Below are 134169 nucleotides of genomic sequence, written 5' to 3' on the forward strand. Positions count from 1 at the left end.
GGAGCCTTTAATGGATGATATTGTTTGTTTACACATACAATCTCACTATTTTGTTGCAATTTCTTACAAAACTGCGCGCAAAAAGCAAATCTAGTATGAAAATCATCAAACTTCTAATGCTCGTAACTCAGTTCAGACTGAGTTTAGAGGTATACATGTCATAGTAAGTTTGGTTTATTACACTATTTTGTAATCAAAAATCAAAGTTTGGTCGATGGCCGCGCGAAAAAAAAAAGACGCCAATTTCCGGCATTGTCTTTTACATATTGATTTTTTAATCTATATATATGTATAAAAGAAAGTCGTGTTAGTTACTTCACTTATAACTCAAGAACAAGGAAATTGTCAGGGAGGTAGTTTAGAGCCAGGAGAAGGACATAGGATACTTTTTATCCCGTTCGAAATAAAAAAAAGTCAGCTTATTTATTGCCATAAGGCGGAAAAAAGTTCGCCGGGTCAGCTAGTTTGTATTAAAAGCAGTGGCGGATTTACCAATAGGCCAAGTAGGCCAGTGCCTAGGGCGGCAGATTTAGAGGGGCGGCAAATTTAGCAATTTTTTTTTTACAGGAAAAAATATATAATTATACGTATACCTACACAATCCATATATAAATAAACGATTAATAAACGCACTGTATTATGTGATCATGAATTTTAAACTATTTCGATAGCGTTTCAATAAAAATAAAATAAAAAACTCTTAAGTAACACAGGATCTTCGGAGCCTAGCACGAGCACCATCTCTCCACAACTTCGTGTATATTGTTTTACAGGGTAGCCCACAAGAAAATTCACTTTTGAAAATTCAAGGAAACGAAAACTGTACATTTTTGTAGAACTTAAGCTATTGCAATTTGAAGGAAATTTAGTGCAATTTATTTTAAAATTTACTTTCTTTTATAAATTTCTCTGGCTACATCCCATGATATAGTCAGAGACTAGATTCAGCATGTGCACCACTTTCACTTTTGTCGATTACTTATTTTGCGCTTAAAACGGCCTCTACGTGTTGGATCTGTATCCCCACGCAAGCCTTATAAAGGACCGGGCCACTTTTGACCCGTGAGCTCCAAAGCGTACACACATAATAATATCTAATAAATACACTTTATTGCACACCAAACAAGTAACATAACAGAAAGAAAAGGAACACACAAGGTACAATTAGGTTCTATAAAAATGTAGGTACAGTTTTCGTTTCCTTGAATTTTCAAAAGTTAATTTTCTTCTGGGCCCCCTGTATTACCAAGCCTTGGTCTTTCTGTTTACCTTTAAGTAGTTCTTAGTTAATTATACTGGATATAGCACTTCGCATGGCATGTGCACACCGGTGACAAATTGTTCAGGTGAGAAGCTTTTCTTGCTTAAAACGGGTTAAAAACTATCTACGATCTACTTTAAGTCAAGAAAAGCTTATAGGCCAGTAGAATCAAACACAAAAATGAATTAAATCGGGAATAATTCCTACTAAATATTTTAGTGCTTTAATGGCTTCATTAGTTGCCCATAAAGACTCCTAGGTTTTCGACTTCGACGGAGTTGTGCTTAAGTGGTGGGGGCCCTCGAAAGGGGCGCTTTTTCGGTTTTCCGGTTATACCTCGTAAAGGACTTACCCTATCGAAAAGTGGTCTTTCTGACGGTTGAAGGGCATTTAATCCTGCATTAAATAAGACCAAATTCATATGTTTTGAACAAACCGTTCTCGTGCAAATGTTCGGCAAAGTAGAAAACATGTGTATAATTAATGTCCCTCTCCACGTCCAATGGCTCGTTACCCGCAGGCTTCCAAGTCTTGAAAAGGAGCGCCTCAACCAGTGTAACCCTATCAAGGATTACGAGCTGGATGCGCCTATCCTTGTTCGTCCCAGCCGTTCCTTAACTGTGGTTGCTGCACCTCTTCCTGGCACTCACCTGAACGACTCTCGTGTTACCTACTGTGGCTGCCCCTCTTCCTTGTATCCTCCTGCAGGACTACGTTGCCTAGCCGTATGCCTGGTCTAAGGTTCGACGCCAAAAATCAACAACAACAAGTTCATATTAAAACGCTGAAGAGTTTTTTGTTTGTTTGTTTGTTTGAACGCGCTAATTTCAAGAATTACTAGTTTGATTGAAATAATTATTTTTGTGTTGAATAGCTCGTAAATTGAGGAAGGCTATAGGATATATACAATTACTCTACAACTAATAGCAGTAAAGCAAGCAGGACCAGGCATATGGCTAAGCAATGCAATCGTACAGGAGGGTAAAAGGAAGAGGGGCAGCCACATTAGGCAACACAGAGTCGTTCAGGAGAGTGCCAGGAAGAGGTGCAGCAACCGCAGTTAAGGAACGGCTAGGACGAACAAGGATAAGCGAATCCAACTCGTGAGCCTTGACAGGGATACGCTGGTTAAGGCGACCCTTTACAAGGCTTGGGAGCCTACGGGTAACGAGCCATTGGACGTGGAGAGGGTAATTAATTATACACATATTTTCTACTTTGCCGAACATTTGCACGAGAACGGTTTGTCCAAAACATATGAATTTGGTCTTATTTAATGCAAGATTAAATGCTCTTCAACCGTCATCAGGAAGACCACTTTTCGATAGGGTTAAGTCCTTTACGCGGTATAACCGGAAAACCTAAAAAGCGCCCCTTTCGGGGGCCCCCACCACTTAAACACAACTCCGTCGAAGTCGAAAACCTAGGAAAGTCTTGATCTTAAAGCCATTAAAGCAGTGTTTTTCAACCTTTTTCATGACGCGACCCCCCTAGCATGAAAAAAATTTTGGCGACCCCCCGACCGTTCGCTTTTTACCCGACTGCACCAGAAGGAGGGTTATGTTTTTCGAGTGTATGTACTACTAAAACTAAAACTAACGTATTGAATTTCAAAAGTCAATAGGTAGGGGCGGCAAAAATTGAATGGCCTACTAGCGGCAAATTTGTAAATCCGCCACTGATTAAAAGAACAAATTACGGAACAACACGTGGATGACTGAATCTGCCTATTCGTCATAAGCCGTGGTTCTAAACTCGCATTTTCTTCAATGTGAATTTAAGTAGCTTAGCAAAGTGCTGTTTGAAAATAATCCAATTACCTAATCGATTGACGTAGTTAAGGTAGTTTTCCCTTGAGCTCTAGAATAGCTACAAGTTGATACTGAAAACTGAATAAATGTGACTACAACTCACTCTAATGGTACATCAGTTACATTGTCTTCAAAGGTCAGCTTCGGGTATTTGGTAAAACGAGAAGTCGAATGTCGAAGTCAAATAGGTACATCTTATACATCACAGATTGATTGAAATAAATCCTCCTCAATATATTGAATAAATTTATAGGGCATATTAATTTACAATAGTAAACGCGCACACGCAGCATAACTTTAAATTAGAGATNTGCATAACACTTTTATGATTTGTGTCAAATAATGTCAATTGTCAAATTTGACATTAATTAAAGTGACAGTGACAACCACAGATATGGATTAGAGTAGATATAGATGACCCACGCTGAACTGTCCCGCCAAACTCAATGACAGGGGGGCGCTACCATCGTTCAACTTTATGGTTTCCAACATGGCAAAAATCGGAACCAGCGATTCGGTATTGACGGTGGCGCCCCGCTGTCAATGTCATCGATAGGACAGTTCAGCCCCCCTAGACAAAACGCACTTTTTGATCGAATCGAAAATCGAATCCGTCAAAACTCCATACAAAAAAGGGGCTTTTCGACCACTTTTCGACTGGTTTGCGATTATAATGAGGATCAGTGGGTCTAGACAAAGTGCCATTATAATCGCAAACCAGTCGAAAAGTGGTCGAAAAGCCCCTTTTTTGTATGGAAATTGACGGATTCGATTTTCGATNAATTGTCTAGATCGTCTAGAACGTCCAATTTGCATGTTCTTTAGAAAACGTCAGTCGTACTTCGCGAAGGTATCGGAGAAGTTCTGGTCCTCGAGCTGGTCTTCGAGTATGCAGGTTACGTTCTTCCATCCTTCTTCTTATTGTGTGCTTACTGACATTCACTGAGCTTGCTGTTTGTAAACGCTGGCGTATGTCAAACCTAGTGAGAACCCGATTTCTTGATATTGCAAGCACGATAATCGGATCATCGCGCGCTGAAATACACCTTAATTCCCCACTTCTTGGTCTACTTGTGTAAATGGCGGTCTGGTCATGCCTTTTTAACGTGTATCTTAAGTTTGCACGCCATAAATTGAAAGTTTCAGCCATCTCCCGCTGCATACGCCCTTGACTTCTAAGCAACACTATTTGAGCAACTTGAGCTGGAGTAATAGGCATTATTCTCAAATTATGGAATCGAGAATAACCCTAAGATTAATTTAAAAACAAAAAACAAAACGCCAAACGCCCTTATACAGGGTGTCCCAAAAACAATGGATAACCCTGTAACCATCGATAGGCCTCGCCATGGTCTCCCTAACGTCCAATTTTGACCCCAGTAAAAATATCACCGTTTTCAAGATTTTTTAGTTTTTGTGCATTTCTAGAAAATTGGCACCTGCGATTACTTTTTCTCATGCCATTTCTACAAATGAGGATACTTTTCAATCTAGTTTTTTTCCTTATCACAAGGGATAGTTGGGCTATCAAAAGAAAAGATTAAAGTTCAACAAACTAGTTTAAAAGTATGAAAATTTTAAATAATTGCAGAGAAGAAGGAAAAATTAATTCATTGTCTTGCACGTTCGATCAGCCATCGTGTAAAAAAAATGTAGGAAGACCATCGTGCCCATTGCCTTGAAAACTTCCTTGGTTAATTGAGATTCTGAAAAGGTATCACAAGCTTATGTATTCTGTATTATTTTTATCTTATGGCTACTTGAATAGCAACTAGTATGAAAACTGCAAAAATGAGTTTTTCTCGTAATAGTTAAACTAGGACTGCATAGTGACATCAAATACAAACGGATTATTTTTAGCGTAGGAATTTTAATAAAGCAATATTTTATCATCATCATCATCATCATTTCAGCCATAGGACGTCCACTGCTGAACATAGGCCTGTACCCCAATGATTTTCATAATGACCGCTTGTCCCAAGCGGTTCAGCACCTTCCTGCTTACTTTTATGAGGTCGTCGGTCCACTTTGTAGGTGGACGTCCTACGATGCGCTTTCCGGTACGTAGCCTCCACTTGAACCCTGTTGCCCCATTGGCCGTCCATTCTGCGTTTTTGTGATTACTTATTTTTTGTTTTACACATTATAAATGTGCCTATAGACAGATGCCCGTGATGATACACGGCTCGGAAACGTGGATTTTTTGCACAGCGTGCTATGGAAGGGGCTATGCTCGGGTTTCTTTACGAAACCGTATTAGAAATTAGGAAACCTGTAAACGAACTAAAGTCGCTGACATAGCCCGACGGATCAGCAAGCTGAAGTGGTAAAGGGCAAGGCACAGTAGTTCGCAGAACTGAGGCAGCAGGGTTCAAGTGGAGGCTACGTACCGGAGAGCGCATCGTAGGACGTCCACCTACAAAGTGGACCGACGACCTCATAAAGATAAGCAGGAAGGTGCTGTATACAGGCTGCTACCAAGCGGTCATTATGAAAATCAAATAATTAATTAGAATAAAGTAGCAGTAGAAGAAGTATAAAGTAGCATTGTTTTTAATACATATCCTGCGATGTACTCTTAAGAGTTAAAACCATGGTCCCTGTATGTGGTGCACTCATACCGATCCCAAGGAACCGTACTTACTCATAACAATAAGACACACACTGAGCCCCGATTACGGTAATTTTTAACGTCAACAATCCAGACACGCTTCTCGATTCTGCGATACGATTGGTCGTTCAACAGCGTACGTCAGCTGTTTTGACCAATCATATCGCAGAATCGAGAAGCGTGTCTGGATTGGTGACGTTAAATATTACCGTAATCGGGGCTCTGATGCATGTATTCATGCACGTGACAAATTTATGTCTTGAACGCTGGTAGGGTAACAAAAATAACGAGATTTGACGATTTGTAAGAATTAATTTATTTTACAAAGGTAAATAAAGATGTTTTTGGTTTTGTATTTTAACAAATTATAAGTTTTATCGGAATTAATTAATTATCGAATCGAGTCACACGATATCATTCGATGACTTTGCAAATGCAGTACGATGATACGATTACTTTTACGTTGCGGCAATCACTAAAATTCGCTAAAATGACACTAATGACGTTTAAAAAGTGGCACGCTCGGCTTCATACGATTTTTGACACATGCTGCGCCCCGATTACGGTAACTTTTAACGTCAACAATCCAGACACGCTTCTCGATTCTGCGATACGATTGGTCGTTCAACAGCGTACGTCAGCTGTTTTGACCAATCGTATCGCAGAATCAGAAACGCGTCTGGATTGTAGACGTTATAAAAGTTACCGTAATCGGGGCTCTGATCTGTGACATGCTGCATCTATCCATATGTGGTGACAACCATGAGACGCATTTGCCATTTTCCAAAAATACAGAAAAATATAAAAAAATTGGCTATGGATTTTATTAACCTTTTGAAGGCCACGGACACGGTCTTCTATCGCGTTAATTATCGCCGAGTCCCATAGAGTTATTAACCAACTCTATGCCGAGTCCCCTCCTGTGCGTATTTTGTCTTACACAATCAACAAAAACATGACAACATTCAACAAAATTGTTTACAAAAAAACATTGTTTCACTACACAGTTTTGTTTGCATCAACAATGTTTTGCTTTCCATGCTATATTTCCATGCCCGGTGGAAAACACGTACACGTGTACAGCACAGCTACCCATTTCCGTCTTTTCTCTCGCTCTCATCAAATAGCGATTCTTTCCGTTGCGATAGAACCAGTGGGTCTAGACAAAGTGCCATTATAATCGCAAACCAGTCGAAAAGTGGTCGAAAAGCCCGTTTTTTGTATGGAATTTGACGGATTCGATTTTCGATTCGATCAAAAAGTGCGTTTTGTCTAGGGGGGCAGAGAGCCTGTGGGTCTAGTCAAAATGCCATCGCAAACCAATACGAAGTTTTCACTAATGTCAGTCGCCGCGTCACCAGTAATTCGATTCGATCGGAAAATGGCAGCCAAAATGCACATTGAACCACCAACGACGCGGCGACATAAAAGTTCATTCAAAATCGAATAAAAGTTAAAAAATGTCTATGACTTTGCGATTGTTTTTACTTTTTTTAGCTTTTTTTTTTTAAATTAGCTTCTTCCTTCTTTCTGCTCTCTGTTTACGTCTATGCTTCGCTGTCAAATTAGCTGTCAAAACGACATCGCGATACGGATTGGTCAAAACAGCCTTAGGGTGGGTTGCACCATCTTAGTTTAACTTTGACAAACGTCTAAAATCTGTCAAACTCCATACAAAAAACACCGGTTAACGTCATAGTTACGGTCAAAGTTAGGTGGTGCAACTCACCCTATTGGTTTTCGATATAATCGAAGCTTATCACCGGGGTTTAAGTAATCGCAATGAAAATGGCGGGTGTTGCGATTCGATTCGATTTTGATTGAGTCTTAAATGCATGTTGGCTAAGCCTTTGTATGGGAAATTTCAATCCAGTCTTTCGATTATCGATAGGTAGGGCTTTGCGATTCGATTTTTTGCCGTTTGACTAAGCCTTTTTTGTTATCGACCTCTTTTGCGATTTGTTTGTTTGTTTGCGACTGGTTTGCGATGGGTTTGCGATTTTAAAGTGCGTTTTGACTAGACCCACTGCTCTCTGGATAGAACGTTTATGTACTACTAGCTGACCCCGCGAACTTCGTACCGCCTTAGCGTAGAGATTTTCTTAATATTTTTTTCCGTAAGAACCATCCTTGGACTTCCACAAACATTTAAAAAAAAGAATTATCGAAATCGGTTCAGCCGTTCACACGTGATGCCGTGACAACGCGAAACGGGTTTCATTTTTATATATATAGATACTCTTTGATAGAACGAGACGACTTGAGCGGAAATGGGTAGCTGGAAGTGTGGCCCATAAAGTACATAGTTAAATAATGTTTTGTATAGACAATTTTATTGAATCTTGCATGTTTTTGGTGATTATGTAGGGCAAAACTTTATAACTATTGCTGTCTATAACCGTAGCATTAAATTAATATGTCACTGGGATCTTTTCAGATCTTTGTTTATGGAAACAAAATGGCAATTTTTTGTTGAGAATTTTGACACAAGTCACGAAGTGTGTCAAGGTGAATTGTCAAGTAAAAATAATAATTGTAAAATACCCATTAATATTTCCATTAATCCAATTCCTCGATAAATGTTTTAGACTGTGCGGTTGTAGAAAGTCATGCAAGTGTGTCAATATTATTCGTGTAGAATTTGAGTGTTCCTGAATGAATCCAAACAATGCTAATTCGGACGCTCCCAACGGACACTATTTTCCTCAATAACTAAAAGAATATTAGATAAGTAGCTCATAAGTATAATGAAATGTATTTTTACGGTTGTGTTTTATTATAAGATAGTGTCAATATAGTGTTTACTCTTATTAAAAAATGGGGGACAAGATAAATGAAGAGTACTTTGCACCTGGAAATGCATCCTTCAACTATAACAATGTGGTAAGTTACTGAGTTTTATCCCGTGTTTTTAGTAATATTTTTTAATTTCCAGTTGACCATATTTTACATAAAAATATAATTTTTGTTAAACAGCCAAAAGAGTTATGATTTATGACCATAGGATCATGCAACTGATACACTTTTATTTCTGCCAGCCTGTGGCAGCCAAGGATATTAGAATGTGAAAATATTCATCCATCAAACTATAAAAATCTTTGAGAAGCAGTTTTAGTATGTACTTTGAAATTGATACCACATAATCCTGATTAAAATATGTAACATTGAACACTACAATTGTACATTATATTTTTATAATGAAGGTACTAACAGTATAAATTTACCTTATTTGGGCAATATTTACCCTTATAGGCATTGGTTGAATATGTCATCAAATAGGGCTTGATCAGAGTTAAATCTAATATTTAACCACTTCTTCCCGGCGCCTTAGCATTATTTAGATCTTAAGTCCCAACTAATTCCAAATTCAACATATTTATTACAAAACTGACTTAAAAATTTAAAAACCAACTCTCTCAGATGTAACTTGAATCCATAACACCTCTTTTTGCCTATTTTTTCCACTGAGTAACAAGGAATTTTGAAGCTCGCTTCCAGTATAAAAATTATGTTCAAATTTTAAATCTTGTTTGAAAAATATTTATTGTAGCAAAATACTATTTAGCAAATTCATTGTTTACCACTGTGGCTTTTGCTGTTTGTGTCCGAGTGTATCTTCCAACCATCTGAGAAGCATACTGTTTTGTGTGTTGTTTGAAGTATGTTTACTTTTATTCTTACCATTAATACAGTAGAATCTCGATTATCCGGACTTTATCTGGATTCATTCTTCACGGTTTCTAATTACCGATTTAGGGTCTGAACTCATAAAAACGGAAGGCGCCGCCACCGTAACACGGTACGGACGTCGTCTTAGTTCATTGTTAAAAGATCCCATTGGATGAATCCATTTGACATTATAGACCATTGTCTATAATGTCGATTTTTAGACTAAATGATGTATTGAAAACCCTTTTTGTTAAAAAAATAATTTTTGTTTGATTTTACTTTGAAATCGGTTATCCGGATTTTCGATTATCCGGAACACCCTTGGTTTTAATTGATCCGGATAATCGGGGTTCTACTGTAATTTAAAATTTTAAATAGTGTCTCTTTTATTTTATGTCAAGTCTAGAATCTACTTAGCTTTCTCCTGCTTTTACTGTAGTGAGCATTTCATGAGCAATTTTACTTTCAGTTGGTTTTAGTGACAGTTTGGTGGCTAAGTATTACTTGCTAAAGAGACCTAAATTGTTTGTGATAAAATGAAAAACAAATTAATTAGCTAGCAAGAATTTATAAACTAAAAAAGCATTGGTAGGTAGGTAAAATAATGAATATTATCAATATTTCTTTTATTGTTCACTGTATACAATTTTATAGTGCTGATAAGATTATTTTTATATATTTTTNTCAGAATTCTTACGAATATAACCAAATATTAATTTTATAGTACATGAACTCAATTCCGATATTAATATCGGAATTCCGATATTGAGATCTAATATCGGAATCCAATATCGGAATTGAAAACCTTCCGATATTACATGCCCTAAAATAGACCACTTGTGGATTGATGAATCTGATGAAAATCTAGTATGGAATGGAACTAAAGACATATCAAAATTACGAACATTTATTTTTTTGTTTCACTAATATTATTGCATATTTCTACGCCATAATGCTTCGGCTTGAGGCTCATACTGGCGACGATTTTATTGACCACTTGTATGTGGCCTAAATGTTCAACAGCGATACGCTTCAAACATAGCTGGAGCAGCTAACAGCCTACCAACCTTACTTGACTCAGTAATATGCTTACGGTACAAAGAGTTGACTTCTAACTATAATATGTTTTGTGGCTTAGAACATGGCTGCCTTATCTAGCCCTCAAGTATTGTTAGTTACGGTTCGTTGAATGGCTTGTCCGCGGCTCGTGGTCAGCGCGTTTCTGAACAACGAAGGTACCGCAACACAAGGCTGTTCTATAATAACAGAGTGAAACATTAAATATTCATAGTACAAAAAAATACAGCAGCCAATCAACAAAATTCCTATTTTTTGCTTAAATTATATTTAAAAAGGAAGGACATCAATTAACTGTAATGATTTCAAATGCACCGCGTTTATTAATGTAGTTTTTTTATACAAACGCGGCACTGTTGTCTCACGCCAATAGAATGACACAAGTCCGCATGTCTCCTCGACTCTACATGCAAACGATATTGACATTCACTCCAAGATTCTATATGAATATATGATGAAGGTTTTATGAAAGACACTTCATATTTGAATAACGATTATCGGGCTGTTTCATAAAAAGCGTGGTCAAAAGAATCGAGAGGTTTTCTTCAACAGATTTGTCCTTCAAGTTATCGCTGCAGCGAACACGACGCCATATCAAGCGTTATCAGTTTATCACACTCGCATACAAATGCAACTGCTACTTCCCTTGAAGCCAGCAAGCAAAGTGAAACTCTAGATGCGTGATAGTGTCTCGATTGCGCTGAGGCAGCACCGCGACGCGACGCGTCGGAAATAACGATTATGACATCCTGTCTGGACGACTGTACACCTAACTGTTTGCTGACTGTTGAGATAATCCCTTATTTATACATATTGAATATCTCGCAGTTTGAATTCACCTTGTGAACTCTTTTGCAAATACGTCAACTGCCAATATTGCATATAATGGCATTCATACGAAATAAGTTTAAAAAAAACGATACAATTTAATTTAACCGAGATGCAGAAAACACGAAATATTTTGCTGCCTATTTGTGATCAATTAATTCTTCGATATCTTCGTTTATTCGGTTTAAGAGCGGTTCATTGCGGGAAGTTAAAAGAAATACACCATTGTTCACCATTTTCTATTTTACCAACAGTTGCCTTACCGATGAACAATAATACGTATCTGGATCTCACGGCGAGACAATGCGATGTGGGGCAAGCAGCTGACACAATTTAATTTGCGCGAAGCCCTAACATAGTTGCAAACAGTAGTCTAGCTGGCGCCACCCAGTAAAGGCAACCCTGAAGCAATCTCTTGCAGTTATTGCCTGCTTTGGTTTCACTTTAGTGTCAAACGTTGTGAACCAATAATTATCGCAAGCTGCAATGTCGGCTAGTGCCATGCACATCGTGTGATATGCCTTCCCACTTCTGAACAATGATGATACTGTGTTACATCGCTCAGATAAAGCCTGATTAGGTATTTTTGGGATCTTTGGCTGTTGACAGACTCAGAAGAAATGATTCTGCAGCGAANGCAGCGAATGCTGTATGACATGTCTTATGTCATTACTTAAAGGTCATCCTATCAGGACCGCGAAAGGAATCTTCCGTGTGATGCACTCCACATAACACAGAGTATTCTTATACCCTCTGGTTCTTCTGCGCCTGTCTCTTTTGTGGCGAAGTAAAACGCGCATGTATTAATTAACTTATTTACTCTCACGCTTCCACCTGCAGTGGCGTGACACAATGCGTTGCATTGCATTGATACAATATTGCTGGCCTGTTGACTTTTAACAGCTTATTAATCTTTGAAAACTAATCTCCCAGATATTTTCTTCACCTGTCAAAACTCATCCGGGCCTGCCTTTGGGACAGTGTTCTTCTTGGAATCCGGCTTTAAAGTCGGACATCAACGTGATCATGGTGACTTAAAGAAGCGACAAAAGTCCGTCGATCTCGACGTGGACTTGCCGATTCTAGAAGTTACCAGTTAAATCCCAGTCGTACTGGACTGTTACGGTAAACCCTCCCCTAACACAAGCATTAAAAAATGCTTCTTTCTTGGAGGGTTTAACGAGAATATTGGTAATTCATTTAATTCGTTTGTTCGTTCGTTTCAGCCGAAAGACGTCCACTGCTGGACAAAGGCCTCCCCCAAGGATTTCTACAAAGAATTTATTTAATTAATTGATTAAAAAAGTCGTCTGGTAGATTGAGCCCAATTTAAGAATAAATTATTTTATAGTTTTTCCCCCTCAAAAACCTTTAATCATCTTTTTAGTTTCCTAATTAGCGTTAGATAAAATAATATGTATGTAACAGTATTAGAAACTGATCAAAAACCGATACAAGTAGATTATTAATTAATTGTTAAACAATTACAATTATTACCAGTTTCTCACTATTAACTTTGATATTTTCTCCTCGTTAATACGGTCTTTTTGTGTCGCACAAAAAGGTTGTATGCCTAAGTTCGTTAAGAGTGGAGCTTCGTGGAGTTAACAAGAAAGATAATATATTTTTATAGCTTCAAAGGTCGCATGCCAGGCTGAACTGACAGTCGGTGCCAGGGGCGGCCTGGTGGTTGCGTGAACGCTCCCCTCTATTAAACCAGTTATTTTGGAGCTATACATGCTGACAGTGGAGCATAGCTCTAAACATGCAATGCATCACATTTCGTAACATCGCAACGCATATTTCCATTTATTTATTTATTTATATTAGGGAAACAAACAATTTTGATATACAGACAAATAATCACACAAAAAAATAGGACAGAAATCAGCAAAGTTTCCACAGTTAAAATTAATACAGAGTGCAGACTAAAAATTAATTAAATAGTAATAAATTATACATTAATTTCTAAATGTCAAATAAATACAATGTCAATTTTATAAAATGTCAAACAGTTAAATTTAATAAAAATTATAAAATGTCAAAAAGTTAAATATTAATAAAATTATACATATAAATTAAAAACAATAATTATGTAGGTCAAAATTAAAATCAAGTTATATGTATATTCAAACATTCTCTCAATTGTTTTGAATTTGTAAAAACGCTTGATTCAACTATCGCGCGTGCGTTAATCTTAAATGACTTTTTCTAAAATTCTTTTTTTCTTTCAGCGAGCGTTTTATTAGGCATTTACTGGTGTACTCCCTTTTTAATGGAAATTAACGTATCCATTTTAAATGGAAATTATCGTATTTTTCCATCAAACCAGATATGATTCGAGGAAAAAAAATTGTAAAGGTTTTTTTCGCTGAATAGGACAAACAATAAACGCTTTCCATGTATTGTGTACATCGTAGGTAAATTTCGTGCGCTCTCGATATAAAACAGCTTATTGTAGATACCAGCCGATCGCGTGTTTGTGGCAAAAACCTATCTACCTAGTTGGCAACGTTTACAATTTAGTTTTGTCAGCCAGTTCGCTGAAGACTTGCGAAACAGCCGCCTCGCGACCCCCAATAACGGTATCGTTTCATATTTTCCCAAAAAAATCTCAAATGAAAACAGTAAACGGTGAATTGAAAAAATCCGGCTATGAAAAGGGTGATGTTCCTAAAAAAGAAAGCGAAAAAAACGGTGCGTGTTTGAAATGCAATTGTAGATAATGTCTAGTGAGGCGCTTGGCCAGTTTGCACGTGGTAAGAAAATGACATCCACTAATTGAACCTGGTTCATGAAAAACAGTTTAGATCAAAATTATTGCTAAAACAATTCCACGTGTTACTCATGCTTTCATTCTTTACTTCATAGCATTAATGTATCGTGTTTTTTTATTTTTTACGTTATTTTCAAAGGTTTTTTTACGAAAGAACTAACGCAGAATCTTTATTTAGTTTTGAAGACATTACTAATTAGCGATAGTATTGATTCCAAGTTCCAAATTAATTAATCCGAAAAAAATATCTATTTTCAGTTTGTCAGTATGGTTGGTTGGTCAATTCTTAGTATCAGCCATCGAGTCGCCTGTCTCCACGCTGAAATGATGACAACGTTGCATTTTAACCCAGAAAATGTCATTTCTTGCTACAGTGACATACCATCATCCATTCACTTACGTCATTACAATTTATTCTATCTAGTCCAATCACTTTTTTATCTTATTGCGATTGCATCAAACTAATTTTGTGTTACATCGGTAACGGCACCAACGCAAAACTATGAGAATAAGAGATTTTCCATTAAAACGTAATGCTCATTTTACGCAACTTCTGATAGCTTTTAGCCGATCGAAGTGCGTGCTTCCTCTGACTTGACAGGAAATTGTGCGAGTAAAGCAAGATAAAACGATACTGGCACAGTTATTAGATGTAATATCTTCATAATGTTTATTTTTAATAATTCGATTAATGTTTTGCATTTCACTCGATTAATGTCGATCCGTTAACACGTTTTCGTGTCATCAACACCAACAATGTGTTTTCGAAAACTTCAAATAGAAAAGATTGATTTTTGATTGTCCGTCTAGCTGTTACGGATTGCATTCAAACGTGACGTCACGTGCTGAAGCTATTGTGAGCTATTACTTTGGATAGCATACTATTATCACCAGTGAAAATAACACAAAAGTGTACTTTTCAACGTTTCACCGTTTCTTTCTAATATAAGAGTAAAGTATCGTTTTCTAACCGCAAATTTGTCTGCTTGCTGTTACATTTTGTATCGATTGCGGTGTAATCGTATCGTTCCATAATACTTTCAGTCATACCACTGTATCACGCACTTTAGTCTTTATCGTCGAATGTCGTATCATTTCTTTTACAAGATGTTTTTTCTGTGAATTCTTATTTCAGTTTAATGGAATATAATTCATTTATATTATCATTTTGATGTACAAATGAAAGTTTGTAACAGTAAAGTTAAGTAAGACATTGAGTGCATATGACGAAATCCTCTATTGACTGTGCAGCGAATGCAAGATGAAAGCTTAGTCGTGATTCATATTGCGTGTCCGATGAATACTTTATTCGTTTTGCAACGGTAATTAGTACTTTCTCTGGATACTGCCCAACTGCCAGTCGTCGATATTAGCGCTGTCAATAATATAATTGATTACCTAATATCTGCATCAAAAATGGCAGTGAGAGTTCATCGGCATTTAGTTATTTAGGAAGGTAGGCATGAATACAACAATTTATTATGTTGCTGAAAGTTTCATATTTATTTATATTGTAGAGTTTCATTGTTTACGTAAAATATCTCCTAGATGACAAAATATAGCACGATAAAATCGTTTTGGTTGCCTTTGTGAAATGATAGCCTGCTTATAAATTCACTTCGCGTTTATGTAGACGACATATTTATTCGCCGAGAATAAACTACATTATACCTATTATGAATTATGTTACGTAAAGTACACGACCGCAATTTACAAAGCTCATTTGCTAGGCTTAGCTACTGCGTTAGTGTTGAAACCTTACATCAAGGCAGCCAAGGCTACCCTTTGGTTTGATATGTAGTTATGTGATTGGAGCCTAACCTTGTGTAACAACGTTATTTAAAACCAACACTGCTATAATTGTAAGGGAAATAATTTGCGGTAGATTTAACTTTGATTGAAACATGTGTTGTTTCGACATGCTGCTCTAAATTTACATAATGATTTTTTAATTTGTATTAAAAATACAAATTACGGAACAACACGTGGATGACTGAATCTGCCTATTCGTCATAAGCCGTGGTTCAAAACTCGCATTTTCTTCAATGTGAATTTAAGTAGCTTAGCAAAGTGCTGTTTGAAAATAATCCAATTAATCGATTGACGTAGTTAAGGTAGTTTTCCTTTGAGCTCTAGAATAGCTACAAGTTGATACTGAAAACTGAATAAATGTGACTACAACTCACTCTAATGGTACATCAGTTACATTGTCTTCAAAGGTCAGCTTCGGGTATTTGGTAAAACGAGAAGTCGAATGTCGAAGTCAAATAGGTACATCTTATATATCACAGATTGATTGAAATAAATCCTCCTGCTAGTCAATATATTGAATGAATTTATAGGGCATATTCATTTACAATAGTAAACGCGCACACGCAGCATAACTTTAAATACACGGTTGACCGAATAATATTAAATTATTTGTGCTATGAAAATAATTATTATCCATTAATGCATATAAATGTCAATTAAAATTAGGAAATCATTAAGGAAATAAGTGTCACAACAATTTAAAAAATATTTTTGTTATTTTCTACTGTAATTTATAAATTATATAATACCTACCTATGTTTTAAAAGTTATTCGAAACATTTATTATAAAAAAAGAGAGAGTTCCGTACAAACCTGTAGGTATTAACTTTGATTTTGTTTCAGCTTAAAGTTACTATAGAACTGAGTATTTGATGTGAATTTCAATTTAATACCTCTACACGTGTTCATGAGGGAAAGAGTAGTAACTTTAATTTTTTTAAATATTAAAAAAAATACTTACTAGATCTTGTTCAAACCAATTTTCAATTGAAGTTTGCATGGTAATTAACATTATATTTTTAATAGTTTTATCAAATTACCGAGGTTTTCCGTTAGTCAACCAACAAACTTAATTTTAATTTAATTTTATAAGTCAAAACTTATTTAACTTCTACCCGCATTAGTAATTTCGCAACTGTTGTCGCTTTCAATACGTTTATGTCCCGTTGGATATTCTACAGTTATCTGTCATATTGCAAAACGTTACAGTCATGTTCCAGTCCGACTAGCGGGCTAACAATATTATTATTGTCTTTGCTGTACCTTGTAATTTGGAACTTATTGGTATTTAATAATATCATTATTTCCCAATAAAATAAATGCTGAGACTTTTACTCACATAACAATTAAAATATCTTAACCCTCTTAACTCTCGCTCTAGAGTTTTCAGTAATGGACTTAAAGAACAATCCACATTTTAAAAATCGGCGCGTGACTGAAATGTAATGTAGGATTTACATGTAAAGCTCTTTTTTCCTGCGCTTTGTATTTAAATTCGTAACATGTACTTTTGTTGTGACCGTGTCCTTTGCGAAAGTTCCTATTATTTACCTGTTTGACCAATAGTTATGTTAAATGTATGTTTTTCAATTTAATTTTAAACATTTTTAGCTCAAATAAACTTAATCACATCATGCTCTCAACTTTTATTAGAATATAAAGTAGGTCCACTTCAAATTATTTTACAATATCTAATTTATAATAACTTGAAGTTATCACTTAATTAAAAATTTCTTTCTATTAATCGAATTAACCGTATCTCAGAGAAATTCAGCTGAAAATTCGACGACATTTTGTGGTAACTTTAGGTTAGCTGTCAAATATACCGCCATTTCAAAATGTCTGTCTCGTCTAACTAATTTCAATTTCATTCCTAGAGTAGAGATCGATCTTTCGTGGGACGAACCTCCCAATTAATGCGAGCGCCTCAAGTGAAAACACCGTAACTTATACTTATTAGTCATTTATTCAAATTACACGTCATCTTGACTGAAAGTGACAATGTAATTGAACATTTTGACGTATGCGTCTGTCTGCTTAAAAGCCCACGCTGCTTTGAGTGGTTATTAATTAATCAAAATACATTATTGGATGTAAGACGTTTACTGTGTAGCTCTACTAAACGTCAGCTTTGTCATGATTACTAAAATTATAGTTATTTAATTTTTAGCGTTAAGAGTCGCATCTCAAACTAATTTTAAAATTATAAATAACTTGAAAAAATCGAACTGCCTAAGGTTAAGGCTGCCTAATTTCGACAGGTTCATCCAGTGTCTAAGTAGCTCAGTTGGAAGAGCAGTCGCCCGGCAAGCGGAAGGTCGTGGGTTCAATTCCCGCCTTAGGCAGTTCGATTTTTTCAAGTTATTTATAATTTTCATACTAAAATTATGTTTCAAAATTTTGTAATTATTTTATCCACTCTCCTGTCCTCTACACTACACCATGAGTAAAATGTGAGGTAGGACAGAATGACAAGCAATATTATTGTATTGAATAACGGCGTTGCATAATTCACTCGGCGAAGCGTTATCTCTGTCAGATGATCGCTTTACTATCGATACATCTAATGAATCTGCTACTAAGATGATCAGTTCATGCCATTCGTAATGTCGATGATGATTTAATCGGTTCTATCGATAAAAGATCTCTTACCATTCGATACTAATGTTATTGCGATTTTATCGGCGTTTTAAGTGATGAACTATCATTCAATTGTTGCCTTTGTTTACTGCTGTTGGCTATTTAGCTGCCATACTACGTTTTAGTCTATAATTTAGACTACTTACTACTGCATTTGTCCCAGGGTCTGTATTATTTTTATATTGTGGTATTATTAATGTTTCTGAAATTGTAAATATCCAAGTCAATTTAGTATTGTTTGTGCTATGTGTTATCAGTAAGTCAGTATGTCGCTTTACTCTTTTTCTTTAAAAATATACATCGCATGCCGAAGCAGCTTCTTCGATTAATATTGATGACTTGTTAGATCAAGTATCATCCTTATGAGAAGTGCATTAGTTGTTTTTAATATAGCTGTTACGATTACGGCTAATTATTATATGACGCAACGCTGCAATGCAAGTGATAGAATATCCAATGGACAAGATAGAGTTTATTGGTCATTTTAAGTTAATGTCTCATGATAAGGAAACGCGTACTCAACGTTAAGTCCCTGATTACTAGAAAACTGGACGCGGATCTAGAACGTACCACTACTACTAACTATTTTCGTTCAACTTGATCTCGAAGTCAAGGAAACGCCATATATAGCGTAGCCCATACTTCCACTACTGGAATGTTTGTCCATGGAAGTACGGTGCTATCAATCTATGTCACGGTGGTCGACGCTAGCGGTTTCTAATGTTTGATTAAATCGGTTAACTAAAGCAACGTTGGGAGTAATCACGCAAATCCCAGCAAATCTGTAGTCATTCATGCTGTTTTAACTTTACTTGGCGAACGAAATTGACTTGAATCAATGACCACTGCCAAAGCCGTGGTTAGTGGTTCGAACGTATATTTTGCATAGTTAATATTTTACAGGATATGGTCTCTGCTTCGTATGCTTTTATTTAGATTGTAGTCATTCATAATTTAATTTGCTTTTCTCTTGTTGGAATAGAATAGAATAATTTCCACTTATCCCTGGACTCTCCCAACACCTTCGACTCTCTGTTTCTCTTAACATTTAGTTGTCCTTTCTATTGCTGCAAATTTATAAGTTCCATTTGACCTAGTCGTTCCTCGTCTACCATCTGCTTTGCCTTCCAGAATTGTTTTGGATAAACTGTCATGCATATCCCACCTTTTCCCCCTTCATCTCTGATTTAGATTCTTAATAAATCATAGGTTTACTAAGTAGTAGTGGTAGACGTTTAAAATACGATAAAAGCAGGGTTATATTCCTGCCTTGTCTAAGTACACGACTCGATGCAGACTTAACTAAAAGTTATTAATATTAATAGCCAATAATTTCACGTTGTGGCTTGTCTTATATCCTGTCAGGCTTATCCTTCGGTAATCTTGCTTTGGTACTTACTTCTTGCCTGTACTCAAGGCGTATACCGGCTTCTTGGTAAGTACTGTTACAAAATGCACATGGTGCGTAATGACACAATTTGTTTTTCGGAAAATTATCGCTGGTGTCTGTTTGTCTGTAGGCAACTTCCATAGTTCCATAGCTAAGTTGTTCAGTCACAAAGAAGAACCATTGATTTTAATTATTTTTTTTTGACGGAAATTAACCTACGTTTAGGAGCCGGAGGTGTAAAGCATGAAAATTCGCACCCCTAAATCCTCATAAATAGGATAACGTTTGTTACGGTACCGAAATCGCTAAGACCTTTAACTCAGAACATCAGATCTTAAAACAGAGTTATCGTAGTTTTCGATTTACCTTTCCACTTTGCCAAAGATCACAATTCCCTCCTCCGAGCAAATTGCACACTCTTCCATTACATTTTATTGTTCTCTTATGACATCCAAACCAATATTATTAGCTCGTTGATACTGATAAACCTTTGTAAAGTCCCTTGTTTCTATTCAATTCTTCTGACAGTGTGACCAAATGTCATAATTTGAATGTAATAACCAGATCTCTGGACCAGAGACAATAAATTACCTCTCTTTTGGCTACAGCCCTGATGCATTAATTTCGTGTATAATCTAATTAATGTAATGTTTGTAGAACAGGTGACATGATGTAGTAACCTCAATACGAGGTGAAGGATGGGTCATTTTCACATTGTCACGCCCCTATGTGTGTTTTTCCCCAGACATGACCAACCCTTTTGTGACACGCGAAATTGTTATGTAGCCAAAATATATGTGCAGTGTGCTCTATTATCTACTTTACGTTCATTTATACCATACTCTATCTTAGAAGTTACGTGACGCTCGTACATCTAAAATTGTCACATTATCTCGATTGATTTCTAATTATATAAGAAGGAAGAATCGATTAGAAATTGAGATAGATGTTCGCTCATTTAGAGTCAAAGTTCAACAGTTAAGTATTTTTGTCGGAATTCTGAGATTGATTCACCTTTTTATTTCTACCAATATTACCTTTTGTTGGAGTAAAATACATAACTCCTCAAAATACTCGTATTATCTAACTGAAAATTGTTATTTATGCTTTTAGGAAGAAATAGACGGTTCAAGAACAATTTACAATTGACGGATATGTTTTTGATCTGTTAGNTCTATGACAGCCCGCAATCCACGTAGGAGGAGCCGCTGGCAAAAACTAGTCTTGCTCTTGCATAATCTTGCTGATAATTTATGGTCCCAGGCTTAAAATTGTAAATTTCAATTACCTCGATCTTGCTGATGATGCATTTAATGAGATTCTGGTTTTTATTGTTTAATGCTTATACTTATGTGTTATTATATCAAACTTTCGCCATCTTACATAATGTTCTATAACAAACGCTGTTTAATTATGACCACACGACCGTACATTAATGTTCACGACCTGACCACCAGCATTATACCAATTTAACTGATAATATCGGGCTACGTTTGTGTGTGTTACCCAATCCATTGTCTCGTCGTCCGGTACAATTGATTTTAAGAATGTCATATCATACCTCTCAAATTACAGTGTCGGATGCGTTATTTCATCCACACAGTTCATGTATGGCTCAGCCAATCTAAAGAAAATTGCCCTAGCCGAATTACCATCGATTTCTTTACAATCATCCGGTTCAGTTTCTCTTGTACACAGATTAAAGTTAACAATCTACCTTTAATGCCAAATAATGTTATCCCCGTCGGGTGCAATTTGCTCGTTAGCACTGATTTATTTATCGTTTTTTCCACGGTTGACGTATCGGAGAAAGTGAAGTTATCCGTACCCATAGTTCACGATACAAATCATCCATCACAGAGTAATGACCCGAGCATTCGTCTCATTAGGAATTTGTCGACTTACAATCATTAAGCCGTTATGAAATCTCTATCAGTGAATTCTCTTTACGTTACCAGCCAACGAAGACTGATACCTGATGTAGTATGTTCACAAATTCAATTCCTGTATCAAAATATGAATATTTGGCGCGATAAATGGGTTAATGAGTGCTTTAATAATGCTTCATTATTTATGTTCTTCTAAAATTTCGTTATGAACGTTAACTGTTTAGCTCCCAATTAACAATATTATAATAGTAAATTAATACATGCAGCAGAAATCTCTTACGTACCTACAGCTTGCAATTATCGCTAAACTGTTATCATTTAATTATGTGCTTTAATAACATCTATTACAATCGCTGATTGAAATATATCGCACGAACTGTGGACTTTCGTAATAGATTGGAGTTAAGTGTCTGTCACGTCACGTACAAAATCTCGCACGACGTCGGATTTTAATCGGCGAAAGTAGCCGAGAGGCGTTCGGGCGTGCGCAGGAGTTGATCTCCGATCGCGCTGCCACATGATTCGGACATAAACACTAACTATTGTTCCGTGTTACTGATACTGTTGATCTGACGACGGCTGTGATAGAGGCGACGCGACGTGACAGAAACGTAACTAACGATCGGGCGCGATGTATGGCGGGCTCCTTTGATTTTGATCGCCATTCCGCGAAATCGTTATTTTACCCCTTACACGTATAATTCTGCACATAAAGCATATTTTACAAACAATTTAAATTCGTCAAAACCCCTTATTTGTAGTCAACACTGGTTCTTGCAACACATTTGCCTAATAATGCCTTAAGTTTATGTTAATAAACTTGAATGTGAAATTAAATGCCGATTATGAAAGTCAATGCCAAAGGCCGGTTCTCACAATTCGAGCCAAATGTGTAGCCGAAAACGAATATGTTATTTTGAATACTTTCTTTTATAAATCAGTTCCTAATTAAGTCTGTCTTATTTACATATTTGTTTTTAGATTTTAACTTAATTTATGATAAAATGAAAGCATTTTAAAGTGTCCACACAATTTGCACGCTGAATTTTAGTTAATTATGCATGTGTAAATTGCGGTCTCTCAGTTCGAAATGGTTTAATTACTTTTATTTGGTTTTACCTTCGGTTATTCAACTTACATTGGCGCCGCGAATTGGTGGAGTCATTACCACATTTACACAATTGAACATTGTCAGTTCCCATTGCGAAAGTAGTACGATATAAATTGGTTTTCGTCATATCGCTTCTCAAATAGACTGCCGATTTGACGGTTATGTGTTATGTAGTGTCATAATTTTTTGGAAGAGCAAAACTCAATAGATCGTGCGCTATGTTGATTTGTCAGCTAGAACTAATCAAGTCTTGCAAAGAAACTGCGTGGCTGGCTAACTATAACAGTCAATATGCCAATGTTATAGATATCTGATGTAATATTGTATGTGTTGGACGAACAAGACTAAAATAGGTACTTCGTGCTCATACTGAGCAGACACCAATTTGGTACAAATAATTCTTTTTTTTGCTCTTTATGTTGATCTGTATTGTAAATTGTAATATCTTTGATACCAAATAAATATTTTTTCTTTCTTTCATTATCTTAGTTAGATTGACAGCAAGAACGATAGCCACACATCTCAAAGCGACTTATTGTTTTCAGATAACTTACGACTCTAACAAAAAACTTTCCTGTAATATCTGTACTCAATAAAGCCTTTGGCACGCTACTGTGTTTGTGCGTTACGTTATAGAGTGACAGCTGAAACGTAATGCTGACCACATCATGATAGAGTCGCGTAGGTATCTAACATTTTAAAGTGATCATTGAACCCATCTTTGGTTTATATCGGCGCCTGTTGTTAAATAGGTAATAATGATTAAATTATTCCGGCGGACAGTATTTCGTGACTGCAGTTCATTAATTTAATGAAACTGCAGTTTTGGCGGTGTTTTTGTTTATTATTATCATTGTATAAGAAGCATTTTTTGCGCCACACCTGTGTTCGTGAATCTAAAATTAAAATTCTTATTTGTTACATTAAAGTTAATTTAAAGCCAGAAGGGAGACTGTTTCTGAACTTATAATATCAACCGTTTCATCAACTGAAACGCAGGCCATTTGACACAAAAATTGTGAAAGGGGGATGAGTAATAAACATGCCAAAAGTTACGAGTTGTGTGATCCCTTTGTAAAGATGGTAGGTATTTGTATTTTTTTTTTGATGGTAGATGTTTCTAAGTAGGTATTGATATAGAGAATTATTATACTACGGAAATATCCACGAATCTAGTAACGGTGTACTGCCGTTCGGTTAGTTAACAGTTTATATGTTATTATTTTGTTACCTAACAATGACGTGACTAGACAATTATTTTTATATTGGATTTGTTAATTACAACACAATTATAAATAGTACATATTTTTTCCGCGTGATTAGACCAATTACCTAGCGCCCCAAAACTAAACCGAGCTCACACTACTAAAATAACAGATGGACAACAATAATTATGATTTAAAAAGTTACATTATTGCACTTGTTTGTCAGTAGCAATTACTGTCAAATACTAACGTTACAACCGACCTGTAAACCTGTAATACAGAGGGTTCGAAAAAGTTGCCTATTACGCGATGCTACAGTTTTTTATCCGCACATTAAAAAAACTCAAACTTTAAATGCACACAAACATTTGTACATCATGTAACTCATAATTCTAATAAGTGGCGTAGTCGACCATACGGACCATCAAAATAGGGTGCACGGCATATTTCGATTCATGATAATCAACAGTTCGCGACTGGCCTACTCTCCTGTCTGGTCCGGGGTCACGCAGGGTGCGGGTGTGGTCCGCATACGTCATCCAATTACTCTCGCTTCTTTCATCGCGCTCATAAGCGGGTCACCGTGTCACTTTCATCGTCTTCCGTCGGACAACTACACTGATTTGCATATTCATACACGCTATAGCTAACCAATAATGCTCACGGAGGTGATACTTGAAATAGATTACACGTAAGAGGAAGAGTATTGGGCCCAGCAGTGTTCCTTGTGGAGTCCTGCTTGCCTAAATAAAGTAAAGAATGATCAACTTGTGCAGTGATGTCACCCCAATACACATTGAAGTCTAAAAGAGTAGTTTTGCGTTGCTATAGGAAAAAGTTGTAGAAAGTACAAATGGGGATTTTGCCATCTTTCAATTTTGGTCTGACGAGTTACAACATCGCAACCATTTAAAACGAAACGATATTCGTCGCGCCGAAACTTTTATCACTTGATGAGCGAAAGAACCCGTTTGTTTAATCACGTTATATGACGAGTTCACAAAACTTTCTTCATAAGTGCATTGTCGAATTTCTCTTTGCACCGCATGTCTCTTTATACAATAGCCAAATTAGTGCGTCTCATACTCATACCGCTATTGTTACCGCGTGTGACAGTTGGATCACATCTGTATTCATTATGGCCACTTGCTCCTAAAAAATTGGTTGGTAAGATCGAGTCATTTTACCTAATTTTTCACTATTATGAGAGTTCAAATCAGCTTAGAACAAAATATAACAACGCAGGCATTCTCTTGACTTACTCTAAGCTTTGTTACTTCGCGTATGATATCATTTAATACCTTGAGCAAACTGCATATTAAAAGATTAATAAACAGGAAATAGTGTCTAAGATTTACATACGTGCTAAAGCTGAAGTAACTCATCCAACGTAGGCACAAACCTACCACCAAAGACAAGGTGATGCACGATACATAATAGAATCCATTCTTGAAAATAGTCCTCCCACGTTTTGGCGAAGGTTCTTCATTCAAAACGCAATGCGGTAGCACAGTAGATAAATCAAACAGTACGGAAGCTTCATACAAACGCTCGAAATCAGACTCACGCACACAGACGCACGCTTTACACGAGCTCTAAGCGAACCTCGCAGTCCATCCGTCGCGAGTGTCGCGCGCGTTGTGTTTTTAATAATAATTTTATTGCATGCGCTGTCCGCTGTATTTTTAAAAAACATGCCACGAGTGTATTGAGTTTTGAGTAGTATACGGCTGCTTGAACTCGGCATCTTCAAAACCAGAACTTTCATTTTTTAAACTTCGTAATAATTCTGAATTGTAAAAATGATTAACTTTTTAAATAAAGTGCTTACATCTGATTTTGTAATAGTTCTTTTTAAATTACGTAATTACGCTTTTTAACAATTTATGTGTTCTATTTGATAAAGTAATTTGCTCCGCGCGCTTTTGTACTAAGTGATGAACTGTATTTAAAATGAGGCAATAGCTATGTGAAAGTAAGTATCCGGTATTTTATTTATGAGAATAGAATATCTTCTACCGGCCGCGGCCTCTAATAGTACTTAATCAATTTATTCGATTATGTATTCGATCATTATAGAACCTAATTAACATTTTATTTTTTTGTTAACTACTTAGTCAATTAATTTATTCCATTAGGTATTTGATAATTAAAAAACCTAAATAAACATTTTAATAAATAAGTAAGTCAGAACCTTATTAATTTTATAAAGATTAAGAGTGCCAACCCTAACACTCAGTTGAAGTGTAGGTATTTAACTCGCCGAAAGGGCTAAGTTTCCGTACTGCTTTAGCTCATATATCTACTGTGGCGGTAGCATTAGATAATTACACCTACACAGCCGTGTCATTGTTTTTGTATTATTGAAACTATTGAAAGTTATTTGAGATAGAACAACTAATGGAAGTTAAGGATATTGCTTGGGCAAATATTTTTCATGGTCGTGTTGCTCTTATTTTGATTCGAGAAAAATATAAATCCTCTAGTTAAAATCCAAACATTGTCGTATTAAGTTTTTGGGGCCCTAAGGCATACATAATACTTATCTCATGACTTCTTTCCTGTTTGCTTATTTGTAATTGAAACAAAAGTTATCAGTAACCAATTAACTATACCTTTCGATTGCGATGTGCCAGAATTGTCACAAAACTTGTTTTAGTTGTAACATCATCGCTCTTGTAATTAATTAACTTCGTAACATTGTTCTTGTTTTGTTTCACATGGCAATAAGTTTTGTATTATTAATTTGTGCCCAAATTGGAGTTTGTGAACTTAACTTCACAGTTGAATGGTACATTGTTACTTGGTGTGCCAATCATAATCGTCTCAAAGCAGGTCTTTATGAATATGAGACAAATTTTGGGGTTTCGTAAGCCTGCTCATTATATTCAGTATATTGTTCTTGGATCCAAAATGCCAAGAATGTAGATGTAATTGCAAAGCACTATGTATGTCAATGCTAATACCAGTTCGCGAACTCCCACTCAACAGCTAAGGTCGGGCTTAGGTGTAATGCTTGAAAGCACTGACAGAGTGATTTATTTGCCTCCTTACACTAAGAATCAACGCGTGGGCATCAAAATAATCGCCTGATGAAAGTCATCCGAAAATTTATGGACGTGCACAAACGTTATGAATACAATAACTATTCATAACGTTTGTATTGATTATGATAATAATTCGAGACCAGATGACTTTCCAGTCAGCAGCATTGAAGCGTAACTTGTTTCTTGGACGGATCTAAACCTTCATTCCACTTGACTCGTTTCAAACTTGATTGACTATTACTCTGCTGTCTCTCCCACTAGTGCCTTATCAAATATTTACGATGCCAATAATAATGTCATTAATTACATCAGAATATCTCACTTAATCCATAATTCTGTAACATCCGTTATTAGAAAAGGAAATTAAATCCATGTTTATATTTAGGAGGAAATCGTAAGTTATTTGTGTGTATTGGAGCATATTTCTATTTGCAGTTTTATCCTTTTAGAAAGTTTGGTCATGTGTTCAAGAGTAGTGGTTATTTCACTTCAGCTTTCACGATATTGTTATGTCATTGACGCCCCATGAGATTCCCATAAAAACAGGGAAAGTATGCAATCGACGTCGCCGTTGAAGACGGAGGCCGCCGCCGGGCACTCGTCACGCCCATCCTACGCCAGCATGGAACGAAAGAAAGTGAAATTTTGTCGAACCAATTGTTCGAAACGTGTCTCTTCTTTTTTGGGGAAGCGGTTATCTTTATGGTTGCCCGTCGGCGGTGGAATGCCATGTAAATGTTTACACTGTTCATGTTTTGCTCCATGAACAGGGCAGAAATTATACTCCTTCACGGTCGACCGCGAGTCTGCCCTCGGTGTAGAGGCTCCCGCGGCGAGCGTACGTGCTCCAATAGAAAAAAGTCATTGTGCTGACCACTGCGATACCTGTAATTTATACAAGGAAGTAATTATAACGCTCGATCAAAGTTTTCTGACCCCACTGTCAATAATGAACTAGGTGGTATTGAAAGTGTTCTATGACTCATTCAGAAGACGTTTTTTTGTAATACTGCCTTTACAAAAAAACACCCTTTTTCAATGTGTATAGAAAAAATCAAGGTNGTTTTTGCTGTAGACGATATAGGTTGTTATAATAAACTTTGATTATTATAACAACCTATATCGTCTACAGCAAAAACGTTTTAAATCAATATTTATGTTAGCAAAAATTATGTTTTTATGTTTATACAGCTTTATACGAGAAAGCGCCTGCCTATGCTAAGATATAAAATTGATTGCTAGCTATAAATTAAAAGAGTTTAAATTACCCATTGTGTCAAGAGCCAAAATATAGTATCAGCCGTAGGTGGTGACGTCGCCGACAGGCACGAGTCGGCATAACTCACAATGCCATCTGATAAATTGACGCCGGTTATTGCTTTCTTCGGGTATTGTCGGATTTTATAGTGGAGCTAGGGTTGCCAGGTCCAAAATCACAAAAGCCGGACTTTGTGCTTCATTTGGCCGGACATTTTACCCTAAAAGCCGGACATTTGAATTAGTGTCAGCTCATGAGTGAGTACTATCATCATCGGTTGCTGTCCAACATCCTGATGCGTGCGCTTCATATGATTCTGTGGCTCGACTTTCTCCTGGCGCGGCAACCAAATAAAAAGCCTAACAAAATCCGGACAGGCCGGACAAGGCAATATTTGGCCGGACAAGTCCCTAAAAAGCCAAACATGTCCGGCTAAAGCCGGACGCCTGGCAACCCTAAGTGGAGCATCGATTTCTCAAGGACAATTTCACGATAATCGCCATATTCTGCCGTTTGAAGCCTTTTTGAAGAAACAATATGCCCTTTTGTTTTACAGCTTTGGAAAAAAATCTTTAAAGCAAAATTGTCGTACCTATACCTACGAAATAATTGCTTACTTTTAATAAAAGGAAACCCAAAATTGCTAGCTTTGTAAAAGTAAAATATTATTTAAACCAATTTATAAATCTAAGATAAGTTCTTCAACAAAGGCATTGACGGTAGACGCCCTAGGGTAAATAACACCGCAGTGTTTTGTTGCAATAGTATGATGGATGAGCATAGCGTTTCGTTCGACTATTACTTATTATTTGTAAATGTCATTTGTAATAAATTATGACGCTCATTATTCAGTGTTTGAGTAAATATGACGATTTGCAAATACACTTATAAATCTTCTTTATAATATTTCGAATTGGGATTTGTTATATTCTTAATTCTTTTCACCAGGACCAGATTATATCATTCATTAACTTTAGTGCCTTTGATCACAACTGAGAAAAATAACGACGTCATCGACATATAAAAGAAAGTGTAGAAAAACGTTTCCTCGTTGTTTAATGTTATATCTAATGTTCCAATTACCGTTCAGTGCCTCATAGTCACTCAGCTTAATAGAAAAGTAGGTGGGTAATATGCGGTTACATGTGGTGAACAATAAAGGGGTAATTACACGAATTGTAATTACATAAAACAGTACGATGGTAGTTACCTTCACAAGCCTACGCCGTAATTTAATTAGAGACGGAGTCTTTTAGCATGAAAAACTAATTTTGTGAAAGAAAAGAAGGTTCGCATTTTAATTGAAGGTACAAAATGATACGTTTGAGCTAAAAATCTAGGTAGAAGCACAAGCTCTGCTTAGTTTGGGACTTGTTTATTATGGTGGCATTTAGAATAAAGTAATTTCATGACGGTTAATCAAAACCTAATGCTAGACGAACAGACATTAATTAGACAATTATTTCTAAAATTCGATTTGTTCGCAATGTTTGGCCTTGATGATAGCTATGTTATCAATTCCAAATATCATAAATGTATTGAAATGGAATTAGTGGAATATTTCGCACAAATTGATATGATAGTTGAAATATTTCACGCATTAAGTATTTATGTTGGCAATTGGCTCATAATGACCGAGGTTGGGTTTTCGCTCCGCTTCGCGTAACAAGTGCAAATGCAATTATCCGAAACTGGAGCATAACGTCTAATGTCCGCGGTGGATTAACAACCATCGGGTACCTATCCGACGCAGAAAAACAAAAGATTAAACTTTCGAGGCTGAAAGTTGGTAACAAGAGGTAACTTACTTTCATTCAGATCCAAGGAGACATCAATGAAGGAAGATGTTATTTCTTTTGACCAGCTAGAATATGTTCTAATCCATCCCTTCTCTTATTCACAATCAGTGCTTTATTTAGAACTATACAATATCACAAATTCACAATCTGTCAAGTGTTTCAAAGACTTAACGGAATTGATAACTATTTTATCTGCAAGAGTATTAGATTTTAGTTAAGTTCCTATTCGATGACTGATCAAATAGTTTTGATGGGGCACCTAATCATTATGTTACTCGAGTCCCATATGATAATGCTTTCACGACATTGCTTGTAAGAATGCACACCGTACACATTTCTCGGTCTTGTTGATGGCGAGCCGTGGTGTGCGAGGCCTGCGTTACTGCATCGGTTTGAATAATTCATTTTATGTGTTATTTAACGTCGCCATGCCATGTTAAAATCTCATCAAGTTGCTCCATCTTAGATGCATATTGCATATTCAAACCGTCGAGATTTTTAGGTTCCGGACAATTACTTTTTGAAACATTTATTACTCCTAATCTGTTTTGTAACATTTTAATGCAATGTTGCATTTGCGTCAATATTTACTCTTTATTGTTGTGCTTATTGCTATTGTCAATGATGCTTTGTGTATTATATCATCGATTCATCGATGGAGCCTCTGCCTGTGTCAATCTTATATGCAATGATTTCGATGAGAATATTTGCAAAAAACTAGTAGAAATGGAATACTATTCTCATTCGCATTACGCAAACAGAGAAGCATAACATCATGATTCTAATCCGACAAAAGATGCGCTACTTTAGTTCGGTGGCTGTGCTCATTATTTTTTACAAATTGCACAACGTATGATTGTTGATGACATAACCTTTTGCTTGACGGAATAATTGCTGTATTCTTAGATATCGTGAAATAAAACGAGTATAATGTTGATTAATAGCTGCCACGCCTACCTTGTATAAATTCTTCATTGATTCGGATCGCGGAGGTGTTACAACCGTAAGCGGGCAAACTTCGTAAATGACATGTTACGTAGCCATCAGTCAATCAAACCCACGAGGTGATGAAAAATCCATGGATCCAAACAATTTGCTTTATCACGCTCCATTCTGCGGAATGTGTTACAGAATAGCATTTATTATTTCCTTACAAAAGTAGTTCTATCATCGTTTGATCTATAAATTGCAGCAGACGTTTGGAATAATAGTAGGTTTGTCAATAAGGAACGGCACCGGTAGCAAATGTCTCAAAATAATTACAGCCGTTGAAAGTCGTAACTTGTAAAATAGTATAGCATAGATAAATTCAGTTTACTTAACCGAGGTTAAAAGCTGCTGCGCATTTTATTAGCCCGTTTCCTGCCTGCAAGCATTCAAAGGGCCGCGTGGTCTGTTCCTCATTAATAAACAATGTCGTGCATCAAAGGCCTGATTCCAAGGACCATTTAACACGAACCAATAATACAAAACCTAAATATTAAAGTGCCTAGTTACGAGTTAGGCAATTCAGGAACTTTTGTGTTTAGTGCATTAATGAGTAACAACCAAAAGAATTTGAATGTCGAGTCGTGACTCGTGATGCTGTTTACTTCCTATCCGGTAGATTAATAGCTCTAAACACTGGTGTTCCCCTGCTTCAATGCGGTGACGTCACGATGTGTTTATTCAAAGATGAGATGCCAGGCGAGATTTTCTATTGTCTCATAAAATGTTTATGTTGCGACACTCTCACGGTCGGCGGTGCCCCAGGCGTCGTGACGATAGGATGTTTGCAGTTTTGCATTACAAATAATATATCGTGAATAGCATGTCGTTAGATGTCATTTACACTATTTTATGTAACACCATAGAAAATAGGCGAGGCGAAGAGGAAATTTGATGGCAAGTGAAAACAAAGAGCAATCTGCTTCGGATTCGTTGTTGGTGATATAGTAAACTAATCGTGTAGCTTTGATAACGCTTTTAGAATTCCACTTTGTAGATTCTATGATCGTAGAAGTTGTTTATAAAATGATTTTAAATTTTTCCAAATTCATATGTAAATTAGGATGTTATTACTTCGATAATCCGCCTTATAATCAAATAACAATCATTATCGAGCAAATGTGATTAAGAAAGTCCGTCTTATCGACAAAAGAATTCGCGTGCGTCACTCATTGACCAAAGTTATAAAACATAGTAATGTCTGTCTATCCAATTCGTGGTAAGTGTTGATAGTCATTGATAATTCAACTCACTGCCACAATTACGATGGTAATACCTTCGGGTAAACACCTTAACGCAGTTACTTGCGTTTCTTGATACACTGCGGTTTGATTGAATTTCAATTGCTTCGAGGCCATTCTATCGGCTACTTCGTCTTAGGTGTCGGTCACACTAAGATGGTTTTCTTTGATAAATGTTTTCATTTGTTCGTGCAATTAATATTAGAAATTAATTGTCTGGAGTAGAGACATCGGACGGAGCTCTATAATTTCATTTATTTTTCTTGTGCCATTTACCATTAAGTAGATATTTGTAGTGGTTTTGCTGAATGATGTTACGGGACTATTCTCACCCCTCGTTACTACTGCTTCATCTCCTTTGTAGCCAGGATCTACAGCTTGACCACCAAAAGATTGTGAATGATACCAGTAATATTGGTGTGGAAACAACTTCAGCAGCACGAGATTATACTTGCGAACGTGCGCGCAGTCATGCAAGGCTCGGTTCTAAGCCCGACCGATTATACGATCTGGACAACATTTATCTTCGCGCACACTTCGAACATGATAAACAACCCGAGGACTAAATAATCGGAATGCGTTCACGAATTAATTCATGCATCGGGGGCGTTATGTATGCTACTGAACACTTCGCTTGCGTGTGTTCAATACGAGCTGATTATTGCTTTGGAATTTCAAATTTAAAAAATGTGCTGCTCATTCTTCACTTGTTATTAAAGGATCGCAAACTCGAGTAGTTAATAAGGCAAGATGCACGCGCTAAAAATAATTTTGCAGCTTTCAAACTGACACCAGAGACTGTTATACCAATCGACGATTTTTTTTTATCTGGACCGGTCCGACGACATTCATTGACATTTACATTATGTTAACAAACTGGACGACTCACGTCGCCTCTGGATGTGAAAAGAAAGTAGATATCGGGCGCCTCCGTCGGCAACAAAGTTGTGTTTATAAACGTCCCGATCAAATTAATTATTATCGAATATTAATTTAAACAAGTTTTTAAATATAGTCTCAGTACCAAACTACCTTTCCTTCCTCGATTATACACGAAATATGTATAATTCCGCGATCAATCGATTTAAAAGGCAAAACTTACTAGACTACATCATAAAAGTAATATTGCCATCGCCATAATGTCAAAACAATAATTGAAATTAATTATGCAATTATAGGAAGTTTCCGACTAAATTCATGGGACAATTTTTTTGTCTTATTTTGCTTGTAATCCGACGTAATTGTAAATTGAGGTAATTTGCTATTGAATTTGTTGGGAATATAATTTTCATGGGCTTGTTATTGATCATTATTTGATATTAAATTATCATTACAATCAAAATTGTCTGAATCATATTTTCTCAGTCACATGTCATTAATTTTGTCTTTATTAACGTAGGTTTCCAATTAAGCCTGAAATTATTTGCCGTCAAGAACACGTAGCTAGGACAAAAAGTGTTCAATTATTTCGTTTGTGCTGCTGAACTTTAGGCAGGTAAAGGTCAGATGTAAGCACCGACAAACAAAGAAGATCCTACTTAGCTCTAGTAGGTCTGAGCTCGAAGCCTGGGCGGGCCATTCACCCGCCCGCCCACGCCACATATCGATCAAGCTCCCAGAGTCCCAGCTCCCAGACCGGGATTTGGCTGGGTAAAAACAAAAACCGACTAAGCAATAAAAGGGCATCCCAATTTGGTGAAACAAGTCCATGTTAATGATGTTTCCAAACAACAATTATTTTTCTGATTTTAATTAATCGAATTTGATTTGAAAATGTAATGGTTCGATCAGCTTCAATGCTTTTTATTCAGGCGTCATGCTAGTAATCGTAGATAAAATTACTTTTTTTATTTTATTTATTGATAATAAATAAANCTAGCTTTCCGCCCGCGGCTTCGCCCGCGTGGAATTTTGTCTGTCACAGAAAAACTTTATCGCGCGCGTCCCTATTTCAAAAACCGGGATAAAAACTATCCTATGTTCTTTCCCGGGACTCAAACTATCTCTATGCCAAATTTCATCAAAATCGGTTGCGAGGTTTAAGCGGGAAAGCGTAACAGACAGACAGACAGACAGACAGAGTTACTTTCGCATTTATAATATTAGTTGGGATAAATAAATAAAAAAAATGTTAGGATGAGAGGACCAGTTTGGTAATTGGCATAAACTAAGATAGTGAACTCAGATTTTTCTTGATTGCGATAACTACCATCTCTTTTTTCCCCGAAATCAACGTTATTTATTATTTTCTTTTTTACCCATCGTACAGCATACGGTTTCTGCAGTGCCTGAAAGATTTATTAGCGTTTAGAGATTATTAATAGTGTTTTGCTATACCAATTAATAAATGTGTTCTAATCCCAAATTGGCTGTATTTGGATAGCGACGTTAAGATATACTGCTGGAATTAATTGAAAAAATTGTGGAAATCTCTTGAATTTTTCTCAAAACATTCCACTGGTTTTAAACCGATGAGTTTAGTTATAAAGTTTATACAAGTCTTACTAAAATATGAATAGCCAACGTAGATTTTCCTTATATGAAACAGGGGAATGGGATAAACCAAATGGAGCGTCAGCATAAACAGTCCGTTGACCCTATCAAGGGCATTTATGCCAGACCAGTCTACTGATGCCTTGCCAACTATGTAAAGTGATTTAATCAAGATCAAGGTCTTTGTTCAGTGATACATTCACTGTATGGACTATCGGTTCATTGTCTTCATTAGCTAATTTGATTCGTTACAGTTCAATTTACACAGATTTTCGGGGTCAGCATGATCTCGTATAGTTTACAATCTCATAGGTTTTGATGCTTCATCATCAACTCTGAAAAACATCAATCTTTTAAACTGCGATCTCCAACCCGCCTGCCAAGCGTGGGGATTATGGCAAAACCCTCCACTATAGTGGAGGAGGCTCATAGTCCAGCAGTGGACTGTAAAGGGCTGTTGATGATTTGATGCTTATCAGATAGGTAAATCTTCTGGTTTAGGTCTGAAATTTAAAATGGATTGTGTTACAAAGGCACCTCGTGACTACCACAATGTTTATGTTTTTACACGCTGAAGATACAGGAGAGTGTTTTTGAAGACCCGTACTGAGATTAACCGCATATGAAACCGTATAATATGAATCTCTACGATTGGTGCACATTCTTCATTCACATGCGAATTGACATTCAAATGCTGCAAACGCACCTAATCACCTACATCTCCAGATTACAGGCTCTTCAAGGTTTTTTTTAAAGTACCGTAGAAGGAACTACTGCTTATAGTCCCTCAGATATAAGCGTTACGTTTGCATATCACGCTCCGGTGGGATGCTGGAGAAAACTCCGAATGTTCAACATCCGCGTCCGCGCCGCGGTCGACATACACACGGCGAAATTATGCGAATCGGCGCCCGCGCACGCAAACCGCTACATCCTACTAATATTATTATTTTAAATGTTGAAATACCTGTTTCTAATAAATGCAGTGTTTGTGACGAAGAACTTTCTTGACGAAAAAGTTAAATTCAGCATTATGAAATTTTTGCCCAAGTAAGTAAATGATAAATTATCATTGGGAAATCCTTTTACGGTCTTCTCCTGAGAAGATCCAGGTAGTAATAGAAATACTATTCCATACCCAAGTCTCAGTCAATATCAGTGGCATCAGTGCAAGGAATTTTTAGTGTCTTCTTGCAATAATGGTGTTTCATTGATTACGTATTTAGGATTGTCAACAACAATAATTAAAATCAGATACATATATACACATTATCTCCATAATAGTTGAAGAAGAATCTGAAAATATTCACACTTAGAAGTTTTAAATTCAACGCCTTATGTTTTAGCTTTCCATATGACCTGCAGGTTGACTCTTTGTAAACATTGAATTATGCATGTATTGTTAACTTTGTGTTACTGAGTGCATCGCATGCATGCATTTGAATGCAGGCTATAATTAAAGCCGATTTTATTGCCCTTGTTTTCAACACATTTCTTAGTAGTAGCTGAAGAAAACTCTAGACATTATTGTAAACGTCGTGTGCGAGCACGAGGTCTATGCTAACTAGGCACATGACTATGACACAAAGTACATCTCATTCATATCATAACTAACGAAGTTTACATTCGAGTTTTGGAGACTAACTTGATACATTAACGCTTCACCAGGTCTCACCATGATGATGAATGGATTCTAATGGTTCAACAATTTTATGTTTTTACTAGCGGCCGCCCGCGACTTCGTACGCGTGAATCCCGTTTTTCCCGCTAATTCCCGTTCCCGTGGCAATTTCGGGAATTCCTTTCTTAGTGCACCTCTACGGTACCTAAGCTACGTCCCTTCCAAATTTCAAGTGCCTACGTTTAGCCGTTTAGGCTGTGCGTTGATCTGTCAGTCAGTCAGTCAGTTTCTCCTTTTATATATTTAGATTTGTATAAGTCAATTTGTTTGTTATTACATTATTCTCGATCTCAAAGTATTGTTTGAGTAACAAACAGAAACAATATACTCAGCTTCAATTGCGTTTAGTATTGTAAATACACTCAGGTGTTCCGGAGCGAGTTCCCATCATACAAATAGTTTTATTTATGCAGGTATGTACAGGTATATTATAGTTCTTTATTATTTGTTACCCGGTGACATTATAACGAGTTTTGTACACATTGGCTGTATTGTGGAATATGCAGCTGTCGACAATTGACGTCAATTCCACTTAATTTGCCATGATGATCGAAAACTTTTTCAAATAAATGGCATTAAATTGGTTATAATTATGGGTACACAAACTCTACTGCTTATGTACGCGCTACCACAGAATAAGTAATAGTACAGGTACAGAAGGATTACTCCGCAAGACAATTTAAATAAATGCGAGTCTTGCTACGCGATACAGTGGAATTCAGCTCGCACAGCACTACGTACCTACAATTTTATTCACCTACAAGTTTTGTCTCTTTCTATCGCGTGCCTCTGAACTCTTCTTACGCTGTTAGGGTTGCTGCCTAGTAGTGTCTAGTAAAAAAATAATTAATATACTTATTTGTGATGAGGTACGTATGTAAGTAAGTACGCATTCATTATGGAAAACCTTGGGAGAGGCCTTTGTCCAGCAGTGGACGTCATTAATTTGCTGAAAAGAACGAACGCATTCTGAGCAGTAGTCATGGTAGGTTAGATTCCTATACTATCCTAAGAATTATTGATTACCTACATGGCCAACATACCTTTCAGCATCTTTGGGAAGCGAAAAAAGAGATCCCGTCAAAAACAATACTTGTCAAAAAAACCAAGTCTCGCAACTCAGTTGTTCTACGGTAAAAAGTTGTGAGATCCATGTAATACCAAGTCCAGGCCAGGAAATCTTTANGTACATCTCATTCATATCATAACTAACGAAGTTTACATTCGAGTTTTGGAGACTAACTTGATACATTAACGCTTCACCAGGTCTCACCATGATGATGAATGGATTCTAATGGTTCAACAATTTTATGTTTTTACTAGCGGCCGCCCGCGACTTCGTACGCGTGAATCCCGTTTTTCCCGCTAATTCCCGTTCCCGTGGCAATTTCGGGAATTCCTTTCTTAGTGCACCTCTACGGTACCTAAGCTACGTCCCTTCCAAATTTCAAGTGCCTACGTTTAGCCGTTTAGGCTGTGCGTTGATCTGTCAGTCAGTCAGTCAGTTTCTCCTTTTATATATTTAGATTTGTATAAGTCAATTTGTTTGTTATTACATTATTCTCGATCTCAAAGTATTGTTTGAGTAACAAACAGAAACAATATACTCAGCTTCAATTGCGTTTAGTATTGTAAATACACTCAGGTGTTCCGGAGCGAGTTCCCATCATACAAATAGTTTTATTTATGCAGGTATGTACAGGTATATTATAGTTCTTTATTATTTGTTACCCGGTGACATTATAACGAGTTTTGTACACATTGGCTGTATTGTGGAATATGCAGCTGTCGACAATTGACGTCAATTCCACTTAATTTGCCATGATGATCGAAAACTTTTTCAAATAAATGGCATTAAATTGGTTATAATTATGGGTACACAAACTCTACTGCTTATGTACGCGCTACCACAGAATAAGTAATAGTACAGGTACAGAAGGATTACTCCGCAAGACAATTTAAATAAATGCGAGTCTTGCTACGCGATACAGTGGAATTCAGCTCGCACAGCACTACGTACCTACAATTTTATTCACCTACAAGTTTTGTCTCTTTCTATCGCGTGCCTCTGAACTCTTCTTACGCTGTTAGGGTTGCTGCCTAGTAGTGTCTAGTAAAAAAATAATTAATATACTTATTTGTGATGAGGTACGTATGTAAGTAAGTACGCATTCATTATGGAAAACCTTGGGAGAGGCCTTTGTCCAGCAGTGGACGTCATTAATTTGCTGAAAAGAACGAACGCATTCTGAGCAGTAGTCATGGTAGGTTAGATTCCTATACTATCCTAAGAATTATTGATTACCTACATGGCCAACATACCTTTCAGCATCTTTGGGAAGCGAAAAAAGAGATCCCGTCAAAAACAATACTTGTCAAAAAAACCAAGTCTCGCAACTCAGTTGTTCTACGGTAAAAAGTTGTGAGATCCATGTAATACCAAGTCCAGGCCAGGAAATCTTTAACGTTTTACATAAATATACTTGGCGGTTGCACTACCGTGCCCCCAAATATTTTAGTTTTTCCTTGATTCATACACCAAACACTACTTATATTCCAAATTTGAAGCTTCTAGGTCTGCTAGAAGTGCCTTAGAGTTTTGATGATCGGTGAGTCAGTCAGTGAGTGACAAAATTAAGTAACTTTGACCCGTTATAATTCTTAAACTACTGGTTCAAATTGAATGAAATTTTAAATATACCGTGTCTTTACAATGCCTGCATAGCTAATGAAAATTCAGCCTTCTAGTTTTATCCACAACGAAGTTACAGGCGGTCGAAAATGGCCTGAATTGCTTCGAGAAAAGGATGGTACGGCCGTGCCGCTTTTTTGCTCGACTTGGTGGGGGCACTGCCGTGCCCCCAGATAAATCCGGTAGATTTCTTTTCGAATTTAAACACCCGAACGCCGCGCAATAATATTTCTTTCTCTTTATGTCCATTTTGTAATAATACTTCGATCATAGAATTAGGTACTACAACGCACGCCAGCGTCCTGACGGGCGCGCGCGTGACACTCGACTGATATAATATCCGCCGGCGGGGCGCTTCGCTGTAGGTAATTATCGGATGTACCGCGCGGAGTGAGCCAGGCCTGGCGCTACTAAATAATAAATGTACACTCGGGAAATAAAATAGATTCGTGGAGAAAGTTGTAAAATATTTCTTAGAATCTTCATATTGGAAACATCAATCTATTCTTAGATGTTTCGCAATATTTGTTGTGGCTCTTATCACCTTCCCTTATCAGTCAAAGGGGTTATCGTAATTATTTGTTTGTTCCTGTACATCAACAAATTCATTCTTTAAGTGAGTTCGTTTTCGTTTCGGTGTATCTGCAACTTTTAACATGGTAAGCAAATGCAAATTGTTGAAAGTTTCTTTTCTGGGCATTTCTAAGATGTTTCTAAAATTTTTCGTACCTACACAAAGTGCATTAAACTACAATCAATTGCATATACTCGGTGTACATAGGAGGCATGTCTAGTCTTCGCGAAACGTGACGTGAGCCGGCCTTGGCGGTCGGTCTGCGTTCGGTCTGCGCCGCTAGCACTCGGCGCATGTGCCGTCTCTGTCGCACTCAATGAGTGTGCTGCTCGACCCGTCTCGAATTTCCACACGCAAGGTTCGAGGAAACTGACTCAGCTGAGTTCCACCACGCACAGAACCAACAGCAAAATGAACTTTATACTAAACCGTTCACAACACCTTTCCGTGCAACAACGCGCGGTTGATACGGACTTCCAACCACGATACGTCACAGTATAGTTCTTTCTCTTTTTTTCTCAGTCCCTCACAGCTGCCTCCGACCAGTATTGTAAAAGCGTTCGAGAGATACGGACTGTCACGGCGTATAATTTACAGCTGTACCCGCTGTCGATTTTACCGAATTGTTTACGACGTAATCTGTTACGAATTAGCATAAAAAATTATAGTTCCGATTTGTACGCGTGCATACGGCCACGACTGCATCGTAAGGATTCGACACGCGGACATTTCCCTCGTTTTCCGTGCCAGAAGCCAAACGAAGCGATTTGCAAACGTCGCTATTGTTTCCAAAACATTCGGTTTGTCGTCATGTCAGCCGAAGAGACAGTGCAGTGACTGTATCGATATGTAGAATAGGGAGCGGTAACAATTGAGTGAGTGCGTGTATCGGATACGGCCCAGTGAGTCGGGGTCCCAGTCTCGAGTGTCCTTAGTGTTGAGTTGCAGCTTGCGGTAAAATTTCAACCGGGAGGGCAGTGACTGATGGAGGATTGTGTGACGGTGCAGCTGGGCCGCAGTGGGCGTCATGCAGGCCCTCGTGGTCACGCCTAGTGGGCCCCAACTCCGGCAAAACGGCGGCCTCGGAGGCTACAGCTGTACTTGCACCACAGGTTCGCCCCTATCAACCTTTATCCCTCTAACAACATTCTGCGTGGGTTTTAGACCTACTGTCCAAGTTTTCAACCAAAGCCAAGGCAAATTGTGAAGGGATTAGCATTACCAACTCGACTGATAATGCATTTGACGTGTGCAAAACTTGAATCGACACCAGATTACGTCAAACAATAGTGTTTTGCGTGACTATTGTGTGCCCGATAAAGAAATTGTACACGTCTGATTGCTTGATCTAGTTTTGTAACAAGTATTGAACTTTATTCGGCTTTCTAAACTGGTAAGATTAAATGTAAACTATCCGGTACTGTGTCATTTGTTGATACTAAACTGTATTGTTTGTAGATTAGTCATGAAGTTGTAAATTACCAAGAACATTAACGATGTGTTTGCTATTGGAGCCATTAGGAACTGCTACTGGTATAAAAGTAGGTATAAGTACCTAATGCCTGTTTTCAACCGTTTAGCTCATTATGGCAGAACAATAAAAATAAAATCATCAAAGATATAACGCTAATGATATCTACTGTGACGCACACTCATAGAAAGTCGATTAAAAATGTGATTACTTTCCTTAATTTGGGTCCGGATTCACGTGGGGCGCAAACCTTATTATCTTTGTTAGGTATCAAATTGTCCAAAAGCCGTTGCTTGTTGTAGCTCTAAAACATTTAAAAACATTATACCGAAATAATCGAAACAGCTTTCGATAGTCAATCACGGATAATTTATGCCTGCTTAGTAAACGTTGAAAAATAATGTTCGTAATGAAATTAATTAGTTTCTGATCTTAACAGTATTAATATTATTGTATTTCATAATGACGCACACGTAACTGAGTTTAAAGGAAATGTTGGAATACCAGAGATTTTAATTTATTAGTAACAACGCTGTTAAATGCTGTTTAACCATGCAAGCAATGTGATTATGTGGCCAACGCGATCAAAAAAGTACCGAGGGATAAAAAATACGGGCTGGACAGGTGTGACTTGGTAACTGGTTCCAAAGGTGCTCATTTTACCTTTCGATCAGCTTCAGTTTAAGGACATTTTACTGTGGTAACTCTATGCGTATTACATCGCCCTTGACTCCGTTTTGAGAATATTATTATTTGTCACATTTTCTTTTATAACTAAGACATTCACGCATTAAGCTTTGCGGACAGTCGTTACCTCATTTGAGAGAAAAACGACGCAAATCTACCAGTCAAATTGCATAAGTAATCATAAAAATGTGGGTTATTATGGAACAGTTGAATTTCCCCGAGTCTACCACAAGCCAAGTCATTACCAGTAGACAAACTAGCTAATATAACTTTTAAGACCTATAGAATGATATAATCTACACTGAATGTGTTGTCATTTCTGGTAAATTTTCTTTTTTATCTAATAGAAATGAACAGTTACGTATCTAATTAATTAAAGTCAATCATATCAGCATAATTGAATTACAAAATTAACAGTGTCAATTAACTCGACGAAAAATAATGAGTATCGCCAGTTGTGTTTTAGTTTCGTGTCTAAATTGAGCTTCATGAAATGTGTAAACAGGTAATTAAAAAGATATCTAACTTACCTGAGCCCTCTAGAATTGCAAATGGAAAGATATGGGCTTTGTACCGGGTTGCATAGGTTATCATGGCATCAATAGGTTAAGTTTTATTAATACCAATCTTCAACATAATAGGAGAAAGGTGGAAATGATATTACTCACAAAATTTATTACTTAATACTTCTTACATAGTAACATATTACGAAAATCAGTTTATAAGAAAGATACTATTTTATTCTTCTTAATTTTTTTCTTTCAATTATCAAACTTTCAATTACCCTCACCAGACAACAATTTTGTTTGTTGTTTTATCTTATCGATCAATTAGTTACCGCGAAAAATGTATGTGAAAGACGCACAGACGTTTTATCTGAGTTCTTCAAAACCTGCACAAAGCCCTAACATAGGTGCAGCTGAGTCCTTCATATTTATCTCAAGATAAACTCATATCTATTGTTTCTGTATCAAAGATGTGAAGAGTTATCGATCATTGAGATGACCTGTTTTTCTAAAAAAAATACCACTGATAATAAAGATAACAACTCAATGCGCCACAAAAAACTGTTCACTAACTAAGCTACTTAATAGGTATCTCCAAGTTCTCCAACCAAACACGAATTTCCTTTCAAAACATTATAAGGAGATAAACTTTGAAATACTTACATACTTAACACACAACATAAAAGCTCGTAACATTCACGAAAAAGAAAGATACGAAAATACCTGCTAAGTTTAGAGAGAGGTACACAGTCGAATTGCCACCGATATAACAGTATTGATGGTTCATCAAAGAAATGCATTTATTAGCCCGTCTGACAGCCGTCTCCTGTTCTTTTATTATATCTCTTGGGCGCCAGGTGGTGGCCATAACAAAATAAACCATTTCCGGTGAACGAGTTTAAAATACTCTGATAGTAGGCCAGACTGCTACTTCAGAGCAACGTGATTCTTTTTTAAAAGTGCAAAGAGCAAAAAGGCTGAAGTGAAAATGGGTACGTAAACTTCACACCTATACTTACCTATTCGATACGGGCAAGTTTGATATAGTGATTGGCAAGTAACTAGAAATAACTATAAGAAAGTACTAAGTTCTTAAGAGAAATGGTAGAAAAATTGTATTTAATATGTCACTAGTAAAAATTCTACTTATTTCCTTTCCGTTTGCAAACTATTCATGTGCTGGTAAATCATCCTATATCCAACGCCAGTAAATTTATAAGATGTCGCATCTACCGTTTTATCGATAGTTGCAGTAATAAAATCAACGTTTTATTAAATTTTAATTAATCCTATGTATGTTAGTAATTAAACACTGTATTTTTGTAGCATTAGAATTCGAATTCGCGTAAATGACCACTCAGATCGTATAGAAGATTTATTATGAATGAGAATTGAAATTTACAACCCTTCATAAATACGCTTTCAGATTCTATTTAAATTTTTACCGCAAATTGCTCGACCTCTAATCTAAAATTAATCTGGAGTACTGTACGGCTTGACACTTCCAATATTTTACGGAAACCCAGATTTATTTTTTATCGTAAATTACTTAAAGATTAGTCTAAAGCAGGCATTAAGGGGAAATTTTTAATCTCTTGCTTATTTATTTTCTTTCGCAATTCCTTTTCTTTTGACTTGAAAATGTTGTTTACCTTTTTAAAATCCATACATTCATTCATTCATTTTACATTTTGACCTTTCTTTCTACTTATAACTTACAGATCATGCAAATAATTACTAACCATTGTAATTTTCTTTTGGTTTAGTACATTTACTCTTAAATCATCCACATCAAATTTTTAGTTAACTTGGTTTTCGTACGTGAAGTTAAAGTCGAATGCTTCAGAAACTAGGCTCCTCGTGCATGATTCATGCAATGCTCACAATCACCAGCGAAACCAACTGTATTTTTACAAAGCGACGGTGATTTGTCTGCTTTACAGCCATGTGCTATTTTATCGGGTCACTGCTCCAAAAAATCATATAAATTGTCTGATTTGTATCCAAATTAAAAATTCAGTACCAATATCACGTTTATGCTAACACTAATCTAATTTGTTTAGAACATAAATAATTCTTTCGCGAACCGAAAGTGTTATTGTGGTTGTTAAGGTAGTTCCCAAGAAATTCGTAGTTTTTCCCTGTCACCTTTGCTTCGTTCAGAATACTTCGACATTTAACACTCGATAACAATGACCATTGAGCGATTATAGTTAAAGATCAGCATAACGGTATGCCTTTTGTTGTAATAACAACAACAGCTGTTCTCGTCTGCAATGGCACTGATCCAGTTGCAGAAATTATTCACGTGGAGGCAGGAGGCTTGCGTCGGCCACAAGACGCGATAAGCCCTTTATCGCGGAACGTGATCGATTATGCCGCTAGTTACCGATGCTATTAGCAGGTACTATCAAGCGATAGTAAGGCATGAATACCTAATACTCAATTACAAAGTCTCACTAGATTATATTCCTTCAGATAGCCATCATCCATCTGAAGGTTTAGAAAAAAGGTTAGCAAAAAACCTTGACTTGACTTTTGCATGATCTTCAACTTTTATTTCATAGCTTTTAAAACGTTCACAAATTGTTTTGTAAAAGAGTACGAAAAGATCATTGCTATCTACAAATACCATGTATGTATAAAGTCTAAAGATCAATACTTAAAAACAAATTACAGCCTACAATGGGATTTCCTTTTGAAGAGCGCTCATTGGTGAGGTGGCTAGAGAGAATGTGATATGATCGCGGTTTTACTTNGTTGGCTTTGTTCAGTGTTTCGCAGAGGCGTTATCGTGAGCGGCGACCTTGTACAGTCTGACATTGGGCGTCGATTTCGAATCGCAGAAATCTGTTCCCCGACGAGACGACCGGCTCCATTAAATCTGCAACATTTGCGCGCGCGCACCAACCCAATGATCATATAGCGTGCGCATCATCTAATCGCCCATTTATTATGCAATAAAGCCTGATTAGATCGCAGTAATGAAATACTCGATAACATTTCAAGATACAATTTGACCTACCTTGACGATTGCATTTTCCTCAACTTGCTGTTGGCTTAAGGCAAAAGATTTTCTTTTGAGTCATTTAAAGTTAGATGCATTCGACTTATTAAGAAACGCAATCAAGTGCAAGTGCGCAATTAGGAACGCCAACTTGTATTGGATATTTCGCAAACAAATCTAAATGATCCTTACCTTATTTGTGGTTCGCGGGCACTGTTTGTACGTTTGCTCAACGCGCGTAACGCGGTTGGTGTTGTTTCAACGGCGCTTTCTATCGGTTATCTCCAGATCGCCTGCCGCGCCTCTGTCGACTCGGTAGCCGATGCCGCCGCGATTAGGGACTAGTTGATTCGAAGTTGTAAAGCAAATAATGCGATTAAACGGCTTGTTGCTCGCTTACACTTCGTCTCTTTGTAGGTCAACTGCTGTCGACGTTATCGCTCAATATCGAAGCTCGATTTATCAGATCCAGCGCGGGAGAGTGGACTGAAACGTACAGTTGGAAACTAGTTTCGCTCGAGGTCTGGGCACTAAAACGGGCTGATCGACGTCTCCATCCGAGTTCGAAATCAAAATCAAAATCAAATCATTTATTTTGCGAAAATGGGTTTACATCAGTAGGTGTTACAATTTTTCAAGTAGGTATCTCCATCTTCCACCTTTAGGCATGCAAAATTATTACTGTAATTGTCATTTACATTCATTAACAAAATATAATTCACATTTATAAAAACTAATGTCAGACAACTCAGGGTCAATAATTACATTAATGTCAAGTCAAAAATAATATATTAAAAATACTAAAATTACCTATATAATGTCAACTATATTGTACTGGGTATGTCATAAGAATTAGATTTGGACTACATAGGTACATTTAGAGATGTGCCACTGAGAAAGTTCTCGTTCCCGGCAATATTCCCAGTGAGAATATTCTCGAGAACCGAGAACGCTCCCGGGAATATTCTCAGTGTTCTCGACAGAATACATTTAGTTTTAATTTTAATTTTGTTTTTATATGTGATATTATTTGTAATGTTTCGACGTTTTATTAACTGGGCGTTAAGACTAGTCGTTATAAACAAGGCATGAAACGTGTGAGTGAGATATTGCTGTCTTGCTCACTCTTCGTGGCGAACGCGTACCGCGGCTTTAGGACTCGGCTACGATATTTGAACATCAGTGTGCCTCTGAGTTTTAAGGCCCTTGCCACCCTTGCGGATTGCAAGCGGATTCAAAGCGGATTCAAAGTGGATTTAAAGCGGAGTGGCGACGCGACGGAGAAGCCGCGTGAAAATATCGTAAAGTTTCCCAAAGGCTGCCCAGCCGAGCTGGATTCGATGATTGACCTTTTTTTTCGAAGTTGGACCTACCTAACTGGACTGTTTGTCCCAGGTATATTGTCAACAACCTCGAGTGTAGAGTCTCCAACTTTTAGAGGAGTGGGTGCAACACGGTCTTTAGACATCATTTTTAAATCTTGTCCATGTTCATTTTGAGACCCACTTGTTGAGAGACTATTGAGGCCATCGAGCATTGTGCCTAGATCTTCCACGATCTCAGCCATGACTACGATATCGTCTGCTGTCTGGGTGATGTACTCGCCGTTGATATTTATGCTGAATCCGCTCCAGCCCAGAAGCTTGAAAACATCTTCCAGGGCGGTGGTGATGACGTCTCCCTGTCTCACACCTCGCTGCAACTGGATAGGTTTCGGGTCCTGATCTTAAAACGGACTGTCACTGTGGCGTGTTTGTAGAAGCCTTTCAACACTTTAATGTATCAATAGTTAATTTGGCACAGTTGAAGAGACTGAAGCACTGCCCATGTTTCAAACGAATCGAAGGCTTTCTCATAATTCACAAACGCAAAGTGGCTGATTATACTCCATGATCTTCCGTATAATCTGCCGTTGCGTATATTATTATGGTATACGGTACTAAAGCCTTTTCGGAAACCGGCTTGTTCGGGGGGCTAAAAGTCGTCGAGCCTGCTAGCGTGACAATTCGTAATGACTATCGAAAACAGCTTGTAGACATGGCTCAGAAGCGAAATGGGTCTATAATTCTTTAACAAAGTTTTGTCACCTTTTTTTAAACGAACCAAAGTCGCTGACATAGCCCGACGGATTAGCAAGCTGAAGTGGCAATGGGCAGGGCACATAGTACGCAGAACTGACGGCCGATGGGACAGAAAGGTTCTGGAATGGAGGCCGCGTACCGGAAAACGCAGCGTGTGACGTCCACCTACAAGGTGGACCGACGACATCGTAAAGGTAGCAGGGAAGCGCTGGACGCAGGCCGCTACCAATCGATCAACATGGAAAGCATTAGGGGGGGGCCTATAGTCAGCAGTGGACGTCCTATGGCTGAAATGATATTATTTGAAGAGGAGTACCTATTACCATTCTTCTAAGTGTCGGATTAATCTAGCTAGCACGTATTTTCTATAAAAATGTGTCAAATGATCCGTCAGACAGGCTATCCACAACTTATCCAGAAGTGGCGAAACAGGCCCTTACTAAGCGATTCTGAAATATGCCCTTAATGTCAAATAAGAATAGCTTAAAAAACTAAAAACACGCTTATAATTACTAACGGCACTAAAAAGCCAAAAATCATCAGAACCCTGGATATCATCTAGCATTAAAGTGCTCGAAAAGACAAATTCAACGAACCCAAACTCGATGAGTTTCCGCCGTTTTGTTTAGGAGTCCCATCATCAGACCAGCTGGTACCACAATATTGTATTGCCATTTCTAATCTCCATATAATTGCCAAGTTTCATGATGATACAAGACTTAGAAGTGCGTGTAATTCCGATTCTAAGATTCCATTACATAGTTAGTTACATACACGACGACCTGATAAGAGCGTGTTAAAAACGAAAAAACGGACAGTTACATTATTTAATTACGTGTAAAAAGAAATTTCTGTCATCTTACATAATATCATTAAAACGGCATTTCACGACGAAAAAAATAAAACATAATAAAGGTGCAGTTGCCAAGAATATTGCCGAGAAAGTTCCCGAGAATATTCTCGGGAACACTGAGAATATAGCCTTTCACTGCAAATAGAGTGTATTGTTTAATATACACTTATCTGTTGACTTAATTTAATACTATTTTACTTGAGAAAGTTTGTTTATTTCTATTAGATAAACATGATTCTCAACCTTTCTCACTTAGGAGAACGCTCCCGGGAACGCTCCCGAGAATATTCTCAGCTGAGAGAGCGTTCTCGGGAACGGCACATCAATAGGTACATTACAAACACATGAAACTGTCCAGGAGGAATTCGCTAATCGAATAATACGCCTTATCTACCAACAACTTATGAAGACATTCCCTGAACGAGAATAAGTCCTCCTTATTTCTTATACCCTGTGGCAGTTTATTATAAATACGGGGTGCCATTCCTGAAATATTTTTCGTAAAAAGAGTCGTTTTGTGGATTCGCGTTAAACAGCATCGGGTTTTCATTTTCCAGTATAATGTTTGCGCGACCACGACCAAATAAAATACAAATACAAATACAAAATCATTTATTGTGAATCATAGGTAAAATGGTGACATGTTACATTAGGTAGTATCACTATGTTCCGCTCAAAGAGCATACAATTACCACCACATACCAATACGAACCACATACGAAGTGCTGCGGTTGCCTGCCTTCTGCAGTGCACTCGTCTCGAACGGACGTCGACCTGACATTTTCTAAGATTTATCGAATCGCTACTAGTTCATAACTGTTTTTTTAAGATTGCAGATTTATCAACACACAGTTGCTATGAACTGTTATTTTACTGCCATATGTAAACTAATTAAATTAATTTTCATCGTCATAATAAAACTATGTAACCTACATAAGTTTTTCATAACATTATATCTCTAGGAAATGCGTTTATTCCCAAAGCGTCAAAATTATGTCACCAAAGGTATTACAGTTGTTGGAAATTTACCAGTCACGACTGGCTGACATTTGGTTCAATAGAAAGTGTCAAATGCTTCGTATTCCTTGAATGTGTGCGGAATAAATTACGAACCGTTACATTCCTAATTACGTCAAATAAAGCTTCGCAGACGTTTAGTATGTGGTCGTTGCTTTGTTTGCATTCCTAGAGACGTAACTCGATTGTGTTTGAACGTTTTATTTGATTTGTACATCTGACTTTTAACTAGACAGTTCGACACTTGGTTCTTTTCGTTTTATTGGCCTTTAAAAATAAAGCATCTACTTAAGACATCCCATTTTTTGCAGGATGCTGTTTAGTAGTATAAGTAGGTACGTGTTTTCTTTTATTAATCTTCACACGAACATCTCGTTTGCAGTGTCCCGCAAAAAACCGATCCGTTCGTATTTAGAATTCGAATTGCAAACACACCCTTGTGTGTGTGTTTTTTTAAAACTGGATTGCCATGGGAAAGTGCTATTGCACAACTAGTGCGCAATGTCAAACATGGACGTTGGTTAACTTACATCATTTTCCAACACGAAGACTTTTATTGCCATCTACTTAATTCAATTAGGTGTCAGCTCTAGGCGACAGACAGGCCGTGTCCGGTCCGGCATTAAGTAATTCGGTATTGCACGTCGGCTAATGATTTCCGTCGTGAAGGGAGTTTCGATGGAACGTTCCAGTGGGTCACGTTCCATTGCACGAGACGAGGATGCCACTCATGCAGAACGGTCGCAGCTGCAGGTGACAGCAATGGCTGTGACTGACGCTCACTAGGCAGCATATTATGTGCCACCCAGATAGTTTATGAATTCATATTCCATTCGTATTATTAAAGGTTTAAAAGTAGGTACAACAGTGGATTCATTGACACGTCGCGTCCGTATTACTTAAACCCCCCTACCACTGCTTCGGGACAATAAAATAATGGGTCAGTGCTGAGAAGAAGCAGTNTTCTCGAGTCAATTCCATTTTCTCAACGACTAAACAAGTTTGACAAGACCTTGTGATACGACCGAGAATCTTTTTTTAAATAAATAAATGGTATACGATTTTTAAAACCCTGGAGTTTGCAATTAAATAGATTTTAATATGACTGGAACAGTGGAAATATTACATTCCCGATACTTTTAGTGCAGCCCTCGTAGGTACTTAACTTTTTAACAGTGGAAACTTGCGCAATGGCACGTTGCACCCAAACTGTCCTCTAAACTGAAACTGAACTGCGATCCTTTGGCTAAATATCTTAAATTTTTGAACATACCTATGTTTGACGCTGACAGTATTAGAGGTTTTTTTTCAGGAGTTTCAGTGCCCTTACTTACACACCTCCCAAATATAGCTTGTCCTACCACCTTAAAGACAACATAGTGGCTGGTGTTACCCTTCTCAGCGCCCAGCGGTTGAAGAAACTCAATCACCTTTGTCAGCCTCTTATCAGCCCAACCTAACGGTGACTGGTAACGATGCGGGTGCGGTTTAGTATCGGTGCTCGTGACAGTTAGAGATATGAGCCATGCCAAACAGCCCAAACAATACGGTGACTACGTATAATTAACAATAGCAACTAGCAACTGTAGCAGCACCCCTCCCTAAGGTCGACGGGTTTCATAACACCGAAATATTGCTAACTTTCAGCACAATTATTTATTAAATTCTCGTAAAATGTGAACGTCCTTCAAAGACAGGCATTCTAAAGTAGAAACTCATTGACCATGTCTCGGCCGGCGAGGTCCTATATTGATAACGTGTTCTTGGTTTAAGTCCATACGTAGTGGAACTTGAAATAAGTCTGTAATTGGTGATAGCTTAATTTATTTTTCAGACGATTCTCTCTCTTTCTTCTCCAATATCAGTGAGAGTGTAAGACAAAGCCGATAAATCTTAATCAGTTTGTGTAGTACGGCCTTCCGCTAAATCATTCACTTTCCTTTTAATGATAGTATTATAATGGATTTCCGCCAACTTGAGTGCAGTCACAACATCCGCAGTCCGAACTATTAGGTTCGGATCAATCAATCAAGGCTGGTATCAATCTAATGCAAAATTTTCACGCAAATGTTACCTAAGTTACTACCGCGTAAAATGATAAACAAAACCAATCCTTCGAGCATAACCGCAGAGATGTAAATCGCAGTACTTTCGAATGGTATTGTTGCAAAAATGCAAATGTACCTAGACGTATTCCGCGTTTGGAATTATCGTATCATATTACTACCGGTAAAGAAATGTGGCTATACTGATATAATTTTAACTGACTGAAATTTTTAATGACAAGTTTGAAAAACGAAACGCAAATAATTTATTTGATATTAATCCAATTAAGGTGTGATGAAATAATATGTTTTACGTTTAAAGAAACTCAATGTGAATGATACAATTGAGTAATTTGTGTTCATAATTATTTGATTTTATACCTAGATTTTAAAGATTTATCGAAGAAAATATCTGTTTTCTTTTACAAACGTGTGCTAGATTGATTTTACTTTCAAACTTTCGTCTTGCCTTAGGTAAGTAATAAGTATCTAGTATCATTTATTGACATAATTCATCTAATTTAAGTTTTAAGTTTGCAGCTGCGTAGGTGCCTTGTAAAATATTTTGAATTTAATATAATTCTAATTGAATGAATTGTTTTTCTAAAATTAACGACTTAGTTCGATCGTTAATTCTAGTTATAATTAGAAAATGATTTCTCACTGAAAAATTTGAAATATTCGACTGCAAGGTGGGTAGCGAATTCACGACCTTTCGCTTGCCGGGTGACGTTGACTTACAGCACAAAAATCACTTTGAAAATTCCGACAGGCTCAGTCAGTAGCCATTTTCTCACGTGTCACAACGACAAGTCTTGGGTTCAACTTCCACTACCTATAATTTTTCAACTGAAACATCTAGATAAAAAAAAACTCAGAATTGAATATTGGAAAAGATTTCCATCTGCCTTATGTTTTTTGTGGTTAGTGCTTTGGTTAAATGAGGTACCTATTTTCCAGGCATTTCCTGCATGAGCAAAATAAGTGATATTTACAGATATTCAGTATCATTAAGTATAGCTTTACTTACAATATTTGTTACGAAATATGACTGCAGTTGTGCTAAACTGCATAAATGTGCCACGCTGCCAATTTAGGTAGCAAGTCGTGAGCACCTTTTTAGTTATGAAATCCCTTTTGTTCTGCATTGCAATCAAATTCACGAGTGTCAATTTCATTGTTTCGTTTAATAACGTGCAATTTCTTTTTCTTTCAGGTAAGAATACATTTTACACTGATGACGAGGCAACCAAAATCACATTTTCGGTGTTTACGTGAGTAAAAATGTAACTGCAAATGCGGAGTGCAATTTTTGGCACGATTCAAAGATAATATTTTTCCGCAGACTTCGTCACTATTTTTCTTGGAAAATTGGCACAATTACTTTGAGCGGAATTAAGTAACTTTGATTTATTTTTCTTTTACTCCTCTAACCGTATTGCGGATTAATAATAAACACCATTATCTATTGATCTCGGGGAAAGTAATTAACTATAACCCTGTTGAACAGCGTTTTAGTAAATATTGTTATTAGTTAAACGCCTAATACTTTACACGGTACAAGCGGTTATCTCTGCTCCGCTTCATCGCAGTAGCGTCATAGCGGAGAGTAATCGAATTACCGCCCTCGCTCATAAATGGGTTAGTGGCCCGGCCTCCCGCGGACGCAGCCGGAGGAAAGCAGCCAGATCGGTTACAAAACTGATGTAACTTCCACTACTGATTACGTTTGAGAAGGCTTACAAATGAAAGATGGTAGTCGTAAAGCTAACGGAGTTTTGAGGAATACATAAGAATCTATCTATCTATCTATGATGGAAGACTAAAAAAATACGAAGGCTTTTTATTTAAGTAGGAACTCTGAACTTAGTTTTAAATTTTACGGTTTTTTATGCGTCGACGCAGTTTCAATCTTCAGATTGACTGCTTGGTTTTCATTATACCATCTCGGATAATCATTTGGATTTTAATTTTCAAAAAACTGCGTCAAAGTCTTTTCACGTCTTTGAAAATTGGATTGGTAAAGACAGAAGGACTCTATCTCTAACAATGAAATTTTACAAAGACATAAGCGTCTTTGTAAAATTTCATTGTCAGAGATCGTCATACCTCTGCATCAAGGAGTTAAAAAATGCTGTTCTATCTTTGCTATGAAAGTACGGTACGCGCACACCGTACACGTCATTATCACATTACTACTGCCCCTGCTGTTGTTCGTTTAGCTCGGTGGCTCCGCGAACACGCTTCCTTCGCTGATTTGAGCAGACAATCAGAATGTTGATTGACTCTAGTTGCTTCTCATTTGAGATCTCGTTTTAATTTACTGTCCTTGTCTGACTATGGTTAATCTTAATTAGGTGGTTGGATTGGACTTACTTTCGATTGAGATACATTTTGGATATCAAAGTGAATTCAAAAAGAGATGTTTGAAAATTTTTTACTAGCTTTCTCTGACTTGAATGATAATTTGAATTAGTTCAAGAGTTGGTAGGCCTATACTTTTATGTGCGTTCCATGCTCTACTCAATGAAATATAATTCAATAATATTAATGCAATAGTCTGAAAATGACCTCTCTACATTCAGGATGAAAACTAGTTTTCAGCAGTTTATAATTAAACTCACTCGTTTTTACGTAAGATGTTCGTTCGTTATTGTTAGTGGCATGATTCTTTTACAATAAATATTGTTGATTAATTCCAAATAATTAAAATTTAGACCAATTACAGCGTTGAGTCTAGTTTTTTAAAGCTAAGATTGAGTTGCGTGTAATGCTGATATATCAGTCGGGAATTTCATTCGTTTTTGTTGTTACCGATTTTGAAATTTTCCACTACCCGCTAATATGCTTTTGAGATGTTTAATAATGGAATGTGGCTGCTGATGAAAAATACATTTTAAATCTTATGTCATTGCAGCAATTTCACTTTGTCATATGCAAAAACACTTTCTACTTAGCTGGTAGACTTCAAAGAGGGAATCGTAAACCAANTTAAAAACAAAATTAGTGAACATTCTTCATTACTTTGAGCAGAATTAATTAATTGTGTCATATTTTGCTTTTACCGTATCGCGGGTTAATAATTAAACACCATTATCTATTGATCTCGGGGAAATTAACTATAACATTGTTGAACAGCGTTTTAGTAAATATTGTTATTAGTTAAACGCCTAATACTTTACACGGTACAAGCGGTTATCTCTGCTCCGCTTCATCGCAGTAGCGTCATAGCGGAGAGTAATCGAATTACCGCCCTCGCTCATAAATGGGTTAGTGGCCCGGCCTCCCGCGGACACAGCCGGAGGAAAGCAGCCAGATCAGTTACAACACTGATGTAACTTCCACTGCTGATTACGTTTGAGAAGGCTCACAAATGAAAGATGGTGGTAGTCATGAAGCTAAAGGAATTTTGTGGAATACATAAGAATGATGGAAGACTAAAAAAAATACGAAGGTCTTTTAAGTAGGAAATCTGATACATATTAGTTTTAAATTTTACGGTTTTTTATGCGTCGACGCAGTTTCAATCTTCAGATTGACTGCTTGGTCTTCATGATACCATCTCGGGATAATCATTTGGATTTTCGTTTTCAAAAAACTGCGTCCGAATTTTTCACGCCTTTGGAAATTGGATTGGTAAAGAAGACAGAAGGACACATACACATAAGCGTCTTTGTAAAATTTCATTGTCAGAGATCGTCATACCTCTGCATCAAGGAGTTAAAAAATGCTGTTCTATCTTTGCTATGAAAGTACGGTACGCGCACACCGTACACGTCATTATCACATTACTACTGCCCCTGGTGTTGTTCGTTTAGCTCGGTGGCTCCGCGAACACGCTTCCTTCGCTGATTTGAGCAGACAATCAGAATGTTGATTGACTCTAGTCGCTTCTCATTTGAGATCTCGTTTTAATTTACTGTCCTTGTTGGACTATGGTTAATCTTAATTAGGTGGTTGGATTGGACTCACTTTCGATTGAGATACATTTTGGTTATCAAAGTGAATTCAAAAAGAGCTGTTTAAAAATGTTTTATGTACTTTCTTCCACCTGAATAATAAAATTAGAATTAGTAAGATCTTGGTAGGCCTATTAGTTTATATGCGTTCCATATACTACTCAATGAAATTGATCCAATAATAATATTAATCCAGTAGCCTGAAAATGACCTCTCTACATTCAGGCTGAAAACTAGTTTTCAGCAGTTTATAATTAAACTTACTCATGTTTACGTAAGATGTTCGTTCGTTATTGTTAGTGGCATGATTCTTTTACAATAAATATTGTTGATTAATTCCAAATAATTAAAATTTAGACCAATTACAGCGTTGAGTCTAGTTTTTTAAAGCTAAGATTGAGTTGCGTGTAATGCTGATATATCAGTCGGGAATTTCATTCGTTTTTGTTGTTACCGATTTTGAAATTTTCCACTACCCGCTAATATGCTTTTGAGATGTTTAATAATGGAATGTGGCTGCTGATGAAAAATACATTTTAAATTTTATGTCATTGCAGCAATTTCACTTTGTCATATGCAAAAACACTTTCTACTTAGCTAGTAGACTTCAAAGAGGGAATCATCCATCAAGTTCGTAAACAGATATGTTAAAAATGAAATAGCCTATTCAAATTGTGGGCTGGTCTTTAAAGTACGACGCGGAAGCCGGCTCTGTCAACCAATTCACTGGCCTATTCATCATTGTAAGTGATATTTATTGTTGGCCACTTTGTATGCTGCTCTAGCATACTTATATCTTTTTCATTTGAGACTAAAATAAATTAACCGATGACCTTACTTCGATTACAGCTTTCATTCGTAATACTGTACATGAGGATGAGTCAGCTTATTACTAACGTTTGCGTCAGTTTTATTGCTTTTGATTGACGCAGAAAAATAAAAGCAATTTTGATTAGTCTAAATACGTTGAATGTAAACGCAGCTCTTTTTATTGTGTGCCAAACTCATTAACAAGCACCTCAAACTCGTTAATAAAATGTCAATATTTTACATGCAACATCGTCTCGGTGCCGGATGTGCGTGAATATTGGATGGATCGAGAAAGTTGTTACAATTAAAATTGAGCAATAACCTATTTATATTAACGACCATAATACCGCGTTACGTGTTTATAGTTTAGAAGTTATGATTAGAGCCATCTTGTGATATCACGGACCACGGTCGCGTGCGCAAGACCATTCCCGAGTTATGTGCTCATATACTGTGATATGTACAACATAAGAATCATCGATCCGATCCGATCCGATTCTACGCATCGAATCCCACTCTCGAATTGATTAAATAACTTTCTTTTTCACACAATCTTGTGAAATGTTACGCAAAAAACGTGCTATGATGTTTTGTCAACTCTATTGAATTAAAATGATTTTAAAGAAATCTTCTAACGGCAATATAAGGCTTCTGTTAGAGCATGACGGTCACTCAATATTATAATGCTCAATGTCGAGTAAGGACATTGTGTTTTAGTGTTAAAGTTTTTTATTATTGTTAAGTTTAAATATACGAGGTACTTGTATACACAATCGAATATTCTCGTGAAAATTGTCCTACTTACCGACGAATAAATTAAAGTAACTTATTCAAGGAGCAAAGACTAGGGTTTCTGGAAAGTAACCAAGTTTAAATCGCCCAAATTAAAATTTTTATCTTAGAGCTCTACCAGCTCTGACCTAGTTACTTTAAAAGTATTTTTTGCGTTGCGTTGAAAATTTCTTTTAGAAATCGCAGTATTGACAGGTTGAATTTGTACAGATTTATTTATAAATACTGTCAACACATCACAATAAAGTATGTCTTCGGATTTCAAATGTTTTAATCATGAATTTGGTTTACTATCCATGTATTGTGTTCTCGTCAGTTCTTCAGCATATTTTTTCCCAAAATTTTATCCTATTCGCGGCTTGTTTGGGAAACAAAATTTTTTGCAATGCTCACCGAAGCATTGCGATTTTTTTGCCAAATCGCAAAACAATGATGACAACTCCGTGTCCGCAGTCACGGGGTGGTGCCACCGGCGCAAAAACTTGATTGCTGGATCAAGTAGAATCTGTTTACATCGTCGGTGACCAATCCATTCGACACGCTCGGATTCATTGTTTACTTTCAAAAACAATAAACACACAAATTAAATTTAATTTCAAATTAATAGAAATAGAAAAAGCGCATTAAGAAACTGATATAACGCTAATGAAGTATACAAAGAAATGAAACGCTGTTTGTAAGAAAAATATTTAGTAAACTATCTCCATCATTGGTGTCAGCTTCTCAATGATATTGCTATCTGTTTTTATAAATAAATTGATATCTTGCTGTATCAACTTTTGAGCAAACAGTGGTTTTATCTCGGGTGTCACAGTCGTAATCGCCTTGAGCTGTCACAAGATATTCTTGTTATGATTCGATAAAGACACTTGGTCGAGCGAGGGTATTGTTTATCAGGACTGTTCCATTTGTGATGAACTAAGAATGGCTTTGTTTGTGCCATGAATTCAGTTTTATGGGGTCTTAGAAACTAACTGTTTTAACTCTATTCTTAGATGCTGCCTTAGAATCAACCCTTGGAATTGTCGACAATAATGTATTAGAGGCATAATTTGCATTAAGACGATTACTCCTTCGTATAATACTAACGGATGCGGCGTAAAAATGTTGTGCGCTTTATGCAAAATGCCTTATTTTCTAGACATCGTATTATTAGGGCTCGAGCATTTACCAAGCTGACTTCATAAAACTGTCGCACGGTCTGGGAACGAAGTAAATGACTTTTAATCCCTCAGTTTGAAACCATTATCTACACCCGTGTTGACTGGGTATTTTAGCATTTCGCTAAGTCAATGTATCTTGTAGTTACCCGTAATAACTGAGTAAGTAGAATTTGTGCTCATCGGATTCTTAGAACTTTGCTCGCGGGTGGCGGTTCTACTGAACTGCTTATGAATCGTTTTAGTAGAGAGTAAACAGAATGTTCGCTGCTTGAGCATAGAAACAAACTTGTTATTAATTAATAAAATTTATTAACACTAATGAACAAGAATCTCGAATATTTTGATGAGAGAGACTAGAAAATTTACAAATATTATAATACCAGACAGGTTTTTAGTCTAAACTTCGGAATAATATTAAATTCGTAGTAATAAAAGTAGATATCCGATTCTACGACTAGAGGTCATATCTAGACGTGTTTCATATTTTTTGCTCTATTATCTTTGATTGTACGTAGGTATGTATGTAATCGCTATGTAAAATGAAACACTCCCTCCTCTTAGGTATATTACCTCCTTCATTTTGTTAGGTTAGTTTATGTCTTGATATCTTTACCAATTTCAAAAATACTAGTTGGCACCTACAGCAGATAGTATATCAGACTTTAGTTAGCAACTATGACATAATATACCACAGTGTAGACCTTGATTTGTCCTAACTCCGTACCATACAAGTCAACGATTCAACCTCTGGCATTGGCACTGACGCTTTTTGCCAATAGCACAGGCCAGAAAAACGCGGATCCAGTTTAATGTCTGTCATCCATGGTGGACAATACCGAAGGCAGGCCGCGTGTCCCCGGGCCCGAGCGGTGACGTCACGTCCCACTGCGCGCGCGCAAGGACCGTGACGCCGCTTCCGGCGCAGTTTCCGCCTTCCACCACAAATTATGTGAACTGTTCGATCTAATTTTTCATTTCGTTATCTAACCTCATTGCCAGGTATTAGCCATTGAGCTGCGGTATTGAACGTGCACTTGGAAGCAAATGAATCGTACATAATGGAGTATTGTGAGACTAGTTTCTGCTCGCGGATTTGTCGCTTGTTCCACGACCAAAATCTTATTTAACTGGTAATAATTACAAGATACAAAGTAACACTTAATTTGGAATATGCAGTAAATATTTTCTTTCAACATTTATTTGAGAAATGGTGGCTTTTCCTTAGATTTTTGCAAAAACCTATTACTTTGTAATACTCTACCTTCATGAAACATTCTTACTTAAAACTACCCATTTAATTTCGGTTCCAATAATATAGTTTGTGGCAGTTTTCATACTAAGTTTTGTAATAAATCTAAAAACCGCATGCGATATCGATTTATTTGCTTGAGTGCATATCACTTATTTGGCTTGGAGATTGCAGTGTCGCCAACTCCCAAGGTTTCCCGCTTGCGGTTAGACCAAAAACCCGTTGCTAGAAATTGACCAAACCTGTTATCTCGTATTATGTAACGGTCGGTGTTTGAATTTTGTATTTATGTTAATAAATTTTTATTTTACATGTGTCTATTCTATGCAGATTTTTGACAGCTTATTAACATAATTGTGGTCTTTAATTATTATTATGGACTATAATTTACCTTTTAAAATTTGTTTAATTAGCATGTTACGAACTTGCCTGCAATTACTCCCATGTTTTGATGTTACTTCATAATTTCTAGTTTGTTACAACTCACTATTATTATATGACAGATGCTCTTTTAACTCATGGACAGTCAAGTGGTCGCAATCGCACGAAATTACGCACAATTGATTCCCATTGTCTGGTACATAAATACTAGCAAATTGAGACAATAGAATCTAGGCACAGTCATTGAGTTTTCGATAAATCCTCGTACAAAACTAACGTTACATAAGAACAGTCCTGCTACGCCCAGTAAACTTATTCAACGCGCAGTAAACACTTGTTACGCACGTAAAACGTAACTGTATCAATGATTGAACAGTTTTCTCCTTCCTCGCATTAACTGCCGTGGCTAATGGCTCTGGAAGCTATGCAAATGTGTGTGCGTAGATGCATACATATAGGCTGGACACTTACACAACACTTACGGTGATGATCCGAATGTCAACAGAAGTCCGATCATATGCCACCAGCACATTGATTGGACTTGGAAACGAAACTATTACACGTAGAGTTCGTTCGGTTCAGTTAAATGATGTCCACTGCTGGACAAAGATAACACGTACATAAGAAAACACGTAGAGTAAAATGTGTGAAACAAAATTAGGCAATTTAGCTTAAGTACGATTAGAATATTGTTATCACCTACAAGTAAAAGCAAAGTAACAACTGTAAGAGATAATAGGCTAGTTTCCTAAAAAAATGTTTGTAGTCCGTCATGTTTAATATAAAAATATATTGGACACATATATTTTTATTTGTCAATCTAACAAATAATTACATAGTTATGGTGCGTTGATGTTCCGCACGACGTCACAACGTGCGGCACTTTTATGCAAGCATTGACGTCACGGGCCTCTTCTTATGAACTTTGGCGCGCTTTATCTCTTTAAATTTTCATTAGTTTGAAAAAGTGAAAAATACGTGTAGAGTTTTTTTTATAAGTTAACTGACGGACTAATTAAAACTCTTGCTTTTTGACCCAGGAAACATCCTTATTGAGATGATTATGGTTCAACTGAAAGTAATGAATGAAGACAGATAGCTAATTCACAGGTCGTAACTCCAGTAGGAGTTCTTGACGGCATTTTACCTATGCATTCACTATTCTTCATCTTGACAGGCAGTGACAAAAGATAGAGGTGAATAATTTAAGCAATTGCTTACTTATGTTTATGTAATAAATAAAAACACCGGAGCGTTGTTAGGGTTACAATAACACCACTCCAGTAACTTTATTTACACGGTACAAAACGCGACATTTCCCGTGTTATAAACTCAAACTATTGTCCCATTGTCTGATCAGTCAATGAATCACGGCAAGAGAGAACGTTTACAGAAAACCAATACGTGCGTGTGGCAACCGCAGGAAACCAAAGCCGCTGCGCCGGCGCACCGCCGATGCTCGGGCTCGAGTGACATATTGCCACACGATACCGCGTTATCGGATTTCGACGCGCACTTTAATTAGTGCGAGAAGTGTCTGCCTGCTCATCGAGACGACTTAGAAAACGGTATACGGATGTATTTATACATCACAAACATGCTGACTTGGTCGTTACAACCGATACGAACTAAATCACAATACGATCTCTATTGTTCTAAAAGTTAATTTCGGTTTTTTTTATCAATAATGTTCATTAGCATTGTTGTGTCGCTTGTTAACGTATTTCTCTGTAATTCATGTTAATAACACTGTTTCCAATATGTGGGATAATTGCACAGTGCGAACGTGTATTTAACTATGAAACTGTTAATTGCTGGGTTTCGTTGCATACGATTTGCTGAATACCAGTGTAATTTCAGTTTTGTATAATTGTATGCGTAAATAGGTCGCCAAAAACGTACCCGAAGAGAAAGTGTTGTCTAACAATGCGAGGTAACCTTTCTGAAACACGTCTTGCATTTGAATTAAAATATCGCCCGACTTAATCCACGGCGAACTGGATCACATGAGCTGTGAATTAAACAGGCGTGAGGTTAAGCTTTATAGTGAAAGTGTCCCACTCGGAGAACAATCGATTCTCGCTCTTTGAGGCGTCACTAAGACGTATGATAGATATCACAGCCTTCCTAGAAGCTGTGTCGCAACACAAACACAACCACCCAGACTTTCATAGCATGCAGCCAGAGATAGCTGACTCCAACTAGGTTATGAGAATTCAGATTAGAATTGTCATTTTCTGACTCTACATCATTCATGTGATATGTCTACCTTCAATGTCTCTCTTAGATTTTATTTACCCACTCAATTATTATCGTACATTATTCGTTCATGATTCATGAACTACGGATATTACGGGTGGTTATCGGTGATACTATCATCAACGAGATTGAGTGCTCATGACGTCATAATCATTTGTTGATCGTTGTTAACTAATCACTACACTATGTCCTACGCAATAGCAATACTAAGAGACGTAAATAAGTTTGGTTACTTTCAGGGAAGCTTTTTTTGAAGTGACTAGCAGCAGTAATATAATACTTTGGGAAGAACAGGCTGATTGATACTTAACAGCTTTCTGAATTTCTGACACATTCAGATGTTACTTTTATTTTTTGTTGTAGCATCTAAAGAATTAACACTGAATGATTGTGTTATTTGAAGATACTCTTACTTAGAATGATTCTGATTTCTATCTTATCTCGTTACAAATCCTATTTTGCAAAAATTAGTCTCGGGCATCCATCTATCTATGCGTACCATCGGACTAGTCCAAGCGTGATTCTCGGCGTTCTCGTAGTATTTAAATTTAACGGTGCACTAGAAATACACGTGTTTTCACTGTACGAGTTTACTATGTGCAGTGGTTGATTGTGGGAGGTGAAAGAGTTATGGTAAAAACTTTACTGTCGACCCAGATAGCTGGCGCCGGACGCTTCCTTGTTTATACGATGTGTTACGTATAATTCTTTTATGTTAAACATGTATACGAGTCTTTTATCTTGAGCGACGGACGACCACCCAATTAGGCTTAGCGGTAATGGGACGCCTTTAAAACTGAGGGTCACGGGTTAAGTAACGGCTCAAGTGGTCGTAGACGAAGCTTGGACAGTTGATTGTAAGCATTTAAGGAGTAGTTGACGTTTTTCCTAATAAGCAATTAAAAAGGGAACATCTCCTGTTGATGTTTGTTATGAATTTATGATATTGACGCAAAATCAGTGTCTGTGAAGACAATGTAGCATTTGTTAGCGATTTAATTTGGGATGTTGTTTTGTACCTAACTTATGGAGCGATACAGAACTTGAATCTGTCATAATAACCGTTTCAGTGTCAAGAAGAGCCTCTACAAATGCAATTTATTCAATGGAGAGTTCTGACGAAATAACCACCTAACTACCTAGTAGAAACCGCACATTCCATGGAGTGCTAATTCGTAAACGGAACAAAATCGGTGGTTTCCCCTATAATTTACACGTATGCGTCGAATGCAACGCACTAAAGTGTTGTAACAACGTATTCTATTTTGGTTTTGGGAGCAGCGACCCAGTGCCTAATACAGTCTTCATTCACGCCGATGATTCATATTGTTCGCCCACACTTGGACTATACTCCTCGGGCCATGTGTTCGGCTGTCACACTCGACGGCACCGTATGGATAAACCGAACCATGTCTTGAAACTTCTGTTCTGTATTCTAATCTAACTTAACAGCTATTTCTTTTTTGTTATAAGCGTCTTAACACTGATTATTCAATGGTTTCACTGATTTCTTGAATCATGTGCTATATTATTATCTGCAATTTTCTTTCGATATTGCAAGTTTGAAGTAGATCTATATTTCTGTAACCGGAAATGTTAAACACTGTTCGATCTGTAACATGATTACACCAATTTTAATCAAATAATTTCTAGACTTCAATACGAGTAATAAAATATCTTTCTGATGTTCTGTTCAAACTGTTTATTTTATCTTTGTAGGTCTTTGAAAAATGGCCGTGCTTTAAGAAAACTTTCTACATGGGAGCGTTGTATTAATATGAGTCTGTACACTAAAGTGTGGAGTGTTCTCAACACTTTCTGTCCACTTAAACGTGCCGAAAGCTATCGTTTATCTTACAGAGAAACTCCGAGCATCCTCCTTAAGAGGACCAGTAATAATATTTCTTTGCTGTTTGCTCCGCTGTTTCCATTTAGAATTATTGCAACTTTTTATGTTCTTGAATTGTTTGTTTAATATAAATGTTGTGAACAAACAAACACACACTAACTAAATAGTTTAATCATTTTTATCTTGTCTAATATATCACTTGACTTTATTGAATTTGTCTTTAGCTCGAATTCTAAAATTATACTTTAAAAAATATATTCATGCGGTACATCACGATGCATTAAAATTTAGATAACCAATAAAAATTAATTCGCAAGCTAGAATCATACGCGAGTTGGAATAGTTTATGAGCTCGGTTTTAAAATATGAGCCTTACTTCTAGTGTGTTTGGTTAGCGCATTGTTTTACAACAAACAATATAATTTATCATACCGTTTAATTGCATCGACTAACGGTTTGTATTGACATTGACTGCGGTTCAAATTTGGTTTAGCGATTGCGTTAAGCCAAATACGCTGCGGTCATTAGAATGTCTCCCAAGCCTCGGTCAGACGCCGTCGCCTATTATAGCATCTCTGGACAGCCGTCATAAATGATTCATGCGTGTCAAGTGATGTGCCTAGTAACTTATTACTCGAGTACTCAAGCACAGTTACAGCCAGCGTCAAATAGTTGGCACCCAAAGTGGCCAAAAAGTCAACAACACAACCTTATTCCAATAGTAACAACAAAGACGCGTTGCGAATTTTTTTTATTGATTGTACTTGAAGATGACTCATATTTTTATTTGGAGTATCCAAACATACTTTCTGAGTAGGTCTACTTTTACCCTTTTTTTCATGCGTCGCTAACCAGATTTGCATACGCAACCGGATTTGAAGAAGCCAGATAAGGTAATCCTTTAATGATTCGTTGAGTATTGCGCAGTCTTCTGAAATCTCTACCATACAACTTGTAAGTAAATTTTTATTCGTCAAATTCTCCAAATGCCACCATCCTATGATTTCCCTTGTCGTTCAGCTACACTGAACTACTAACAAGCACTAATTCCCAATGAACTGTTTTTCAGCGTTTACCAATGTTTGTCAATGCTGCACGTCACTTATGTGGTACAGTTAAGTGCGGGCATTGACGGCACTTGCGTCCAGTTCACTGCGTTTGAGCATCAATTATTTCAATTGCCCTTATCTGGCCAGCTGTCCTTGCGCTGACACCATGTTGCCAGCACTCCTCACTCAGCACTCTGACTCAGTATCTATGCCTTTAAGATTGGCTATCAGGCTATCTTCACATTGAGCAACAAACGTTACGCCTCCTCATTTCCTCCAGCACGACTTTCTTTATAAATTAGATAAGCGCTAATAAAACCGATGAAACATTTTATCGGTATTTGCGCAATTACTACAGATCTTTTCTCGGATAATGGAAACGTTATTCAATTCTACAATTATATAAACGTCAAGATACGTATTTGCAGTGCTGCACTAAATAACCATGCGGCGTTCACGCGCAACCCAACACGTCGAACGGTCTGCGCGCGCGCACTTTGCGGTCAACTGCATTTGCGATACGCTTGGTACACTAATGAATAACCCCAGCTTTACATTTCCAACTATGTGCTCCATAAAAATTGTATGAAAGCCGCTATATTAGATAGCTATGATACATTAATAACTCATTGTGCTCATTAGATATGCCGCACGCAATATGACAGTGCGCCAGTCGTATTCACACTTCTCTTCATATTTGTTCTAAAACGTCAATCAATCAGTTTTTTTGTCCACATCACTTAAAATATTGGTCATGAAAATTCTGAAATTGATTGGAGAGTATCAGTTGTGCTTTTATTTAGGAAAACTATTTGAAGTCCAATGAGTCATCGTCCAAAACCCGATCCGATGCTGATGCGATAATCACTTACGAAGCCGGTCGTTAAATCTCATTTTCATCGTTACTTTTATTGCTTATTGCATCGAAAATATAGTACACTGTTCCTACGTTGATAATATGATGATACTATAATTTATGACACCAAACAACTGTTTTTGTTCCGTTCCGTGAGCACGATTAAATATCCGCTAATTGCAAAACACCCGTTACACTCAAAACATTAAATGTTCCAAAGCCTACCCGCAGCGAGTAACTCAACTCTACGAAATGTTTGTACTGGCGACGGCACGTCGAGTTCAACACTCTGGAACCTATTTAGTTGTAATAGGGGTGATTTTGCAAATGAAACTATAGTCTGATGTGCAGTCATCTGTACTTTGGTCTCCGAGCGTAACATTTACCGGTGCTGACCCACTATTTATGCGCGCACATGTCGCAATATTCATAAATGTATTTTTAGCAACAATTTATTGCGTTTCTATTGTGATGACTATTAAAACCGCTATCGACAAGGAAACACAGCCGCGTTGATGGATGCTAGATGGACAGCACGCTTCCTCTCCGCCGCCCATATTGTTTCCTAGTTTTCTCCGTTGTCTCGTGCTAGCCACGTACTGAAACACATGATTTATTGTCAAGCACGCTGCGCTGTGGCTGGCTTTCTTCGCAGAAATACTAATGTTAACAACAGTCATTTCGCAAGTGATATTCTAAATGATTTATTTATTCCTATTACATGTACCGGAATAGACAGAAACATTTTCGACAAGACAAAGGAATTCTTTAAAAAACTAAATACATACATATGCATTAGGTTAGAAAATAAATACATAAGGTAATTAAGAAATGACTGATTCGAGCAGCCGATTCTTGTTTTTTACCCACTAATCATCACGGTTAGCTCTATCATTTGTATTATTTGCTATTCGCGTGTCTTCTAGAATTATAAAAAAGTGGACTTATTTTGTAATTAGATTGTTTACAATTACGATAACAAGTTCCCTTGCATAAGCTGTGTTTATTTATGTAATCCAGGGCCAACAATTTGCATAAAACCTAATTTAAAACGTTGATCAAGCGTAACGATTCTTGTAGGTGCGAAAGCGCTTATCGATCACGGTATTATAACACTTGTTGCTTCATTATAGGAATTACAGTTGATTCTGCATAAACATTAAACATCCAGCCTACACAATAATTAGTACGGTTCCAGGCTGACGCCGTAATCACGTCCTATGATTGAAATGACTGTACTTAGATAAAATGAGAGTCGCATGTCTGCGCCCAGTCGTATTTAGCTACGTTCACCAGACGTGAAGTTTACAACCGATTTAGACTGAACACACAAAAAATCTCGCTAAGTATCAGCAATTTGTACAAAATCCTAAAAAGAACAACCCACCTCCGTCCATAGGTCGTTTAACTTCGTAATGGGCGAGACGAAGTATTTGGAATGTTGTAAAAAATCCCCCTGCCTTAACAGAAGACAATAACATCATCCAGCCAAGTCACAGACTCCTTTGGTCACAATTAACTGATATTATTTGCGCCACATCATTCACTATTAGCCAACAATGCCTTTTCGGCTGCTGACAGATGTCGACAACCACTCGTCGAAGGCTTTCTATTCTTGAAAAAAATGAGAACATGCTCGCTTATAACGTTCTATAGACCCTTTACGAGCTTGAGTCATTTATAATTGGCGTCTAATTGTATGTTTTTGTGTAAAACAGTAGTTAGAAATTGTGTAACCCGGAACAACTTCTTATTCATTTGCATACTCTGGCCGCTCGGAACTCGGCGAGCAATCAATTTCCTACAATTATACAGCAGTCGTAATCTACTTGCTACATAAATTTTCCACCTAAATTTCGTGCAATTTAGTCTAACTAATACGTTTTGTTTTGGACCATTGTAAAAGATAATGACCCTGTTTGCGAAATGTTACTTGTGTTATGACTTCTTGTGAATCTTCAAAGGGAACACTTTTGGAATTGTCTCAAACTGAATAGGTGCTTACCGCTTGTTTCCTTAATGCGGCTCGTAACGCCAATTCGTTTCCACCGAGCTCTGTTGACGTCAGCCCAGCCATAACACTTATTTATCACCATTTGTGTTACATATTACGGACATCAAGTTTGTTACTACCTAATACATAAATTCTCACGAAAATAGTGAATTTGTCTTCAAATATCTAAGCTTTCGTGGGATTGAGATTGAAGTTTGAAAGCAGCCAAAACTCTAGTTATGGAACAATAGGCGACTAATCATATTTGTGTCGATTAAAGCCCTTCGCGGCACATCTCGCCGGTCGCCGCGTTTCCGTTTCATTGTTCGGTGCTAATTGGGATTAATTTGTTTCGCACGCTGCAATTCATCAGCCGTGGTGGGTGCAACACTGAACTGCGCCCACGCCGCGCTACAAACAATACACGCCAATGAGTAACTAAACGTTCAGTGTTCACCATCTATGGCCCATCAACCTACAACCGACAACCTCCTAAATTACTGATTACAACTAGTATTGATCTTTGTTCAAGAACATAATAAGATATTAATGTTATTGTGGGATAGAATCGTACAATGCCTTTGTTTGGTACAATGGTTTTATTGATTCAATGTGCCTTAGTAAACAATTGGACTATAATACCATTTGAGGTGACATGGCTAGTTAAAACAGCCGTATTGGACTACCTTTAAACTCGAATATCTGTCCGTTTGAGTAGTTAATTACTGACAGCAAAAGATTTACAATACCAAATATACAATTGACTAAGTGATTATGCTAATTTACAAAAAGATACGATCGTTCCGAATTTACCATTTCAAAATAAATCGGGCAATATTAACAGATGGCTAATTAGTAATACCGTTAATGAGATGTGTTACGTACGTGACACGTGTATTATCCTACTTCCTACTAATATCCTACTAATATTATAAATGCGAAAGTTTGGATGTCTGGATATCTGGATGTTTGGATGTCTGGATGTTTGTTACTCTTTCACGCAAAAACTACTGAACGGATTTTGTTGAAACTTTACAGTATTATTGTTTTTAACCCAGATTAACATATAGGCTATAATTTATGCCGATTTGTGACACTAAATTTCACGCGTGTGAAGCCGCGGGTAAAAGCTAGTTTTTGTATATTTTTCATGAGCTTCACGTGCATTTTTATTCCTCGTGAAATCTCATACACGAGGATTGAATGAGACTGCCTAGCCGTACCAAATCTATCATCACTATCATTATACAGTTTGACGACTGTAATTTCCCAGGATAAAATTTGCATAATGACAATCGAAAATGTCTGCCTTGTCGAAAGAATTTTCATATTTAAGTCCAAAAGCCTAGAGCTGAAATTCAGTAAACCTCAGCTTAGGTTAATGAGCGTGCTAATAAGTCGAGCTAAGATCTTATAATTGGCTAACGTATTCATATTTCCAATCACGCCTGCGCATAAAGCTTTTGTGTCAGAACTGATAGTTTCTCCTTGAACGTTCGCCCCGTCACGTTCGTAATCCACGTTTGTATGCGCACGTGTGCACCGTGCATACGCCTAATATAGGCAGCGATTACAAGCCAATCTAATTAACTACAAACGGCACATCACGCTTAACGATGTGGCACCCAAATAGTCGAAATAAGTACGATTTTGTACCGATAGGTTTTATTTGTGTGTTGTGCAGTCGACTGTACTAAAGAGGATAATCCTACACAGCCTACACTCGCTCACATGTCAAAATTCGTCGCTGACATTTCAAAAGGTCAGAGGGGAGAACTAACTTTGATTGAAGCATTTGTATTCCCTTGCCGTTTTCGATTCACCATCAAGAAAAACCTACGTACATATCTGATAATAATTTGTCGTTAAATTATCGAACAGTAGCATGCTTTTCCTTTTGTGTATCGTTTACTATCTGTATAAAATGACTACTAAAGTTTATTTTTATTTTATGAAAGTGTACGACCAGAATAGATGCACTTTTTATACCTTATTTGTCGTTCCCCTTGGCTCGTGCGTGACAAAAACTGTGTGGCAGTGTCTTTTCCTTTTTTGGTAGCGTTTAACTGTGCCACTGTGTTGAGATGAAAATCGGTCGAATGATCGCAGCAGCGCTTAAAACATCTGTCAGTAGTTTAATTGAATAGTAGAGATTAGAGATGAAACGGATAGTGGTTTGGCCGGATACCGGATACCGGATATCCGGCGAGCTGCTAGGCCGGATAGCCGGATATCCGGCGGCCGGATAGTTGGCCCATTGTCTTGTTGTATGTCGTGACGAGTTTAGCGCCACACAGGTGCTTCGAACGCGACCAGTGGGTCTAGTAGACTAGACAAGTCACACTTTTCGAAAATCGAATCCGTCCAAATAGGATGTCAGATTTTGCCACTTGTCTAAGGGGCAGATCAATTCGGGCAATTTCGGTTGCTATCGTCAGTGTGTGGTTGAACAGGGAAAATTAAATTAGTTTACTTGCTGCGTAATCTGACTGAACTGCATCATGTCATCAGACCATCAGTGAAAAAAGAACGCCCATTTTAATTGGCTATATTTCGACATTAACAGATATTTATTTATTTAGTATTTGTCATTAGAGTGAAAAGCCCAGAAAAAGAAATTAGTTTTTTGAAAGGCCTTAATATGGCTTTTTTTTGTAACTTTTTGGACTTTAAATAAAAGCCGTCATTATTATAAGGCCCAGAACAGACGGTGAAACGCAACTGCAACAAAACTGCAACTTTCTGATGATTCTGATGAATGAATCTGAAACAGAAAGTTTCAAACTGGTCGCGTCATGTGTGGTCTCTCAACGGACGCTATGGCAGAAACTTAGATGCAACTCAAAAGTAACTAGCAGTTGCAGTTTCGTTGCAGTAGCGTTTCACCGTCTGTTCTGAGCCTTAGTCTCTTTATTGATATTTACCTCAAAGATTAATGTATTTCATTTTATTATAGGAAATTGTCGTAGTTTTTTAATATCCGGTATCCGGCCGGATAGTGAGTTACTATCCGGTATCCAGCCGGATAGTAAATTTAGGCCGGATATCCGGCCTACCGGATAGTTACCGGATATCCGTTTCATCTCTAGTAGAGATTGCTTTTAACTGTTTTTTAGCGATTATTGTTTAAGCATTATTAGAGTTTTTATGATTAATGTGTTTAGTATCACGCACGCGGATTTGGGCGGTTCTCGCAACGCGAACCGCGTAGTTAGCATGCTGTTTCCGTATGCGTGATTTTCCACCAATAAAGCATGAGCAATTTAACACCACACAGAACAATTGTACGCTTTAATTCCGTTGAGACTCGAGATATCCTCGAGCAACGCATGTACAGTACTGTACCTACCTACGGTTGCAAAATATTCTATGATTACAAATTAATTCGCCCAAAAGATTGCTTTCGAACGGAAACCTGTAACTAACGATACTATTATGCAAATGTAAACAAACTAAAGATGCAAATTTTAAACCCGTGCCGCGTGTATTGTAGTTTAACATTTTATATGCGTTAAGTAAAATTTTCAAGGCAGAGCTATCCGTTGCAGGATGTGGTGTAATGTTTTGCTGTGGAAGTAGGCAATTTGCCGTTGAGTGCTTGCAATCTGTCAATTTCGTTCTACGTTCAATTAATGATAGGAATTCTACTAGCCTGGATTGCGTATAAAATATTATTTGTGTTGATATAATCATGAAACTTTTTAAATCCCACGAATTTATTTCGTTTAAAAATATTGTTTCCTGAATCTTAATCTAAACTTAATCAGCTCTGAAATGCCAGTTCGTTGTAATAATAGGCTTTACCTTTAAATCAGAAGTGTCAAATAACCAATTGGAGAGTGAAAGTTTATATGAGAAACACTCTATTGTGTGCCTGCATACACGAGTAAATTTATTTACAATCGTTGACTGTTGAATAGTTCTTTTACACGTTTAAAATAACTTTCTGCACTATTAAAACTAATATACAGCCTTTAGTTCTTATTATATTTTTGACCAACTGTCAGCTGTTGGCCAATGTTGATCGTTTTATTTCTTATAAACTGAACTTATCGCTGAGTCACCACGAGCAATCCAAGATCCAAGGCACTTTCGACACGAAAACACCCAAAAAGAAACTGATTTCGTCTTACTTTCGCAATGAAAAATACAAAACAACAGACAAAAGTCTAGTGCTTTGCCAAGAATAACATTGTTAAGCATTTAATATAACCTCGTTAAAAATCACGTGTATAAATCCGAGCATAAAATCAATCTGAATTGTCTCATTAAAGCAGAAAATGAGTAATTGCTTTCACTAGCAGTGGCAAAGATAAAGAAAATGTCTTGTTCGACAAGATTTCTCCAATAGATTTCTCTTTTGGGCTGTATTTGTCGGTCTTATCTTTACGTTATTAATGATAATTTAAATGTTATATTCAATAATCCCTAAATATTCTAAAGACCAGTCATTTGTATTCAATTTAGATCTTTGAGATGTAATTTAATTGAGTTGTTTATTTTGTAGTTCTTATTAATTCTTAGTAGCTGATCAAGTAATTTTTTCTTCTCACGCCTCTTCAGTCCTGCAGCTTCGCCCACTGTTTCACCACCATACCGGTGAGGTGGTATTGCCGTATAAGCGATGTGGTCTTCCTTTGCGACCACTTACCACGACTATCTTTACGGTCTCTATCATCGGAATGCACTTTGGATTCTATGAACGCATAATCTCTGATCTAAAGTATCTGTTTGGTTCCTTTGAATTGTATCGTTTAATTCAGATTTTGGTGACGGTCATAAGTGTCAATTTTTAAGTAATTCCTTATTTCGGTCTTATTAACACAGATTCATTCGTCTACATTTTAATTTAACCAAGGCTAATTTTGCAAAGTATTCGCGCTCTCATTAGCTTAAATTGTATAGCAATTTGGTTTTTGCGTCCACACTCGGACCTGTAGTTAGCTTTTTTACTTATTCACTCCATGGCTGAACACGAGTAATAGTTAGTTTTTTTTACGACCACACATTTTGATTACGGCGTTTATTGTACTAGTAATTGTAAGTAGCCAAGGCACTCGCCATCGTGCTGATGTATTACGAAATTAAATGCCTATTCTCAATCTCATATCAGTTCTGTTACGACATAATAAGTACACCTGTCATAATTTGGTTAAATCTAAGTACTGCAAGTCGATTCTTTTATTATAACATTACTTTAAATTGACGCAGTAATGTGATATGACCTACATTCCAGTTTAATATCAAATTGACGTAATATACAGTTTTTTACCAATCAAGATTTAACATGAACGATAGACGAGCACATTTAAAAGCTGAAAACAAAAACATCCGAAACAAAAGAGGATCATTTGGGTCGTGGCATTAATAGTTTTTTTTTGCACAACATCATCTGGAATTAGTAAATAGTCCATAACGGTGATGTTTGATTGGCGCATCGTAGTCGCTTCTGAGTGACGTGACCCTAAAATGTATTTCGCAATCGTGACAGAACACTTCTGCGATGGTTACACATTAATATTACCTCACCTTTTATGTATTTGCCTTTACAGTCCGCGTTATAGTGGTTATAGGCTCAAGTTGATTACTGTCTCCCACGGATGTGTTGCATTATACAATGAATCACGTATTACCCTAAACGATGTTGCCATTTCAGATTTTATTTGGAAATAAATGGATTTTAATTTGTTTATTGTGTATTCCTACTTTGGTATTTCATTACCTTTTGATAAAATATGACCAATGGGACTCTTGACCTTTAACAAAATCGGACAAATGAAAACGTAATCCTACATGGTACGGCATTCGATTATTTCATGGTGAGTACTTACAAATTTCAAACCGCTAGTATCTATTCTATTCATAAATAAAACGTCGTTTGCTAGTTGGGCGCCAACTAATACTTACTCATAGATGTTAAACTCGGAAGATACTTGACAACACCACTTTTTGGTTGAAGTTACATCATTTCCTTTGTTATGTTTATAATTTCACTCGCATCTGATGTTCGACTCGTTTGAAGTGTTTGTTGAAAAAGTTCACGGTTGAATGTTTCTAATTAACCGATTCCAGCGTTCATTTATCTCGGAAACACCGTGTAATGTCTCCTCCATGCACAATTACACAGCAAATGTATTTTTAGATAACCGGTCGCTTTCAAATACTGTTATGCTGCTTTATCTTCCATCTTGTATCGCTTTTATAAATCGACAACCTTTTCAAAGTGAAGTTGAGTATTTCACTCATTTACCATTAATTAATTCTTACGTTCCTTGATAAATATTTTGACAAAATTAATTACGCCTTTTATGAAGGAATCTCGTGACGATTGTATCAAATATTAAAACGTAGATATGTTACGGCTAAAGATAGTTGTGAACATAAACTTAAGATTAGCCGGCTAAACTTAAGTTTATCTTCGAGAAGCAGCTAAAGTTCGATAACATGTTAGTTTGCGTCGTGATATTCCATCTTTAGCCGGCTAATGTGCACATTAGCCAAAACGAAACGGCTAAAAATGTATTCGATGGGCACGCCAGGCCGGCGGAGGGCTTGAGGGGGCGGTGGGGAGACAACGCGCGCGCAGTTTTATTTTGTAATTTTAAATACCTACAGAAGATTCTGTAATGACCAAATGGTTCCTTATTATTTTATTTTAATGATTAGGTAGATATTGTTTTAAGTAATTAATATTTTTTTGTTGTAATAATTGTAATTTTGAATACCTACTTCATAGGTACATAAAAGTATGTGTAATGAAAGCGATTATTTTTTAATAAAGTTTTCGTATCTAAATAGTAAACATTTAACATTGTTTCCTTTTCCATTTCCTTCTACATTTTTAGCCAAGGGCCTGCGGTTACACTTAAGTTTAGCCGGCTAAAGATAGAAGAAAATAACATTAACACCTCGTCGAAGATAAACTTAAGTTTAGCCGGCTAATCTTAAGTTTATGTTCACTCCTATCTTTAGCCGTAACAGATACAAAACTGGAGATTGGCCTTTGAGACGATCGGTGCTTACTTACTTTTATACAATTTTCGTGATATTACAAACCCAAACCAATTTTTCTGTCTATAATCCTTCAATATTTAGATCGCACTATTTGCTCGTGTAGTAATAGAGTCAGTCCATATACAGTAAAAAAGCGTCTACGAAAATAGTTATAATGATTGCGAGTGATTTTTATAACGGTACTATAATGCGGGCTTCGTGCCGAAGCATCTGGATCATCTATCAACGCAAATGTACGTGTGGAATTTAATTATTATCATTTATAACATGTTAAGTTAATGCTCTAAAAAGTTTCTGGTAGATTCTGTTAAAAGGAAGAAGGGTTATCTCTTAACTGACCGAACGACAAGTCCAGTTTCTTTGTCAAAAAAGTTGTTAATGGGTCATATGATATTTTTAAATGATTACATCGCACAAATGCTCCTCTGTCAGTCTTATCTAATTTCATCCTAACTGCAACTGCTCCAATAATACCTACATAATAATTTTACACTCGTATACATATAGGAATCGTGTCCATTCAGACATAAAGGGATCCATATCACACCGTCAGAGTCCTATCTACACTTTCATGTTATGGAAGTTTAGAATCTTAGAATGCGCTGTGTCAATTTCCAATATGTAACATAGTAACATTTTATTCGTTGTTGCTTGACCGAATAAAGGTTGCCGTAAGCAACATTGTGTCGGACTAATGCCTTAACCTTAACTTAATGTTTATTTAATTTAAAAACTAACCTTCAAACGTTAAATAACAGCGGACATGTTGATCACCTCTCGACCATTGTACGTGATGTATCAATCATTATCTTGTTATCATCGCGGCTGACGCTGATGCTGACTGGACATAATGACTCGGTGTTGTGACGGAAGCTTTTATTTGTTTGATTGTATAAGACATAACCTTTACAGTCAAATTGCCGAACAATTTAAACAACGAAAGCTAGTTAAAACATTCGTTTACTTTGGCAACACAAGTTTCATTAACTTAAACATGTTGTTACATACGTGTACCTACCTACTTTGCTTAAAACAAACTAATTGCGAGAAACGAAACAACGCAACGTGTGTTGTGTTTTGCGTGTAAATAAAATAACTTTCATTGAACATTTCTGTATTCAATATTATTTTATTTGTTACATAATTAGAAGAAATAGTAGAGTCATGTTAGAAATCAACTTAGCTTGATTTTTTTGCAGTATCGTCGAATGGATAACAAACTGACTTCCACACAGTCATCATTACAGCGTGTTTATGAAAGTGTCATTATGTTATGGCCGAGGTACAATCGTGCATGCGTCCATAATTTACATATTGTTACGTCTCGCCAAGTGAAAATAAACAATTGGCAGATCCGGCAGTAGCGACTAATCATCTGGGAGCCGCCTTAATGTCAGCGCATTAGTGGATTGTTATAATAACACACTGTTTAGCCAGATATGCACGTGGCCTTGCGTTGACGCAATACGAAAGAAAGTGAAACCACGAAATCGCTACCAAAACGTTGTCGCTGGATAAAAAATGTGCTTTTTGCGGGCGGTTTGTCAACAGTAAACAGGTACCCAGTAATTACCACAGAAGCGCTTTCTCGCCGCCAACCGCCATTGTGGACATAACTAGTTTTAGTTAATAGTCAACGAATAGTCGGACCGGTAATCATATGCCATTAGACGAAACCGTTGGGAGGGGTGCGGTGCAATCGCCATGAACTCCAGTTTTGTTTGGAATGGTTTGTTTAAAAATACCCACCCTATGTAGAGCTACTGTTTTTAATTATGTTGTTAATGTGTGGTTCGTTTTCTCTTTTGAAATTCGAAATACAGTGGACATTTCAAATGTTGTTCTATTTCCCTTACACCTCTATGTCTCGCTTTCTCGAAGGAAGGTGGTCGGCTAAGGCAAGAGGTCTAGTTATTCTAAATTCCTAGATATTATCATAACGCTAAAATTCTTATAAAATCGTTGAATGCAGCAAGCAATATAATTGCCAATGTAAGCGAAAGCTTAAACATTAATTCAGGAACAATGCAAAGACTGATTTTAATTCCACCGTTTATCCCTCAAATGTTCTTTCAGCGCTCATTTTAAACTGGCTGGTCGTCTCTAAGATAAGTTCAGTGCTGAGCTGACTGCTGCAATTTTTTAATCACGCCCATTACTCAGACTGGGGCTGCTTTAACGCGATTAGTGCCGCGACTGTCGGAACGTTTGTCGCTAACTGAGACACTCTTTCTAAATCCGAGACTCTCCCAACTAGCAAGATTTACAGCGAGTAAATCTTTCTTCGTTGACATGCAAGTAGGTGCATAAAATGCATCGTTATTAGTCAACGTAAATTGTGCGACGTGTCGTCTTTTATTTTGCATTTTAGTCTTTAACTCCACGAATTCAGTTTAACATGCATAGTTCTACGTTATTGGGTTTCGTTCAAAAATGTATCGACTTTATCCACTTTTTGCTTTAGAAATCGACCTGGCGATTGACCTTTAGCTCCAAAAGTTCAACGTCGTAACTACTTGCCTTGACTCGTGATAAAACAACAAATCAAATTTTGCGTTTTTATAATATGTTTTATTGCGGCAAAAAATTTGTGAAATTGGCGGTCATTAAATGTTATTGCTGAATTTTTTCTTTTGTCTTCCGAATAATACGATGTGGAAATAACATTATTATCTTTATTTTGAAATTGAACGACATCACACATTTATCAGCACTTGGGAAGTGACACAGACATTTCTCTCTTCATTGTTATCGGCTCGATAAGATTCAGACAACCGATACAATTTGATAAGGGTACTAAACACAACTGTATGGGCTAAATACGTCGAAAACAATATCTTTAAAGTTATTTATCTTAGCTTCAGCAGCAACATAATTTGTTATCTCAAAAATTTTACTTTCAACGAAACTGTTAACCTGTTTAAAACAGGGTTCGAAAATATCCTTATGATATATATCCGATATATATCGGATATATATCTGATATTATGATATATATCCGATATATATCGGATATATATCATAAATATCGGATATATATCGGATATTTTCGAACCTAGGGTTCGAAAATATCCTTATGATATATATCAGATATATATCTGATAAATATCATAAATATCGGATATTTATGATATATATCCGATATATATCGGATATATATCATAAATATCGGATATTTTCGAACCCTGGTTTAAAATAATCTCTTACGTTTTAAGCGTTCGTGGTCCGTTGTTTTGAGGCGATAGATATAGATTATAGATTCTGGTTACGATTACCAAATGGGGGATACTTAATTTAATAAACTACCTACTTTGTATTATTTTGTTCCCAGTTTAGTTGGAACTAGAGGTGGGCGCCACGCCGGCGCGCCGCCGCCGCCGCGAAATTTTTCACGCCGCCGCCGCCGACGATCGGCTGTCGGCGCGCCGACTCCTATACTGCACTGACTATTTGTTTTTTTTTTTACAAATGTTTCTATTGTGCGGGANTTTAGTTGGAACATTTCAGGATTAGATGTTTTGAGAACATCAACGAATGCAACTTATGCGATTTTAGGCGGACTTAGGCGTATAATAGTCATAGTCATCAATGTCTGGCCTCAGTTAAAAACCCACACTATAAAGGAAGATTACTTTTTGTATGATGTCTTTACAACAGCAATGGATCGATTCAACTGAAACTAATGATTCCTAATCCCCAGCTGTTAAAGAAATGGAAAGTAAAATAGCCAGCAATTTAGCTTCAACAGTATAAACGTTATTGTATAGTTCTATCGTGCTAATAATAGCAGTGTTTTCCAATTTACAAGTGAAATTAAGTATTGCGACCGTTCGGATGCCATTTAATGAGTGATCAGGAATCAAAGCAAATCTGCGATTAAGACTTGCATCATCTATCGTGATTAATGATTTATTTACCTACTGGCATATTGACCATACAAATTTCAACTATTTTGAGATTCAACGTAGGGAGAAGGGACACAAGAATTTGTTATTATTTCTTATTTATAATGGTTCTATGGGTGAAGAATTCTCCTGAGAATCTCATATACCTAAGTTTATTTCTATTGCCTGTATTTCTGAATTTCAGCGAAAGGTTAATTTAACAAAAATCATAGGATCCTAAAGAAAATCATGATCATCATTCAGTTCAATTAGTCATTGGGTTTTATGTTCCTCAAAATACATAAACACAACTTTTAAGCATTTCACTTTCTAGCCCAATTCGGTATGTTTGTTTCTTCTCAGGTTATGTATGTCAACTCCCTTTAGGCTAATGACAGAAACCTATAGATTACAATAGAGGAATTCGAGTACAATGCAAACACCTAGTGGCCTTAATGGCTTGTGTCTATTGTAGTTGGCACAAAAAGTTCTACGTGCGTTTAATGGCCTAAATCTTTCGAGAAATTAGAAACCTTAAATATAACAATCAAACATAAAAGATTATGCTTGTGGAACGTTATGAACGCGTTGATGAAGTTCACAGTTTCAGCTGTTTCCCGTACCAAAATGAAGCCACAATCAACGAGTAATCTAGCCATAAGTGTCAGTTTTTCGGCACGGAACACAAAAAGTTGTTTGGCAATAGGGTTTTATAATGCAACACGCACAATGGCCGAAGGAAGAGAGACCGTCCGGGCGCGCGCACTCAGCCGTGTCGCAATTTTACGCTCAGGAACACCGCGACACTATTTTGTCGTGCCTCGTGCTGCCACTAGCACTACTGCTCAACTAACCACTGCTTACATGAACAGCTCGCCACAGTAGTTCATGTTCTTATATAACAAAAGAACGACGCCGACTTTAACGAGAACAAACGAAAATCACTAATTGACACAATTAGGCCTGAGAAGAGTCCCTTTGCCAACATTCCTGAAGAATCTTGGCCACATTGCGATGCTCTCTGGAGTAATATGTATTACTAAGGTTACCTTCTTATGCCCTTATGTAACTTTAAAGCTATTACGCTAAGCCCTTTACTTATACAAGCAGTGCTAGGAATCTGTACAAAAAATGTTGCGACTGCTTCATAAATGTTGTTAAAACTAGTTTTTATTGCTTTGTTTCTAGAATTTTTTGCTATGTACTCATTATAGCATCGTTCAATTTAGTTGTGCCAATTATGTTATTTAGTTTATTTATCATCACGCTATATCCTTATTTACGTACAATGATCTGGTCGCTAGTACATGAACAAAAAAGGCAGTTTTAATAATTTCATGGCTGTCTTTACTAAGTCTTGTGCTGTCATCATCCATCTTGTTTATGTCCGCTCAGGTCAACAGGTTGGTGGACGGAGTTAATCATTTGATTGGATTTGCGGAAAATTGCTTTAACATTGGAAATAGGAGTTGTCACGAACGCAGTGTCGTTAGCTATGCCGGTCTTGTGCCGGTTTACTGGGCCAATACATTATCACTTGTGACCCTCGTGTCATTCATGACCGACTGATGGACAGTTATAGGCACATTTATCTTTAAATCAGTTCTGTTGACTACATAAACTTATATGACCCATAACGAATTTATAAGAAAAAACTTGACTACACCAAGAGGAAGAGTTCTTTCAAAGGAACTAAAATTGGAACGATGAGTAGTGAAACATCACCAAAATAGATGTAACGTGTAGTAGTAGCAATACCAGCGGTATAAATCTGATTGTCATGGTTACATTAACGACCAAATCTACCAAGTCTAGTTTATGGGAATCATACGAAAAGTTATGAATGAATACCCTTCGTACATTTTGATCATCATCAGGTCATTTAGTCTCTACTGCAGGAGCAACTCTCCAATTTACTAGAAGAAAATAAAGGATTTCTCATTTTTGATCGTATTAACTCTTGTTTTTACCTTTCCTTTTATAAAATCTAACCAGTGTATCGTTGTTTCCAGACGGGCGGTGCAGACAGCGCCAGCGGAGGCTCGGGCGGGTCGGGCATGGAGTGCCTCCAGCTGCGCTCGCCCCCCGGACCCTTCCACTACCTCATCTCGGAGCAGGCTAAGTCCTTCGTTGCTCTACAGGTTGGTACATCTTCATCAGATCCTCATCATCATTTCAGCCACAGGACGTCCACTGCTGAACATAGGCCTCCCCAATGATTTTCTCATCGCCCTGTGGCCTGCATTCACCGCGACCTCATAAAGAAGGGATTCTTTATGAGGTCGTGGTCCACTGCGCCTTTCTGCGACCTTTATGAAGTCGTCGGAACACTTTGTGGGTGGACGTCACACGCTGCGTTTTCCGTAACGTGGCCAGTCCATACCCTTGCTGCTCCATCGGTCGTCAGTTCTGCGTAGTATTATGTGCCCTGCCCATTGCCACTTCAGCTTGCTACAACTTGCTTGGTTACATCTTACGTACTTGTAATAAGAAGCTATCTTGCAACAAAAATTTATAGCTAGGGCCTAGGAAGTTAAGTTTCAGAACTTTTGACTCAAGTCTTGGAATGACGCGCAAGTGAATATAATTTCAAGAAGGGATATAAACTTGTGAGCGGTCTAAATATTGAAACTCAGCCTACAGTTTTGAACGAACTTTTAGGCGTCTGTCGCTTCGTAATACGAGATTATTAAAGACAATAGGCATTTAGAATCTTGAAGCTTCCCAAAATGGAGCGATTCCCGGCCACGGCCTCAAGTCTTTATTTGGTACCCCTACCTATCATTCACATTAACAAAGCCACAACATTGACCTAAAGCAAGTAGAATTAAAAATGTTTTAAGAATGTTTACGGAGTCGCCTAAAGAATTTCCCAAGTTACTAGATTCAGTTGTAAGTCGGAGAGTAATAAATATCTGTAGACGTATACAATGTATGTAGCACACCTCGCTTCGAGCTGAATGCAAATCGTAATTCTGCGAGATCAATTTCAAACTTCAAAGTGTGCGAATGCCGCATTAGATAAACTCAAATGATTAATTAACTGCACACCGTACAGGTTGTTTTGTAACAGCTAATTAAAGTGTACATGTGCTGAAAACTACAATGTGAAGTTGTGTACTATTTCCCTTGACCTGTCTCGTTCAAGACCGCCAATATCACGGACGGAGTCAGTTTAACTTTTCCCATCAACACCTGTCAAGCGTTGACTATGATTAATTCTGACGTGCCTGCCCAACTTTAGTTGTTAAGCTCTCAATGACCTGTCGAACTGACACGTTTGTTGAACGTGATGCTTTTATTAGGGAAAGGGACCTTTAAAAAAAATTCCTAGTGCCCCTTTTAAACTTACTTTTATTTTAGCTATTTTAACTTTTACTGACTGGGACACTACAAGAGTTTTCGATAAACCTAAAGTAGTTCGTAGAGACACATGATAATTATTATCATGACAATACGGCTGGTTGATTAAAGATTTTCACAGTCGTACAAAGTTGTGGGCACTCGCAATAACAGTAGATGTAGGAAAGAACAGCTTCTAGATTGCAGAGCCTATAGAGAGACTGAAAATATTCAATTTGTTCAGGTATGTTCAGCACATTCAAAAGAGGTGTTTTCTCACATTAGCGGGTTACAAATCGGTAGTCAAAAGCTATGTGTCAGTAATAGTTGGCTTTGTATCTGGAATATTGACACATATTTCCAACTTTCTCTCAACCAGTCTGCATCCCGCAGGAACTCCAGAATGAGGTCGGCGCCCTACTCGAGTTTCGCGATCTCGTCATCGAGACCTTCCCGAACCTGCGCTCTAAGATGCCGCCGTCGACGCCGGCCAGCGGCACGCGGCGCGACTGGGAGCCCGGCGTGCGCGTGCGCCGCAAGCTGGCCGGCGGCGGCGGGGACGCCACGCGCGCCAAGCCGCAGCCCTCTGTCCAGGTGAGAATGGTTCTTGTGCCTATACAACTGGGACCAGAGGTGGAATTGTGTAAAGCAATCGTTATCATTTGACAGTTCATAACGTACGATTATTCTGTCAAACGCTTTGTTTAACTGACTTTATCGTACGTTATGAACTGTCAAATGATTACGATTGCTTTACACAATTCCACCTCTGATTCGCGTAACGTCCATGCTTATGAGCCTCGCGCGATTAGGGCGCGGTGGATCGTCCACAACGTCTGATGTTAACCGAGTCGAGACTTTCCCGAACCAGCGCTCTAAAGGTGCGTGGTGCGACCACACGGGTCCGCGTGGCACTCTTGTCATCCTGCTCACTTTGCTCTTGAGTGAGCAAGATAGCTCTAAGATGCCGCCGTCAACGCCGGCCAGCGGCACGCGGCGTGACTGGGAGCCCGGGGTGCGCGTGCGCCGCAAGCTGGCCGGCGGCGGCGGGGACGCCACGCGCGCCAAGCCGCAGCCCTCTGTCCAGGTGAGAATGGTTCTTGAGTCTATACAACTGGGACCAGATTCGAGTAACCTTTGTGTGTTGGGAAGTTGACGTCATTAGCCGTGTCCACTGTCTATGCTTATGAGCCTCGCGCGATTAGGGCGCGGTGGATCGTCCACAATGTCTGATGTACCATTAACCGGGTCGAGACTTTCCCGAACCTGCGCTCTAAAGGTGCTACCACATGGGTCCGCGTGGCACTCCTGTCACCCTGCTCATCCAGCTCTTGAGTGAGCAGGATAGCAATATTATAGGACCAGATTCGCGTAACCTTTGTATGTTGGGAAGTTGACATCATTAGCTGTGCCCACTGTCCACGCCCACGAGTAAGGGCCTCGCGCGATTGGAGCGCGGTGGATCGTCCACAATGTCTGATGTACCATTAACCGGGTCGAGACTTTCCCGAACTTGCGCTCTAAAGGTGCGTCCAGACGGGTCCGCGTGGCACTCCTGTCATCCTGCTCACTCTGCTCTTGAGTGAGCAGGATAGCTCTAAGATGCCGCCGTCGACGCCGGCCAACGGCGCGCGGCGCGACTGGGAGCCCGGCGTGCGCGTGCACCGCAAGCTGGCCGGCGGCGGCGGGGACGCCACGCGCGCCAAGCCGCAGCCCTCTGTCCAGGTGAGAATGGTTCTTGTGCCTATACAACTGGGTCCAGATTCGTGTAACCTTTGTATGTTGGGAAGTTGACAGCATTAGCCGTGTCCACTGTCTACGCTTACGAGTAAGTGCCTCGCGCGATTGGAGCGCCGTGGATCTTCCAACGTCTGATGTACCATTATCCGGGTCAAGACTTTCCCGAACCTGCGCTCTAAAGGTGCGTGGTGCGACCACACGGGTCCGCGTGGCACTCTTGTCATCCTGCTCACTCAGCTTTTGAGTGAGCAGGATAGCAATATTATAGGACCAGATTCGCGTAACCTTTGTATGTTGGGAAGTTGACATTGAGCAGGATAGCAATATTATAGGACCAGATTCGCGTAACCTTTGTATGTTGGGAAGTTGACATCATTAGCCGTGTCCACTGTCCACGCTCACGAGTAAGTGTCTCGCGCGATTGGAGTGCGGTAGATCGTCCTCAACGTCTGATGTTAAACGAGTCGAGACTTTCCCGAACCTGCGCTCTAAAGGTGCGTGGTGCGACCACACGGGTCCGCGTGACACTCTTATCTCACTCACTCTGCTCTTGAGTGAGCAGGATAGCTCTAAGATGCCGCCGTCAACGCCGGCCAGCGGCGCGCGGCGTGTCTGGGACTGGCGGGGACGCCTCGCGAGCCAAGCCACAGCCCTCTGTCCAGGCAAGTTTACTGAAACTTGGACTAGCTTCGTGTAACCTTGCGAACTTGACATCATTAGCCGGGTCCACGCATAAGTGCCTCGCGCAATTGGAGCGCGGTAGATCGTCTGCAACGTGTGATGAATATTGGGTAGTTGATACTATCAGCCGGGTCAAGACATCCCGAATCTCCTCCAGCTCTAAAGGTGCGTCCACAACGGGCGCACGGGCTTGCGCTACACGATTGTCATCTTGCTTACCCTGCTCTTGAGTGAGCAGAACGCTGTTCTGTATCGAAAGCTATTATGAACAGTGCACGCGGGTGCCGGGTGTCAATTGAAAACTGTGTTTGTAGAGGTAGAACTCTTGGTTAATGGTGTCAGCAACCCAATTAAGTATGTCTTCGGTCCGTAGCAAAATACAGGAATATCTCCACTTCTTCAACAGGACTCCGGCTTCAGCACGGAGACGTCCTGCGGGAAAGACGCGCACTCCTCGTCAGCATCAGCGTCAGCCTCGGCCACGCGCTCGCGGCCGCTGGAAGACGAGCTGTGGGCGCTGCTCGACGTCATCCAGCGCAAAGGCGTCCGTCTGCGAGACGAGGCCGAGCTCCTCCGAGGCGAGCTCGACGAGCGGCATTCCGCAGACACCGCGGAGGAATCCTTCGCAAGAGCCCTGTCAGGTAAGGGAGAAGCCACACGGTGCGGTGCGGTCGCGGCGCGGCGCCGGAGCGATGTCACTGCGGCGTCCTGCATTTAAAAATCAATGATATGCCAGACGGTGCGTTCCGGCGCCGCACCGCAGGCACACCGCACTTCGATTGAGCGAGACGGTGCCGTATTGCGGCGCCGCATACCACATGTGTACAGTGATGCGGCAAAATGCTCCACCAAAGCCGGACATGTTTGGCCTTTTAGGGAATTGTCCAGCCAAATATTGTCTTGTCTTGCCTGTCCGGCCAAATGAAGCACAGAGTCCGGCTTTTGTGTTTTTGGACCTGGCAACTCTATGCCCGCATCCAGGCTCTTCCCACGACCCTTACCAGATCGTCGGTCCATAAAGGAGGCCTGCCCACGCTACGTCTTCCAGCCCGTGGTCGCCACTCGAGAACTTTTCTGCCCCAACGGCCATCGTCTCTACGAGCTATGTGCCCCGCCCACTGCCACTTGATTTTAGCCTGTCAGGTATCCACACTCAACCGGTTTCCAAAAACAACACCATATAAAGCCCCACCTTGAAACAAATGCACGCTGAAATGCAATTCTATTTAAGCGCAGTCTATGTTGGTCAATGCTTGCAAGCGTAACCTTGCAGGCTGTCCACCCAAAAAAAGGTTTAAGTAGGTCTGAATGCAATTATTAAACTGGTTTGATGCTTATTTTTGGTGCGGTGACGCAATGCTGTACATTCAGCGGCAAGTAACCTTTATTTCGTTTGATGATACATTTTCATGAATTCGATATTTAAAACGAATCCTGATAGATTTCTATTCAACTGATGTCCATCATTGCGGAACACACCACAGCATAAACAACAAACGTGGCCAGTTGCACTGCGTAGTTAAAAATAATATAATTCAGTACCTATATCCGTTACGGGGCGATGCATCGCATTACTGGTCAGAATAATCCAGTCGAACAACAATTGACTTCTTTCTCTCATTCTCGGCTAAACTAAAGCCCCGCACATGCCTCTCGGCTTCAATAAAAAACTATGCAGTATGCTGAGTTGGGGACTTTTTACTTTTTTATCTTTGAATTGTTTAATTATTTCTTTTCATTTTCCTTTCTACTCGTCTCTTTATTGCATTTTTGATAATACTCTGGGACGGATCCAGAACGATTTTTTTTATTCAGTGTTTCGTCCCACTGGGCCTGAACGAGTTGTGGGACGAATCACTGAACGAGCCGTGCAAAATAAAAAAAATAATTATATCCATTTTCATCGAATCCCCAGCCGCCGGCGGTTGCAGCGAGTGCGGCGATTTCCAACGTTTGCGCTGCGAGCGTGACGCGCTACTCGCGCGAGCGGCCCAGCTCGAGGCCGAAGCGGCCCGAAGCCCCGCGTCGGCCCCGCGGACTCCCCTCGGCCGCCTGGACTCGGCGCTGGACACGCCCGCGCCGCCGCCACTCGTAGCTACGCCCGACTCCAAGAAGTTCGCGGCGATTCTCCTCGAGAGCAATCCCGTCGAACTGCAACGCCAGTTGCTGACGTCCACCGTTCAGAATCAGGTCAGTGGGGCGTTGGTTTTTGTTTCTTTTTTAAGACACCCCGTAGATTACAGACTTTTTATTGGACGAAAGTTTATCGAGCTTCGCTTTATGATTCCTCGTACAAATTGGATGCCGACTAACTACTAACGGAGTTTGCTGTTTGCAGGGAGTCTAAGAAACTAGTGCCCGTTTTCACCATCAATCCCTAATTTTTAAGTGACCCATATGGCAACACAATATGAATTTTGTTTTCATAGGGGTAGGTGAAAACGGGCATAAGTTATCTAGATTATGCCACAATGGGGGTTTGTCTTTAGATTATGACACAATCGGGGTTTGTCTTTACAGTATTGGACCTGTCCGATCCGAAAGGGGTGATTCTGGTACTTACATACTACAACTTTTTATAATGTTACTAATATGGGATCGAATATGATTTTTTACACAAGTTGCAGTAATATAATAATGCAGTTTTGGTGCATTTTATTGAGAAAAAAATACGCAACAATACTTTTTATTGATCCGTGGGTGGCCACGCAAGTCTAGAAGAAATTAGTGACAATTCTCATCACTCACTTACTAGCTAGACACTATAAACAATCCACAGATGTCGTATTGCAATAATAACAAACAGTTACACAATAATAAATATTACGGGCCTTCTTTTTGTGTCTGAAGTGACTAAAAAGCAAATTCTTATGTGTAATATGGTACATCAGCTTTATAATTTGGCACCACACTGACTTCAAAGTATTAATAAATAATCTTAGGTTTTTTATATTTTCTCTACCGGCATTTGTAAATTCTTTATTATTTTTTATGTTCAGCCGATGTGATTGAGAAACTACGTTCCTTAGTAATTATGAGCCGACTCGTGATCAAACAACAATAAAAATTGTTAGTACAATTGATCAGTGTGCGATTCTGTTCGTGACAGCGCCGTTTAAGTTAATCAATTAGCGTATGGAACGTAACGGTGGAGCGCGAATTGTTTCATGCACTGGACGCGACAGTTATCGACCCATTTGGTAATTGAAATGATTATTACTGCATACGTCGGTCACCTCTTTTGCAATTTTGACGATACCTATTTCAGTTTACTAGAATTCTTGTAGTGCACTACTACAAGCGCTCAGCGTGACGTTTCTTTACATTTTCACAGTTGATAATACGCTACTATACGGAAGATCAGTGTTAAATGGGAAAGTCAAACCTCCCAAGGTCTCTCAAGGGCTAATTCAATATCAATCAGTATTTGAGATTAAAAACAATGAGGCTAAGGTACGATATTATGGACGCAGCCATTTGTTTCTTAATTCTATATCCTTTTATAGCCAGTAAAATGACAGCACAATAAATTTCACAAACCAGCCCAGATTTATTTTCGCGATCATTATAGTAACGAGAGCACAAAATTGCGAAACGTCAAACGCAAACGACCCAACTGAATTTTTGACAGATTTTTTGTGTTCGCAAATTACCTGATGGCTAATTGCAGAATAGCTGAGGTAACAAGTGCTGCGGAAAGCTTGCAGTAACGAGCAGTGTCAAACGGGGTGACGTAACGAGGGATTTCTTCAAATTACGCGGAACAGTAAATAAGGCTAATGGAGTGTGGCGATCACTCGAGCTGCTCTTAAGGCTTCACTACACTAACATAACTCCTTGATATTGCAACGATTTGCAATCACAAAACAGCAGCAAAAATGAAGAGACCCTTCAAACGCGATCATATTTTGGCAAAATGCTCATAAATAAGTAGTCTTCATAAGTATCATTCAAGCGCTTCGTCTAACTCTAAAGTGAGGCAAAAATTATATTTCATCCAATGTCTTCTCACATAAGTTTCATTATTGTTTGGCTTTGTCAACTGTCAGAACGTATGAAAAAAATAAGCCAGTGGTCTAGTTTGAAGTGCCTCACTTTTCATGCACTTACTCGGTTTGTAAATGTTATAATTCTATGTTTATTTAACACGACCATTATCTCTTGTGAAAACCATATAAATATGAGTACAGTAATTTGCCCGATGCGATTAACCCGAATAATCATGACTGATGCACATAATGCATTTAGAAATAATNTTTAGACGACGAAATTGCCTAACTATTTATGCCTATAACATATTTGTAATATTACTGGTTAATGATTGTAACGAGTTGAAAAAGTACTTTTTTTGCGCCAATCGGCGTAAACGCTCTTAAGACTTCACTACACTAACATAGCTCCTTGTTATTGCAAACGATTTGCAATCACAAAAACAGCCGTAAAAATTAAGAGACCCTTCAAACATGATCATATTTTGGCAAAATGCTCATAAATAGTCTTCATACTATCTATCATGCAACCGCTTCGTCTAACTAAAGTGAGGCAAAAAATATTTTCCATCCAATGTCTTCTTACATTGTTTGGCTTTGTCAACTGTCAGAACGTATGGAAAAAATAAGCCAGTGGTCTAGTTTGAAGTGCCTCACTTTTCTTGCACTTACTCGGTTTGTAAATGCTATAATTCTATGTTTATTTAACACGAGCATTATCTCTTGTGAAAACCATATAAATATGCGTACAGTAATTTGCCCGATGCGATTAACCCGAATATATGACTGATGCACATAAATGCATTAAGAAATAATNGAAATAATGAAAATCTTGCAATTAGTGGCAATTACTTGTACCTACTTACTCCAATCCTAATTAATTGTGTCATTAAATTGACATATAAATCAAAGAAAAACAAATAAGTATCACTGGTATGACAGTTTATCTAATAAGAATGGGAAAGTGACAGTTGAATTTAATTGACTTATTTCGCGCTTAGTTGATAGAAATCCACAATAGTCCAGTGTGTGTGAGCCTTTACAGCCAAATCCTAGTTAGTAACTCTATTGTTAGCGGTTTGAATGCTTATTTAATGGCGATTGCAACTGTAGGCGTCCTTGGCAGCGATTATCTGCAAATATTGCCATTGCGTCACCGTTCCGTTATTACAAACATAAATCATTTGAAACACCTTATTTGAACGTTTATGCGTCACTATAACACCTTGGCCTATACTGATTGACCGTATCACGCTTTAAACGTTTCCTTGTTCACTTAAATCCTGGCTGTAAATACAACCTACAATACTACCTAATTTTTTTCTTTAACTAACATCGATAAGTGGTGCGCAACCAAGGCCAGATATTTTTGCGTTAATCAAATATTTGTGCTGATATTTAGATAGCGCTGAGTAACGTTTTCTACATTAGCCAATTTACCACACAATATTGTTAAATTTTATTACGTACTTGAACCTTTGCCCTTGGTTTTAGAAAGGCCTTTTAACTAAGTGTCCAATTATTAATATAGTGGCGAACGCTTGGGTAGTCAGTCAGTACAGTATTGATTGAAACATAACTGATTCGACTCGCTCATTACCCTTATCTGTATCCCATTTCGTTTTTATCACACACACCTTGTATCTGAAAAATTTCATACTTACTAATTATAGTAACGAAATATTCAGTTATATTTTGTAACATAAAATTCTATTGTTGTATTTCATGACCTGCCAGCACACATAAGCAAAGGGTATTCAAGAGTTGGTAAATCTTTTCTAGTATTGCGATTGCGAATATGATGGAAGGTGGTTAAATAAGTAATCCAGGTGTTCGTTTTCCCAGCTCATCATAAATGAAAACCATTCATTATTTATACATACACACTCAAAGGTCATTTAGTACATGCAATCAGTGCGTTCTAAAACGATAAGATTCAACTGACGTCACATCTGAATGTTTAATTTCGTTCCACGGGGTCTTTCCTCAATTATGTCCACTAAAATATTTTAATGATTCTGCCTGAGTCATTCGAGTTGGCGCAACGCTTTAAAATACGGATAATTGCTGGAACTTCCTAGAAATAAGAAGTCAGTGGGGCAACCAAGAGTGGCAGTAGTTCCCAAGTCCGTTATTATAACTGCTGAACGGTCATAACGCGATTAACCTCTGCTAATCGCTGTCCTACTCCCTTCATAGCCGCTTCTGTAGGCCACCGCTAACAGCCATACACTACCGCTGTATTTAATGACTATGCTTTGCCAACAAAAGACTTGGAACCTTTAGAGACCCTTTCTCTGAAGGTCCATTATGAACAAACTATTTATCAGCCACTAAAGATGATTGTGTGAAGCAGCGCTACATTAATAATAAGCAATGTTTTCGGTATAAATGGAGCAAAATAATAAATAATGGATTTATTCATAGGATCGCCGGTGAAATCATTCATGTTCAAGTATCTATTTCATTCCTATATATTTTGACGTACGTATGATCAGTGATTGTATATTTATTATTCATCAAATGTCTATAGTTGTGAAGTAGTTATAGAAATGCATTTTATCATTAAGTATTATAGTTTATTCAGTTGTATCATCTTGATTGCGGCTGTAATCGTGTCGCTGGCTAAGTAGATTATGACTGCCAACTGCCAAGCTATAATTTGTGCCATATCACGAGTAATAAGCATTTCTTCGTTAATCGCTCGCTTTACTTGTCGTAACACTAACACCGTTCGCAGATATTAGACATCACCAACTCTCTTTGTTTAATTTATCTTGTAAATATCATCTCAATCAATCGATAACTAGGACAACGTATCGATTAATTGCTCTATGGATTCCTTTTTTGTGGAATTCCTTTGCCGCTTATGTGCATATTATGATATTGGACTCGTTTCTGATATCATCACAACTTTTGCCAACTATCTATGAGTCAGTTTACCTCTTTCTTGACGAAGTGAAGAGGTATAATGACGACTTTTAAACCTTTATTTTGTTATTACTATAGCAGTTATTAAATGATTTGTGATGCATAGAAATGCTTAAAATATGAACGCATTATTTGGCGGCTTTTAAGTTTGAAAGCGATATTTTTCAAATCTTTATAGAGGGTTTCTTAACCATATTGTAGTTGCGCATACGTTGCATCAGAAATTGCAATAATCTGATTGAGGCTTTAAAATTGATTGAGAAAAACAAGGTTTTTAGGAAAAATACCATTTACACAAGAAAATAGTATACAACTGTTTTTTTGGCATGATGCTTCTTTTTAGTGGAGCCATTATTTAACATGGACTTAGAACTACCAATTCTGCCTGACCCAGGTTAAGAAACCCTGGTTTAGACAAAAAGATGTACTCGCTTTTAGGAAAAGATTGCTCCATTTTAATCAATTCTTTACATTGATGTTTTCGGTGTTGTAGCAGTTTATCATTTGTTTCATTCTAAATGTTAGCATCATGCTGATGTTTGTGAACAATGATAACTAATTAACATTATTTGTGTTCCAGGTGTTAGTTGACCGATTGAAACGAGCGGCTGCGCATCGGACGGTACTGCTAGAGAGGCTTGAGCGCGCGCGGGATCTCAACGAAGACCTTAAATTTAGGGTAAGTCATGTTACATGTTCTCGTAGGGTCGTTTCAGGATTTGATTGCTGTGACAGATCCACCATAAAATGCGATTTGAGCATGGTATCTAAAGTACAATGGGATCATTTCCATTCTTCCTATGGATGTTTTAAAGGGTAACTAAGGGACAAATTATTATGCAAGCTTTTGGCTTTCTCAACCATCTGGCTAGCATGGAGAGTGTAACCAAGGGTCCGTGATTTGCCAGATATTAAAATAACGGTATAATATGATAATGAAAGTTTTGAATTGCCTGCTGAAATGCACGATACAGATTTTTTAAACGTTTAAAGTATAATCGATCCTGAATAAATCTATTTCAGATTTTGGGTTCTTTAACCCTTTAATCAGTATAGTAGTAGAGAAAAATGTTTTTCATTAGTTTTTGAACCATAATATTTATGTTTTCAAGTCAATAAAGTTTAAAATAATGTGGCAACAATGAGGGTTTTCGCGATTGAAAAATCCGCCAGATGGCAATACGTTGACGGGAGGTCCAAATGCTGCATGATTGGTTATTTTTGCATGACATTGACAGATATGTCAAAATCCAATTGAAGATTTTTCAATCGCGGAAATCCTCATTCAGACACCGATAAAGTGGTTAATTGTTCGTACTAAAGTTCTCTTTCTCCATTCCAGCTAGAGGAAAAGAGCATAGAGCTGGAAGGCGCGCGCGCGCTCGTCCGCAAACTGGAGCGCGGACGTCGCAGTCCGAGTCCGCGCCACAGCAGCATGCGAGACATGGAGCCGCTGCCGCTACCGCGCGCCGCGTCCGCCGAACGCCTGTGCGATACACCGCGCCGACGTCCTTCGCGAATCCCACTCCACACGGCACACAAAGGCGCAGCCCCCAGACCACCCCGTCCTGCCTCCCAGGGCTCCGTGCGATCCGCCTCCTCCGCCCGCGGACGAAAGGAACCCAAATCCGGAGTCCCCGTCCGCAGATCACCGCCCGACAACAAGGTGCGCGCTCGCTCCTTCTGGAACTCCTGGTTCTTTAAAGATTCCGGCTCGTGAGCCCCTAACCGTGTGCACAGTGACTCACGTGTATGCCATTATGTCGATAGTGAGTTTTCGTTTTACTTTCGGTTGGTTCAGTGTTGGTTCGGCGCGCATGACTAACTTTGTGTTTGTCACTAATAAGTTGTGATGGCTCAAAAATCTGCGTATGAAATCTGAGTTTAGTTTAAGTTTCGTTATAAACTCGCCGTTTTTCTTATGGTTATGTTGGACGTTATTATTATGTTGTGCTTTTTTCCAAACTTTATTGTATTTCGAATACCGAATTTGGAGAATTGTAAACGTATATTGTTATGATATAACGTGATGAATTGTAAAAAGATTTTTACGCCACACAAGTTCATGTCGTTGTATAAATTTTCGTTCATGCTAATCATAAAATTAATTTGTAAAAGTTATCGTATCTGGGATTTAACGCTGTGTTCACTATATTTTTGTAATAATCGATAACTGAAAAATATAACAGACGTCCCGCATACGAAAACTGGTAATAAATGTCACATACAATTTCAGTCATCGTAATAATATCATACCTAACTGTAAATAAAATTAATTTATAATCAATCGATACACTATGTAATCAATCATGTACCATTATGATAGCCAGAGACGGTAAGTGTTACAATTGCGTTTAACAAAGTATTAATCACCATTTGCCACTGAACACATTGCTAATATTTTTGTTTTGAATGTATTTTTCAGTTAGTTGTTTTGAGTTTAGTTTTTTTGACATAGTGGCATAATCGCATAATAATCGGCTAATCGAACACATGCAAAATTGAAGCCTCCCACATGGCACTGTTGAGTATTTTGGGCAGTACGATTCTAGACAACGTTTGATGCACCCCGACACAAACTTGAGGTATCTAACAACCGTATTTAGAATATTTGTTTTAATATCACAAATGATATGCTATCAAAAATTGTGTAGTGGAATACACAGTTTTTACTTGTTTCTCAATGGATTTCTTTCGAACAGAGTCACGACGATGATGATGATGGGAACCTTACGCGAAGTTAATTCCGTAGATCACACTCGTGCCTATACCTAGTTTGCTACTTGCTAATTGATTTAAAATGTTATGAGCGTGTGCTTGTACGGCAATGGCCTTGTATTTCGGATGACACGTGCCTAGTCTTCGCTGCGGTGACCAGACCCGCAACGGATACCAGTTGCGGGCGTGTCTAATTGCCAAACGTAAGATTTACTCGTGTGATGTAAAATCTTTCATCGTTTTACCAAAAACGCTCTCATCGGAGCTCGCGCTTGACAAAATCGTGTTCCGTAAAACCACAGTATATATATGAGCTAAAGCAGTACGGAAACTTAGCCCTTTCGGCGAGTTAAATACCTACACTTCGCTTGAGTGTTAGGGTTGGCACTCTTAATCTTTATAAAATTAATAAGGTTCTTACTTATTTAAACGTTAATTAGGTTCTATAATGATCGAATACATAATCGAATAAATTGATTAAGTAGGTACTATTAGAGGCCGGTAGAAGATCTATTCTCATAAATAAAATACCGGATACTTACTTTCACATAGTACCTATTGCCTCATTTTAAATACAGTTCATCACATAGTACAAAAGCGCGCTGAGCAAATTACTTTATCAAATAGAACACACAAATTGTTAAAAAGCGTAATTACGTAATTTAAAAAGAACTATTACAAAATCAGATGTAAGTACTTTATTTAAAAAGTAATATTAATCATTTTTACAATTCAGAATTATTTAGAAGTTTAAAAAATGAAAATTCTGGTTTTGAAGATGCTGAGTTCAAGCAGCCGTATACTACGCAATACACTCGTGGCATGTTTTTAAAAATACAGCGGAACCGCATGCAATAAAATGGACTGCAAGGTTCGCTTAGAGCTCGTGTAAAGCGTGCGTCTGTGTGCGTGAGTCTGATTTCGAGCGTTTGTATGAAGCTTCCGTACTGTTTGATTTATCTACTGTGGTAAAACGCTGCGACAAAGCAGTGAAAAAGGTTCCCTATTGATTAACGGGGATCAAAAGTCGAGCAATACAGAACGCCGGCCGAGGCGTCGCGTAACTCGCTTGCATGTCGCAGAGCGGGCCGGAGCCGGAGCGGGCGTGGGCCGACGACCTCCGCGAGTCACTCAAGGAGACTCGCGGGGAAGCCGCGTGGCACGCGCGGGCCGCGCTGCTGGCCGAATACGTTGCGCGCACGCAGCGTTTGACGCGCATGCGGCCGCTGCCTGCGCCGGATCGTCTGACCTACGCGCCAGATCTCGCGTTGGAGCTCACGAGATCCATCCTCGACGACGAGGCGCTGTGGGACAACCGCCCGCAACAGTACTTCGAGAGCATGAGCCGGGAGCCCGACGCGGACACGCCGGCGGACTACACCAGCGACTCGCTGGACCCGTACTGAGTGAGTTGCGAACTGTCCTAAGGTTTTGTCACTTTGCTCTCCGTTTCACTCGGTGTCCAAATGGCAATGCCAGATTTTGTATGGAAGGTGGCGTGTTTTTTTTTCGCACGGCCATCGACCAAACTTTGTTTTTTAATTACAAAATAGTGTTAAAAATTAACAATAAAATTTGCAACAAAATATTGCGCTATTTTTTTATCGCACTGATTCTGCTCCATAATGATGTCTGGAGCCTTTAATGGATGATATTGTTTGTTTACACATACATTTTTTTGTAATTTCTTACAAAACTTGTGCGCAAAAAGCAAATCTAGTATGTGAAATCGTCAAACTTCTAATGCTCGTAACTCAGACTGAGTTTAGAGGTATACATGTCATAGTAAGTTTGGTTTATTACACTGTTTTGTAATCAAAAAACAAGGTTTGGTCGCTGGCCGCGCGAAAAAAAAAAGACGTCAATTTCCGGCATTTTCTTTTTACGGCTCGAAATTGAACACCGAAACGCTGGATCCGTATACGCTGCACGTGCACGTTCCTCTATGCTGTAATATAATAAGATACGCGGTAAACCGCTACGCACGCCACGCAAGTGATTTGTCTCATGAAGTGAAACGTGTACGTTCATACGTATGGGATCGGTGTCTTTATGCATTTAATGCTGTGATTGATAGAATAAATGTCGTCAACAGATCACACAATATCTAAAATTTATTAGAGTATAACCTGTTACTAAGACACGTGATTCTGATGACGAGCCGTAAATTTTTATCAACTAATTAGTTAAATATTTCGAGTTTAGTCTTTTGGATGTGAACTCGCTCAATCCTCTGATGAAACAATTTAGCATTAACAAAAGTATCTTTACTAATTAGCAGAGGAACTCTAACCAAAAACAGAAGGTAGACTTTGTTTTCCGAATTACTTTTGTGAGATTTAGTACATAGTGAGTCGCACGATTGCACCGCTCGTTTGTTCCTGCCACATCTCTGTTTCGCATCGAATTCCATTAGCAGATCTATCATTCCACGTTAAAAGGCACGTCGCTGAATGTTTCTGTGATCTGTGATACTGTCACTTTTGTTGTTTACGTGTATGCGTCAATTCGATCAGGGCCATAATATTTATTAATGTACAATAGTGTTCCGATAAATATTCCTATAGGTGAAATTGTAGTTTCATAATTTTATCATTATGAAATATAATAATTTATATTGTATTGTTCTTTTAAAAATTTTGAATGAATGTAATGCAATAGTTATGTATGAAATTATCTTAGTTCGTTTATGCCTTTTGTGTGGTGAATATTTAAAATCTATATTGTTATGTAAATAACATTATGAATTGCTGAATTTTAAATTCACCCGTACTAGTTAAGTGCGTCCGTCAGCCGCAACGTCCACTCGTGGGCCGACGTACATGAAGTGTGCCGATGATGGTAGCTATTTAACCTAATTTTGTCATTCCTAAGTCTACAAGGACAGACTGTAACTAATTTTATATTGAGTGAGAGCTTGGAACGACTGTAGCAAGGCTGTGAACACTTAAGTGTGCTTGAAGTTGTATCTGATGTAAAAAGAATAGATGAGGAATTAAAATAGTGTTAATTAGCGGTTAATATTTTAATGGTTCACAAGGTACATCTATGATTGTGGCGACTATTAATTTATACATAAATATACTATTGTTGTTGAAGGTTTTCTAAACGTCCAATGCTGTACGTCCTATTAGTGCGGCGAAGTCCGCGACTGCCTGAGTTACTGTAATATTGTTGGTTTGTATAGCATAACAACTTTCTTCACACGACACAGCTCGGTAACAAATAGTAGGAGACTGATTTTGTATAAATCTAATGAAATAAATAGTGATATGCTTATACCAAGGGAGGAAGGGGGATACTCCATTTAGATGCCCTTATTGTATATTTGTTTCTAAGCTTCTTACTATGTAAAAAGTTATTGCCTATTTTAGGTACCTTAATGTAATTAATAACGTTAATAACAATTCCAATTCTATAGACTATGACTGTATTTTTATAAGTTAGGAATTATTAGCTAAAATAATTAAGTCAACTGTTTATTGTACAGCTTTCATTCACGCTCTAGTATTTTGTAAATTATTAAGCCACTACCTAGCTACAATTAAGATACTCATAAAATTATCTAGTTGACTTGAATCTAGTTGATGACTATCATTGTAGAGTTGTACAGAAATCATATCATTATATACAAATTATTCAAATAAATTGTTCATATCAAATACTGGTTTTTTATTTCAACAAAAACAGACTAGTTTTCGAAATAACTAACATTTAATTAGCATAACAAATAAAGAAACACAAAACTTAACATAAAACAATTCATGAAACACTAGTAGAAGGAAGTAACAAACGTACAGAAAATAAGTATGTATCAAATTATATCACTAGTATTAAAAGTAAACGAAAGTTGCAAAATTCATTTTACTTGATCAAACTTAGGTCCTAATAGGATATCTCTTATTTCTAAAGTTTCAGGGTCTTTATTTATTCTTATGAACCCATGCTGTTTCAATTCTGTAACAAAATCATTTGATTATGAAGGACTAACAGCCTTATGTAATGGAATCTTTCTGGGTAAAGATATATTTATTATGAACTAGCTTTCCGCCCGCGGCTTCGCCCGCGTGGAATTTTGTCTGCCACAGAAAAACTATCGCTCGCGTCCCTGTTTCAAAAACCGGGATAAAAACTATCCTATGTCCTTTCCCGGGACTCAACCTATCGCTATGCCAAATTTCATCAAAATCGGTTCAGTGGCTTAGGTGTGAAAGTGAGACAGAGTTACTTTCGTTATAATATACTGGTCATCACAAAAATCGGCCCACCTACGTTTTACAGGAAAACTCGTTTCTACTGACACAATCATGGTGCCCCAACAATATTGGTGTTATTTGAAAGCCCAATAAATATCCTTAAAGAAAAACACATTTAATTTCTTAATAAACGATTAACATAAACGCGATATACAATAAATGAGACTTGAAAAAAGACCTCACTTTGGGCTCACCTCTGGGATCAATTTTTATGGTTATAAAACCAAATAATTAACAGATGGATAGCGATTAATCCCAACTTAAAACAGTTTTATAGCCATAAAAGCGTAACTACCTATTTTTTGAAGAAGTGACTCTGGATTCTTCTACAGACACATTTTTGGGGTAAATACCTTTCCTTTAATGAAATGAAGTTTAGAACTAGGCTTTTAAGTGGTGCCAATATTGGTGGTAAGTGGGGATGCATACGTTTGAAAGTGGTTGTCGCGGTAGGGTCGATTTTTGTGATGACCAGTGTATTAGTATAGGTTTGTACCTATGCAGCTATGCCTTTCCTAATGTGGTAATAGGCGATAGAATATTATTTTTTTGGTGCCCACAACCTTTTTTGAGAGCTGGATCCACGCCTGCCAAAGAAGCTGTAAGGTCGGACCTAAGTACGCTATAGTAAAATGCAAGCACTTACTGAGTATAGAGGTGAAGCAGCGTGCAGCGATGACAGCGCCGTGGCCGGCCAGCGACGGGCCCGCGCGGACCAGACTTCGGACTGTGAGCGGAGTGCGCCGCGCCTTAAGACCGCCGAGGATCTTGACCATCGTGCCTTCTGTGCCCCATTGCTCGCTACGAAAGAAAACTTATTGAGAAGGCGCTAGAGAAATGGAGACTGGGAAAAGACTTTCTGGGTCTGGGGAGTTTTGAATTTGAAAGATATTTTGCGAAACGGACTCTGGGGATATAAATTAAAAAAAAGTGTAAGGATGAAGTAGCAAGATGATACAGTAAATCGATATCTTTTTTTTATTTATTGAGTTGTTTCCTAGGGTACTGGAGCGGTGCAGGAAGGTGTACTATCGGCAACAGTGTCAACTGCCCATTGCCAGTCATGTCGTCTCGTTCTATAAGAATCGCCATTTGAAGAGAGCGAGAGCAAAAACAGAAATGTATAGTTAACACTGTGGCCCATAGTACATTTATTGCTTGAAATATCAGCAAGAATTATTTTATCATCACATGTCACCACTCCCGCACCGCTCCACTAACACAGGAACCTACCTATTCGCTATGCATAAAAATATATTTTCACATTTCATGCAACAATACTAACCGTATAAATCTCCTCGAGTCCGTATTTTGGTCGGAGTCTCCCAACGACACTTTGGTCCTATCCAAGCTTTCCAGTTGCGTTTCTGAGCTGTTGCGAGGTCAGGCCTGCCTCTTGCAACATCATAGCGAGGCTCCTTTAGGAACCTACTCAGTTGTACCTGTAAATATTACGTGTCTAACAATACTAACCGTATAAATCTTCTAGAGTCCGTAGTCTGGTCGGAGTCTCCCAAAGACACCTTAGTCCTATCCAAGCTCCCGAGTTGAGTTTCGGAGCTATCGCTGCCGTGTCTGCCCTCGCGGGTGCTTCGCTGGGTGTCCTCGGCGGGCTTCGGGCCCGGCAGGTCGGCCAGGCCTGCCTCTTGCAACATCATAGCGAGACTCGCTTAGAAACCTACTCAGTTGTACCTGTAAATATTACGTTTCTAACAATACTAACCGTATAAATCTCCTCGAGTCCGTAGTCTGGTCGGAGTCTCCCAAAGACACCTTAGTCCTATCCAAGCTCCCCAGCTGTGTTTCGGAGCTGTCGCTGCCGTGTCTAGCCTCGCGTGTGCTTCGCTGGGTGTCCTCGGCGGGCTTCGGGCCCGGCAGGTCGGCCAGGCCTGCCTCTTGCAACATCACAGCAAGGCTTCTCTCGGGAGATTGTGAAGGGGCGGTTGGGATAGCAACGAGAATGGTCTCGGGAGAGCGCGGAGGGACGATGGTAGGTGATTGTATGTTAGCCGCGGACGGTATGTTTTCTTTGTCTGCTTCTGTTTGGACGGATGGAAGAATAAGTTAGTGACTAAAGTGTGAGGGAATTTTTTTTTTTAAAGATTATTAGCAATTTTTATTGCACAAATTACTAATAGTCCCGTTAGCCCCTCGTGGTAAGCTAAATAAGTGTAAGGTAATTGACGAAAACAATGAGAGACATTGAAGTTACATAGTACAAAAAGTTAAAAACTCGGGGTCGTTTACTGATAAAGTGCGTAATTATCATCATTTCAATCACAGGACGTCCACTGCTGAACATAGGCCTCTCCCAACGATTTCCATATCGCCCGGTTGGTAGCGGCCTGCACCCAGCGCCACCATAGGCTGCTTTGGGAACATTTGGGAAGTGCGAAGCTTATTGGAAATCTATTGGCAAATAAATTACAATAAATTTTGGGTTCACGCTTCACACAATATCTCAGTCAGATAGAGACATTTGACATAATTCTCCAGTAACTAGCAACCTATAAGATAGGTTGTGTAGTGTTGTATCTATGGCGGATAACTATCATAAATCAATAAGAAAAAGACATACCAACATCAGGCACTGCTTCGATAGCCATCTGTTGACTTTGCCGGAACGAGACGTAACCCATGAGCCTTTGTCTTTTGGGCTGAAAACAATCATACAATGGTCATATTTTGAGGCACGCGCTATGAAAACGTTCCGTTAATTAGATACTGTGCTGGTTTTGCATCAGGCGATTAATTTGATATGATTTTTTTAGTTTTATTAAAGTTTCTCTAAAAGTCGAGTGCTATATGTCTCGGGTTTACATAGTTACTCAAATAAACCCTTGTAATAAGGGCGATCCCAAAATGGAAAGTTCGAGAAAGGCCAAAAGAAATAAGATCAAAATCCAAATAACAGACGACTTTTGGAAGAAGGCCCACAAACGTTAATTGTCTTAAAAAATACTTAATATCTTAGCAGCAATTGGCACTCAAGCAAAGATTATTTAACGAACGAAATTAAATTAATTAAAAATTGAAAACAAAAAACTTACTGAAACATCATATTCGCTTGTTCGTTTCCTGGATTGGGAGAGCAGCTCTAACTTCTGTGTGGGCAAGTCAGCTATGTCTTCCGGGTTCGGAATCGTTACGTTCGGTTGTTCCTCCACGTTTAGTAGCTCTGCTGCGTTGAGATTCTCTCGAGTCATTTCTAGTTCGGGGACTGGCTGGTCAATTTGGGCTGTGGTTTTGTTTAGTGGCGGAATTTCTGCTTCTTCTTCGATCCTTTCGAGGCCGGATCTAGTGAGAACTCGGCGAGATCTTTCCGTTACGGGTTCCTGGGTAAATGACGTTTAAAACTCAAATCTTTATTTATTTATTTATATTAGGGAAACAAACAATTTTGATATACAGACAAATAATCACACAAAAAATAGGACAGAAATCTTTCGATTTAAACCTATCAGTCACTGCTTACGGGCTTAGATTTATTCCTGCGCTAAGATTTACTCGATTGTCGTTTAATAATAACCTACTTTAAACTGTAGGTACCTACTTTTTTGTAGATATGAAAAGGGTTAGTAAAATACCCGTGAACATGTGCAAAAGCATAAGCACTACACACAAAAACAAAAGCACGAAATAAGTACTGGAATACTGGAAGCCTACTCAATTTGACTGGATAGTTAATAATAACAGCTTTTGTAACGTATTTTAAGACTTCGATTCAACAATACTCACCACACTTTAGAGTAGGCGCACACCGTTGATTTTTCGTCGGCCGATAGTTTTAGTCGGGCTGTTGATCAGTATGGGCATGTATGGGAGTGCGCACACTACGCCGATTCGATTTGGCCGATTCTTCATACAATTTGAAATCGGGCACAACTATCGGTCAACTAAAAATCAACGGTGTGCGCCTACTCTAAGAACATAAGAATTTGGGCATCACTCGCGAAAGTGCGAGTGAACTACATTATTTTCACAGTTTCGTAGGTTACTGCAAGTTTTGACGCATGCAGAATTAGTTGCATGGACGTTTTCCTTAACCACACCTCATTTCACACAGTTTACTTCTTTATTCACATATTTTACAATCATCATCATCATCATCATTTCAGCCATAGGACGTCCACTGCTGAACATAGGCCTCCCCCAATGACTTCCACATCGCACGGTTGGTAGCGGCCTTCATCCAGCGCCTTCCCGCTACCTTTATCAGGTCGTCGGTCCACCTTTTTACAATCACGTACCTCCATTTCCCTGTCGTCCGCAGCCGGTCTAAACACGCCGAGGCTTCTCTGAAAGAGCCTCGTGAGCGGTAGTGCGATCTGTCCGTGGATGTAAGCTCCCGCGTGCGCTGGCCGATGGAAATACGTGTCTACCGGCACTCGGATTTGGACTATATCGTCCGAGCTATCCTGAAAGTTGCCGCGGTTGAATTATTACGTTGAAGCTGTTTCTGGAAAATGTGCTCGCAAATTGGAATGATCTTCACGAATGTTATGCTGCTTTTACACTGCGCGGAAATTAGCCAAGTCAAAAACACAGTGGGGTGGGTATGAAAAATGAATGAATTTCATCTCCACTCCTCTGTTTTTTTGACTTGACTCGGCTAATTTCCGCATAGTGTAAATCCGCCATTAAATAAGTACACTAACAAAAAGGTTGGGTGGGACACCTTGAACTTTTTACAAACTTATATCGTGAAATGAAAACCGTTAGATTTACATTTATAAAGCGTATTCTTCGTATCGTATCTTAATATCTAATCAAGTTTTGTAGGTTACGTTAAATGTATTTCACCTTTACCTGCACCTCAAATGAAACGAAATGTGAAAATGTATGATCTTACCTACACTATTGCCATGAAAATGGAGACATTAAGACAAAACGAAAAACGGTCAGAAAGACCAAATAATTTACAAACCAAATCAATGTTTAAGTGGGTGGGTAGTCACAAATACATTTTACAGTTTTTTTTTCAAGATGAGATGTTAATATACATGGCGTCCCTCGCATGACTAACTATCCTATCTCAGTCTTTTGGCGATTTGAGTTTGGACTACAAATTTTATCCTGCTTCCATTGTCTACGATTTTCTCTAACTCACGTATCTGTAGGTATGAACATTGGTTCTCAACTTATAGACACGTGTGTAGCTAAATTTGAAATGACCTAACTGAATACCCGTGGTTTTGAGAAAGTGGCAAAACTGAGATAAGAGAGTAATGCCCATTTTCACCATCAATCCCTAATTTTTAAGTGACCCCTTATGGTAACAAATAACAGGAGTTTTGTTTACATAGGGTCACTTAAAAATTAGGGATTGATGGTGAAAACGGGCATTAGTCATGTAAGGGACGATGGGCATCCAGTACATACACACAGTCTGTATTCACTTACTTCGCATCGCAGCTCGACCTCCGGGTTCTCGATGCGAGTGATGAGATAATCGGCGCTGAGCTTGATCTTCTTATCGATGATCAGCTTGTTCCTCAGGCGACGACGCTTGGCTTGGGGCTGCTCTTCAAGCTCCTATAGATAAATATTATTCTCATGTTGGATGTATTATTCGCATGTACATTGGCGTATCTAGGGTTATTTCCATTATTGGTACGATAGGTCATGAGTGAGTACCTACTACAAACTGTCATCTTCGAATCGGTAGCCCGAAATCCGCACCAGACCATTCTGTTTCATTCGTAACCATTCTGCACGGCCCCTCGGCTTTAATCGGAATCTCTACTAATATTATAAATGCGAAAGCAACTCCGTCACGTTTTCAGGCCTAAACCACTGAACCGATTTTGATTAAATTACAGATAGTTTGAGTCCCGGAAAAGGACATAGGATAGTTTTATCCCGGTTTTTGAATGAGACAGACAAAATTTCACGAGAGCAAAAGCTAGTTTAAAATAGACAGAATTTTCACACTAGGTACATCATCTAGCCCCCACTAGTCATGCATGGAATGTTTGAAGTGTGCGGGGATCGAAACTGCGACCTCTAGCTCTGGCATAATAGTTCAGTATGCGAGCCACTAGGACAGCCGACCGTTAAATTTTAAAATCCAGCGAATGTCGAGTTGGAAAATTATAAAAGTAAAAAAAATGATTGCCTAATTTATAAAAAATTCTTAGCGTTTAGAGTCGCTTCTCTAACTAAATTATAAATAACTTAAAAAAAATCGAAATGTCTAAGCCTGAAATCGAACCCACGATGATGGAAGAGCATTCAACCGGCAAGCGAAAGGTCGATTTCGATGTTCTCAATTTATTTATAATGATTGCCTGCACAGTCTTGCAATTACTAAATATGGACCCATTTTACCTCTAGTTCAATTTCCACAACTTCTCTTTGTATAGGAGCAGGCTCTTCTGGTTCCTTCTGTTGTTCTGGCTCTGGTACTGGTGGTACATCCATTTGTGGCTCCTCCGGTTGTATTTGCCTACGTATTTTAACAAATCGCTTGTATTGTTTATGTAACAGTGTAGACTTGTCGTATACATATAAAGGAGTTCCATAAGTATAGAATAGAATAGAATAGGTTTATTGACACAATAAAAAAAAAGACACAATACAGAAAAAAAACAACAAAAACAAATTATTAAAAGAAAGAGCTCAGCATTTATCGTGACATGCTCAAAAGGGCAAGTCACGAAGCCGGTCTTCGCCGACGCCCTAAAGGACGCTGAAAGTACAACGCTGTCAAGTTAACTGCGCACCCGGCGGCCGTGACGTCACACCGACTCTGATAGGAATGGGGCGAACGCGGGGAGGTGTGCGTTGTATTTATCTATTTATTTATTTATTTATTTATTTATATTAGGAAGACCAGGGTTTACATAATTGATTATTTTACAGTTAATAACTCTTGATAACCACTTATAGGTCCCCACAGATAGAATTGTGGTGAATATTTAAAGAAATTATAAAAACAGATAAAATTTATACGATACACGATACACCTAATGTTGTAATAAAGAGATATACAACGTGTCCCAAAATTCAAGGATAAGCCGGCGCCGCAGGGTGGACATAGTCATGACTGCTTTAGGAAAAATAAGAAAAAAAATCTATCTCAATTATTTTTTAAGTNTTATTGATTCCGGGAGGTAAGTAAGGTATTTATTTGTATTTCAATAGTTCGTTTAACGTTGACAAATTGAAATCCAACTCAATTATGAGGAATATCGAAGTGTTTTAAAGAGGTTTTAGGAATTATTTGATAATAGTGTCAACCACCCAACTACATACTACGTCATAGGTACTACTTCCTTCTCGTGTATTTGTTTGCAAACTATTACTATAATAAAAACGTACTAAACATAACATAATTATACGTGGATAATGTGGATATCTGTTATTGTCTTTCTTCCATAGTATTAAAAGTTACATTTTTCTATCATAACGAAATAAACGCAACACATGACAAGACAACCCTAGCGCGACGGCCGAGCGCAGGTATGCGAAGCGAAGTACATACATGAGTTTACCTTCTGTTATATTTTGTGCCTGTGTGTGTGCTTACCTCAACGTATCTCTGGCAGGCGTCGTCCAAGCGGCGCATGCGTGTATGCATGCCCGGCGTCTCCAGAATACGGCGCGCTTGCCGCAGACGGCCGCATTCCACGAATGCTAGCACTAAGTCATGGAGGATGTTCACTTCGCCGTGGATCTGGAATAAACAAAAGAAATAGAATAGAATAGAATAGAAAAGGTTTATTGACACAGTAAAAAAGACACAATACAAAAAAAAAAAACAACAAAAACACATAATATGTAGGCTATTAAAGTAGATAGTATTACCGTGATTAAAGCAAGTGGTGAGAAAAAAACTGTGCCAATAGGCACCCGCTCAGCAAATATATGGTGTTGTGCTCTGTAGCATGGATGTTATGGATATCCATAAACGAAACTTTCGGATATCCGAAATAAAAAAATATCCGTAACCGTAACCATAACCGATTCAAAAGTTTCGGATGTAAGCAAGTCCTTACGCTGATTTAATGATTGCATTTTGTAGTACATGAGTTTTTCCCATAAGATAAAAGCTTTTTTGTGAGACCAAAAGGTGACATATTCCAAAAATATATTTTCTGTACCCATTCTATTCGTAAGGCATAAACTGTGCAATTTGCATTCTATAGCACAGATATACGTAACCGTAACCGAAACTTTCGGATATCCGAAATAAAAAAATATCCGCATCCGTAACCAAAACCGGTATAATATTATTCCAATATCCGTAACCGTATCCATAACCGAAACTACATATCCATATATGGGGGTTCTTGTATAACCACCCATGTATTGCATCTCGGAATTTGATTCCCATAATAATATTCCCTTACGATTATTTTTAGTAGCACAAACGGTAGAATAAAAAATATTATTATTCATTGAAAATTGAATTAAATGACACAAGCTACAAATCTATTACGAATTAATTATGTAATACGAATTAGAACTGCAGCAACAGAAATTATGAAGTTGGTATCAGTGATCATAGAAAGGTGTCATGTCAAATACTTCAAAATAAATCATCTTCTATGGCGTTAAGAGAGCGGAGAACTGCATTGAAACGAGATAGCAGTCCTCCTTGAGTGCGCAAGCGAGCCGTATCGTACGGGTAGCGCGCATGCGTCGAACGTTCGTTCGTTCAGATCAGAGCTGGCCCAATTTCATAAGCGGAAGCGGGTAGCTCCGAAATCTAAGGCGGTGGGCTAAGTTAAGATGGTGGGCGGTAGTGAATGGTCACCACAAATAAATATAAAGGTAATTATTTCCCTCTAGCCTGACTCCGCAATCTAGTCCCAAACCAAGCAGTACAACTAAAATAATATTTAAATAAATACTACAATAAACACATAAAATATTAACTGCGCGTTTTTTACTTAAAAAAAAAAAACTACCTATTCACAAATGTTAACAGGATATCAAAGGAATATTTCCATTATATTACCTGTGTGCTAAGATCAGCGAGCCACTGCAATTTGGTCGCATCTTCCTTCATAATCAGCGCCTTCATAAGTTCACCTTTCCACGGAGTGCACCGGTACTGTTTGCAGATGTTTTCGAATTGCTTCAACGCACTTTCCACATCACCCTTCAGTAGGAAGGCCTTTATGGTAGGCCCCAGAATCACATTGGAAGGTTCGATGTAGTTGTTCTCGATGAGTGCTTTGGTTAGTTCCAGTACCTGTAAAGAAAAGTTGTATTTAGTTGAGGTCACAGTAATTCTTTCCGCAGAATCGCTAAAACCAAGTGGCAGTGGGCGAGGCAGAACTGATGAAGAAAAGGCAGAAAGTGAAGCGATCACGAGCCGGAATGCGTAGTGTGGGCAGGCCTCCCACTAGATGGACCGACGATCTGGTGAAGGTCACGGGAGGTGCCTGAATGCGGCTGGCGCAAAACCGGTCTTTGTGGAAATGTTTGGGAGGCCTTTCGTCAGCAGTGGATGTCATTCGACTGAAACGAACGAATTCTTTATTTGGTATTGATAAAATAATAGTTTGACTCAATTGAAATAATGTAGGATTAAATAAAGCACAAAGTTTCAGAGCCCTTTTGACTACTAATGCAACAGGTGATTTCTTTTAAAAAAAAATCTTGTTACCTTAGTGTCTTCCTTCTGTTCAGCCAAAGCGTTCAGCATTTGCCAGCATTTGGAATTGAGTACGAAGCCCGTTTCATTGTCAGCAGACTTTGATTTGTTGTCGTTCAAAAACTGAATAGCCTCATCAAATCTGTTAGCTCTGATCAAAGCATTCGCCATCAGGACCAGTTTGTACTTATTCAATTCGAACTCTGGCGCTTTCTGTGCAAGATCGGCTTTGCATGCATTCGCTTTATCAATTTCATCGTTCTGACATTCCCAGTTGTGTCTCGGAGCTGTCGCTGCCGTGTCTGCCCTCGCGGGTGCTTCGCTGGGTGTCCTCGGCGGGCTTCGGCCCCGGCAGGTCGGCCAGGCCTGCCTCTTGCACAGCGAGACTCCCTTTAGGAACCTACTCAGTTATGCACATTTCATTTCTATCTAACAATACTGACCGTCTCTTCAATACTGATCTTCTAGAGTCCTTCGTCTGGTCGGAGTTTCCTAACAATACTATGGTCCTATCCAAGCTCCCTAGCTGCGTTTCAGAGCTGTCGCGAGGTCAGGTCGGCCAGGCCTGCGTCTTTCAGCATCACAGCGAGACTCGCTTAGAAACCTACTCACTTGTACCTGTAAATATTACGTGTCTAACAATACTAACCGTATGAATCTCCTCGAGTCCGTAGTCTGGTCGGAGTCTCCCAATGACACTTTGGTCCTATCCAAGCTCCCTAATTGCGTTTCGGAGCTATCGCTGCCGTGTCTAGCCTCGCGGGTGCTCCGCTGGGTGTCCTCGGCGGGCTTCGGGCCCGGCAGGTCGGCCAGGCCTGCCTCTTGCAACATCACGGCGAGGCTCCTCTCGGGAGATTGTGGGGGGCCGGTTGGGATAGCAACGAGAATGGTCTCGGGAGAGCGCGGAGGGACGATGGCAGGTGATTGTATGTTAGCCGCGGACGGTATGTTTTCTTTGTCTGCTTCTGTTTGGACGGATGGAAGAATAAGTTAGTGACTAAAGTGTGAGGGAATTTTTTTTTTTAAAAGATTATTAGCAATTGTATTGCACAAATTACCAATAGTCCCGTTAGCCCCTCGTGGTAAGCTAAATAAGTGTAAGGTAATTGACGAAAACAATGAGAGACATTGAAGTTACATAGTACAAAAAGTTAAAAACTCGGGGTTGTTTACTGATAAAGTGCGTAATTATCATCATTTCAATCACAGGACGTCCACTGCTGAACATAGGCCCCTCCCAACGATTTCCCAACACCATAGGATGCTTTGGGAACCTTTGGGAAGTGGGAAGCGTGCGATTAGAAATCTATTGGCAAATAAATTACAATTTTGGGTTCAGACTTCACACAATATCTCAGATAGAGACATTTGACATAATTCTCCAGTAACTAGCAACCTATAAGATAGTGTAGTGTTATATCTATGGCGGATAACTATCATAAATCAATAAGAAAAAGACATACCAACATCAGGCACTGCTTCGATAGCCATCTGTTGACTTTGCCGGAACGAGACGTAACCAATCAGCCTTTGTCTTTTGGGCTGAAAACAATCATACTATGGTCATATTTTGAGGCACGCGCTATGAAAACGTTATTACGGGTTTTATTTGGTTTTACATCACGCGATATTACATAAATTAGTTTTATTAAACTTTCTCTAAAAGTCAAAGGTAAAAGGGTTTACATAGTTACTCAAATAAACCCTTGTAATGGCAATTCCAAAATGGAAAGTTCGAGAAAAGCCAAAAGAAATAAGATCAACATTTAAATAGCAGGCGGTTATTGGAAGAAGCCCTATAAACGTTATCTTTAAAAAATACTTAATATCTTAGCAGCATTGCATACATAGCGTTAAATTCTATATAGATCGTTTCATCCACAAAGACGCGCCCCACCAATACCTATTTTGTCGAGGGAAGCGCGGGGTGCGGGGAGTTTGATCCGAGCAATCCGTGGATGAAACGATCCAATTAACGAACGATTCATAAAAAAATCAAATCAAAAAACTTACTGAAACTTCATATTCACTTGTCCGTTTCCTGGATTGGGAGAGCACCTCTAACTTCTGTGTGGGCAAGTCAGCTATGTCTTCCGGGTTCGGAATCGTCACGTTCGGTTGTTCCTCCACGTTTAGTAGCTCTGCTGTGATCAGATTCTCTCGAGTCATTTCTAATTCGGGGACTGGCTGGTCAATTTGGGCTGTGGTTTTGTCTAGTGGCGGAATTTCTGCTTCTTCTTCAATCCTTTCGAGGCCGGATCTAGTGCGAACTCGGCGAGATCTTTCCGCTACGGGTTCCTGGGTAAATGACGTTTAAAACTCAAATCTTTATTTATTTATTTATATTAGGGAAACAAACAATTTTGATATACAGACAAATAATCACACAAAAAATAGGACAGAAATCTTTCGATTTAAACCTATCAGTCACTGCTTACGGGCTTAGATTTATTCCTGCGCTAAGATTTACTCGATTGTCGTTTAATAATAACCTACTTTAAACTGTAGGTACCTACTTTTTTGTAGATATGAAAACGGTTAATAAAATGTATGTGAACAGGTGCAAAAGCATAAGCACTACACACAAAAACAAAAGCACTGGTCATACGAAATAAGTACTGGAATACTGGAAGCCTATTCAATTTGACTGGATAGTTAATAATAACAGCTTTTGTAACGTATTTTAAGACTTCGATTCAACAATACTCACCACACTTTAGAGTAGGCGCACACCGTTGATTTTTCGTCGGCCGATAGTTTTAGCTGTGGTTTTAGTCGGGCTGTTGATCAGTATGGGCATGTATGGGAGTGCGCACACTACGCCGATTCGATTTGGCCGATTCTTCATACAATTTGAAATCGGGCACAACTATCGGTCAACTAAAAATCAACGATGTGCGCCTACTCTAAGAACATAAGAATTTGGGCATCACTCGCGAAAGGGCGAGTGAACTAGTTACATTATTTTCACAGTTTCGTAGGTTACTGCAAGTTTTGACGCACGCATGCACAATTTATTAGTTGCATGGACGTTTTCCTTAACCACACCTCATTTCACACAGTTTATTTACTTCTTTATTCACATATTTTACAATCATCATCATCATCATCATTTCAGCCATAAGACGTCCATTGCTGAACATAGGCCTCCCCCAATGACTTCCACATCGCACGGTTGGTAGCGGCCTTCATCCAGCGCCTTCCCGCTACCTTTATCAGGTCGTCGGTCCACCTTTTTACAATCACGTACCTCCATTTCCCTGTCGTCCGCAGCAGGTCTAAACACGCCGAGGCTTCTCTGAAAGAGCCTCGTGAGCGGTAGTGCGATCTGTCCGTGGATGTAAGCTCCCGCGTGCGCCGGCCGATGGAAATACGTGTCTACCGGCACTCGGATTTGGACTATATCGTCCGAGCTATCCTGAAAGTTGCCGCGGTTGGATTATTACATTGAAGCTGTCTCTGGAAAATGTGCTCGTAAATGGGAATGATCTTCACGAATGTTATGCTACTTTTACACTGCGCGGAAATTAGCCAAGTCAAAAACACAGTGGGGTGGGTATGAAAAATGAATGAATTTCATCTCCACTCCTCTGTTTTTTTGACTTGACTCGGCTAATTTCCGCATAGTGTAAATCCGCCATTAAATAAGTACACTAACAAAAAAGGTTCAATTTATTACAAACTTAGGTAGATTGTGAAATGAAAACCGTTAGATTTAAATTTACAAATTCACTTCGTATCTTATTAACTAATCAAGTTTGGTAAGTTACGTAAATGTATTTCACCTTTACTTGCAGCTCAAATAAAACGAAATGTGAAAATTGTGATCCCACACTATTGCCATGAAAATAGAGACAATAATAATATGACGGAACGAAAAAGATCAGAAAAACGAAATAATTTACAAACAAAATCAATGTTTATGTGGGTGGGTAGTCACAAATACATTTGACAGGTTTTTTTTTCCAAGATGAGATGTTAATAGACATGGCGTCCCTCGCATGACTATCCTATCTTAGTCTTTTGGCGATTTGAGTTGGGACTACAAATTTTTTCCTGCTTCCATTGTCTACTATTTTCTCTAACTCACGTATCTGTAGGAATGAACATTGGTTCTCAACTTATAGACACGTGTGTAGCTAAATTTGAAATGACCTAGCTAACTGAAAACCCGTGGTTTTGAGAAAGTGGCAAAACTGAGATAAGAGAGTAATACTCATTTTCACCATCAATCCCTAATTTTTAAGTGACCCCTTATGGTAACAAATAACAGGAGTTTTGTTTACATAGGGTCACTTAAAAATTAGGGATTGATGGTGAAAACGGGCATTAGTCATGTAAGGGACGATGGGCATCCAGTACATACACACAGTCTGTATTCACTTACTTCGCATCGCAGCTCGACCTCCGGGTTCTCGATGCGAGTGATGAGATAATCGGCGCTGAGCTTGATCTTCTTATCGATGATCAGCTTGTTCTTCAGGCGACGACGCTTGGCTTGGGGCTGCTCTTCAAGCTCCTATAGATCATATTACTATTCTCATGTAGGGTTGATGGGAATTTAAAATAAAATAGATCCCCCGCCAGGAACCAGTAGTACACCATTTCTAATTTCACATCAAAATATTAACAATCTGTCGAAATTCTCGCCACTTTTGTTACGTTTGGTAGCACTGCCGTACTTCTACCAATCATTAGTCATAAATAAAAGCGTCAACGACTTGGTACGATCTGGTCAACCTAAGGCACATTGCGACTTTCCACATTGATTGTTAAATAAAAATAAACCTTACAGCTATTAAGAAAATTGGGATAAGCTACTTGATTCTATGATAGACAAGGAGCAGTCAATTCTTTTTTTTGCAATGATTGTTGTAATAATTGAGTCACAATATCAAAATTACTTTTAAAATGTCGCTTATTCGGTTTGTTACTGGTACACCCACCCTACTTACATCCTAGGATATTTTTACACTGTGCTACTAAAACTAGGCAAAGGCAGAAAATACAGAGATTCATCATCATCATCATTTCAGCCATAGGACGTCCACTGCTGAACATAGGCCTCCCCAATGCTTTCCACGTTGATCGATTGGTAGCGGCTTGCGTCCAGCTCTTCCCTCCCTGCTACCTTTACGATGTCGTCGGTCCACCTTGTAGGTGGACGTCACACGCTGCGTTTTCCGGTACGCGGCCTCCATTCCAGAACCTTGCTGCCCCATCGGCCGTCAGTTCTGCGTACTATGTGCCCTGCCCATTGCCACTTCAGCTTGCTAATCCGTCGGGCTATGTCAGCGACTTTAGTTCGTTTACGTATACAGAGATTAATGAACATTATTAATTATACTTACTTCTGTTTCTTTCAAATACTTAGGTAGGTACATACAAAATATAGATGATTCATGAAATGTTTGAAGATACGTTTGTGCGGATTTCGAACTTGCGACTTCTGGCAAAATGTCTGGTTTGCGAACTACCAGGACCGGTGATAGTTATTTTTTTTACATCGACATAACCAGATGAGGGATGTTTAAATACAAAATAATTAACACAAGCAGTCTTTAGCCTAAATTAGTAAACATGGACTAATTTTACTGTATTGGGTACCTCTAGTTCAATTTCCACAACTTCTCTTTGTATAGTAGCAGGTTCTTCTGGTTCCTTCTCTGGCTCTGGTATTAGCGGCAGTTCTATTTGTGGCTCCTCCGGTTGTATTTGCCTACGTATTTTAACAAATCGCTTGTATTGTTTATGTAACAGTGTAGACTTGTCGTATACATATAAAGGAGTTCCATAAGTAGGTATAGAATAGAATAGAATAGGTTTATTGACACAATAAAAAAGACACAATACAGAAAAAAAAAAAACAAGAAAAACAAATTAATTATTAAAACAAAGAGGTAAGGTGAGAAAAAACTGTGTCAATAGGCAACCCGCTCAGCATTTATCGTGACATGCTCAAAAGGGCAAGTCACGAAGCTGGTCTTCCGCGGACGCCCTAAAGGACGCGGAAAGTACAACGCTGTCAAGTTAACTGCGCACGGCCGTGACGTCACACCGACTCTGATAGGAATGGGGCGAACGCGGGGAGGTGTGCGTTGTAAGTGCGAGAAAGACTCGTATTCCGAGGTGTGCACTTAACTTGACCGGGTTGTAGCTAATAAGAAGTCACATAAACAAAAAAGTAAAACTAAAAAATAATGAAGTCGGTTAAAAACAGCAATTAATGATATTACTAACTTTTCTGGAGGAGGACCAGATAAATCGGGAAGCTGGATTTCGGGAATTTCAGGAATATCTGCAGGAATGTGATACAAGCATTAAAGGATTAAGGAAGAATAAAGGAGATATCCAGGTTACATTTCAGTAGGTAGTTTAGGTAGGTGCTTAATAAACTTAAATGAATGTGCTTGTTACCTTTTTCTAGGGCTTCCATCGTCATCCGTCCATCACCAACAGCTGTAGAGATAGAGAAAAATTAAAATGCGAGTTTGAATATAATTTCCTTGTCTTGATAGACTGTTGATACAGTCTACTGCTCGACATAGCCTTGCCCCATAGGTACACCCGATATTTTTTAACCCTGCCTTCGGTTTGTCGCATACAAGCACACTCTTTTAACATAGCAGGACAATGTGGTGGTTGATACCTATTCTTCTGCCAGCGATCTTTCGCTCCTCCTTTGACTGCATTTGGCTGGAAGGCGTACACTAAAATTCGTCAAAAATTATGAAAAATGTCAACTACTTATTCGACTCCTAAAAATTGCTAGTATGGGGGCCCTCTAATAATCGTACATTTTCTAAAAACAGTGACGTCATGCTCAGATATCGGCTCCATTTGCGGCGCGTCGTGCACACCGCGCGATTTGTCGTGCGACTTGTCGGTCGTCGCGTCGAGTAGCTCCAAGCCGCTGTGTTGTGCGACAGACGCGTCTTGCACCAGCATCATCTCTAGCGTTTGGTCGCGGAGCATTTGGAGAGCTTGCTCGGGGTTTTCTTCGCCGAAACCATCCTGGAAATAGTAATGATTAAGTATAATAAGGAGAAAAGAAGCTAAAAATAAATAATAATAATCATAGAACACTTTATTGAACACTTGATTGACTCTCAGAACAATTAATCATATCAATTTACTCAATTTCAAACACTGTGACCTTATAATTGTTTATCAAAAGCATTGGGTACCTGTTTATGTAGGGTCTTTTAATAACTAATTTACTTACATTCACTGGTGCTATAATTTCAGGAAGGGCAGTCTCTCTCAGTGTGATCTCTTGTATATTCCCCACAATATTTCCACTATTCTGTAAGAATATGAATAAACAAACAAAATTTTAATTTAGTCCCTGGAATTATTTAGGTATTTTTGTGCTTAGGACACACTACCTGTAGTAATAGTAAATATGTAGAGTATCTAATGACCCAGTTATCTAAGTATAATAATATCTTAATGAATTATATATTTTTTTTTATTAATAACCAGAATATCTTGCTCATCAGCTTTCTTTTGCAAGGTAGGCAACTACTTCAGTTAACTAATAATTTTTACCTAAGCAAAGTATTATAGCTTACTTACTTGAATCATTTCTTCAACCCTCGGTTCAATTTCAGGTTCCTCTGTAATAATCAATGTCTGCCGGGGCAGTTGGGGCAGCGGACGATGAACCACTTGCTCTGTTACTTCGTGGATATTCCATCTACAAGAATAGGCCAGCAACAAAGTCGAACTTTATGATCCTAAGTATTATGTATCATGTTAGCTGAACTGAATTTGATTTGTACTTACTTTTTGTTAACATTCTTTGTAACATTTGCGTTTATCATGCACAAATCACCTGAAAAGTGTAAAATTGTATAAAAATATACATCTACGATGTATACATAGGTAGTTGTTTGGTTAAAAAATGGTTTTACACACCCAAGAAAATGGTGACTTTCCTTTGGTAAAGTCTTACCAAACCTCTCATTAGCTGAGAGCTGAGGCGAAGCGAGAATCTGTTAGATGGTCGTCCAGACTCATTCGTCATCACTTCCATTAGATCGTCACTGCACAAAAAATCCACAAGGTAATAATTTTAGAAGTCCCATTTACAACCAGCGCAATCATGATTTTCTTCGAGATAGCTACAGAATTATTAGCTGGTTCTACAATATCACTAAGTCGGTATAAATATGATTATTCCCACCGCTGGAAATCCTTTGTAGTCACTTAGCCAGGATCTACAACTTGAACTAGGTATTTTAAAACCCAAACAATGAAGGCCAAGTTTGACCCAGGGGAAATGCTTAGGAAATGTAAATGTAGGATGTTGATATAGCCTTAGATTAATAAATCCTCTAAGGATAAACAATGACGATGTCAGAAAGAAAACAAAATAGATTGCTGAATTACCAAATTCTACGAATATCCTGAGACCACAACTGCCTGTGAGTTATTGTTGCAAATCGAAGAGGCCATGAATCAGCAACCCAACACAGGTAAAATCTTCCTCCACGCTTTAAAGATTCAACTGGGTAAAACATTGTGCTGGTTTAATTAATTCACTATCCGTTATAAAATGCCTTTTCACAAGTTTGTAAGAGCAAAACAATATCAAAAATTCAGAATGGCACTGGAAAGAAATCAAAATGACGCTACTTTTTCGCGCCAAAGTTTTTTTTTAAAATCACTTTATAGCTGTGTTCATAAATAATTATTTATATTTTGTGATAAAAATAACGTTATCGTTAAAGTAATAAACGTCCATTGTTTTTCTTCATCGCTCAAATATTTTTTTTAAAGGTATGTTGTACAGTCGCAGAATGAAAAGGTTCGTCACCTTAGTGTCGGTTTTCGCTTGCACTAGGTACTGTAAGAGTCAAACCTGCCAACATAACAGTNAATTTTCGACGAATTTCATAATTTATCATGTAACTTAAAAAATAATTGAGATAGATTTTTTTTCTTATTTTTCCTAAAGCAGTCATGACTAGGTCCACCCTGCGGCGCCGGCTTATCCTTGAATTTTGGGACACGTTGTATAATTTTACCATATTAGAGTTCCCGTTACCTCATATTTATAATAAACAACATGATAAAAAAAAACTTACATGATAGGCTTGAAAAAACGCTCGCTCAGCAGCCGCCTAAGCGCTGGTATGCTAGTATAGAATAAATCAATATCTAGTTCCTTACTCAGTCTGTTAAATCTGTCGCCAGCACGCCATATAAAGCTATTCTGTCTATAGTTAGTGGACGCCTTCGGAAGAAAAATAAGTAAGTGCGAGAAAGACTCGTATTCCGAGGTGTGCACTTAACTTGACCGGGTTGTAGCTAATAAGAAGTCACATAAACAAAAAAGTAAAATAAAAAAATAATGAAGTCGGTTAAAAACAGCAATTTATGATATTACTAACTTTTCTGGAGGAGGACCAGATAAATCGGGAAGCTGGATTTCGGGAATTTCAGGAATATCTGCAGGAATGTGATACAAGCATTAAAGGATTAAGGAAGAATAAAGGAGATATCCAGGTTACATTTCAGTAGGTAGTTTAGGTAGGTGCTTAATAAACTTAAATGAATGTGCTTGTTACCTTTTTCTAGGGCTTCCATCGTCATCCGTCCATCACCAACAGCTGTAGAGGTAGAGAAAGAATGTAATATGAGATTGAATATCATTTCCTTGTCTATCAACAGCCCACTGCTCGACATAGCCTTGCCCAATAGGTACCTACACCCGATATTTTACCCTGCCTTCGATTTATCGCAAACAAGCACTCGCTTTTAACGTGGTAGGACAATGTGGTGGTTAAAACCTACTCATCTGTCAGTGAACTGTGACTCCATTTGGCTGGAGGGCGTGGTACAATAAAAGTCGTCAAAAATTATAAAAATGTAAACTAGCCGACCCTTAAAAATCGCTAGTGGGGTCTAATGATCGTACATTTTCTAAAAACAGTGACATCATGCTCCGATATCGGCTCCATTTGCGGCGCGTCGTGCACACCGCGCGATTTGTCGTGCGACTTGTCGGTCGTCGCGTCGAGTAGCTCCAAGCCGCTGTGTTGTGCGACAGACGCGTCTTGCACCAGCATCATTTCTAGCGTTTGGTCGCGGAGCATTTGGAGAGCTTGCTCGGGGTTCTCTTCGCCGAAACCATCCTGGAATAATAGTAATGATATTGCTCTGATTTGGACTACCATCAACTCTACTTAGGTACCTACCTAGTCCCAAACTAAGCAGAGCATTCAACAGTTACAGTACATCAGTTTATTCAGTTAAGTTACAAAATAATATCTTTATCTAGTGTTTAAAATGCCATATTCATTCAAAAGCACTCTAATTGTACTTAAGTCTTTCAAGAATATTGTTACATGTAAGTACCTAAGTTTTAATGTAAAAAATATATTTTGAACTAATTTACTTACATTCACTGGTGCTATAATTTCAGGCAGGGCAGTCTCTCTCAGAGTGATCTCTTGTATATTCCCCACAACATTTCTACTATTCTGTAAGAATATGAATAGACACAAAATTTTAATTTAAATAATATAATAATAATAATATAAGCCTTTATTCAGACATACAGAGTTTAAAATTGATTGAGTTTAATATTATTCTAATTGACACTTGTCTGTGTGCCTTTTTTGGCAAAGGCCTCCTCCAACTGTTTCCACTCTCCTCTATCTCCTGCAACTGTTGCCCATCCACCTACAGCTGTGGCCTTTATTTCATCTACCCATCTTCTTGGTGGCCTTCCCCGTTTTCGCTTAAAATGCCTTGTGAACCAGTTCATTGTAGATTTAGACCATTTCTCTTTTCCACATCTCTCTTTCCTAATTTTAATTTAGTCCCAGGAATTATTTAGGCATTTTTGTGAACATGTAGAGTATCTAACATCCCAGTTATCTTATTGAATTATATTTTTTTAGCATTAATTAGTAGGCAACCACTTTAGATGTAATAATTACAAATGGGTAGGTACCTAAGCAAAGTATTATAGCTTACTTACTTGAATCATTTCTTCAACCCTCGGTTCAATTTCAGGTTCCTCTGTAATAATCAATGTCTGCCGGGGCAGTTGGGGCAGCGGACGATGAACCACTTGCTCTGTTACTTCGTGGATATTCCATCTACAAGAATAGGCCAGCAACAAAGTTGAACTTTATGATCCTAAGTATTATGTATCATGTTTGCTGAACTGAATTTTAAAGTTTGTACTTACTTTTTGTTAACATTCTTTGTAACATTTGCATTTATCATGCACAAATCACCTGAAAAGTGTAAAATTGTATAAAAATATACATCTACGATGTAGGTATACATAGGTAGTTGTTTGGTTAAAAAATGGTTTTACACACCCAAGAAAATGGTGACTTTCCTTTGGTAAAGTCTTACCAAACCTCTCATTAGCTGAGAGCTGAGGCGAAGCGAGAATCTGTTAGATGGTCGTCCAGACTCATTCGTCATCACTTCCATTAGATCGTCACTGCACAAATAATCCACAAGGTAATAATTTCACTATCATTGCACTATCACTATTTTCTTTGAGATAGCTACAGAATTATTAGCTGATGCTACAATAAAATAAGTAGGTAACTCTAACATGTCGGTATAAAATAATGGGAATCTTCCCACCTCTCATTTTTTTGCAGCGGTGGGAATGAGATCCTTAGGTAGCCACTTAGCCAGGTTCTACAGCTTGAACCCAACCAATGAAGGCCAAGTTTGTCCCAACCAGGGAAAAGTTATACTGTAGGATGTTGGTATAGTAATGATGATGTCAGAAATAAAACAAAATAGATTGCTAAATTACCAAATTCTACGAATATCCTGAGACCACAACTGCCTGTGAGTAATTGTTGCAAATCGAAGAGGCCATGAATCGGCAACCCAACACAGGTAAAATCTTCCTCCACGCTTTAAAGATTCAACTGGGTAAAACATTGTGCTGGTTTATTTAATTCACTATCCGATAAAAATGCCTTTTCACAAGTTTCATCAAGTTTGTAAGAGCAAAACAATATCAAAAATTCAGAATGGCACTGGAAAGAAATCAAAATGACGCTACTTTTTCGCGCCAAAGTTTTTTTTTTAAATCACTTTATAGCTGTGTTCATAAATAATTATTATTTATATTTTGTGATAAAAATAACGTTATCGTTAAATTAATAAACGTGCGTTGTTTTTCTTCATCGCTCAAATAATTTTTTTAAAGGTATGTTGTGCAAGAAGAAAAAAATGTCTAAATAATGCGAATGAACATTGAGTAGCAGAAATGTGTAATGTAAAGGCGTCCGCAGGCTCCTCTTTTTAACTGGGCACTCTGGGCAATAGGCCCAAACATGACCCCATGGTCGAATCTTCCTGTTATAGCCATTTGATAAACACAAACTTGTAAATACTAAAATTGTATAATACTACACGAAGCCGTAGGCATAGACCAGCCGTATAAGCGACTCGGGCAGGAGCTAGAAGTTAAAATATTGGCGACTCAACTTTGTGCTTCGCCGTGAAGCTGGAAGGATCATTTAAATTAAAACCAACAACTATTAACTAATAATTTATTTATTAATAACTAAAATTTACATTATGAATTCGTTAATTACATACAGTATAGTCAAATGAATAGGTACTTGGAACCGCTGATTTTACGATATTATGGAGTGGTTGAAAATAAAATGCAATGAAATAGCGTACCTACAACAGCTAATTAAAGTAGTTGTATTCCTTTCCGGATTCTGTCATTACTTGTTTCAGTCTCTCCAGGCAGTTTTTGTTGAAATGCTCGGCTTGAACGCCTTCCTCGATTGCCTTACGCAAAGCGGATTCTGCTTCATTAACCTTGTTGTTAACCAAATAGAGATTAATCAGTCGGGAATAAACGTTTCCTAAGGATCCTTTTGTTAGAGAAGTGTTTGTTTTCATCATTTCTAAAAGATGTTCAATCGTTTTGGTGTCGTTTTTGTTATGGCTCTCTTGTAACAGTCTCCTGAAGAGCAGACTGGGCGCGGTGCAAAGCCACTGGTTCCAAATCTCATTGGCTTCCTTCTGCTTTCCAGCGAGAAGGTACTCCATCCATAAGATGTTTATGGGCGTTAAGTGGCCTTTTGATGCGGCTAACTCGGCTATTTTGTGGCCTGAAAATAGAGAAAGACTACTTGTAAAAAATGGTATGCAAATGTCAGTATGGTGACCGACCATAAACGACTAAGTAACAATAACAAGGTTGACTGGAGGAGAATGCCGACTGGCATTAAGTCCGCCTTGTGTACAGTGTTAAGTGCATGTAAGTTTTAAATAAATAAATAATTGCCGAAAGCTTTTTAAATTCAAACTAAAACAAGCCCAGACAGACCTGCAAAATCAGCCTTGCCCAAGAAAATAAATGGATTGTGGTAAAGTCGTTTTTTATCTACATCTCACGTGAAAAAATAATAATTTAGAAATACCTACTCACATTTAGCAACAAGATTCTCGTTATTGATAATGGACGCTAGAGCGGTACTTCTGGGGAACTTCTTCAGGATTTCCTCTAAATCTTCTTCGGTCGCGGCGGCCTGCATTTTCTCCACCATGCCTTCTATATGGTCAGCGCCTGCGCCCTGTTTGAACACCGCTAGAGTTAATTTGTCATCGTAAGCCAGCTTCCTCTTAGTTTGTTCCGTCAGGAGACCTCCCAGCTCCTCTATTTTTTCCACGTTGCCAGTCTCCGCTAAAGTTTTCAGGAGGAATTTCATAACGGGTAATTTAGGCATCGAATTCCGCTGGAGAGCTTGTAAAGCTACGTCCATGGCTTTGACGGCTTCGCCTTTCTTCACTAGAGCTTCAATCCGGTCTGATATCTGGTTCTTTGACGGGATATTCTGAGTTTGCTGGACTTTCTGTTTCTTAGGCTTGGTCGTCTTTGGTTCATCAGGCATCACGAATGGGACTTGTCTGTTCTTGGATTTGAGGTGGTTTCCGAGGTGGATGAGGAACTGGTTGCTGGGTATCTCGCCTTCTTCCTGCAGGATGGTCCATAAGCCGACTGCCTTGTCTGTCTCGTCGGCCTTACAGTAAGTCACCAGCAGGTGTTGGAAAATGTTAGAACGATCGATGTGTGAGAGCTCTTTTGTAGCTTCTAGCAGACCTTCGAGGTATTCCGATTTGCCCTCCTGAAAAGGACATTACATTTAAATTAATAAAAGGGTTGCATCTAGAGTTTAATACATAGTCTTACTCCTCACAATACAACATAATCTTTTATTAAGTGAATAGCTTAACGACTTTTTGAAAGTTGCTTTACGTGTGGCTGTTTTCGAAATTGTGATAAACATTGAAAGGGGATTGATGCCCGTTTTCGCTATCAATCCCTAATTTTTAAGTGACCCCTAACGCTATAAAAACAAAATTTAGTCACTTAAAATTTGAGGATTTATGGTGAAAACGGGCATAAGTAAAGCAGTATAACTCAGTAGCCACCATTTTTATCCGCCACTTCAAAGTTCACAACATAAATAAACGCAAGTGATAATTATTTTTCTATAGCATTCACGTGCTTACCCATAGAGATATAGAGAGATGCCAACTAATAGGCTGAGTTCGAAACTCAGTGTCGCATTAGAAATTTACACACACAAAGTAATCAAAATATGTGCAATGCGCCACTACATCAGTACTCGACGTTCGAATATTTTTTAGTACTACGCAAGCAATGTAAACTGTACATTATGACGTCGCTGCTGTCATCATTGCTTACACGAGCAATGTGTTCTGTTTTGGGCATATTGCTGCGACACCGGCCACGCCCCCTTGTCACATCCCTTTAGTTTCTGCTTTAGTTTAGATCTGTGTGCTCACCTCAACGTATCTCTGGCAGGCGTCGTCCAAGCGGCGCATGCGTGTATGCATGCCCGGCGTCTCCAGAATACGGCGCGCTTGCCGCAGACGGCCGCATTCCACGAATGCCAGCACCAGGTCATGGAGGATGTTCACTTCGCCGTGGATCTGGAATAAACAGAAGAAATAGAATAGAATAGAATAGAATAGAAAAAGGTTTATTGACACAGTAAAAAAAGACACAATACAAAAAAAAAACAACAAAAACACATAATATGTAAGCTATTAAAGCAAGTGGTGAGAAAAAAACTGTGCCAATAGGCACCCGCTCAGCAAATATATGGTGTTGTGCTCTGTAGCATGGATGTTATGGATATCCGTAACCGAAACTTTCGGATATCCGAAATAAAAAAATATCCGTAACCGTAACCATAACCGATTCAAAAGTTTCGGATGTAGGCAGAGTCAAGCAAGTCCTTACGCTGATGATTGCATTTTGAAGTACATGAGTTTTTTCCCATAAGATAAAAGGAAGCGGATCATTCCGAAATCTATGGCGTAGGCTAAGTTAAGATGGTCGACGGTAGCGAATGGTCACCACAAATAAATACTCTTTAAAAAACTACCTATTCACAAGTCTTAACAGGATATCAAAGGAATATTTCCGTTACGTTACCTGTGTGCTAAGATCAGCTAGCCACTGCAATTTGGTCGCATCTTCCTTCATAATCAGCGCCTTCATAAGTTCACCTTTCCACGGAGTGCACCGGTACTGTTTGCAGATGTGTTCGAATTGCTTCAACGCACTTTCCACATCACCCTTCAGTAGGAAGGCCTTTATGGTAGGCCCCAGAATCACATTGGAAGGTTCGATGTAGTTATTCTCGATCAATGCTTTGGTTAGTTCCAGTACCTGTAAAGAAAAGTTGTATTTAGTTGAGGTCACAGTAATTCTTTCCGCAGAATCGCTAAAATCAAATAGCAGTGGGCGAGGCATATAGCTCGCAGAGCTGTGGCCGCTAAGAAAGGCAGAAAAGTTCTAGAGTGGCGACCACGAGCCGGAATGCGTAGTGTGGGCAGGCCTCCCACTAGGTGGACCGACGATCTGGTGAAGGTCGCGGGAGGTGCCTGAATGCGGCTGGCGCAAAACCGGTCTTTGTGGAAATGTTTGGGGAGTCCTTTCTTCAGCAGTGGACGTCATTCGACTGAAACGAACGAATTCTTTATTTGGTATTGATAAAATAATAGTTTGACTCAATTGAAATAATGTAGGATTAAATAAAGCACAAAGTTTCAGAGCCCTTTTACTACTAAAGTAACAGGTGATTTCTTTTAAAAAAAAATCTTGTTACCTTAGTGTCTTCCTTCTGTTCAGCCAAGGCGTTCAGCATTTGCCAGCATTTGGAATTGAGTACGAAGCCCGTTTCATTGTCAGCAGACTTTGATTTGTTGTCATTCAAAAACTGAATAGCCTCATCAAATCTGTTAGCTCTGATCAAAGCATTCCCCATCAGGACCAGTTTGTACTTATTCNCCCACTGCCTTGTCTGTTTCGTCGGCCTTACAGTAAGTCACCAGCAGGTGTTGGAAAATGTTAGAACGATCGATGTGTGAGAGCTCTTTTGTAGCTTCTAGCAGACCTTCGAGGTATTCCGATTTACCTTCCTGAAAAGAATATTACATTTCAATTAATAAAAGGGTTGCATCTAGAGTTTAATACATAGTCTTACTCCCAACAATATTATCATAATCTGTTTTACTAAGTGAATTGCTTTACGTGGGGCTATTTTCGTAATTGTGATAACATTGAAAGGGATTGATACCCGTTTTCGCCATTAATGCCTAATTTTTAAGTGACCCTATAAAAACAAATTTCCTGTTATGTGTTACTATAGGGGTCACTTGGGGGAGGCCTTTGTCCAACAGTGGCCGTCTTTCGGCTGAAACAACAACTACGCAAGCAAGCAATGTATACTGTTTACATGACGTCGCTGCTGTCATCATTGCTTACACGAGCAATGTGTTCTGTTTTGGGCATATTGCTGCGACACCGGCCACGCCCCCTTGTCAAATCTCCCTTTAAGGCTTCCACAGACCAATCGCGGGTCAGAAGCAGTGCGGGTCAGTTGCAGCGCGGCTGAGGCACACTGAAAGCAGCGCAGTTTCAAGGCAGTAGCAACGCGGGCGGTTGTCAAAAATTTAAATATTCGAAAACCGCTTTCACCGCGCTGCTACCGCCCTGCGTCCGGTGTGTCATGCTAATATGGCCGCCATAGTAATACAACAGCGAGGGCCCGCGTTCGCGCCGCTTCTGTCCCGCACCCGCGCCGCCTCGTTTGTCATTCGGCAGCTGCAGTGCGGCGCGGTTGGAGCGCGGGCCCGCGTTCAAATTTGGTGTGACACACTTCAAAGAGTTTCTTGTATTACAACTTGCGCGGGCCCGCATTCAAACTGCGCTGCTACTGCCCCGCGTTTGGTCTGCCCAAGGCTTTAGTTTCTGTGACCTGTGTCACAAAATATAACAGAAGGTAAACTCCATACTAAGCGCGCTCGAGCCACGTACACATAGACACCACTCACGTACGCGTTATCAAGACTGTCTCGGACGAATGCGATGTGCGACTGCGTTCGCTTGAGTGACGCTGCTGACGCGTTTGTGAAATTATTTTTTTTGTGCGAAAATGAGTGAACAACAAAAAAGGGGTATTACAACATTTGTTAATTTTTTATTTTTATTTTTATTTTTCTTTATTCAGAAAACCACAGCTCTTTATAATAATAATACAAACAGGTATTTTTGTTCTTACAGCCAATAATGGTTAAGTAGATGGTTGCTTACACTCAACATTAAAAACTAAATTTTCGTTTTTTAAACTACCAATTATTGATNATCAGGACCAGTTTGTACTTATTCAATTCGAACTCTGGCGCTTTCTGGGCAAGATCGGCTTTGCATGCATTCGCTTTATCAATTTCATCATTCTGACAGTAAAACTCGTATAGTTGAGCCAGCAAAGCAGGGCTCAATGCGAAGTTACTGGCTTTCAGTTCCTCCAAATAACTGCTAACTTTAGACACATTATTCTCGTTTATGTACGCAAGTAACAGTTGTTTCTGTAGGCGATTGATGTTGTTTTCACCGTCTCTATTCTTGATCTGTTCGATTAATTTTTCGAGTTGAGCTGCCGTCCGAGGCCCGGCTCGTTTAGGGCTCTCAAGCATCACTGGCTCAAGATCAGCCGACGTAAGTTTCGTCAGCAACTCAGATATTCCAGTGGTCATGTTCTTATCTAGGTATTGTTGTATTTCTTCAGCTGACTGTGTGCTGATTCTCAAACCCTTTTCATGGAGTTCAGAAAGCAGCTGCTCTGCTAATTCGGGTTTGGCTAAAACTTTCACACCAGATTTCACGAGACGGCCGACTTCTGTTACGCTTGCCTTTTCTTCGGGTGAGCTGTCTTCGTTTGTGATGTCGTCTTCTTGACTGGATTGCGGAGTGCTGCTGCTTACGTGAAGGATAGACACGAAAGAATTGATGTCTTTAGTCTTGCCGAGCGCGTTCAATAATGGTCTGGTCAAAACTGCGTATTGTCCTCTGAGTCTATACTGAAGAGCAACTTCAGACGCTTGCTTAATTTTTCCAGCGTCTAAATACTCCAACATCAAATTTCTAGCACTCACCATGACTGGAACATTAGCTATTTGCAGCTTCAGTATTATATTTTGAGGGGAGTTATTATTTATCAAGTAAGGTATGACATAGTCTCTGAGAGTTTCTCCAGTAGGGGTAAGTCCTTCGGCTGACATGGTGCGAACGATTTGGAGGAGACCTTCCTCGTCGTTTTCCTTACCTTTCTGGACTAAAAGAGGCCAGTAGTAGTGCTGGCGTATTTCCATGCCCTCATTTTGAATTTCCTTAAATAGCTTTTGTGCCAATTCTGTCTTGCCCAACTGCAACGACATTTCTGTGGCAATGTACAAAGCACTAGGCACTAATTCTTCCTCTTGTAGTTCTTTACAGACTTTGATGAGTTTCTCAGAATCCATGTTTATTCTGATGAGCTGTTTGACAAAGAAGGCCCCTTTGAACATTGTGTCATCGACAGTGGTAGACTTAGGCATGGTTTTCATGATTGCCTTTGCTGTTTCAATGTGCCCCTTGTTGAGTAATTTCAAAACTAGGTTGCAAACTTCTTGATTGTAGCCAACATTCTTTTTTAGGTAGCCAAATAATTGATTGATTTTGTCGCCATGTCCTCCAAGGGTAAGTTGTTCTATGATGTCCAAAACATCCTGAAAAGTGACACAACTGAGTTAATTCTTGTGATACAAGTGTTACAAAAATAAAACAATCTTTAGTATCAATTTCAATCTGATTGCACCAAAGTTCACATAAATATTTCAATTAGAAATATCATTTTTTTTTATTTGTGTTGAGCAGCTATTCTATGTCAATAAAGTCCTAGTATCACTGCGACCGGTATCGATCTTTTGTGATCGCCGCTATTTTCTTTACAGCTCGCCTCCGAGTCCTGCATCCATTAGGTAGTGCAGTATCTTTTGGGGAACGATATGAAAAAAAAAACTAAACTATATGAAAAATAACCTTACCTTATCAGTTATAAAAACTTCTTTGTTATTTGCCGTGTCGATGACTTTTTTCACATTGTTAATATCGCCTTGTTTAGCATACCCACAAGCTAGAAGTGTGTATGTGTGGTTTGTGGGTTCGAGACCAGCTCCAGCCATTGTTTCCAGCACTGCTTTGGCACCATCAGTGTCTCCGTGGAAGGCATGACCCATGACTAAAGCGTTTAGGACAGGCTCTGACACAGGGAAGTTTAGTTCTCTCATCTTTTCTAGGACTTTAGTGGCACCTTCTACGTCACCTTGTTGGCAATACCGCCACATAAGCCTCTGGTAAGTTACTCTGAAAACATGGTTTGAAAGTTGAAGACATTCAATTACATTAATTTTATAGAGTTGAGCTCTTCTATTATAAAGTCCTATTTATAAAGTCACCCAGAGCCCCGATTACGGTAACTTTTAACGTCTACAATCCAGACGCGTTTCTGATTCTGCAATACGATTGGTCAAAACAGCTGACGTACGCTGTTGAACGACCAATCGTATCGCAGAATCGAGAAGCGTGTCTGGATTGTTGACGTTAAAAAATACCGTAATCGGGGCTCTGGAGTTAATAGACTTAAATTGATATGCTTCAGTTGATTAGTAAGGCCCAGAACAGACGGTGAAACGCAACTGCAACAAAACTGCAACTGCTAGTTACTTTTATGAGTTGCATCTAAGTTTCTGCCATAGCGTCCATTGAGAGACCACACATGACGCGACCAGTTTGAAAGTTTCAGTTTCATTCATAAGAATCTTCAGAAAGTTGCAGTTTTGTTGTAGTTGCGTTTCACCGTCTGTTCTGGCCCTATAATGGATTATGATCATAAGTCATACAAAATGGACAGCAATTTTTTAAACAGTTTTAAGTATTTTGGATTGTAGACATTTAACAGTTAGTGCAGCCTGAAAGTACACTATTTTTTCTACCTGTTAGGTTGAATGCCTTTGCTCTCAAGCTCCTCCAAAAACTGGGCTGGTGAGAATAGATGCTCATTTTCAATGTACACTCGGAGTAGAGCATTGTAGTGTGAAATGTCCATTGGAATGCCTCTTTCTGTGAGAATGTTCCATATTTTTTGTACCAGCAATGTTCTCTGTTCTGGCAACTCTTCGGGCACTAGCTCCCCTTGAAATAAACAAATTAATATAAATTATAGTAATTCAATACTTTAATAATTAGGCTGAGTTGCACCGCCTTATTTTAACCGTAACAATGACGTTATCCAGTGCTTTTTGTATGGAGGTTGACAGATTTTTGACGTATGTCAAAGTTAAGTAAGATGGTGCAACTCAGCCTTAGTTATTAGCTATACCTATAAAAATACATTGTTCGTAAATTATTAATATTTTATTGTCACAAAAATATTTTAGTTGTGGTTCTGATCACTTGATATTGTATCTGTAATTCTGTATTCAGCCATCCTAAGTTAATCTCTTTGTACTGTGCTGATCTTATCTATCCAACACATTCTTAACCTCTCCTATGCCATGAGCACTGATCAGTATGAGACACAATAATTTTCACAATGTTGTTTGGAATATCAGCATCGATCGGTTAATACATTCATCTCTAAAATCAAGAGGTATTTTTTAATTTTAGTTTAGAATAGAATAGAATAGAAAGTAGGTATTTATTTGTCTCAAAACAGGTTTCATTTACAGTTTATCGCAGATACGAAAATCATAAGAGACAAAAAGGTCTATGACCCAGTGATTGCAGGACACTCACAAACCCTGTTTAGGAGAAATAATGTTTATTATTCTTTTTTCATTAATTGAATATCCTGAAATTCTTACATTTAAGAGCATTTGCAAATTTTGGCAATGGATCATTAAATCTAGCATTTTATTAGCTAAACTATCTTAAATACTACTTACCACAACATCTTATTACAAGTAATGACTGTGAGCTAGTTATGTTGTTTTTGCCTTTTAATTCGTCGAAGACCTCATCTATGTCCCGTTTGGTGATCCGTCCGAAACGTCTAACCTCAGAGTCGAGTCTTTGTAGCAATGGTTCCAGGTTCTCCGATTTCTTTGTAGCGTAATCTCGCATAAGCACACTAGAGATTAAAATAAAATTTGTGTTATAAAAAACTCATAAATACAATGGAATTAAACCTTTAACTAGATGCATGCTATACAAGTTCTTGAAATAATTTACTACAAGTACCGAAAAAGAGCATGTACTTATTTGAACTGGTATTATTTATGCTGTTAATTTTTCTTACATTTATGGTAAGTTGCTTGAATGGTTATATCAGAATAAATGTTTCATTTACTTACTTATTGGCAGAAGATAGAGCTTTCGGATTTATTAGTGTGGAAACTTCTGTGGTCTTAGCGGTGTTCAATATCAGCGTTCTTGCCGCACCAGTGAAATAGCGCACAAACTTTGTTGATCTGAGTAGCGACGACATCTTGCCCGCACGCTAATTAATGCATAGAAATATCGCAACAATTATCAATTCTTTCACTAGTTCACTGTTTTCACACACACACCATTATTTCCAAGGAATGGAAATTAGTAAAAAGAACTTTGAGGTTATGTGTTATGTCACTTCTGCAGACAACTAATTTTTTTTACTGAGCGGACGTCATAAACAAAGAAAGCGTGAAACGTTATGCCTCTTTAAAAAAAAACAAAGTAGAATTTTAATAATTTTAACGATTTTATTTAATGTTCCTCGAAACTTTTACATAAAATGAATCGAAGTTTAGTAATTAATATTCCAATACATAATTATTGTACTCTGCTTTAAAAGTTGCAACAATGTTGTTATTCTAATTGACCTACATTTATTTGGCACCATAACTAGTTTGCTTGGATTTATTTCATTTGATTCGTCGACCTCAGTTAACTCAGTCAACCTCCAAAAACTAGAAGTTTTTAGTGTTTTTACGACAGTAAAATTAAAATTATAGAACAATCTTATCCAATACAATACCACTGCTATGATATAATTAAAAAACATCATAGAACATAATAAAAAACTCACAATTTATTACAGAATGTTATTTGCATATTTAAATAATAATTATTACACTGAATATTATTTATTTAATAATTATTATAAGACAGAATTGCAGACTTTTTGTCTATCTCTGTCTAACATGCGAGAATGTGAATTCTGTATCTCTATTTATCTTCGCTCAACTTCTTGAAGAATCGTTCAGACAGATTACATAACCTCAAATCCTGCCTGTGATAAATAAAAAACTTGGCAGCCGACTATCAGTCATAACAGCAGGGTCATTTTCTGAAGAAATAATCTTTAAAAGCTTACTATTTACAGCTTGAAAACGTATTTGATTGTTAGATTTAATTTATTCATAATTATTTAAAACTTGTGTTCGCCACTCGTATTCTAAACTACAAAATGGTAAGTACATTTTTGCATTATTTTGCGGCAATCATTGACATTGAATTGACCTTTGCCACTTTGCAATATTTCAGTTATTACTTTATTTTTATAATTTAGTTAATTTGAATCACTAATTTCATTTGTTTAATATGTTCCGAGCATTGTATCTTTTGTTTTTACCACCTTTCCTAATGACCCATCAGAATTTAATTATTGGTTAATTTTTTATCATACAGATAAGCGTTTATCATTCTTCTTTGCTTGGCTTGATTCATATTGAGTATGCATTCATAAAATCGGCTCAGTTCAGTTAAAATGTCATGTTTTTGTTGCGGCTCATCAAGTTCAGATAGCACTCCAGTTTCAAGAATAGTTGTAACTAATAAACCTGTTACTATGGTAACTAGATTCCTTTATTAATATTGATTGTAGGTAGAATAGTTAATTCATTCTATACCAATCTATGTATAATTTATATAAACTAAAAAGTTTGTTTCAACTTTTCAGGCCGAACCTATCAGAGTAGTTGTCACCGGAGCAGCAGGCCAGATCGCCTACTCCCTGCTGTACCAGATTGCTTCTGGGGCCGTATTTGGCCCAGAACAGACTGTGTACCTCCACTTGCTAGATATTGCGCCCATGATGGGAGTGTTAGAGGGTGTTGTGATGGAGTTGGCTGACTGTGCACTGCCACTGCTCGCCGGTGTTCTCCCCACTGCTAACCCCGAAGAAGCCTTCAAGGGAGTCGCTGCTGCCTTCCTTGTCGGCGCCATGCCCAGAAGGGAGGGCATGGAGAGAAAAGACTTGCTCTCTGCCAATGTCCGCATTTTTAAGGAGCAAGGACAGGCCCTCGACAAAGTAGCCCGCAAAGACGTAAAAGTCCTTGTAGTCGGTAACCCCGCTAACACAAATGCCCTGATCTGCTCCAAATACGCCCCATCTATTCCTAAAGAGAACTTCACAGCCATGACCCGTCTCGACCAGAACCGTGCTCAGTCTCAACTGGCTGCCAAATTGGGAGTCCCAGTGCGTGATGTTAAGAATGTCGTCATTTGGGGAAACCACTCATCCACACAGTTCCCTGATGCCTCTAATGCTGTTGCTGTGATTGGAGGAGTTCAGAAATCAGTGCCAGCTGCCATCAATGATGAGGAATTCTTGAAGACTACTTTTGTAAGCACTGTACAGAAGCGAGGCGCTGCTGTGATCGCCGCGAGAAAGATGTCATCTGCCTTATCGGCTGCCAAGGCTGCCTCAGACCATATGAGGGATTGGTTCTTGGGAACCGAAGACCGCTGGGTGAGCATGGGAGTCGTATCTGACGGATCCTACGGCACACCTAAAGACGTCGTATTCTCATTCCCAGTCACAGTAAGCAATGGCAAGTGGAAGATCGTTGAGGGACTCACTATTACAGACTTTGCTCGTCAAATGCTTGACGCAACGGGCAAGGAGTTAGCTGAGGAGAAACAAGACGCTCTGGACGTCTGCAAGGATTGACTGTGTAGTCTATAAGAATATTGTAATAATAATATTAGATAATGGTAAATACACCTAGGGCTTAAACTGCAGCTTGAAACACAGCAACAACTTGTTTTTATGTTTATGTATAGACCAATCAAAACACATTCTTGCACGTCATAGGTTAAAAGATCACATTTATCTCAGTTGTTGAACAACTTTTATTTTTATTGTTATTTACATATGAAAACCAGCGTTTACTAATTTGTAATAATTAATAAATTATATATTTTTGTTATGTAATAAAGGAAAAAATTCAGCTTTAAACGGTTGGAAATCATTTATTAATTACTGCTTTATAATCAGATCATTTGATCATGTTCCATATCAGTATCATGTCCAACGTATGTGACCGACTCTTATCTAGCTTGCCTACTGATAACTTACGTAATGTCTGTGAAAGATGCTGTTTTTATCTCTTCGTTTATAATTACTTACAGAATTAACTAGTAAATAATAAATCGCCAGCTAGCCCCAAAGTAAGCAACTTAAATGCTTGTGTTATGGGTGTTAGCTTGACGGATATAACTGCATACTTTTTAAATACATACCCAATATAGGTACAAATTTATCATTTCAGTTTCTGTCCGGCCGGGAATCGAACCCGGAACCTCTCGGCATAGTAGTCCGTTAACCACTACACCAAACCCCTTATTTTCCTGTGTACCCTTGGCTGTTCCCTTGATGATACAGTGGTAAATAAATTTTAACCGCTGTACCCTTGGCCGTAAAACCCAACCAACTTAAATTGTACATGTGACCAAGAGGACTAGCTTTTCTTGAATTTGGCCAAAAAACAAAAACAAATGAACATCGATAAAAAAAAATGAAGTAACATGGATGTTGATAAAAGTAAAACCTAATTATAATTAATTAAGTACATAGAATAAAGATAATATTACGCCATTTTTAACCGACTTCAAAAAAGGAGGAGGTTATAATTATGTTCGGCTGTATGTAATGTTTTTTTTTTCTATTTATATTCACTGATTACTCCTCAATTGTGAACCGATTTTCAAAATTCTTTTTTTCTAGTCCTTTTGATCACGTGTACAATTTAAGTTGGTTGGGTTTTACGGCCAAGGGTACAGCGGTTAAAATTTATTTTCCACTGTACCATCAAGGGAACAGCCAAGGGTACACAGGAAAATAAGGGCACCAAACAGCCGACACTAAAGACTAGTGCATCATAGTCTAGATTCTGCGCAAAAAATTTTGGCGCGCAATTTTTTTTTTTATCTCCCGTTAGCCCCTCGTACTAAGCTAAATATGCTTGTGTCACGAGTGAGCTCACCACAATAGTCGAGCGGCGCCGCGGCGGCGGGGACCGAACCCGCGTTCCCCGGATCACGAGTCAGCCAGTCCGACCCCTTCACCGCTCGGCTATCGTGGCATATAATTGGCTCGCATTTTTTCACTCTTTTCCACTAGTGTGTTAAAATACTTACTTGGTGTAATTAGTTCGCATACTGCACTGTTATGTCAGAGGTCGCAGGTTCGATACCGATATTGTATCGATTTGAAGTTGCGGCTGATGCCTTACGTAATGTCGTCAGCAATTTTCTTGGACATTGTTATTCAATCGCTGAATTCTTTTTGGATTCGGTTCAATGAACCATATTATTATGAACTGCATCTATTTTTTCTTGTAAAAATCAATTGCCTTTAGTAGGAATAAAGAAGGAAGGGTGCTTTGGGATTCCTTCCTATATCTAAACACTCAGCGCTATTCCAACCAGGGTATACCTTAGATCTGTGAAGATCAAATAAGTAGGTATACTTATACAGATATACCTACATCACAAATC

General features: G+C 38.4%; 4 protein-coding genes across 7 annotated transcripts; 2 read left to right on the forward strand and 2 right to left on the reverse strand.

Moving 5' to 3' along the window:
- The first annotated feature begins 8169 nt into the window (after positions 1 to 8169).
- Positions 8170 to 95719, forward strand: jvl (javelin-like). 3 transcript variants are annotated; one of them, XM_028309101.1, is made up of 8 exons: positions 8170 to 8566; positions 80790 to 80918; positions 82513 to 82713; positions 84947 to 85181; positions 86456 to 86730; positions 92041 to 92139; positions 92803 to 93126; positions 95261 to 95719. In XM_028309101.1, the coding sequence occupies exons 1-8, from the start codon at positions 8501 to 8503 to the stop codon at positions 95582 to 95584; spliced, it is 1653 nt and encodes a 550-aa protein (XP_028164902.1). In that variant the 5' UTR covers positions 8170 to 8500; the 3' UTR covers positions 95585 to 95719. The 3 variants fall into 3 exon arrangements, with proteins under 3 accessions (XP_028164902.1, XP_028164903.1, XP_028164904.1); XM_028309102.1 differs by having other exon boundaries at positions 82522 to 82713; XM_028309103.1 differs by having other exon boundaries at positions 92803 to 93229; positions 95261 to 95460.
- A 2251-nt stretch (positions 95720 to 97970) lies between these two features.
- Positions 97971 to 116643, reverse strand: LOC114356017 (titin). Its single transcript, XM_028309094.1, has 16 exons — positions 116436 to 116643; positions 115962 to 116089; positions 115830 to 115878; positions 115620 to 115740; positions 115267 to 115347; positions 114839 to 115055; positions 114459 to 114500; positions 114282 to 114339; positions 113649 to 113760; positions 103838 to 103969; positions 102685 to 102852; positions 101485 to 101769; positions 101013 to 101091; positions 100158 to 100473; positions 99081 to 99235; positions 97971 to 98135 (listed from the first exon to the last, which is right to left on the reverse strand). The coding sequence occupies exons 1-16, from the start codon at positions 116564 to 116566 to the stop codon at positions 98038 to 98040; spliced, it is 2172 nt and encodes a 723-aa protein (XP_028164895.1). The 5' UTR covers positions 116567 to 116643; the 3' UTR covers positions 97971 to 98037.
- A 4044-nt stretch (positions 116644 to 120687) lies between these two features.
- Positions 120688 to 130051, reverse strand: bsf (bicoid stability factor). The gene is made up of 10 exons (XM_028309093.1): positions 129762 to 130051; positions 129354 to 129538; positions 128403 to 128601; positions 127455 to 127773; positions 125742 to 127136; positions 124196 to 124360; positions 123520 to 123756; positions 122865 to 123011; positions 121483 to 122179; positions 120688 to 121162 (listed from the first exon to the last, which is right to left on the reverse strand). The coding sequence occupies exons 1-10, from the start codon at positions 129893 to 129895 to the stop codon at positions 120732 to 120734; spliced, it is 3909 nt and encodes a 1302-aa protein (XP_028164894.1). The 5' UTR covers positions 129896 to 130051; the 3' UTR covers positions 120688 to 120731.
- Positions 130052 to 130666: 615 nt separating this feature from the next.
- On the forward strand, positions 130667 to 132626 carry Mdh1 (malate dehydrogenase 1). 2 transcript variants are annotated; one of them, XM_028309109.1, is made up of 2 exons: positions 130667 to 130858; positions 131348 to 132626. In XM_028309109.1, the coding sequence occupies exons 1-2, from the start codon at positions 130856 to 130858 to the stop codon at positions 132338 to 132340; spliced, it is 996 nt and encodes a 331-aa protein (XP_028164910.1). In that variant the 5' UTR covers positions 130667 to 130855; the 3' UTR covers positions 132341 to 132626. The 2 variants fall into 2 exon arrangements, with proteins under 2 accessions (XP_028164910.1, XP_028164909.1); XM_028309108.1 differs by lacking the exon at positions 130667 to 130858 and adding an exon at positions 131100 to 131239.
- Positions 132627 to 134169: the final 1543 nt, after the last annotated feature.

Source organism: Ostrinia furnacalis, unplaced genomic scaffold (assembly GCF_004193835.3).
Source record: "Ostrinia furnacalis isolate ACB-3 unplaced genomic scaffold, ASM419383v2 OfSCF2609, whole genome shotgun sequence".
Taxonomy (NCBI): Eukaryota; Metazoa; Arthropoda; class Insecta; order Lepidoptera; family Crambidae; genus Ostrinia; species Ostrinia furnacalis.

Bases quoted from the DNA above. Each gene is read 5' to 3' on its own strand.
- LOC114356017 (XM_028309094.1), bottom strand. From the start codon at position 116,566: ATGTTTTACCCAGTTGAATCTTTAAAGCGTGGAGGAAGATTTTACCTG. The intron at 116,090-116,435 runs GTAATTCAGCAA...TTTTTTGTGCAG, and splicing joins CAGGATATTCGTAGAATTTG to TGACGATCTAATGGAAGTGA. The intron at 102,853-103,837 runs GTAAGTGAATAC...GGCAACTTTCAG, and splicing joins AGGTCGAGCTGCGATGCGAA to GATAGCTCGGACGATATAGT.
- bsf (XM_028309093.1), bottom strand. From the start codon at position 129,895: ATGTCGTCGCTACTCAGATCAACAAAGTTTGTGCGCTATTTCACTGGT. The intron at 122,180-122,864 runs GTGAGCACACAG...TGTCCTTTTCAG, and splicing joins CCTGCCAGAGATACGTTGAG to GAGGGCAAATCGGAATACCT. The intron at 121,163-121,482 runs GTGAGTAGGTAT...CTCTATTTTCAG, and splicing joins CGAGAATCTTGTTGCTAAAT to GCCACAAAATAGCCGAGTTA.
- Mdh1 (XM_028309108.1), top strand. From the start codon at position 131,156: ATGTCATGTTTTTGTTGCGGCTCATCAAGTTCAGATAGCACTCCAGTT. The intron at 131,240-131,347 runs GTAACTAGATTC...TCAACTTTTCAG, and splicing joins CTAATAAACCTGTTACTATG to GCCGAACCTATCAGAGTAGT.
- jvl (XM_028309101.1), top strand. From the start codon at position 8,501: ATGGGGGACAAGATAAATGAAGAGTACTTTGCACCTGGAAATGCATCC. The intron at 80,919-82,512 runs GTTGGTACATCT...TGCATCCCGCAG, and splicing joins AGTCCTTCGTTGCTCTACAG to GAACTCCAGAATGAGGTCGG. The intron at 85,182-86,455 runs GTAAGGGAGAAG...TCGAATCCCCAG, and splicing joins CTTCGCAAGAGCCCTGTCAG to CCGCCGGCGGTTGCAGCGAG.